General features: G+C 42.2%; 2 protein-coding genes, 1 long non-coding RNA gene and 1 pseudogene across 4 annotated transcripts; 1 reads left to right on the top strand and 3 right to left on the bottom strand.

Annotated features, from left to right (window-relative positions):
* Positions 1–16,927: 16,927 nt before the first annotated feature.
* Positions 16,928–20,120, bottom strand: LOC135499177 (uncharacterized). Its single transcript, XM_064789843.1, has 4 exons — positions 20,030–20,120; positions 18,695–18,838; positions 18,346–18,437; positions 16,928–17,760 (listed from the first exon to the last, which is right to left on the bottom strand). The coding sequence occupies exons 1-4, from the start codon at positions 20,118–20,120 to the stop codon at positions 17,662–17,664; spliced, it is 426 nt and encodes a 141-aa protein (XP_064645913.1). The 3' UTR covers positions 16,928–17,661.
* A 42,761-nt stretch (positions 20,121–62,881) lies between these two features.
* LOC135498755 (atrial natriuretic peptide receptor 1-like) lies at positions 62,882–78,815 on the bottom strand. Its single transcript, XM_064789158.1, has 7 exons — positions 77,277–78,815; positions 75,411–75,522; positions 68,523–68,715; positions 67,230–67,365; positions 66,706–66,797; positions 65,960–66,077; positions 62,882–65,687 (listed from the first exon to the last, which is right to left on the bottom strand). Exons 1-7 carry the CDS (start codon positions 77,977–77,979, stop codon positions 65,683–65,685), a joined length of 1,359 nt encoding a protein of 452 aa, XP_064645228.1. The 5' UTR covers positions 77,980–78,815; the 3' UTR covers positions 62,882–65,682.
* A 21,859-nt stretch (positions 78,816–100,674) lies between these two features.
* On the top strand, positions 100,675–104,005 carry LOC135498865 (uncharacterized). Of its 2 annotated transcripts, none has more exons than XR_010449162.1 (5): positions 100,675–101,381; positions 102,283–102,343; positions 102,695–102,770; positions 102,978–103,048; positions 103,269–104,005. It is a non-coding gene; the product is annotated as an uncharacterized LOC135498865 (long non-coding RNA). The 2 variants fall into 2 exon arrangements; XR_010449161.1 differs by lacking the exon at positions 100,675–101,381 and adding an exon at positions 101,566–101,610.
* Positions 104,006–111,690: 7,685 nt separating this feature from the next.
* LOC135499105 (transcription initiation factor IIE subunit beta-like) lies at positions 111,691–127,826 on the bottom strand (annotated as a pseudogene).
* Positions 127,827–140,444: the final 12,618 nt, after the last annotated feature.

The following is a 140,444-nucleotide window of genomic DNA, read 5'->3' as shown; positions in this document are numbered from 1 at the left end:
CCGGTGGTGGCCCACCACCAAAGACGCCCAAAACACTTGACACAGAAATCAAGCTGCTAATTCCATCTGAGTTTAAACAGTTACACAATCCATATGATGACGATTATCAGCCCGATGACAACAGGCATTCACAAGAGGTATCCAGTGTTGCTGAAAATGTAGAACCCACTTACAGGTAAGCCATGATTGATTTATAAGGGATGTGCTTCTTGAACGGACCCCTGTGTACATGTGATTGTTTATTATTTCTAACAGATGATTTTGACACTGCAATTGAAAATGCATATATAAGTTAATATGGCTTTACTCTAGCAGCGGTTAGAATGGCATTTTGTACTTGTACTTGTAGTGCCGCATCTATAAGACGACTTGTCGATATAGTCATTGTCAGTGCAGCAACCTGTTAGAAATTACTCTTTATTTGACATTATTGTCAATGCTACACAAAATTTAAAATAATTTGTGATGAATCAATTTCGAGAAAGTTATGCCTACATGAGGTTGTTTTCTTTTAAAATACTGTTGGTGACCTAGGTCCACTGGTTAATCCTGCAACCATATTTCTAGTACCTAAGGTAGAATTTCTGGGTCACTCTTACTTACACTATTCACTATTACAAATGACTGTATTCAAGAAACGGTGAGTTTATTTATGTTGAGCTTATATGGATAGCAAAACACAACTGATAAAACTTCAAAGAATAAAACCAGCTGGAAAATAATATTTTTTAAAATTTCATACCGCTTCTGTGACCTACCACCTTCACTGACTAACCCAAATTTCAACTTCTTCTTTTCCAGTGGCAGTGACACTGAGCCCGAAGTAGGTTGTCCGAATGATCGTGAATTAGAAGGGATAGCCGTCTCATCTAATGAGGTAGCCACTTCACGATTTCAGCATCTGCTCGACACATCAGTTAGTAGGTCCATAACCAGAGGGTCGAAGTCAAGCACACCAGTGCCAAGAGCACAGACATTAGTGTCTACTGAAGAACAGGCACACACTTCCACTAGCACACCAACATCGTCAAGATCGAGCACACCAGTACCAAGGGTACCGGTACGCCTTCAGAAGCGAAAGAGTGATCCATCTACTTCCTTGTCTGCTGAAGAGCAGTTGGTGAATTTTGCCAAAGAAGAACATGACCTTAAGATAACACAACTGCGTGAAGTACATGACGTAAAAATGGAGATTCTGCAAATCGAACGGAGGACTGCTACGTTGAATTGGGAACTTGCAAGGAGACAAAATGACAGTAACGTGGAGTACGGGGACTACTCGTTGCAGCAACTTTAGCTTGTTGGTAGTCACTACCTTGCCTGATTTTGTATGCTGAACTTCAGTGTGATTTCCTCCGTTCTTTGGATATATCATAACTGTAAATTTATTTACAGGACATTGTTTTTGTTGACTCTTCATGTCGGCCTATCTACATGTATATTGGTGCAGCAGTGACAAATGCTATAGGTATTTGTTACTATTTTATAGTTTACATTCGCAATCACCAAACATTACTCTACCACATGCTGCCAAACACTTTTTGTGACACAGAATCATGGCAAATCAGTTGGATGTGCTGCATAACCTGCACCACCTGCAACAACTTCATGCCCAACGACAGCTCAGACGAGAAAGGGTATACCGCGATCGCCAAAATCCATTTGAATATTACAATAATGAGGAATTCCACAGGAGATTCCGTTTCACAAAGGAAAACGCAGTGTTTATAGTTGATTTGGTAGCTGATGATATTAGTTATGACACAGGTCGTAGTCAAGCATTGCCTCCATATTTGCAAGTATTGACGGCACTCAGATTTTATGGCAATGGTGCATTTCAGATCACAGTTGGTGACCACATACATATTCACCAAACCACTGTGCGCAGAGCTGTAAAGCGAGTGAGCATAGCCTTGGCTCAAAAAAGAGACGACTTCATCAGAATGCCACGTACTCGCAATGCAACACGCATTCTATGATATGTATGGGTTCCCAAATGTTATTGGGCTGATTGACTGCACTCATGTTCGGATCGCAAATCCTGGTGGGGATGATGCCGCGCGTTTTCTGAATCGAAAAGGGTACCATTCAATCAACACTCAGGTCATCTGTGATGCGAAACCTTTGATCACCAACATCGTTGCACGCTGGCCTGGGAGTGCACATGACTCGCGAATTTTTGACGAGTGTCAGATCAAAAATGAATTTGAAGAAGCTCGGATTTCAGGTTATTTGTTGGGTGATCCAGGGTATCCATGTCTATCCTATTTGATGACACCACTCCGCAATCCAGTCACACCAGCTGAGCGAAACTACAATAGGGCCCAGAGACGTACACGATCCCTCATTGAACGACTGTTTGGTCGCTGGAAGCGAAGATTCGCCTGTCTCCATTACACCCTTAGACCCAAACTGGAAACAAGCTTTGCAGTTATAATTGCTACTGCAATCCTGCAGAACATATCTGTTCTTAGGGGAGACCCAGACTTTCAGGATGACGACTTGGCTGATGATGACCCACCAATTGACCCTGAAATTGTGCAAGTGCAACATGTGCAAGGAGTGCGCGTACGTGCCAGGTTAATTGCTGACCATTTTGAGGGCAACTAAAGATTACAGACAGTTGAGATAATCAATGAATATATTACCCCTGTGTGAACAGTCGAGGTGATCGATGAATATATTACCCCTGTGTGAACAATTAGTCTTGAGTCCTACATTTGTAATTAATATTGTTACATCAGAATAAGCATTGACATGACATTTCAATAATTTTTCTCATAAAATAGTTCTAAGTCTGAGCTCCTAATTTATTCTGTTACATCAAAATTAGCATTGACATGACATTTCAATAATTTTCTTCATAAAATTGTCCAAGTCTGAGCTCTTTATTAATTCTGTTACGTCACAATTTGCAGCGACATGTTTCAATTATTTTTTCATATATTGTACTGTAATAATTCAAGTTTGATAATTTTGTCCGGTCAGAAATAGCATTAACATGATGTTTCAATCATGTTTTCAGATAATAGTTCAAGTCTGACTCTTAATTAATTTCGTTCTTTCACAACTAGCATTCATTGACATGTTCAAGCACTTTCCATATATCGTATAATAGCTGATATCGAAACCATACTTTCGGAATTTTGCGATTCCCTATTGGTTCTGCTGCATAAGATAAGTGCAGTTTTTGTTGGTATGATTTAACGTGAAGTTGATATTGATAAAATAAATATGTTTTTTTGTATAATACATTGGTAGTGCGAGTCGAATTTAACTTTGTTCCAGCCACTGGTGACATCGAATGAACTATAAAATATCTGTGATGCCATCTGTTTGTATAGTTAAACTTCTCTTAAACCTACCCCTGAGTCGGTTTAGTTAAACTAGGTGATTTGGGCACATTTACACCAGAGTTTAAGCTAAACCACCTCTGTGCATATGGGCATCTAAACCTGGTTTAAACTTACCCCACAGTTTACCTTAAACCATCTCTGTGCATACGAACAGTGGTTTAATCGAAGGGTTATACCTAGTTTTGGCTAAACTATGCTTAAACCACCTTTGTGCATACGGGCCAATCCAAACTTAACAGATCCGGGTTATTACATAAATGACTCAAAAATAAATTTCTTCCTGATGCAAGTTCACGAAAATAAAATGCCTCCAATGTTTACTGCGAATTGGGATGCTGGAATGGCTACCTTCAAATATCAAGATACTTTCATCAGATGGCATGATAATCAACATAAAAATGTTTTTGACGTTATCAAACAGAATCCAGCGGGAGCTGGCGCTCCCTGTCAGACGTATCAACAATTCATGATTTTGAAGTCAGCGGGTTTCTCAAACCCTGGTATAGAGAGACTGAATGATTCTGTCCGAACATATGTTTACTGCATACTTGGCACCCAAGCACTCACCAGAACTCCGATTACAGGAGCAACAGGAACTGAATTTGATGCCCAGACAGAATTTACCAAACTTTTAAAAGACTCAATCAACAAACACGCTGACATTCCTACCTCAATTCAAAGGTATCGAAAATCAATTGCCGAAACCCACACCAGATTGGATTATGTAATCGCATCAGGTTTATACATTATCGGTTCCAACATGGTCTTAAAAATATTTCTTGGAACCAAGAACTTAGTTAAATCTGATGAATTGAGAGGTATTTTGAGTAGAAGAGATGGGGCAGAGGATGTGGAAGTTGCAACAATGGAAAGATTGAAAGTTCTAAGGTCTGCTGAATTCCTAAAGTACAGAAGCTTTAAGTTTACACCCGGACATTTAAAGACTTTGGCTAGGCTTGTTTTTACTGCAGCAGATGTTAATGAGTGTATGATTGACGAGATTTTAACAGGAATTCAGTATTCTGGTCAGGAACTCTTACAAAAGGTGACAAAAAAACCTCTCTACATGCTTGGTGAAAATAGTCAAGGAAAACTAGTTTGGGTTAGGATAACAGATAAGCATGGCCATCTTCTGTCTAGAACTACAATTAGTGGATTTACTGGTGGTGACTCAGTGTTGACAAAATTCGATGAACTGAATATTTTTTTCAACGATGAAGGTTTAATAGCTGATAGGAGAAGAGAACTAGAAGCTGAAGCTCAAAAGAAAGAACAACAGAGAAAAGATGCAGCTACTTTCCTCCATAAAGCAAGGGGTAGATTTTAGGAAACAGAAGTAGAACCACAAGATCAACTTCAAATGCAGGTGACTGTTCATGAGTTACGACCTTCATCCCCGACAACACCAATCAGCAGATCAACAGAGCAGAGATCAAATTTATCAATGCTAATCGAAGATGGAATTAAAGGTGATGATGGAAGTTTAGACTGAGACAATCTAAAACAAACATTAATGGGGACAGTATTTAATGCAACAGACACAGAGTTAGTAGAAGAATTGGGTCCTCTAGATGTTAGAGAAATTAGGGCATTAAAGTTGAATGAGGAAAAGATGGCTATAACGAGATACAGACTTATTAATAAGATTGCACTACTTGATGAACAATATGACCATAAACTAATCATGAGAAGAAACAGGAAATAAAGGAAGTATTAGATCAAGAAAAGAGAAGTTTGAAATACCTTAATGATGAATATAAATCACAAAATGAAAGATGGAAGAGAATTTGGAGAGACTACATTAAAAAAAAACAGACTCAAAAAAACCTCTGAAAGATAGACTGAAGCTACTCTTCAAATTGGAAGGCCTAACTATTGGGGGGAATTGTAACTGCGATAATAATGTTTTTCACAACCTTAGGTCTTTCTATCAGTAATTCCTTGAGAGCAGTAAAACCTCCTGGGCCAACCCCTCCTGGACCAACTCCTCCAAAACCAGATATCCGAGATAGGATAAAAAATGGATTAAAGAAATTTGCGGAGTGGTTAAAAGAATTAGCGAAGAAATCGGCTGCAGCTCTACCAGGAATAATAGGTTCGATCATGTCATTCATTCTGAAATCAGTTGGAGCAGTTGTTGGCTTTCTCACAGAACATCTGATAATTTTATTGTTCGTTGTTGTGAGTTCTATTGTTCATGGTTTGATCGAAGGGCTAAAGGCATTCCAGAGAAAGAAAACAACTGGAAATCTGTTAAACCCTCAAAGATGCAATCGCATTCCACTAGGTTTGAAGGCTGAACGTCATCATCACGTTATCACTCACAATCCCTCATCGGCACAGCCAATGGAAACTCTGTTTGTGAGGATTCCAAAGTTAAAAAAAAATAAACATTTTTTTTGTGCCTGGTAGTGTTTATCTGTCAGCGGATGTTGTGATCGCAGGAAACAGCAAAAATTCTGTAGTAAATAATTTGGGGAGAAATCTTATTTCAAAACTGTCGGTATCGTGGGGGACTGAAAAAATTCTTGAAGTTGACAAATACATTTTGTATGCCACTTACAAAGACTTGTGGATGACCAATGAGGAGAGAGAAAATAGAGTATTTCAAGGAATCCAAAGCAGTAACCTCAGACAGCTTAGATCCGGGGTAGCTTTGGTTGACATCACCGGGGAAACCAGCAATGAGAAGACTTTGAAAGCCGTGTTTGACAAGAAGTACAAAATACCAATTGACTTTGAATTGCTTTCAACCAACGCGCTGTTTTACAAATTTCCCTTTCAGGAGGACGTTATATTTGATATGACCTTGGCACCAAAAGAGGATGTAATTTTCACAACCACAATTACGGATATGAATTGAAAAATATATGCCTGGAATATGACACAGTTACAGATGAAAGAGTTGCCAAGCAATTGCTAAATAATTATAATTTGGGTTTTCGGTATTTTATGATTGGATCGATCATTTCAGGACAATCAATGTGAAGACAGATGAAATCCTAAAAGAGCCATCAAAGGAATTTTGTTACTGTTTGTAACCTCACATAATGATGGTGCTAGAGAAAGTGAAAAGTTTGAGAATCCGGGAATTTCAAATTTGAAGGTTACAATCGAAGGAATTGCTAATAAAATCTAACCCGAAGGAATGAGGTTACTAGATCAGTGGGAGGAAGCGAAAAAACATTTCATGTCCGAAGATGTTAAGAAGACCAACGACTGTAATTTAACTCTTGAAAAGTATAATGGTGATGAGAACTATTTTGGGTTGTGGCTTGACCTGAGAACCACTGAAGACAATAATCTGCATGGCAGTGGAAGAGTGTTGCAAAACACAATAGATGTGTGGGTTTAAATAAACAAATGCAACGACTCCAGTCCATTCAGACGTTTCGTATAATTGGTACTTTTTCAATGAATGACTTTACAAATTTGGTCAACCAGGTTAAATACTATTGTGAACAGAGAATGTAGTTTACGCTACGTCTTAACGAAAGTCAGCCGCGATATCCCAACGTGTTCAGGTTTGTTGTTGTTTATCTGCGATTTCATTGGTTGAGGTTCGTGGGGGCGTGGCTTCCTAGAAATTTAGTGCATAGAGTCGGCCGATAGGTGGCTCTGGCTGTGCGTTCCAGAAAGCAAAATGGCGGTTCAAGTGAAAGATGCAGCGAGTTACAAAGAGATAATTTTAAGAATTATATAAAAATATGAGCTGAAAGTAACTCCACGCAATTTGAAAAGGTGGGTCACGCAGTCAGGCATCTGAAAAATATTCATTCGATGACTGATACCAGTTGGTCTATGACATTTAGACCAAGGGGACGAGCGGTTCGCAAAGTATAAATCCATTATGATTCTTTAGCTAGCAGACTATTTTCTAGTGCACAAGTTCTCTCATTATTAGTTTGAGGTAACTTTTCAAGTCCATAGATACGGAGGTCTTTAATAGAGTGATTACTGCTATTAAAGTGTGTGCCAATGGACGTGGGTTTCTTATGTTTATGCCAGAACTGTGTTCATTCATTCTGGTTTTGAGTGTCCTTTTGGTTTGGCCCACATATTGATAGTTACATTTGGCACTTTCAATGAGGTAGATGACCCTTTCTGAGTTGCACGTTATGTTGTGTTTGACATACTGTAGTTTCATGAAAATAACACCACTTCGGGATATTCAAGGCCCGGCCTCTTCTCTCGAGTCTATTCACCAGAGGTAACCAATGAGTGACTTCGCTGGCCCTTGTGATGACTCAGCCGAGCTGTGGTAAGGCCACTCGCTGACCGTTTATACAGGTTGTCTCATAATACTGAAGCACCTTTTAGATTGATCCAAACCGCCCAAAACAAAAAAAGTCCTTATTGAAACTCTGAAGAAAAATCTACAAATGCTTGCATTAGTAAAGCAAAGTGATATTCAGGCAATGATAGTAGTCACGAAATTCCGAAGAAAAACGAGGAGCTCATCCTCTGTTTTTCTACAACCCTCTTCTTTTGATTTAGACTCCCTAGGCCTACGTGGGAGAAAACAGAATCGAAGTTTCTAGGATTTGTGGTTTTCTTGAGGAATTCTAGGGCCTCTTAGACCTATAAATGAAGCCCCACTGAGGGTACCCACATTGCAGACAACCTGTGCGACAATGGATGCTGTAGAGCTGCTGAGAAAACGACGCCGGCGCTACACCGTGACAGAAAAACTTGCCTACCTGAGAGACCAGAAGGAGGCACTGGTGAACGGTGCGCAGTATGAGAGAGTTCGCCGCCCACTATAACATCCCCTGGGAGACGTTTAGAAGGTGGAATCTCGAGGACCTCGAGCAGAAGCAAGAAGAAGGGCATGGCCGGAAGAAGACGATGATGGAGCCCCGTGATCCGTTATGGCCACAGGTTGAGGACCAGCTTTACCAATGGCTGCAGCAGATGAGAGAGCGTCGCCTCGCAGTCTCCGTTCTCGACATTCAAGATAAGGCGTTGGTAATGTGGAAAATCTGGTGGAAAGCAAAGCTGGAGGAATGAGTTAGCCCAAGATGTCAGAGAAGGGATTCAGCATTGTCGCCCTCAGCTATGGGATTTCAACGCATCCATAGGCTGGGTGGAGTGCTTGATGAAGAGACGCCACGTGTCCCTACGGAAGGTGACCAAGGATACAACGACCGTCCCCGCTGATGCTGCTGCAAGGATCCAGACCTTCCGAGATGCGGTTACTGGGAGAATCGATCGTCTTGATATACAGATGCGGTTCTTCTTTAACATGGACCAAACCTTTGTCCTGTTTGATATGAGAACCTTGTACACGGCCAACACCACGGGGGAGAAGGCCATAGACGTTTGATCATCCAGGTCCAATACTAAGCTGGGATGCACCGTCACCCTCTGCATCGCAGCCTCTGGAGCAAAGTTGCCGGCGCACATCACCTTCCCCAGAAGAGGTTTCGTCCGGGTGTTTGCAGCCCTCCAAGACAACCCACCAGCAGATGTAAAGATTACCCTATCGGAAACTGGTTGGATGAGGGAGGAAACGGCGCACAACTGGTTAGATGAAGTCCTATCACCCTACGTCACCGACAACGAGACCGACCAGTTCCTGTTAATCGTCGATCATTATCAGGTCCACCGGACAGAGAACTTCCGGACGAGAGTCCGCGACATGAGAGGCAGCCTGGATTATGTACCTGCTGGTTGCACATCCCTCGTACAACCGTTAGACGTTGCAGTCATGAAGTCCTTCAAATGTCACGTACGGCGACAATGGAAATCGTGGAAGAAGGACCACACGGACGAAAGAGGAGACTGCCCTCACATCGGCCTGAGAGACGTGACCAACATCATCAGAGATGCCTGGGATGGTGTTGATGAGGACGTTATCTTCAACTGATTTGAAGCATCGTTTCGACCAAGGCCAATCGAAGCTGGACCACATGCTATCTTGGAGGAAGAAGAGGAGACTGCCGTGGATGGACCAGAGTTCGTGAATGTAGTCGAGGAGGACATTGTGATGGACTTGAATTGACTGTGGGTGTTGTGAATGATTGTGGGTACGATTCTGAAAGCTGGACAATCTAATAATGTGTATCTTTAGCTTTGAAAATAAATTGAATCGGGATTTGCATCGTTTTTTTCTTATTCCTTCACTGATCACTTCGGACAAGACTGTACATTCAGAGGGATGTTCGTTTTTTTCTCCAGATATGTGACGGACAACTTCTCATTCTTACCAATTTCGCACTGCAAAGTATCTTTGAAAGCCCGAAGCTGGTAAGGAATGATAAGACCCGAAGACATGCTTCATTACCTGAGCAGTGCCTCACTTTGAAAGGGCAGGTCAGTCCCTAAAACCAGCAGAAGCCAATATGTCAGTTGGACTTTTTTCATGGACTCCCTGTACACTATCAGCCATTAGCACTGGGACACCCTTTACACTACCAATGACGATTAGTTGAAAATGTTCTGGGACACTCAGTACAATGGCCGAAGGCCCGATCCCATTATCCCATTCATAGGAGACCTACGAATCGGTTTCAACAACCCAAACAATAAGGATTGGACTCGAAACTGAAGTATATTGGATATGAGGCCTGGACAACCCTCTCTGGAATACCAGCCAATGATCGGCCTTCTCAACAGCTCTGTTCGCCACCCTATGAGTCAGGGGCGGCGACACCGGCTGTTAATGAAGTGGTGTTATTTTCATGAAACTACAGTAATGTTTTTTTGCCTGTGACTCAACTGGTTACTGAGTATGATTTCTGCATATATTTGCAGTTGGCGCATTTGCTGTTGTTGCATTTGTTGCTGCCCTTAGGTGGTGGGGGTGCAAATGAAAGGAGGGTTTGTCTTTCTGTCTCATTGATTGTGCCTTTGGTTTACAAAGTTTGTTTTCTTTGATATCGGCTCCTGTTAGAATGTCTCTCAGGTTCTTACATCTACGGTAGCTGATGAGTGGTTTGGCGGAATTGAGGGCAGTCCTGAGTTTATCCGAGCTTTCGAGGACCTCCCAGTGTTTGTTAACTATTTCTCGTAAATTCGGAAGTGATGGATTGTACGTTGTAACTCGAGGAATGACAGTGTCTCTGCTAGTTTCTGTAGACTGTTTTTGCAGCAGAGTGTCTCTGTCTAGAGATCAGGCTTTGGCTATGGCTTTATTGAGGTCGTTAAGCTTGTGACCTCTGACATGCAGCATCCTGATGAGACGTTTGCTGTGTTGGTCGTAGTCTTCAATGCGTGAACAGATTCGGCGAATCCTGATTGCTTGACTGTATGCAATACCTTTCTTGGTATGGTCTGGATGACAGGAGGTTGACACCAAATAGCTATGACAATTTGTGGGTTTAGTGAATAGGGAAGTTTATATGTTGTTGTTGTCCCCAATACTAACAGTGACATCTAGGAAATCTACTGAGGTTTCACTGATGTCAGCTACATATTTGATGGTTGGATGGTGTTCGTTTATGTCTTTTATGGTTTGGTCTAGTTTGTCTTTGCCGTGTGGCCAGATCATGAAGATGTCGTCAATAAATCTGACGTGCATTTGGGGTTTGTGGGGTCGGCCGTTCCAGAAGTCTGATTCCCATTTAGCCAAAAACAGGTTGGCATAAAATGGGGCCATGGACGTGCCCATGGCTGTACCTGATTTTTGTAGGTAGTGTTTGTTGAAGCTGAAGTTGTTAGTTTTGAGTATGAGTTCAGCAGCATCTGTTAGGGTGTCTGTTGGGATCGTACATTGTTGTCTGGTGTTGAGATGTTCTCTCATAGCAACCAGCCCCTCATCATGGGGGATATTAGTGTACAGGGATGTAACATAAAGTGACTAGGAGTGGTTTAGGTTCGGCCAGGTTTGGTGGTCCGAGATTAATGGTGTTTAGTTTATTGATAAAGTCTGTAGTGTCCTTTATGTATGTGGTTGTGTTTTGTACCAATGGTCTTAAGTGATGGTTAACAAGTTTGGATAATGCCTCTGTAGGGCTATTGTTGCCAGAGACAATGGGTCTACCGGGGTTGTCCTTTTTATGGATTTTGGGCAAGCAGTAGAATTTGGGAGTGCGGGAGTCATTAGGGTATAGATAGTTGTAGGTTTTCTCATCTATGTACCTATGAACGTGCATTTTGTTGACAAGTTGTTGTGTCTGAAGTTCGTGGCGGGTAGTAAGGTCGGTAGCTTGTTCTTCATAGATTTTTGTGTCTTGGAGTTGCCTATTACATTCTTTGATGTAATCAGAGGTGTTGAGCACCACTGTGGCGCCACCTTTGTCAGCCCTTTTTATGATTATTTCAGGGTTGTCTCTGAGGGAATTGAGAGCTTTTCTCTCACCCAGAGATATATTGTCAAACGTTTTCTTGGGTTGGGCTCGATTGAGATTGACCGAGGTGGTGGCAATGTATGATTCAAGGTGGGCATTGCGGTCAGTGGGCGGGGTCCAATTTGATTTTGCGTAGTTGGTAATCAGTGGGGTTGGTACCATCATTTTGAGTGTCTGTAGTGTCATCAATGTTAAATCATTCTCTCAATCTGATTCTTCTGAAGAATTCTTCTGTGTCTTGGTTGAGTTGATGATTGTCATATGATTTTGGGGCAGGTCAGAAGTTTAAGCCTTTGCTAAGAAGTTTAATTTCATCATTAGTTAGTTTGTAGTCACTGAGGTTTAAAACCGATCTTTTTAATTCATTTTCTGCAATGGATTTTAGTGTCTTGGGTTTCCCCCTAACATATCGTCTAGTTGGTTTAGGACCCCCCCCCCCCCCCTGTCATAGCATTTGGGTCCAGACCTAGAGCATTCAGACTTACTGAGCGTTGTTGGTTTTGTCTTCGTGGCTGATTGTGCTGGTTGTGCGGCCCTTGTGGAATCCTGTTGTTGTTGTCTGTTGGTGGTCGGCGTTGTTGCCGGTTCCCTTGATTCCTTTGTCTGGAGTTGGATCTGGGTGGTCTTGTCTCCTGGGAGGTTCCTCTGGCGTTTTTTGATTGTCGTTCGCGGTTGTTACTGCGTCTGCGATCACTTGGACGTTCTCTTGATCGGTTGCATGCGCGAGATGTGTCCGACTTGGATGATGTGGATGGTGTATCTTCGGCTGTATCTGCGGTCAGCTGATCGTTGAATTCGCGTTCTTTACGATTCAAGTGATCTAGTTTCCTGAGGTTGACTGTACGTTCAATCCAGGCTATGCATCTGACATAGAGCGTTGCATTGATCGATCGCTGGAGATTAGCTTTGGCCGTATCCAGGTCCATCATAAGTTGAGTGATGGCATCATCGATGTTATGTGTCTGCAGAATATCTAATGGTATCATACCACGGAACCCAATGAAATAAATATCTTGGATAAATCCCTTGGATAAATGACATTATCGTCTACGTCGTATTCTTCGATACGTGCTTCGAGCTCCTCATTGTTTATTTACGAACCTTTTAATGCCATTATTTCTGGCTGCACAAATTGTGGGGAAACTCACTTCGTCTTAGATTTGTAGAAAACTTACTACAAAGGACATTTTGAAAACATCGTTCTGTTTTGTCCAACCTTTGAACACAATCAAACAAACAAGCGAGAGTGGATTTTCAAAGATCAAAATCTCATTATTATTGATCCCAATATTGTTAAGAATGATCTGAATAAAACATTACTTGCTGCGATGGAAGTTTACAAAGATTCAAACACATTTTTCATTATTGATGACTGTGCCAATTTGCATGACAGTAAGAGAAAATCAAGCGAGCTTTGTAACTTGGCATTTTCAGGAAGGCAAAATCCCATCGTCATTTCTGTGTACTCAGATTCAAGAGTTGCTTCACATGAGGGACTCGGGTGATGGATTCTTAGCAACCGAGGAGATCAATGAGATATTAGACTATTTATGTACATCTTAGGTGACTTCCTCGGTTGATGGGATTCTACCGCTGGAGTGCCTCATGTACAACTAAATTATATGTCCTCATTTTGTATCGATATTTTGTCAAACTTGTTACAGCACTGTATATATTTCAACACCATGCACCTCTGATTGTGCCTAGTACGAAATAAACATATATATATTACGGAATTACTACTTGGGTTTTAGTTAAAAAAATACAACTCTATTGTGAAGCATTTTCGGGAAAACATTTGTATGTTAGTACTTTTTTTTAACCATCACTGGAAATGAGCGACATTATGAAATAGTTCCCTCAGTTCCTAATAGATGGCAGCGCTATGCGTTGACGTCATTCCCGCGCTGTTGTTTCGGGAGCGGTATCATCGCGGCAACGTTACACGCTCCTTCAACACTGAAACCACGCTATGGCAGAACCGAGCGAACGTGTATGTATCTGGAAGTGTTGTCCATTTAATTCCATTTGCTAGGGTGGTATTTGCATTGATTCCGGCTTTTAAGAGACACACTGTAGTATAAAGCAGTTCACCACTGTGGAGACGGCCCCACCAAGCGATCTCGCCATCTAGCGGCGGCCTGTACAAACAACGCTGTTGACCTGGAGTCGAGGTTTCTAGTGTTGAATGTACAGGTTCTGAACACTTCTAAGGTAAATGGGGTCAAGGTTTTAAGCTTTTGTCACATGATTTAAGCTAGAAAATGGTGGCGGCAAGCAAACTTAATGAAAAAAGGCAAAAAACTTCGGGTTTTCATGGATTTTTATAGTATCAAAAACTCGTTCACAGTGGGAATAACGTCATTTTGAGTGATTAATTTGTCTCTTTTTTATAGAAAAAGTGCACAAAGGTCTTATATCGTTCGTAGTAGCTAATTTGATGCATAAATCCTGGAGTATTTCATCTTTGAAAATTGATCTGGGGATGCTAATGACTTTGCTCTGATTTCAAGAAGAGAGGTGACTTTCGACCTCAGGTCAGCCCACTATACACAGTAAATTCCTTGGTTGTATGCAGTTCGGTGGTCTTGCCAAACTGTTAAAAGTGCACAAAACTCACAAATAATTTCAACAAAATAAGTTGTATCAAATATTGGCTATGAAATTTAAGGCTCCATACGATCTGGATCTTTAAAAAAAGTGGTTGTGGAAGCAATTTGATACTATTTTTGTAATGCTGTAATGAATTTTCCATTACCAATCGGCTCCATATTCTCCTTATTGTATTCAGCCAATGGGAAGCAATGTCACTCATTTCCCGTGATGCAAAGATGAAGAGTCAATGAAAAAGGCACTAGAGGAAAACGACATAATTCCCAAAAATAAAAGGGTTGAAATTTTAGATCTCTTAAGAAAAAATAGGTCATCAATATATACACGCTTCCCCTTGGTGACCTGATCCGTGAGAAGAGGATCACCTTTGAGATGTACGCTGATGATAATCAGCTGATGGACAGCTTTCGCTGTGGTGACAAGGAGGACGGTGCTCAGGTACTCTCTCACGCAGAGGACTGCATCAGTGACATTGGAGATTGGTTAATGGACAATAAACTTGCTCTAAATGCACCTAAGACCGACATGGCAAACTTTGTGTCCTCCAGAAGGACTGGCTCTATTTCGTCCATTGTGGTTGGCGGTCAGGACATTCATGAATCGGATTGTGTGAAGGACTTGGGCGTTTGGCTGGATAAAAATATGACCATGAAGAAACAGGTCTCCTCCATCTGCAGGGCAGCTAGTGCAAGCCTTTACAACATCGGTCGTGTAAGAAAGTACCTCGATCAAGCTAGCGCAGAGCGTTTGGTTTGTGCGTTGGTCAGCTCCCAGTTAGATTGCAATAATGGCATTCTGTATGGTCTCCATGAAAGTACCATTGCTCCACTCCAGCGTATTCAGAACTGGGCTGCCAGGATTGTCCTCCGTCTTAGGAAATCTGCGCACATAACCCCTGCCCTTCGGCAGTTGCACTGGCTCCCTGTTAGGTCAAGGATCGAGTACAAGATCTCGCTGACTGCTTATAAGATCTATAGCGGTCTTGCACCACAATATTTCGATGGGTTTTTGAGTGCTGCACCTGGCCGACGAGAGACGCGGTATTCTGGGCTTGATCGGGTCTCCGTCAAAAGAACCCGAACTCGGCAAGGCGACCGGAGTCTCTCGTCTTGTGCACCTGTTCTTTGGAACGCCCTCCCTGGCCACGTCAAGGCATGCCAAAATATCACCAGTTTCAAACTTCAGCTAAAGACGTGGCTTTTTAAGAAGCACTTCTCTGAATGATGTTTTCGGTTTTGAACGGGGTGGCGCCTTGATCAGGCTCTTGGAAAGGCGCCGCCTATAAATGCTTTTCATTCATCAAAATAGATTTTACGTACTTTGGAATTTCCTAAAGAATTTTTAATTCTTAAATGAGCAGAGAAAGAGATTCCAGTGGAGGTTCCAGTGAAGATTTGATAGATACCATAGTGTCCTCGATACCAACTACCAGTCAGACTAGCAGACAGACTAACAATCAACTAAAATCGAATAAAAATCAACTAAATCAAACTAGGCAGCAGACAATTAGTCAAAACCCAGTTGCCCCCAGTCAAGTCTTGTCCGAACAGTACACACATAAGGGGATCTTGAAGTTTTAATTGATGAAGCGCTTGTCATCAAAACGACACAGACTTTTCTTTTCAACCTCTTCCAAATACATCTGGTGTTTCTCTGACCTTAAGTGACGCATTTTGTGGTTAAATGACCTACACTTTTCAATACACTAAATGTAGTCATTAAATGTGATATCTCTCTTTACAACATTCTTAGTAATTCCTTTCAGTTTCTTTGCCTCTGACACTTTGTCCGCTTACGCAAGACCTTTGGTTGCAAGCTCTTTGGGCATAGTCCGGGTTCTGTAAGCATACATCTTACTTCTCAAGGCAATGAATTCTATCATCTCTTCTCCTCCTAGCTCATCCTTAAAATAACCTGGCACCTTCTTCTTGTTAGTGTCGTAGAGTGGATGATCCTCAGGATAGTTACTGAAGTCGAAATGGTCCTTTAACCCTTTGAGGTATTCAGTTAAATCATTAGTATTAATGTTCTGTACAAATGAATCTCTGTCAAGATACAGTAGTTCCAGGTTCTTCTCACCAAAATATGGTTGAAGTACTTCATAGTAGAATTCATTCATCAGTAATTTGGCCAGTTCCAAGGCTGTGTAACACCTGTAAATGTAAATTGGTTTGTTAAATTTCATGGTGGTTTTCCTCATGCTAATAGCAGTATTATGTTCGTCAAATATGCAAATTGATGAAAACCTGGGATTGGCCATGATACTCTTGGCTCTCTCACTGTCTGATACCAATTAAATTTCCATCCTGTTCCTTATGTTCTCAGAGGTCTTGCCGTAAAAGAATTGTTCTTCAGTTTAAAATAATCTTTCTTGAAATTAGTAGTGGAATCCATCCTCCTTTTAGTGTTAAAATCAATATTCTTAGTGGTTTTGCTCCAAATATTGCCGAAATATTATGTCTATAGGTTCCTACCAACGCCTTTCCCTATCACTCAGGAACAGGAACAGGAAGCAACACTTAATGTGCTTTTCGGACACAACTGTTATTGGACCTTCCACGATAACAGCCGACCCTCATCTAAAGCTTGAATGACATTTTCGCGATAATTGGACACATCTCGAAGTAATAAAATCATCAAAAGGCAATATGTAATATGTCCGGAATTTTAATTGAAAACATTATTGAAACTTTAATTTAGGAAGTTTTTTTGAACGATATAATAACATAATGAGTCTGAGTCTGATGCAATGACAACACAACAACAAACGATAATGATTTTAACCCTTCGAGCTGTGTCCAACAATGTCACTCGTGAAACAAGCATATCACTCGTGACACCAAAGGCATGTCACGAGTGACACCATTCCCCTAAAATCCGTCATCGTCCCGATCACTGCATTGAAGATTTTACGAAAAGTCCACACACCACCACCAATGTTCGTTTGACCGAAATGTTTATTATATTCCTGTGTCACGAATGAAAATGTTTCCTCGAAAGTCGAAGTTTTGTCTGGAAATGAGTAGTGTCTAGCGAAACTTTATTCGCACTGTCTAGAGGTATGGGAGCCGTATCCCTAGGACAGAATGCTCTAGGTGTACCGGTTTTTTTGCGCAGGCTCAAAACGTTATTATCCCTCAACTGCGCTAGTTAATCAGAGTCATGACCGTGACTGTGCACGCGTCTCTACGAAAGCCCAGAAGGATCATTCGAGATTCGAGATTCGAGATTCGAGATTTGAAATTCGAGATTCGAGATTCGAAATTCGAGATTCAATATCCGAAGTAGCCAATCAGAAAATGGCTTGCTTGGCATACTATAGTACGACCAATGGCATTCCGTATTGCAGTAACCGCTTGGACTACGAGTAAAAATGGCGACACATTGATCGAGATACTTAGTTATGTGTGACGCCAACCAACACGAATCTTTGGATTCTTGCTCCTGGTATAGGAGCGTTTTTCCGCCTTGTCTCTTGAAGCAATACTTGTCGTGCTATCCTGAAAAATTAAACGAAAGTCAATTTAGCTGCACTGAACACCATACATCATATTTAATTCAAGGAGACATGGTTTGCAACTACATGTAATACTATGCCTTGGTGAACATGAACTCTAAATAAGCCTTAGGGGGAAAACCACTCATGGATTCCTCTATTCTCCAAAGTAAAGTTACAAGAGGTATTTTTCCTGAATGTTGTGGATTAGTGTTATTCCGGATTGTAGCTTATTTCATTGCATTATGGTAGAAGTCCTTCTATAAAGGGAGCGAGCGGTTGCTCACTTCCTCTGGTTACTGGTGCAGTTCGCACTACAAGGCCACTGGTGGGCATGTAGGCCAAACAATGTCATAGAGTCTAATGCTTCTCAGTTTTGTCATGGACCTATAGTCCATGGTTTTATGTAGGACCTCCATTGCACATGGCACATTTTATAACTACCTGTAGCTGTCCCACCAATTGCATTTGAGAATTTATTGATACGTTTTAGTCTCACATCGGGGATAGGCGGCATCAGATTATTCTATGCACCAGCCAAAACATACTATACTAGTCTCTTACAAAACATTTTTATTCACAAACATACCTTCGCCTCGGTGCGTGGCTTTTTCTTTTGGGTCCGAATATTTTGCATAATTTCCCTAATGCGCGTTTCGTTATTGTCTGCTCCTCTTTTACCTGTAGTAAATAAAAAAAACATTGTTAAATTTGCTCGAATCAAAGGCCAGTACAACAACGCTGTTGTAGTCACGGCGTAGTAGGTGTCACTTGTAAAAAGAGATGGCCGCAATAGTGAGGGTGAAACCCACCATGACATACTGGTGTGGCCAGCAGGAGAAGGATTCATGTAGTACATACTGAGACATAATTTATATATAGCAAATAGTACGAACAAAAAACATTATATTAAACACAATCATATCAAACCAACATACCATCAACAACATAAAATGTCCTGCCAGCTTTGTCCCATCCTCCCACTGGCGTTTTAAAGACGCCATCATTGGCAGGTACAACGACCTTATCAGAGCACCCCTCATCCATATAGGCGAGTGAAGAAGCTCCAGGAAATACTTGAGCTGAAAAGGAAAAGTGAATTTGAAATGTCAATACATAAGGTACATGTATAAGCATTTTATGTTTTAGGCCTAGGCCTACGTACGAATGCATGTAATATCGAAAGTTGGTGTCCTTTGAATTTTCTCAGTTACTAAAGAGAAAATTCAAAAGACGGGCGAGATTTGTATACCAAACAGAAATTTAATTGGCAAGCAAGCGAGTTACGAAGACTCTAGGTGACGAAACTTAACTAAAGGGATAGTGACCATGGTGTAATGGGACAGTCGTGTCTTTTAAACTCTCTCTGTATACAAATCTCGCGCGTTAAAACTCTTTCTTACAGTAAACAAATTCGCAGCGCCATCTAGCAGCTCAACGAATACAATCATAAACATCTACTCGTGTCTTTGACCTCTCTGTCGACCCCTTTTTTGCGGGAATAACTACCCATACTCAGTGGCCTAGTTGAAGACAGTTCGCATGCAACATTGTTTACTCAAAACTAAGCCATCACCTGATTTGGGTTAGCTATTAACGATGCAACTGCTAACTCCAGAAGAATGATGGCGTGTAGATCGAAAGAGGCACTCCCAGGCGAAATGAATAGGCCATCCAACAGGCATCGGACGTGTTCGTTCACAGCTAGGCCTACGTGTTTCAATATCATTGATTTAGGCTTATAAATCATATAGGCCTATCAAATAATGCATTTTACTTGCAATCACTATATCAAAGTTTGATTTAATATCATGCTGCCTATTCAGTGTGAATCGTACGACCATGCCTACACGAAGCTGCCAACGAAGCCCTCTAAGTAAGTCCCGGAGCTGAAAATCGTTGGCTGGGGCAACATTATATACAGGGGCTCTATATGTCCATTCCAGTGGTAGGCGAGGCTACCCATGCCAAAATAAGCTGTGTATACCCCCCCCCCCCCTCCCCCCATACATTTACCACAGTACGATAGCATCCTTTTAGGACGCATGTAGACTAGTGTAACTGTATTTACCGGAATACCCCGGTGTAGTCTACTACTATATAAATAGCCTATAGGCCTACATGTACCGGTACTGCAGCTGTACGTGTATAGTGTAGGCGAGCTGCAAAATCTGTTGGTTTTATTTCGACTAGATAACAGCTCGTACTACGCACTATGCATCAAAACTGAAGACCTCATTTAGGCCTATATACTTGTTTGCGATTCATCTCACCTAATTCATCAATTGTGAGTTGCTGGTTCATTGGAAAAACGTATTTCCCACTTCCACCAGTTACGGTGATGGTGTTATGTCTCGTCGCCATTGTGTTTGTGCACGCCCCCATGACACGTAAGAAACGCTTGTTTTCATTGGCTGCCTTAAGAAACACATGTTTTGATTGGCTGCTTTGGATATTGAATCTCGAATCTCGAATTTCGAATCTCGAATTTCGAATCTTGAATCTCGAATCTCGAATCTCGAATCTCGAATGATCCTTCTGGGCTTTCGTATATAGGCCTACATGTACCGGTACTGCAGCTGTACGTGTATAGTGTAGGCGAGCTGCAAAATCTGGTGGTTTTATTTCGACTAGATAACAGCTCGTACTACGCACTATGCATCAAAACTGAAGACCTCATTTAGGCCTATATACTTGTTTGCGATTCATCTTACCTAATTCATCAATTGTGAGTTGCTGGTTCATTGGAAAAACGTATTTCCCACTTCCACCAGTTACGGTGATGGTGTTATGTCTCGTCGCCATTGTGTTTGTGCACGCCCCCATGACACGTAAGAAACGCTTGTTTTCATTGACTGCCTTAAGAAACACATGTTTTGATTGGCTGCTTTGGATATTGAATCTCGAATCTCGAATCTCGAATTTCGAATCTCGAATTTCGAATCTTGAATCTCGAATCTCGAATCTCGAATCTCGAATGATCCTTCTGGGCTTTCGTACGTCTCTGATTTAAACAATCAATAGCTTTTCTAATACACTGGCACTGGCATGAATGCACGAATATGAAAATGCTTTCAAAGAACATTTCAATTGAAGAAACATCAAGCGCAAGTTCCACACATAAGCTCGCGTTTCAGAAAGAGCGCCCTGGCCTTGTGGATACGGCAATGGTCTCGGATCCCTGCGTCCCCCATTCGAATCACACAGTGGTATTTAAAAAAAATTCCGCCCGGGATTTTTCTTCAAAATTTTTGATAATATCTCTTCCGTGTCTATAAAAGTTAGACATGTAAGATCATTCCTACGACATTTCATGATTTCGTCTTGTCACAAACACGGGCAGTAAACACTAGAGATATATACCAGTATTCAAAAATATAAGTTACAACTTACAGTTAAGCTGTACTCATGTGCACTTAGAAAAAGGTACGGGAGAAATGCCGTACGAATTAAACTTGCCAAGTGTGGCAGAGATACGGGAATTGTGTACGCATGCACAAAAGAACTCTTTAATACCTTTCGCCTTTTGACCTAGGGATATGGGTCCCGTACCTCAAGCAAGAACAAACTTAATATGACTCATCCTGATATAATCAGTGGTTTTCAATACACTTCTCTGCCTCTTGATGACGTAGGAGTGAAAACTAACCCTGAATCTCAGGAAGTTTTTATAAGTACGGTAAAGTAAAAGGCGAGTATGATTAAATGGCAGCACGCAAGGAGGATACCGCGGTGACGTCACGGCTTTTCCAAGATGGCGCTGCATATTGTAAACAAACTCGATCCACGGCCAAGGGAAAATCAAGTCATCAAAAAAGTTAGATTTTTCGCATCAAATCAGATGTTATCAGTACTTTTCTGCTATGAAATAAGTCTTCAGACAATAAGCTATCATTTGAATAATGAAAAGTGCTGTTTTGATGGGGAAAAATAGGTTTTTTTAAACCAAATAGCCGGCACCGATCTTCCAAAATTAGCGATGGTTTCAAAACAGTCTCCCAGATATGGGGCAATCTCTTCATTATCATAATGGGATTTGGAGGCATGTTTACAGATTTTACAAGTTCGAGACCTGCAATACCTAAAACTCGCATAGATCCCCATAGATCCCCTCTATTTGTCGAGTTAGCGCCCCTGTAAGATCATGCATTTTCGGACACTAGAACGAAATCTTCCTGCGGATATCGCGGTTTCGGTGATGATTTAAGGAGAAATTGACTGTTCTTAGAGTTGTATGGGACAGAAATGAGTTCATACTTCATGAATACATGAATATATTATGATATGGGCGGGCTTCTAAGTCAAAACAATAACAAACTCAACTTCATCTCTACCGTGTATCGCGTAGTGCATTGCCTAGTGTATTTCGTAGTGTATTTTAGCGGAGACATTATTTCCCATTATTTCCGCACTTTGGCCACGGCAAACGTCTTTTTTATTCGTGGAAGTTAATCTGCTCTGTAAATTTTATTCTACACAGGAAGAATCCATACTAGGTATTGCAATATTTCATGTCTATTGGTGTTTTTGTGTACAGGAGCGCACCAGACAGTGAGACGTGGAGATGTGTTCAGTGCTGGTGCTGTCAGTAGACTGAATCTGATTGGCCATAGCGATCACTAATATGGGTCGGGATCACGTGATGTGACGTCACCGCGGTATCCTCCTTGGGCAGCACGCCAACCACAAGGTAACTGACTCAAGAAGAGAAGCCTCGCTGCTGCACCCAGGTTATCACCATGATTTAGCTGCTTAACGTCACTTCAGGAACAGCTCGGTTCCATTGAGGGCAGAACTGTGAAAAATAGTTTGGATATAAACGATATAAAGGTGAATCGTAATAGGAGGAGTAACGGTGCAGACGTGGGGAGTGGGTCCTCTCCTCCTGCAGTAAGTGGGGAGAAGGAGTTATCTTCGTGGGCGGACGTCAAAATCGACGAATGGAGAGATAGCTCATGGAGAGATAGCTCATGGGACTCATCAGAGAAGCAGAAGGACATGATGAGCTATGCTAAGAGTGTTGGGTCAAAGTCGGAGTTTGCAGATACAAACCGAATGGTTAGTGTTCGTGGAGGACGTGGTGGCCGTGGCGGAGGAAGGGGTCCAACATGGGAACAGTCCAACCTTGCGGTTCCACATCAATCAGTGTTGCGGCTGAGGGGTAGCAATTGCTCCTTGAACTCGAAAGGATCTGATGGTTTCACCTCAGTGAACAGACAGAAGGTGAATCGGAGAAAGGTGATCATGGGAAGCAGGTCAAAAACAGGATGTGCTCTTAAGGGAGCTCCTGAACCTAATAGAGATCTGTTCATCTTCAGGTTAGATCCGGATACAACGGATGAGGAACTCCGGGACTACATAGTAGATAAGGATATTGTTGTAAAGGAGCTAGAACTAAAATCGAACGCGAATGCCAGTTTCAAGTCATATAGACTTAGTGTGCCGAAGTCGCAGTTTGCGAAGCTATTAGATGGGGACATGTGGCCAGAAGGTGTGGGTGTGAGAAAATTCTTTGTTCCTTCTAAACAACAGTGATGTTGATGTACGGACTTACTCTACTTCTGATCATGAGTATCATGAACTTAACTTCATATAATAGCTGTGGACTTGGGTCGGGACGAAAAGAATACATAAAGGACTTGTTACCTGACTGTACATTCTTATTGCTTCAGGAACATTGGATGTTTGATCAGCAGCTTGTTAAGTTAAAGGCGGACTTGGGCAAAGGTATCATGTTACACGGGGTTTCCGGTATGGAGAACACTTCGTTGTTGAGCGGGCGTCCGTATGGAGGCGTGGCCATAGCTTGGCATGAGAACTTTAAAGGTGTTATTACACCAGTGGATTTTGATTCTAAAAGAGTTTGTGGAATTTCCATAGAAGTGGATGGGCTCGATAATTGTATTTTGTTGGTGAATATTCATATGCCTACTGATAGTGGCGGTCAACATAATATTCAAGAATTCCAGAACACTTTGATGGAAGTATCTGCTTTATTGCATGGTCAGGATACTCCTAATGTAATTGTTGGGGGCGACCTAAATACTGACCTAGGTAGACTTCACTCTCATCATAGGCAGGCACTTTTGGATTTTATGAGACAGGAAAACTTACAATTCGCGGTTAACCATAATGTATCGCGGGTTGATTTCACATATGAAAGCAAGTCAAATAGCAGTAGGTCGTTAATTGACCATTTCTTGGTTTCAGAAAGTATATTTGATCGTATTGAATCATATGGAGTGTTACATCAAGGTAACAATTTGTCTGACCACTCAAGCTTACATCTTGGTTTGAACATTTCTTGTAGTTCAAGAAAGGGCCATAGGCCTGATACTCGTAGTAATAAACCATGTTGGGATAAAGCTCAACCCGGGGACTTAGAAAATTACTGTCGTGTGTTGGAGGAATACTTGGGTGGTATTGACATACCTCTGGGGGCTATCACTTGTAAAAATTATTTTTGTAAAACACACCAAGATGACATTGTGAATTTTCATGATGGTATAATAAAGGCTTGCATGAGCGCTGCCAATGCAGCTATTCCTAAAAACAGTGCAAAAAAATTTGAGGGGGCAGGTATAGCAGATTGGAATGACGAAGTCAAGAATTTAAGGGAGAAAGCCATTTTCTGGCACACCACCTGGGTTCAAAACGGGCGGCCACATAACGGTATAGTGGCCGACATTCGTCGCCGCACTAGAGCATCATATCATTATGCGGTTAGAAGGGTTAAAACTAATAAGGATAAGGTAGCTGCGGATAAGTTGGCCACAAAAATGCAAGGAAAGAGTAGTAAAGATTTTTGGAATGATGTCAGCAAAATCAATAGAGGAAATAGAGGGAATAACATCCCTAATACAATGGACAACGTAAATGGGCCAGAGGCCATTTGTAAGGTGTTTGCCGATAAATTTAAATACGTGTATAATTCGGTTTCGTATGATGATGATGAAATGGAGGCACTATGCACGATATTGATACAGGTGTGCGTGATAAGTGTTGCAGAGGGCGTTGCTCTGAAGGGCACTCAATTTTATTCGAAGATGTTGATAGGGGCATAAAAAAGCTAAAAAAAGGGAAAAGTGATAGTATCGAAGGTGTCAAATCTGATCATTTTATATATGGGGGGAATAGGTTAAAGTTGATGATATCTCTTCTCTTATCATCAATGGTGAATCATGGGTGTTGTGCTGGAGATTTTGCTAAAACCATTGTTATACCTATACCTAAAGATAAAAGGAAATCATTGACCGCATCGGATAATTATAGGGGCATTTCACTAAGCAGCATTATGGGCAAGATTTTGGATTACGCTTTCCTTCATAAATACAGTAATGTTTTTTCCTCGTCTGACATGCAGTTTGGTTTTAAACAGGGGTTATCTACTGCCACTTGCAGTACGGTAGTGAATGAGGTTATTGATTATTTTAATTCTCAAATTACCAATGTATATTGTGTAATGCTTGATGCCTCTAAGGCCTTTGATAAGGTACATTTTATCAAACTATTTCGACTTCTCCTACGTAAGGGGCTATGCCCCCTGGTCGCTAGGTTCTTGGCTATATTGTATACAAATCAGGGGATAAGAGTTAGGTGGGGGACTCACATGTCAGGCGAGTTTACGGCTAAAAACGGGGTAAAACAGGGTGGAGTGTTGTCTCCGGTTTTATTCAGTATTTACTTCGATGAGCTTTTGTTTGCTCTTGAAAAGTCGGGCGTTGGGTGTTATATCGGTTTACTTTTTGTTGGCGCCTTCGCCTATGCCGATGACGTGGTTCTGTTAGCTCCGACTGTATGTGCTTTGAACAAAATGTTACGTGCAGCTTCTAAGTTTTCAGTTGATTTTATGATAACTTTCAATGCGTCCAAATGTAAGCTAATTATTTTTGGTGCAACCGTGGGTTTCGACATTGTCATTTGGTTTCAGGGAGTGGCACTTCGACCATCTCCCTTTGAGGTACATTTGGTTATGATTTTTGGGCCGGACATTATGAAGAGAAAGTTTCAGGCGGCGATTAATGACTTGTACAAAAGAACAAACATTCTATTATCTCAATTTCGGTTTGCAACTCAGGAAGTAAAATACAGGCTTTTCAAATCTTATTGCATGTCTCTTTACGGGTTCCAGGGGTGGGATATATCATTTCAAGGAATTGAGAATGTATACGTGGCATGGAGGGTATGTATTAGAAAACTTCTTAGTTTACCGTCTCGCACTCATAAGTTTTTACTTCCATTAATCACACATGATTCTCCGATTCAGGCTCAAATAGAGAAGCGTTTTGTTAACTTTTTTAAAACTCTTGGAAAATCTAAAAATGTATGTATCAAACTATGCAAACATATCATTGAGGGTGGGAGTCGATCGTCTCTTGGGAAAAGTTTTAATTTTTTGTTAGCAAAGTATGGTTGGGATAGGGGCAATTTGGCAAATGTATTTTTATGACACGGGACATTGGGAGGTCAAATGTAACAGAGGGGCAGAAAAGATTGGAGGGACAGATTAGGGAATTATTATCTGGCCGGGATAAAGGGATGTGTATACTTACGAGGGGGGAAATTGATGACATATTATTGGTACTGTGCGTTTCTTAATTGCTTATACCTTTGAACGTAGTTTTTGCATGTCTTACATGATGTCGGTTTCTCTTCCTCTTTAATTTCTATTTGTAATATCGCGTTGTAATGCACTAGTGTTTGTAATGCACCCCTTGCACTGTATTGTACCTACGAGTACGAAATAAACATATACTATAAAGTGCTGCAAAAGATAGACCTTTAGTAGAGTGATAACCCATGAAAAACGACTTTCTACGAATCCATTGAGGAGTTTTTTTTGAGATGGACAAAATGCCGTCGTCTCAAACGGGAGAATACGTTTGAAGTGTGCCCTATAACGATATTTTACTTGTTTTAACATGGTTTCTCTAACCGTTCATTCTCAACTTTCAAGCATGCACGTTTGACGGAAAAAAAATTTAAAGTGAATCTGCTCCCTGATCTAGCTTACTTTCTAGAAAAGGCCTTTTTTCAAGACGGATATGATAACACAGAAAGTCCGCTTTTGCTTCCTGCTCGCGAAATCCTTTTAGATCAGTATCCAGATAGCAGATTTGACAATATAAAGCCTAATGACTGGACTAGTCACAAAGCCCGTTTGAATAAACTACATGAGATGCATAAGCCGAGTCACCCACAACGCTGTAGGGGGATAACAGGTTTTGTTTTGGATGACGCGCGAACTTCACGATTGCTGCACGAAGTGGCCCAACATAAGTTTTCTTTGAATAGCGTATGCGTTGCTGCACATGCGATGGCATCGATTGCAAATTGATTTAGGGTTCTACTCTGCATGACCAGGGATCGTCTCTGCAATCCTCCTTCGTTGTAGACATGCAGCATTATGCGAAACCTAATCTCCCTGTGTCCCACTCCGGTGTCTGGGTAGTCGAACTTAGTAACAACATAATAATTCCGACACAAATGGCCAGTTGTAATAGTAATGAGGCATTCTGGAAGCTCGCAGCCTCCATCAAGAGAGAAACCCAGGAACTTTTAGCAAATCCCGAACAGCTTCTAGGAAATTTGAAGGGATTCAACGCGTTCTATAACGAATTTCTGTCGGACCGGGAAGTGTATTTACGTGACCCAGCAAAGGACCTGTTCCACTTATCAATGTTCGGGCAATTTACCATGCAGTTTGTGCAGTTTGAGGAATTGACACCGAACTGGAGGTATTAGTTGCCTCACCATAACCGCGAGGTTGGAACTAAAATGTTGGCCAAAGCTAAAAAAGCCCTGCCATGCTTAGATACCGCCAGGAACCGCACATTATTAAAGCGCACTCTCCCAAGTCAAACATCGTCGGCATGTTTATTGAAACAGCGCAGATATACCGGGAAAACCTTAATAAGATATTATGAGGGGAGAGGGGGGTGTATTGTATACTTCTACAACTGTATTATCATATCCCCCACCCAAAAAACTAACTTCATTGATACATGTAATTCCAATGCATTTTCTGTTAGGCCTGCTAGAACCAATTATTCAGTATGTGCGCAATGATTATCAGTTATGACCATCATGTCATGATCAGAATAACCACCACTTACCCCGCATTCAAGCGCATTTCTATTTGCCAAAAAAGATTATATAACAAAAATTATGAGTATTTCGGCCGTCCACACGGCCATTTTAATTGCTGACCTAGGAGTCCCCGGGTGAAGAGTTTAGGCAGTGTGCTTGAGCATCCAGTGCGATCACACGGACATCTCTCCTCTCCTGAGATATCCAAGAGTAAATCACCAGCCGACCCCTGTAAAAGGTAGGAACACTATAATAAATATATATGTTCATAGGGGGAATAGAACTTTGAATTTCTCGTACAGTTGAGGATTTTTGTGACCGGCAGCCATTTTGGTTCAGGATTTTGGTTGAATATTGCCAAAGATTTCTCACTCTTATGCTCTCTTTCTCTCGTGTATTGTTTTTGTACTTCAATACCCGGATGCTCTCAAGCAAATGGCATAGGACGTATTCATACACATTACAGGTTAAAATTCTGCTTTTGGAACATGCTGCATATTGCATTCACCGATTGTACTGTTTAGTCCAGACATTGCATGCAGGAGTATCAAAAAAAGTACACAGTTGGATAAATTACCCCCAAATTAGTACTTCATATTTTTGGAAAGTATTTTCAATGGATATTGGTAGGTAAGCTTTTAATGCATATCTGTACAAAATTTCACACCCAGCTTTTCACGCATGAGCGAGGAAGGGCAAATTGCCTGAACCAAGTTAAAATTGGTTTTCAACACTAACCCTTTGGCCTCCACGTCAATTTAAAAAAGTATACATTTTGATAAATGAATTACCCCTATATTAGCATTTTTTATAATTGATTATTTAACACTTTCATTTTTGGAAAATGTTTCAATGGATAATGGTAGGTTTAATGCATATCTGTACACAAATTTAGACCCATCTTTTCTCGCATGAGCGAACAGGGGCAATTTGCATAAAAAATCTTAAAACTGCCTTGCGTGAAAAGGGACGACATTTAATTGGAGCAAAGACAATAGAAAGGTAGATTAGGCGTATCGGCCTTGTTTTCCACAAAGTTCCCAGGTTACATCATTAACTCTTTGGCCTCCATGTCAATTTCATTTTTTTTGCCCGTGGCAGTTCTTCCAGCCTTTCAAGGTTTATTCAGGCATGTTGCGGCCAGGAAAAGTACATCGATGACAGCGCAGTTACTGAATGGTTCAATGGAAAAAAATCGCCACTTCCTACGTGACAGCTGGTCTTGTCATTGTTGGATTTTCCTGATAAACTTTGAAAGGCAGGTAGTGCTGGCATGGGCAAAGAAATGAAATTGCCATAGGGTTCATGCTGTAACCTGCATTCTTTGTTGAAAAAAGCGAAAGGCTGATGCCCAATGACCCTTCCCATTCTCTGATCCAATTTAAATGCCATCCCTTTGCGGTGCAAACTAGTTTTAACTTGGTTCAGGTAATTTGCCCATGTCTCGCTCATGCGTGAAAAGCTGGGTCTAAATTTTTTGTAAAGATATGCATGAACCCCTACCTCCCAATATACAATGAATCATTTTCCAAAAATTAGTAAATTAAATTATGAATTACAAATTACAAAAAAATGCTAATATGGGGGTAATTTGTCTTTTTTAAAATTTTGACGTGGAGGCCAAAGGGTTAATGCTGTAATTAGCAATTTTGGTGGAAAACATGGCGGATGCCCAATGTCCCTTCCCATGGTCTTTGATCCAATTTAAATCCAATGCCTTTGCGGTACAAACCAGTTTTGACCTGGTTCAGGCAATTTGCCCTTGCTAGCTCATGCGTGAAAAGCTGGGTGTGAATTTTTTTTACAACTTACGTGGCCTTCGATACAGGACATAGTAGTTGAATGTAAAATGGCTTGCAAAAAAAATTTCTAGCAATTTAGTAATACCCTTTTCACAGGCAGATGGAATTTACTATTACACAAAGGCATTTTTAAACTCAAATGAACATCGAAATCATTCAAAATATCATGAACATTCATACATTGGAGGGTATGGACAGCTTCAAGTAAAGTGCTTGAATAACTTTGTCAAATGTTACTTTCTGAAAAACTGAACAGTAACATTGAAATTTTACTGATTCGGTACGTATATAAGTGTAGTAATCAACTGGAAATTTTCTTCATATTCAATTTCAAGTTTCTAATTTTAAACGAACGGCGAACCTCTTGAAGAGTGCACGCCGTGAACAGGGCCATTGGAATAGGATGCACAGAAGGTTATGTATGAAACGCACAATAGGCTGTAATTGTGGGGTACTTGTAAAACAAGAAACACAGAAACGAAACAGAAACACAGAAACACAGAATCGAAACGCAGAAACCAGTCTTGTGGCGAATTCTGGTCTGCAGACTCCATCTTGTTGCCATGGTTGTGGCCGCGAACGCGGGTATAACTAAAACTGGTATTCAGTCGGAATGGAAGGAGGAATGCTCATTTCCCAATACCCCTTTTAGCCTCATCAACGTGTGCGCAGATTGGCAGCATCCGGCCTTGATCGTGCCCCTGACCAAAAACGGCCCCTAGTCGAAACGGCCCCACTTTATTTTCATGAGATCACTCCTGACAGTCTTATTTGCAGTTTCTCTTCAATATAATCATCTTGGTTAGTTAAAATTGAGTAAAATTGTTGAATTCAGGAATTTTTAAAGAATAATTGACTCATTTAAGCAAGTTTGGAGACTTTAAAAAAATCCACTTGACAACTGAACATTCTTCATTTTGACCCTGATTATTTCGTGTCTAGAATTGTCATCATGAACCGCTGGAGTGCCAGTGGTAAAACTGTAATGATCTGAACTATCCATTTTATTTGTTTGTCCCAGGCATATTTTGATGATGTGCCTGTTTTGTGGTGCAATTTTGAGAGCGCACTTGTGTTCAATAATTGATTTATTTACTGAACTATATCAAGGGTTAGCATAGAATTAGAATAGATTTTAAATGGTCTGCTGGTGGTCATGGTGGTGTTCTGTGATGCAATCCATATTCATCGATTGATTTATTTCGTGTCTAGAATTGTCATCATGAACTGCCAGAGTGGTGATATTGTAATGATCGGAGCTATCCATCTTTTTGCCTGTCCTAGACATATTTTGATGATGTACGTTTTTGTGGTGCAAATCTAATAGAGCACTTAATTGATTTATTTACTGGACCATATCCCTGGTTTTAACTGGTAGTCACACATGGTAATTTTTCGGGATACTATTCATATTTTCAATTCTCATTTTTGTTGTTTTTGTAAATTTTAATTGAAATCATTTATCACATTGCTTGATTCATACTACATGTGGTGTATTTTCACCGTCATGTATCGTAACACTAAAACTTAGTGTGATTACACCTCGGGCAGCATTTTGGCAAAATCGAATTCCAAATGTGGCCACCAGGGCAGCATGACAAGTAGGCCTACTTCACGTCCTCGGTCGGTGTACATGTACCTGCAGGTGTTCTCATTTACCCCTGGCCATTCGACTTAATCTTTGCAAATGGTCATGTTATTGATGTTGATTTATGTAGGTAGAAAATTTTATTTGTATGGTCTCTTATCATGTAGTGCTACAGTGTCCCAGAAAGTTTTCCGCTACAATTCTGCAATAGGCCTTGATGCTGACTAGGCACAGGAAGCAATAAACTGCTTTACTCAGGGACATATTGAAGCATGTGCTCATAGGCTGATATTAGTCATGTAACTGGTGTTGTAACATTTACTTCTTCACCAAGCATAATTTCTGGGACACTCCGTAGTTTTAAAGTGCCCCTAATGGGCCAGTTTTGTGTTGATCTACTTTGAAATTAGAAATTCTATGTTGTTTACTGGTTTAGTTTTTTACATGTATTTTCATATTAAAGAAGAAAGTGATCCATTGAAAATCACTAGCATATACCCATGGAGCGGGCAAAGTTGAAATGTAATATACATTAGTTAAATGGGCACGATGATTGAGCTACATTAAATTTCTAACGTTACTGAAGTTTTATTAAAGGTTAAACACGAAATTAACTGCATTTAGGGACTTATTGCTGCTATCTACATGCAACCCCCAATAGATTGATTGGAGTACGCTATTTTGCACAATGCATTGAGACCAGTGACAGCAGGTCCTGTTCCAAATAAGGCCCTCACATATTAGGCATATCACCTACCCACTCCCGTACCCAATGCCACTGTCGGACCAAAGCCAGGCGCATGGAGAGATGCAGAACGCAATTCAAACTGACAACATCAGTCAGTAAAGAATAAAACAAAGAGCAAGCGCTGGCCACTGTACATATTTTGTCCATCCTGGCATAACTGTTTATTGATACCCTGACTGCATGTTCCGGTAGGCCACTCTGCAGAATTTGCCTTATCACTCAGGTCAGTGTTTCTCGAATAGAACTAAAATAGAACAGGCTAATCATTAATCTCCCTGCTAATACCCTGCACCATGGACCAGGTTGTATAGCACTACATACGTGCTGGAAGCTAATACTGATGTTGCAGGGAGAATATGCGTGAAGTTTGTGTATGCTTTTGAGAATGAGCGGAGCTCTCCAGTCGACGTGCTCTCTGAAAAGTTGTTATTTATTCTAAAACCACGAAGATATTCGACGTATGACACCCTCAGTGACACTCTTACTTATGATCCACACCTACGAAACCAAAAGTTGCAAGAATTCGACGCATTTTCGAGGCCCAATTTTGAAACAAAAATCGCCTCCTATTTAGCGGCCACAACGCGCATTATAGTATAGATTGTTACTGGTTATGCTTTAGCTGGACTCAAAAGATGTCATCCTGTCAGTCTTGGGCCATGAGTCATCCATATCTGAATGATGTTAATTTCCATCAGTTGTCATCTTCATCTCAATTAAAAAGGCTCTGCCTCCAAGACAAAATGGTCCTCCTTCCCGATCACTGACGCACTGCAGATGGGTCTACCAATGAGTGATGACCAAAGCACCACTCAATCTCGAGGACAGGAATCTAACCCATGACCATGCCGATCCACCATCTGTAGGGCATGAGGACTTTATGATCGATATGAGCCGCCAGTAAGTCGGCATGACCAATGACCAGAACACGACCATAGGCCTGCTAGGAATGTACAATAGAACATGACTCTCTATTCGAAGGACTATTTTCTATTTACACTGACTGTAAATGCCCGTCCCTTTCCCGCAAAACTCCTAATTTATTCCGGATACGGAACTACAAACATTTCTGTGCATGCGCTGTGAAGTGGTTCTCCATGCACGCTTTTGCCACTGCGTGATTTTTATGGCTGTCTGAGCCCTTCGACTTTCGCCAATTTACGTATCATAAAACGAGAACCAAAGAGGTTAGTATAGCCAGAAAGGCTTTAAAAGATGCATAAGAAACCCCTCCTCCAATGCAACTCGTATATTTCCAGTGACAACTTGGTCATAAGTGCCTTTGAAGCCTCTTTTGTGACGGCCTTCCGACGGTCCCTCATCGCTAGTGGATGTTGGATTGCGTCAAATCGCTGTCCGTGAGATGCGGCTCTTAAAATGAGCTTGTTATCGGTTCCTTGGCCTACTGTAGGGCCTTTTATTAACTACGGGGCATCGTACAACATGTTAATCATATTTAGTGGGATCTGGCTCCCTTTGGAGGCCTATTTTGCAGAGATTTTCCAAGCCAGTGTGGCTCTGTTTTAGTTCCATTTCGTATTGCGAGGAGGCAGCACTAGTCGGCCGTCCCAATGCGCGACCATGTGCTTCGTCTGTGACGTCACTGTCTTCGTCCTGTCACAACCAGCTGGTTATAATATAATTAAGGAGTCTTCTCTGCATATTTTAGATTTATTGAGTTTTATTGTCAGTTTCTTATGTCTGCACATTTTTGTATCTTTCAGATTTTACGCATTAGTATTACAGTCTCAATGTTGTAAACTCCAGTTCTCGTTCGTTATTTTGTCGAAGGGCCAGAGGCAGCTCACTGACCTCCCCAATACACTACATGTATGTACTACACGGCGTAAATAGAAAATAGTCCTTCGAATAGCGAGTCCTGTTCTTTTGTACATTCCATGGCCTGTGCACGACACTAGGCTGAACTTCCCTACTGCAACCTCATTAACACAAACAGATATTTAAAGGGACTATTTAAAGGCAGCAGCTGGGCAGGCAAGATTGAGTTACTCCAAGTCCAAGTCTAGTGCCCGCCCGCCCCCCCCCACTTTACTCTATTCTAGTCGCCAAAATTGGTCTCTCACGTCTCACATAACGTCGAAATGATTCACCCATGTACTGGTACCGTACCTTGCATTTAGTGCTGCATCCGACGGGATTTGTAGGATGATCCTGGTACTTCATGTAAATTGAACACTACAAGGCAAGATGTTGCACTGCACCTTCATTTAAAATAACATGCTGTAGGAATCGAATCGAACCTACCAAAGTACTACACCACCACCTCAAAAGACTTCACCCATATCGTGCCGCCCCCTCCCCCCCCCCCCCCCAAGTTGCTCCATGTATCCCCTCAACAACTCTATTGCATTCCGGCTGGCCGCAACCCACCAACCTCAGATTTTACTTTTAAACGACAATAACAACGGATTGGGCAAGGAAAGTATCGGCGTGCCGCTTGATTCCAACCTTTATGAAAACCCGTTTGATTTTCGTTTCTGCGTTTCGTTTCTGCGTTTCTGTGTTGCTGTGTTTCTGTTTCGTTTCTGTGTTTCTTGTTTTACAACTACCCGTAATTGTGGATGGTTTTACTCGGTCCATATTGTATTGTATTGTATTCTTTTGTACTTACTTTTAGCTCAAAGCCGCAATGTTTCGCCTTATGCCGCAGGTGGTCAAGACGTCAACCTATTTCTTTAGATGGGCTCCGCCAGGGTTACAGGTTAACGGGAGGAAGCCCATAGTTCACGGATCTCATTCTGTACCGGTTCGACTGTTAGCAACTTTAACGACCAATAAGAACAGACAGGAATCAAGAATCGAACGGAACTTGGGGAATATGAAGAATATTTTTTCAAAGCGGGACGAGAGAAGGGATGGGGCCACATTCGTAAGTGTGTCGTCATTCGATCAAAGATAGAGTTGGCTCCGGAACAGATTAGGGGAGCTCTTGAGAACATACAGAAACGACATGCTATCTTGCGCATGGCTGTCACCTTGAAGGATGGTGAGAACTACTTCGCCGAAGTTTCCGATGCACCCGACTTTGAGATTCTCCAATGCACTGATAGGAGAGCCGCAATCGCAAGCGACGAACAGGCAGAGTGGTTTACATTCGGGAAGCTGCTTTGGAGAACCAAACTCCTGGCGCCTGAAAAGACCGACCAAGGATTTATCTATCCGTTCATTTTCACCTATCAAGCCTGTATAATAGACGGAACGACGATGAATAGCAATCTGTTGCCTGATCTTCTGGCCTATTTGGAAGCATCATGTGACCAGAACGGAGACAATGACATTGAAAGTCTACCTATCCTGCCTCCTCGCGAACACATCTTAAACCAGTATCCTGATATTCAATATGACCAAATCGCGCCAGGCGATGACTGGGCGAGTCAAAAAGCCCTTGCGGTTAAACTTCACGAGATGAATAAACCGAGTGATCCACAAAGTTGTTCAGGATTGGTTAGTTTTCTTTTCGATAAGGAGCAGACTTCACAACTAAAGAAGGAGGTGGCCCAACATAGTGTTTCATTGAATAGCGTATGCGTTGCTGCACATGCGATGGCATTGTACAGGTTGCTAATTAACTCAGGGCTCCTCACTGATCAGGGTTGGTCTCTGCAATCCCCCTTCGTGGTAGATCTGAGGCCCTACATGAAACCTCAAACCCCTGTGTCCAACTCCGGTGTTTTTGTAAGCGAACTATGTAACAAAATAATAATCCCGGCAAAGATGGCGAGTTCTAATAATAATGATGCGCTCTGGGAGCTCGCAGCCTCCATCAAGAAAGAAAACCGGGAACTTCTAGGGAAGCTGGAACATATTTTGGCGAGTATAAAAAATTCTAACGCCACGTTTGATAACATGATCACTAAGGACAGTGAAGCTTTTTACCGCGCGTGTGAGCCAGTACAGGACCTGTTCTACCTATCAATGACCGCGAACGATACATTTCCACCCGGAGCAGGCAACGTAAGCTTAGACAAAGTTGAGCTGTCGATTGGAACCAGGGAACCGCTCATGTTTTGTCACAGCATTCATCGCATCAACTCTTCGTGTCTCCTGCACTGGGAACTCTCCTACAGTAAGATGCTTGTGTCCGATGAACTTGCTGAAACGTATCTATCACTGATAAAGGAAGAACTCGAAAGATACATCACGCGGTAGACAATCGGTGGCTGATATATATGGCGATCCGAACTCAAAATTGCAGACCAACCTCATAGCTTACATTTATTTATGTACTTTATATCATTGGACGACGAAACAACCCGACCTACTATAATAAGCATTGCGCTCATTGGATGTCATTTAAATGCATAAAACCATTACAATGCCAAGTGAGACTATTAAAGGCTGCTTGCAATTGGTACATTTAAAGAGTCTTGCATATTTTTTCCAACTTAAATTTAGTTCCCTCATTTAGATTTGTGCCCTCTTAGTCCAGTGGCAGAGCCGAAAAGCGTGCAATAAGGTGTGAACGCAATTTTTTTGCAGTTTCCATATCTATGACGTGTACTGGTCCAGAATCCGTCGGGTGCCAGGCTGGCACCCTTGGGCAATTTAAGATATATTCGTTTCCATGGCAACCACTTACAAAAAACGTGTATTTTTGTAAATCGCATTTTTCTCCCGACATAGAAGTCGCATTTACACAATTAAAACAACTAATCAGATTTAATAAAAAGATAAAAAATAAAAAAGATGGTTAAAGGTCAAGGTCACTGGGAAAAGTCAAGGTCATTGCGCAAAATGCACTTTTTTAACGTTTTTTTTCATAACAATTTTCTCTTGCTAATTACTGGCATGTTGTATTATGATAATGGGTTTATTTTCCTATATGTTTTATCCGTAGATAATGACCTTTAAAATGACGTATCATACATAACTGGCAAATGAACACTTCTCGAGTAATACGATATGGCGTGAAGATGATAGAGGTTGACGTCATGCGTAATTCAACGTTTTTCGTATAATTTGACGTCATAACTCGTTCAAAATCTCCTGTATTCCGTGTTACAAGCTGTCCGATTTTTTATCGGTGTTTTTTCTCTCAATAATCTATGTATGCATGATCAGCATCACTAGGGGATGAACTGTACTACCTCCATCGTGACGGACTACCATCAAGAAGCCTTTTGTTTTTTTGTGAAAAAAATGCCACTGGCAGTCGTTTCGGGATGGATGGATGGATATAAAATTTCCAATTATCTGCTAATTTTATCGGGTTGACCTAGAGAAAAGACAAGAACTCTTAGTTTCAATGAACTGCTATAATTATTATATATTTCATATGTATAAATATAACAGAATCACATATATACAACTTGGCACTGGCTATTATAAAAACAATGTACATCTCATTACATGTACATCTCATTCAATCAAATCTTATTGTCTGCGCTCGTAAAACATACTGTAATTTGAATGCGCCCAGTTTTGGACAGTGCATTAAATGCCTGTGTTGCATGAAATGATCATTTGTCATGGAATGTGCGGTATGAGGGGTGCTGGCCCTTTTTAATTCGATGTATTCTAAAACACCTAACCGTCAGCGAGGTTTTTTTTACAGGTAGGTTCGTACCATTGGGTACATTGACATCCAAGAAATTTATTATCAAAATAATTAATTAAATGAAAACAAAAGCAATAAAAACAAAAAGTAATTTTTTTGGGTCCTTCCGAGATTCGAACTCGCACCATTTGTCAATATGCATCGCTGATCTTGTTGACTGACTAACAACACGTGCGTTTCTTACTTGATGACGTCAGGCGAAGTTACTGAGCTCTGATTGGCTGTCAATGTACACAATGGTACGAACCTACCTGTAAAAAAAACCTCGCACTAACAGGGAAGGAGCAGTGCGATGGGACACACCACCCTGACATCCCAGCGTGGTGTTACTACATGTAAAATGAAATAAATCCTATGGTTAATATCTATTTCACTTTCATTGTCATTATCATAATAATCATCAACAATAAACACATAACTACCACTACTATCGAAGGGTTACTCCCCAACTTATGCCTTTTATAGAATATTTGCGTCAAAGTATGTGTTTTCTGGTCAATCTTAGCGAGGTTTTCCGGACAAGTTAGACCGCGGCCAAAGTGGCTATCTCATGTGTAGTGGAGAAGCCTGTGCCACGCCCATCCGGGTACCACGCTCATCCAAGTGCCGCGCCCATCCAGATATACGCCAATATGGATGAAAACTCTCCCGTATGAAACGTCCCCATACAGATATTTCCCGTGTTGCCATTTTATAGGTGTACATGTACATGTACATGTCACATGCAAATTTGTTGACATCTGTTCAAGAGTATAATAAGTAATAGGACTTCGTTGGATTTTAAAAATGGCGACCTGGCGGTCATATTTGCCATGGGATTAGACTGAAAATTAGGAATATTGATAAGAGTATACATAGATACATAATCACATTAATTTTGGTTGCAATCCGATCATTAGTTTCGGAGTAAAAGGACTTTGTTTACTTTTCAAGATTGCCGCTTGGTGGCCATACTGGTCGATGGATTTGACTGAAAATCAAGGATATTATAGAGAGTACATGGATACAATCACATAAAATTTGGTTTCAATCCGACTTTGTTTAATTTTCAAGATGGCCGCATTTGAAGTCCGAGCAGGACACATATTTTGGGTAGAATAGAGGGTCCCTAGATATATGTCATCACAAGTTTAGAACCTTCTAGCTCAAATAGAAACGAAACGTGCTACCTATCGGTGATTTAGTGAACTTTGACCTCTGTGACCTTGAAAAGAAGGTCAAATCAAAAACCTGGGTGATATGTCATTTAGCCTTATTAGATACACCCACTATAACAATTTCGTCACTCTACGTACAAACACAAACTTCAAAAAGGCAAAAAACAATTTCCAAGATGGCCGCCTGGAGGCCAGAAAGTAGGTCATATCGCGAAAAAGAAAAATAGCTCTGGTCATATTGCCCAAGGCTACCATCACACCAAGTTTTAGCCATCTCGCCCTAGCGGTAACGAAACTTGCTCCGCTAACAGACGCTGACGGACGACGGACGCCAGGGTATCGTATAAGCTCCCCAGAGGTGAGCTAATAATCTGATTGATGCTGAAGCGAAATATCGATATCATTGCTAATTAACCATTCTTCTCAATATCACGAAATGACAATTTGGACATGTTCTCAAAATATCAACATTTTTTGAAAATTTCTTGGTGACATGGAAGACAATGTCAGTCTGAGTACTAAACCAATATTTGGGGTGAAAACATTAAAGTCTAGTTGATTGAGAGGGAATATCGTATTCGTGATATTTTGAAGAATTACTGCCAAACCAGCATTGATATGAGAATTTCGCTTTAACAGCTATCAGATTATGTATCAATCATCAATATCCCCCATTTTCAGCGTTATATCACGCACTGTTTGCAGATGCAGACCACTTTAAAAATACCTTGTACCCAGGTCTTAGAGGCTTTTCAGTCCTATACATTCATGCTCATGGATGGTCATATGGGCCCTGGATCCAAGGCCCCTTTTTGAGTTTGATGGCAGAATTTTGCATAAATTTACCAAATGTTTGAAAAACCATGAAGCGGTTGGAATTTTGAGCTGATTTTTGCATGCAGCATCTATACGACATCAACAATATCATGAAATGACAACTTGGTCATGTTCTCAAAATATCAACATTTTTTGAAAATGTTCTTGATGACATAGAAGACAATTTCAGTCCGAGTACCGAACCACGATTTGGGGTGAAAACATAAGTCTAGTTGATTGAGAGGGAATATCATTTTCGTGATATTTTGAAGAATTACTGACAAACCAGCATTGATATAAAAATTTAGCTTTAACATTTATCAGATTATGTATCTATCATCAATATCCCCCATTTTCAGCGTTATATCACGCACAGTTTTGCGGATGCAGACCACTTTAAAAATACCTTGTACCCAGGTCTTAGAGGCTTTTCAGTCCTATACATTCTTGCTCATGGATGGTCATATGGGCCCTGGATCCAAGGCCCCTTTTTGAGTTTGATGGCAGAATTTTGCGAAAATTTACCAAATGTTTGAAAAACCATGAAGCGGTTGGAATTTTGAGCTGATTTTTGCAGGCAACATCAGTAATAGGATAATGCGATCTGCGAATATCTACGATTCTGTGTAGGAAAAAGGGCCAAAATCAAATCAAGTTAAAGTTGCCTTAATCCCAATACAAAAACCGAGTAATATGGCACCCATTATCCTATTACTGCAACCTGTACAGTCTTGTACAGTCTGTAAGAAGTAACATGTCAATCATTCTCTTCGAAGAGAACGAAACTAGACTAGGTCGCTCATTACAGGGAATTTAAATTAAATAAATACAAGGATGAAGAAGCATAAGACTTTTAGTTACGTCTCTAGTCCTTGAGAATGGCTTAGCACCGAAGGTGGAACACAAGAACCGACACCTTCAGTGGTAAAACAAGATATCAAGTACATGTACTATCCTATTCCTAAGAAGCAAGATACTAATTTCACATATGATTTATTTAACTTACAAATAAGTGTTAATACTAATAACTTCTTTAATCCTAAGGAAACCTACATAGTTCCAGGACTTTTTAAGCTTGAAAATTGAGGTTGCCGAAGCAACCGCTATTGAATTACCAGAACCTGTTTAACATAGCTGTATGGCTTGCTACCTCTGGTTGTGGGAATTCAATAGACGACAATTTGAACCACAGTGATCATTTGATTAGGTCAATTTACAAGTTTCATGCTTACTATCAAATGTTAATGATACTTAAAAATACAATGAAGGTAATAACAACATCAACCGTAAGAAACTTGGAGAGCTATTGAGTGAGTTTGATTTAAAGGACCAGTATGATTTCTCGGTATTCAATGTAAATGATGGTTGGCACGATTGGAGTGAGCCACTCTACATACTATACCATTGCTAAATGATCCAGGATTTTACCTTATTGATGCTAAAGTTAATTACTTGTTACACCAGGTTTATGAAAATAGAACACCTCCTATGTTCAGTAAAGACTGGGATACTGGTATGAATAAGCTAAAGTGGAGTTCAGGGTGGATTAAAGATCATCTTAATAAACACAAGCATGTTTTTTTTTCTCAAAACCTCCACAAACATATCAGATGTTTATGACTAAAAAATCTAAAGGTTTAAGTAATCCTGGGATACAGAGGTTGAATGACTCTATCATGACATATGTTTATTGTTTTTTGGGATCACAGGGAGATACTAGAACACCGAAAGTTGGAACACCCGGGACAGAGTTAGATGCTCAGAGGCAGTTTAACAAGCTGCTAAGGGATTCGATAAATAAACACCCTGATATTCCGACCTCAATTCGAAGGTATAGATCAGGATGCAGTTTCCAAAATTCATACAAGACTAGATTTTGTAATAGGTCCTGGACTGTACATAATAGAGTTGTTACCTACTCAGGACAGTCACAGTCCTGACACTGTCTGGGGGAATATGACTTAATTGATTTCAATAGGCGGGCCCAGTGTTTATGTCAGTTTCGAACCAATATCTAGATCATAGAAGACTTTAAAGCTATGTGATGTAATGCCTACCATGTAGTCACAATCATGAAGCCTGTTTATTCTTAGATAAACACAGGTCTATGGTTTCCTGGCCTACAGTGTGTCGAAGAATCATGGATTACCCTGCTCTCCTTGCTCTGGTGTATGAAATGAATCATCGGGAGTTACAGAGATTACGTTGTGGTCTGCTTGCAGCCTTTCTTTTTGAAGACAAGATAGGGGACATTTACAACGCGCTTTGTGGTTATTTTCAAGGGCCTCGACTCGGCAAGGATGTCTTCACGGGGTTAGTCTTGCACCCACGTCTTTTCTTTACTCTAACGGGAGTAACTGTTGAGGATTTTCATCATATGTTTGACAATGTTAGAGAGGCCTTGGTACCCGGGACACGCCCCGATGTGCTAACACCTATGAACAAATTACTTTTGTTACTCATCTGGGCTCGTCAGTATCCTTCTTATGCTATGCTCTCCCACACCTTTGGAGTAAACGAAGTGTACATTTCCAAGTTGCTGACCAAATTGATACCGTACATGGGTTTTTCTACATATCGACGTCATATCAGATGGCCGAATGCTCAGGAGTGGGCAATGATGAGGAGATTACCAGGCAATGGAGTTGGGATTATCGATGGTTCGCCACAACTGATCAGGAGCTGGGATATTCAAGATGGCGGAACAAGCTTCAAACCTAAAAATGTAGGACTTTCTTTCCCGATTCTACCATCTTTCTGTGGGCCGGTGGCCAGGATTTCATTACATACGTCTAATTAAACAGTTTCGGAGTCCATTGTGAGGACTTACTCTCTAATTCCGAACTCTTATAGTACTTTTTTAGGGTGCTCCACCCTCAAACCCGACTATCGTGAGTGCATTTGGCATATAGGCCTACGTGTATTCATATCAGGGAGTAAACCAAATTCAACAATGGTCCGTGGAGCGAAACCAACGAAGAGAATGCGGTCGGCCTCGGGAAACCCCGATGAAGACGCTATGTCTAGTCTCTTCACAGACTCGCTTACAATCTTGCCTGCGAGAAGCTCTCCTGACCGACACCATGATAGAAAAACTTAAGGTGAATGTAATTTCTCCCAGTATCAATGAACATTTGTCCGCTGTCCATGCCAGGCTAGACTCCTTAGCACAACAAAACGACGATCTTGAGCAACGCTCAAGACTCAACAACCTCAGGATCGCTGGCATCCCTGAAACACCGGCTGAGGACACTGACACCATCGTGGTTGACCTTGCGAACAGCATCGGCCTGAACTTCACATCATACGAAATATGTCGAAGCCACAGAGTTGGCCCAAAGCATAGAAATCCAAACCGCAACATCATTGTCCGATTCATTAGTTATAATGCGCGACACCATTTCTACTACAACAAGTACAAAATTCCCCGGGGAATTTACGTGAGGGAGGACCTCAAACGCACACGTGACGAACTCTTCTATCTGTGCAGGTGCCTCAAAAAGGATCGTCAGATCGTACGGACGAAAACAGCCGACGGTGCCATCCTGGTCGAAACGTTGGAAGGTAGGTCGGTCCGCATCACAAAGCAAGCCGACCTCGACGCTATTGGAGTACAACTTTCCAATAGAACCGGCATCAACACCTCTCGTGCGAACCAACAGCCAACCCAACAAAGAGCCGCAGGCCTCAACACCTCTCGTGCGAACCAACAACCAGCCAAACAGGGAGCCGCAGGCCGTCTCTACCCTGCAAAAAACGTTTCTCTGACTACGAAGCCGACGAGCAAGAAACTAAAGCCGAAGAAGACTGGTAAGTCATCCCGACATCTGCCATCAAATCCAGCGGAAACACCGGCTACATCAACTGCCTGGGTCCCGTCACAGATCCACGTGATCGACAGCGTACCATCGCTCCAATCCACTCCAGCAAAGGAAACAGCTGAATCATCTAATGACAGTGCCCCAGCCAAAGCCAAACCGAAGTCAATGGTTCAGACAGAGCTGCCCTCATCCTTCTCCCAACCAGTACCATTGTCCCTGTCTGCTGACCAGCGCCAGGAGGAACCAACAGTCAACATCAACCAGGACTCCGAGCCCATGGATGAACGGCCCCCCGAGGACACTTAGTGCCTTCGTTTGACTCTTCCGTGTTCTTTGGACTCTTCTGTGCTTACTTTGCTTTTGCTACTAATCAGACCCATGACAGTTCCTCACGGAATTGCCTCGGCAAGACAATCCGTGGCGCATCTACTTCTCTGAACTTTATCGGATAACCTTAAGTGATATCATATATATTCAAAATCTTCTACCGTTCACGTGAAAATAACTCGAAAACCTGGATTACTTGTCAACACACAATGTGAGTATCTCTCCTTGTCAAGAAACATGGTTCAATGACTTTAAAGGGTTAGGATTTAAAACATACACAAATCAATATTTGGCACTGTGCCAAAATTTATCCGCAAGGCTACCAAGTCCTACTCCTTTTAATCCAGCCGTGTATCTTACTGGTTAAATCGTAATTGTACTTAGTGAACACCATGCTGAACCACGAAAGAGACCCTACATAGTGACTATAAACAAGTGCTCACATTTCCACATTTTTTCCACACTGACTAAAACATTCGAATATTTCTCAATCAGTACTGTTGTATAAATACTGTGATGTCGCATGAATGTCTCATGTCCAAGGGTATTATCATCACCCATGTCTGACCCTCTGATCTAAGTTCTGTGCAAGTAATTCTTTATTTTTCATAGTTACATGCTGATAAATCTTACTGAAATCAAACCTTCCACTCGCCATGCATGTATAAGGCATGATTAATCCAGGTACATTTCAACCTGTAAATAGCTCTGTGGCAAATATCAGCCGACCCGTACAGAAGACCTAGTCATACACCTTTGTACTTCACATGCATAATGTGGCCTTCCTTTGGCCAAATCATGAATGTGACGCCATACCAATATCTCTCATCATCGCAGTCAGAAATTGATTACACTTGTATCTGTGGCCTTCCCCAGGCTAAATCATGAATGTGACCCCACACCAATATATCTCATTATCGCAGACAGTATTGTTAACACTAGTATCTGTGGCCTGCCCTTGGCTTAATTTATGAATGTGGCGCCACACCAAACATCTATCATTATAGCAGTCAAAACTGTAACACTTGTATCTATGGCCTTTCTTGGGGGCTAAATCACGTATGTGACGCCATATCAATATCTCTCTTTATCGTAGCCAACAATGTAGCAATCGTAACGTTTCTCCGACCTGCCCCTTTAACTTTTGAAACTTTTTTTTCCTTCTAGCGACCCAACTAAACTCTTCTCCTCGGCTATTAAAAACTTCAAACCAACTCATAAGATCTTTGGCCTTCTTGGCCCATCCTCAGCATGATTCCTTTTTGACTCTCATTAGCCAAAACTGCTACCAGTACCATCAGCCAACACCTATTCAGCACCCCCAGTTGTCACCCTGATAGAAACTATCTTGAACCCAGCAGCCACTAATTCCACACAATTCTATATCATTATAGATATCGTCTCCTATTCACTATACATTACCACAGGACCTCACCATTCATTCATTTAATCCTCCAAAAATAAGCACATCCAACCTCAACCACAATTACATGTACCAATTCCATGTTTACCAAAAACATGCTCTATCATCATTGTTCAACTTATCCGTCATCACAATCAATTTCATCCCACCACAACATTAAAATCGTTATCCATTTAATCCACCCGACAAGGTCTACCGGCCCACTCACCACGATCACTTTCGCCACTCATAAACTGTCTCGCCCTATACAGGGCTATGCTTAGACGCTCTGCTTTCTACTTCTTCGTTTTTTTTGTCATTCATGCACCAATGCACCACACTTCATCCAGGCACGCGCCTGAAGCTAACCGTTTTAACCCCTTCTCAATCCAGTCCTACATCACCCTCCAACAAATATCGTTTTCGTTCATCTCTTCGAAACGCAACATCAAGGCACTATCCTTAAAACTAAATGGGAAATTGAGCACAAACAGGTGTAACACATCCCCTGACACCATGCCCTCGTACATTCTGTATATATTACTCCTAGCTTCGCTAGCTTTCTCCGTACATTGCATTCTACTCGCCATCACTTCTCCATCGGAACATGCTGGGACTAGCGTCACGACAATCCCAACCACACACTTCAACTTTTCAAATCTAATCCTCTTATCAGGAGACGTGGAATTAAATCCCGGGCCCAAACTTTTCTCTATCAACATCAACAGCCTACGCAACAAAATTGACAACCTCTACGCGGAACTTCCACCTGACATCGACATATTATGCATATCCGAAACCAGACTAGACAACTCCATCACAGACCAGGATATCCTAGTACCAAGCTTCCATGACGTATTCCGAAAGGATCTGACCATTGCAAGTGGTGGAGTCTGCCTCCAGCTTTCCGACACCCTCATCGGCGAACGCCTAGATCACCTCGAAGAACCAGAACTGGAACTGCTCTGGGTCAAGGTGACCCACCAAACGGGCCACCTGATCATCGGTGTGGGCTACAGAAATCCGGCACTCCCCGTCGCCTACTGGGACAAACTTTATGCTAACGTTTCAAACGTCGTCGGCTTGTTTGGTCAGCAAAAGGTTATGCTCGTTGGAGACTTCAACCAAAACCTACTGAAAGACAACCCAGGTCACCTATCACTCCTCATAGACTCCCTCAACATGTTCCAACTCGTCAATACTCCGACCCACTTCACTTCTCACAACCAATCCCTCATTGATCCAATAATTGTAGGTCAGCCCGACTTCTTCTCCGATGTAAACGTCCTCCCTCAGGGCATCAGCGACCATTGTCCCGTGGTAGTCGACATACCCCAAACCAACCCCAAAGCAGCATTCAAGCGCCCGATCTGGCAGTTCAGCAAGGCAAACTGGAATGACCTCAAACAAGAAATGTCAAGCGTGGATTGGGACAACCTTATACACACGGCCAACCTCAATGTAGCGGTAGAAGTCTTCACCACCACCCTACTTGAGACAAGTAAAAGATTCATCCCCTTCCAGCGGATCAAATTCTCTTCAAACGATAAGAACTGGATAACCGCCGAGATCAAAATAGAAATCAACAAAAGAAACAAGCTCTTTGGAAAAGCAAAGAAATCCGGTTCTAACATCGATTATGATATTTTCAAAAAACAACGAAACCACGTTATCTCACTGATCAAGAAGGCAAAGGATTCCCACCTTTCGTCGATAACGGACAAATTGAAAAATGGAAGAAAGGATAAAGACTGGTGGAAACTCGCCAAAAGCATCTGCGGTCAAAGCAAAAACAACACAACTCCTTCACTAAATGTCAATGGGTTATCCGTAGACGACCCTACAACCAAGGCCAACATCCTCAACGCTCACTTTGCCAAAATCTGCAACGTAGATGAGACAAACATACCCGCCCAAGGAGAACTCCCAAACCTCACCAACAACGAGCTCAACGACATCATAATCACAGAGCAGGATATCGCCGATCAAATCGCCATCATGGACACTAACAAGGCCATCGGCCCAGACGGCATCAGCCCTCGCATAGTTCATTCATTGACGCTCCAATTGACCAAACCGCTCCACATCCTTTTCAACAGATCCCTGAATGAAAACATATTCCCAGAAACATGGAAAAAAGCAAACATTACCCCCATATTCAAGAAAGGTGACAGGCATGATAAATCCAACTACAGACCCATTTCCCTCCTCAGTGTCATAGGAAAACTTTTCGAAAAAATTGTCCACAGAAATGTCTACAACCATCTCCGTTTGCTCATCTCGAAGAACCAATCTGGATTCCTGGCTAACCACTCTGCAGTTACCCAACTCCTTGAAATAAACCATCAATTACTAATGGACCTCGACGAACAGAAGGAAGTTTTGTCACTATTCTGTGACATTTCCAAAGCCTTTGACAAGACTTCTCATTAAGGCATCGCATCGAAACTTTACCAGTTTGGCATCAGAGGAAACCTGCTATCATGGTTCAAGAGCTACCTCCAAGACAGGCAACAACGGGTTGTAATCAACGGAAAATCCTCAGAGTGGCTTCGAGTCAACGCTGGCGTCCCCCAAGGATCTATCCTAGGCCCACTGATGTTCCTGGTCTACATAAACGACGTCACGGAGGAAACCAACGGCAGAACGAGACTGTTTGCCGACGACACCTCAAACGCATTCGCATCACGAAACCTCATAGCATGCACGCCCGAAATCCAGCAGGATATAAACAAACTTTACGCATGGGCAATGAAATGGGCCATCACCTACAACGCAACAAAAACGCTGTATCTGATTACGAGCAGGCGGAGACAACCCTCTGTTATCCACTGTCATCTCAACAACGTCGCAATTGATCAAGCCAAGTCACACAAGCACCTCGGATTAACTTTCAACGACAAAGGAACCTGGGAAGACCATATCCAGTCAATCGTTACGACCGCAAACCGCAGACTTGGCATACTACAAAACATCAAATACAAAACGGATAAACAAACTTTACTAACGCTCTACAAGACATTTGTCAGAAGCAAGCTCGAATACGCAGACGTAGTATGGGACGGACTCCCCCAGAACTTAGCAGCAAAACTGGAAAAAACTCAAATCAATGCAATGCGATGTATAACAGGATTAACAATCAGCTCTCACCACCGCGACCTTTACAGAGAATCTGGCCTTCTACCACTCGAAAAGCGCAGGAAATTCCATCGCCTCGTAATGTTCTACAAAATTTTAAACGGACTTGCACCAACCTACCTCAAAGACCTCATCCCAGAACTAACCGTCGATAGTCACTACCATAACACACGTTTAGCTACAAACAACAATATAACACCTTTCCTTTGCCGCACAAATAGCCTCTACTCAAGCTTCTTCCCTTCTACAATCCGTGACTGGAATGCTCTCGACCTTTCTATACGTGCGAAACCAACTCTAAACTCTTACAAATATTCCCTAACCAAACTGCCAGAATTCTCTATCAAACCAATCCCCTCCTGGCTAGACATCGGCCCTCGCCCACTTAACATCATTCTCACACGTATGCGAAACAACTGCAGCGGACTAACATCTGACCTATACCTAAACCACGTTTCGGAAACCCCCACTTGCCTCATGTGCCCAATGCATGTTCCAGAAACCTCTTCACACTTTTTTCTCGACTGTCCTAAGTACGAAAACCAACGCAACTCCCTAATCGCCAATACCCTCCAAATAACACACATCCATAATGCAACTCTAAACTCAAACATCCTTCTCAACGGCCATCCATCTTTCTCCAACCTCGAAAATGCTCTCCTTATCAAATCAACCCTAAAATTCATTTCATCCACAAATCGTTTTCCAATCTAACTCAAAGAAAAATATCTGACTCCCCCCCTCTTTTCCGTTTCCGCCAACCCCAAACTCGTATGATCATTCCTAACTCTTGCACCCCCGCCCCCCTGCACTTTCCAAACTATCTATCCTTTTTTTTTTCTCTTTTTTGCGAAATTCACTACATATCAACTTCACAAGTTTCTCAATTATATATTCTGTATATCTCTTCAAATCATCTTTAAAAAACTTATGTCACTATTCGTATCTTCATAAACTTATGTAACTATTTGCATATATTTTTATTTTGCAGTAGTTTAAGCCTTCGGCTTTTAACTGTAAAAAAAAAGTGCAATATAAACCGAATAAACTCTTTGTAAAAAAAAAACAAAAAAAACTGATCAGGAGGCCGTATCGAGGAAACCTGCAACAACTGTTCTACTCAGGTCACCGCCACTCCCACGTGATGAACGCGCAGTTGCTGGTTGATTCGGAGAATTACGTAATCAGATGCCGTCCTGGTTTCCAGGGATCAACCACTGATGCTCTCTGCTACAGGTAGTTCCTGATATGCAATTTCTTTTATTGGTTACCAACAACCAGATCATTTTAAAAGTAACAATTCATTATCTCATAAGTTAACGATGCTATCCCCTGATGGTGAATGTAGGAACTAGGCAACTAAAACACACGAAACATTTGGTTTTGGTTTTATAGTGAAAATTGGACAGATCATTCCTCAATCCTGATTTTTTGTAGGATAATGGAAGAACCATTGGTACCACACGGGACGAACATTCTGGCAGATCAAGGGTATCCAGATGAGGTCCCACTCGTGGTGACCCATGGCCGTGGAAGAGAGTTCAGGGCTGGACGGGTGAGAATCGAACACTGTCTTCATGACATAAAGATTTTTCGGGCAGCAGGTGTTCGGTCACGACATCGCCGAATAACAATTCCCGCAATTTTTGGTTTGGCAGGTGGTTTAAGGAACATGCGCAGAAACAGCTTCAGAAGAATGAATGTCCTCGTTGGTTAAGTCATTTAGGGTTAGAGCTTTATAGATGTCCCACTTTATAGATGAGGCACCAATTTCTGACTACCTCCGTTTTAAGTAAAAGTTAAACGAATCTGAAATTATTTTAATGGGCAGGGACCAGGCTATACTCAATTCCTTTTTCGGCGAGACCACCTGACTCGGCCAGTGTTTGGTGCTTCATTATCATGTGGCCTGTCATTTTTCAGTCCATTAACTACTTCAGTTCAGGCTTATTCAAAGCACCCAACATTGGTGGAGTCACGTGGTCTCTTACAAAAAAGATTAGAGTATTTCTCTTTGTATATAGTGCATTGCTGGTTTAGACCAGCGGAGACGGTATGAGAAAAATGAAGAGAACAAAGAAAAATACTGTAAAGATACGAATAAAGTTTATTCTTATCTATACATGGCCTTTGCTGTTGGATCATTCATCATCAAGATGCAGGTTCTGTCTCATAAATCGGATCATGTATCCCCTAAGTTCAGCTTCCTCGGCCTCTCTTGCCGCCATCCTGTGTAACATGTCTCTCATCATCAACCGATTCTGCGCCTGCAATTGTCGGAGTCCACCCCTGAAATTCAAATTTATCAGCAGTTGTTCCAATAGTTATCATCAGTTGTTCCAAAAAGGTTAAACTGTTTTAAATCAAGGGAAGTATTTAGATGGCAGGACAGGGCAATGGTGAGTGGTTTGGAACACATACTATTTTCCTTCATCTAGTAGTCGGATAAGTATCTCAGTTTAGACATGGCCAGCATCTGCAATAGGTTATTGATGTATCATCAGCTTATGTAAGACTATCACCTTGGAAGTTCATTCGCAGCTCCCTCTTGTCCGACTGGCTCTTGTTGACCACCGTCTTGTTGACCACCATCGTTCATTCTTGCCACTGGGTCGGCAGCTTCGTTGGCCTCTGCTTGGTTCATCTGAGCCTGGATGAATAAAGTTTAAGAGGTATGACACAAGTTTTTTCTGACCAGACTAATAATCAATAATATAACTGCTTTCACGCCAGTAGTAGCCGAACACATGCGGGCAAATATCCCGAGAACATCACGAATACTGATTGGTTGATTGATGATTTTGCAAGAGCAACTCTTGGAAAGTATAAAAGTATTGAATTACCTAAAACATTTCAAAGCGTCAGACAAGGTTGGTCCTCGAACATTGCATACTTACAGCTAACTCTTCTGGATTGTTTAATCCATCAAAATTGAATACAAATCGATCATCCCTCCTGTTTGGATCAGCAGGCAGATGGCCATCTACAATTTCCCGTCTTCTTATTGCTCGACGAACAACGCGGAGGCGATTGATGATGCCATTGAGGTGTCCATTGTAGATGGCGTGCGCATGCGGCGTCAACTCCTCCCGTCCTGTCAGGAAGGCCCCGATCCTGGCGTTGTCATTGCCCAATTCATGTTGGGCTTCGCGAAATGCTTGGATTTCCTCATCGGTTACTGCATCTGGGCGCTGCCTTCTTGCCATTCTGATCTGTACTGTGCCTGCTGACAGTCCAACTGACAGTGATTCAAGACTGTCTGGGCCAATACAATGGCGGTACCACAACCCAAACTGTCCTCGAGATTACAGCAACCAGTTATGTTTTTTTTTCAATTAACTTTCTTGGCATTGGAAATAATGTGCTATTGATGTAGGCCTAATAGATCAGGGTCTTACCGTTTAGGCCTAAACTCACTCATGCGACTCAATTGTATTCCAGAATTCAGAACCTTGCCCAGTTCTGTGTTATCTAACTAGGCCTTACATTATAACAATAATGATAATAATAATAGTAGAAAATTGTGTCATATTCCCCCAGACAGTGTCAGGACTGGGACTGTCCTGAGTAGGTAACAACTCTAATAGGGTCAGACATGGTTCTAGATGTAGGTAAGATAGATAACAACAATAATAACATATTGATAGCTCCAAGTAACGCTAAACCTGGTATTAATGATATCAATAAAAAGAAGATAGTAGCACCACCACTAGTGGAAGGAGATAGTGTTAAGAAAATAAATGTTAAGACTAATGTTGAGAAAGTTAAGGATCCTACTGTTACTACCACTGTAGGAGCTAACAGACAGAATGATACTAGTACTAGTACTAATGTTCCTATTAATAAGGATATTGTTACTCCTGCGTCAACATTAAACAGGATTATGACGCACACAATGGGCCGTATGCATAAAAAAAGTAAATGCTTTTTACTTCAAGAATTGAAGCAATTACTTCGGTCTGTATGCATAACATCCTAAGTAAATGCTTTTGCTAAAAGCAATTGCTATTAGCAAAAGCATTTACTATCTACTTGTTTCATTTTAGCAAATGCTCAAAATCATATGCATAAAAGTAAGCATTTGCTCCAACAGTCCAAGCATTTGCTTCAAAATTTCAAGGTAGCTCCAGACCTACCTTGGCTTTCAACAACAAAAGACGTTTTTCATTCAACCTAAGCAAAATGGCTGCATTTTTGCAAGTGGGTCCAAGGAGAAAGGTGTACCAGCCTCGACGAGACCAGGCTTCACCCTCATACCGAGCTGAATTTCGTTTTACCGAGGAAAACGTTGAATGGATGGCAGAGCATTTTCTGAACGAAAATGTTGAAATCAGAGGAGGTGCACTTTCGAAGAAACACCGAATGGAAGTGTTCCTTCGTTATATTGGTGATCCTGGATTTCAGGTTGGAGTGGGCAAGGACATCGGAATACATCAGTGTACTGTGTCAAGGACCTTTGCAAGTGTTCTGCAGCAGATTGTTGAAAAGGCCAGCATCTGGATCCAGTTTCCTAGTGATCCTAATGATGTTCAAAAGGCGAAGGATTGTTGGCAGGAAAAATTCAATTTTCCTTGTGCAATTGGGGCCCTAGATTGCACCCATATTCTTATCCAGAAACCTGGACAACATGGGGATGAGTACATCTCTCGAAAAGGAGTGCCCACACTGAATGTGCAGGCAACATGTGATGCTAGTGAACGATTCACCAGTGTAACAGCTGAATGGCCAGGATCTGTTCATGACAGCCGTATTTGGAAAAATTCCCCAGTATGCCGCTTTATGTCAAACTCCGGAACTGATGCTTTGTTGTTGGGAGATGAGGGTTATGGTGTTGCCGCTTGGCTGATGACCCCATACAAGAATCCAGCTACCCCAGAGCAAAGATCATACAACAAGGTTCATAAGAATGAACGTGTCATCATTGAACGTTGCTTTGGACAACTGACGAGAAGGTCTCCTATTCTACAGGGGCGTGTTCGGCTACAGCTTCAGAAAATCCCCAAAGTAATCTTAGCTTGCTTCATCCTTCACAACATCTCGAAGCATCTTCAGGATCCCGAAGACTTTCCCGAGTTCAGAGACTGGCTAAATGAAGATGGTAATGATGATGACGAAGATAACGAGAATAGGATTTGCCGAAGGGGACAGGATAGACAACGGGACATAGCAGCTATTCTACACGCCTTACATGATTAGAGTGAATGATGGAAGGAACATAAGAACCATATATGCTATGTAAGTGTTTTTTAAACTTTTAATTATCATCATAAAGCTATAAGAAGCATACATGTACATAATGATTGGTTGCTAACAGCTTATTGATTTTCATGTTGATTTTGCTGCATCCTGATGAGTTTTAATTGTTCTATGAGCACAAGGCGTTGCAGTTCTTGCGTTATTAGATCTTTCGTTTCGTCTGTTTCAGGTAGCTCAGCGGATTTCTTTCGGGATGGTGGAGGTGGTAGTTTCGGTTTCTTAATAGGAGTAGGTGCTGATAGTTCTTCATTTTCCGACAGCATCGGTTCGTCTACTTCCGGGGATTCAAAAGCAGCAGCAGCAACAGCAGAAGAAGCAGGCCGTTTCGAGGAAACACCAGCACTGACTCCACCTGTGAAAGTAAAATAAACCATAAACCAGCACCATTGGACAGCAGACTTTAGTTTGATTTCATGTGCCATACCATTTTTGCGCTGACCTAATTTGCTGACCATTGAGCTATCTTGTCAATCATACTGTACTGTTATCTCAGTTTGGTTTGCACTAGATTGCAGCTGAGCGCCAGGCCCTTGGGCCACTTGTTTTTTGGGTTACTTGAATCGTGTTAAGATTCTGACATCAAAGTCGGTCAACTAGTTACAGTGAGGCCCGAGACAGAAAAGCGTGTACGTGACGCGCATGCAGCACTTGTCTTTTGTTGTAGGTGCACCCTGCTGTGAAATAACAAACAAAAGAATAGTGTTGCAGACTCGTCGCGTGCGCACTGGTCTGTTACCGGCTTAGGAGTACATGCCTGGTACGCGGCTGAAAGATGGGTGAGATTCTGCATCCAGCAAATCCAGGAATTCCTGCTCCCAGTCAGACAACTTGATTGGTTTGTTTCTAGTTTTTTTCATGTCAGATTTGGACTTCACGGTGTTTCGTACATTATTGATCTTTTTCATTAGCTGGTCCTTTGTAAGTGAAATCCCACTTTTAAATTTATATTCCGAAATAAATTTCTCACTGGCATCAGCCTTCTTTTGTTTCATACTCGGGATCTGAGACTTGCTCACAAGTACCGGCATCTCCTTTAGCAATGCAACAAAGGATTTCTGCTTTGCGTCTGCCATTTCTGTTCAGGAGTGATGTGTGTAATGTGTGTAATGTACCTAGTAGATCAGCATATATAGTACTTGTCCAGCCCAGACAAAGATCGTCAATTTCATATGATGTCCACCTGCACTGAATGACAGTAGGATAACATTGCACCGGTTCAAAAAGTTGTAGAACATGTGGCAACCCTGCTAAAAGCCAAGGACAATATAGATGGTCTACAAGCAAATGCTTGTCAAGTAGAAGCATTTGCTTTGAAGTAAAAGTAAAAGATTATGCATATGAAACCAAGTAAATGCTTTTGCTTTTTGCTTATGCTAGAAGTATTTGCTTTTGCTTTTTGCTTATGCTAGAAGTATTTGCTTAGTTTTTATGCATACGGCCCAATGTAATTAAGTTCATGCTGTATGCAGTGGCTGGGGCATTTATTGTTTTTCTGATTAGATAATTTCAGAAATAATGAATATGGCAGACGTTGGAGTAGATGAGTTAGAAATGGGGGAAATGGATGGTTTTAAACTGATGCTAGTGACGAAAGTTATGATACTAATATTTTAAGTAGAATTCGTGATGATAATGCAAGCTACAACAGTGATGTAAGTAATAGAAGTAATTCAACTACAGAGACTTCATTCTCCACACCAGAAAGAGTAAGAAGTACTGTACCAGAACTGATTGAAAAAGAATCACATTACACAGCTATTGAGGATAAACTCCATTCAGCATTGAGAAAAGCAAAATGGAAATATGTCAAGAACAAACTGAGTAATCTAGCACCACGTATTTACGATAAAGATGGTGCTCTAGTATTCTGTCCAACAAATGAAGAACTTAATAAGTTTTCACCAACCCAAAAAGCAAATGCAGTTAAGTATTCAGACAAAGGTGATGTCGCATTTCCTTTAACTAAAAAAAGAATGGTGACTTCTACTCTTACAGCTCATAAAAAGAAAGGTTTGGTAAAACATTTGCTGACAAGATTAAAGATCTTCATGGAACTGATACACCAGAAGCTACGATAGGTGGTACACCAGAATCTAGTACATCAACAACATCAGCACCTATGGAAGGTATAGTAGAAGTGTAAGATAACCTCAGTTAGTATCAAGTATCAATAATCGATGAGGTTATTAAATCACCAAAACCAATAGATATGTTGATTGATGCCACAGATCTAGAAGAGGAACTTAAAGAATTAGGCTTCACAGAATATGCTTTAAGGGAACTTAGAGCATTAAAAGGGGTTGGTGATAATTTAGCTTTAGTAAAATTGGGTAAGTATAAGCAGATAATGGAACTAAAAGAACAGCTTGAGAACCTAACAAGAGACTTTATAAACTCTGTAGTAGAAGATTATGATGAAAAAGAAGAGTTAAAGAAACAAATTGATAAAACGAAAGACCAACTGAGTAAGGAGCAACAAAGGTGTTTGAGTTAGACAATGAGAGGGAGTCACAAATTGAAAGAGCTAAACGTTTAATAAAAGATGTATTAACTAAACCAGATTCAACTATTCCACAAAAGGATAGAATTAAGTTACTTTTTAAGATGGATGGTCTAACTATTGGTGCCATAGTAACAGCTGTAGTTATGATCTTCACAACTCTAGGTTTTACTGTCAGTAGCGCTCTGAAAGTTGCCCCTAAACCTACACCACGAGGACCTAAACCAGGTCCTGAACCAGGAATGACGACATGAAAGAGGCTCGGCATCTCCAGCACATATCGTTTAAGATATGTTTCAAATCAGTTGCAAAAAATTCTACCACTTACATGTATTTCTTTTTGTTTTGTAGATTATGATTGCATGTTTACAATAGATCTTCACAGAAAAGGATGCACATTGGCTCGAGCCGACATTCGAAAGTCGGTCAGCGGGTAGCACGTGTGCACAGCATGATGCACTGTCAAGATGTTTTACAATTTGTAATACAATTTTTTTAAGGATATTTGATTGACGGGACGCAATAGCATCGGCCAGCATCACCATGGCAATGACGGCATGAAAGAGGCTCGGCATCTCCAGCACATATCGTTTAAGATATGTTTCAAATCAGTTGAAATTTTTTTTTTCTACCACTTACATGAATCCTTTTTGTTTTGTAGATTATGATTGCATTGGGTTACCAAATCTTGGTAACTCATGTTTTTAAATGTGGCGTTGCAGGCCCTCCGTGCCACCCCTGGTGTTTTTAATGCCACTCGTGCCCACACTCAGTATTTTGAAGAATGTAAAATCCGTAAGTATTTACTAAAATTTGAATATAGCCTTTTATTTTACAATAAAATAATGTCTCTACTGTGAAGTCCATTCAAGATAAATTATTTGCCCGCATCGTTTTTGGGCTATGGGTAATGGAGTGTAAACGACTGGATGGTCAAACTTTTTCAATACAAATTTTTGATTTAATTGATCTTTTAATTATCGCTTGGAATTGAAAGTTATGGCATCGGTCGTTAGTTTTTAAAAACTGCTTGTTATTTTTTGGCATGTGATATTTGACCCTTTAGATCCTAACGGGCCGATATCCGGCCACTGATTGTTGTCTAGTTCCCTAGCTGCCTGCCAGTACGTACCTAATCTCAAGCAACACCGTCGCCATCATGAAACTAAGGCCGGTTTTCGGGCGGTTTAGGGATCTATTGATAAAATAATACTAGTGAAATTCATAAGCTCCCTTGTACATTGTATATAGGGGTGGGGTGGGGGAGGCGTTTGGGGGTCTTTTTGGGTGAAATATTGCTGAAATGCTCCAGGGAAATACTGGGAAACAGTAAAAAAATTTCAAGGATCTAAAGAGTTAAAACAGAATAAATCTTTTTTTTTATCTGAGTTGGGGTTTGTGCTGGGTCAAACTTTTTTTCTTAAAATTCATACATGAATCACAAGCTCAGCATCATTCAGTCCATAAAGCGTTTTACTTCTCATGATACATGTAAAGGCAAAAAAGGTTTGACTGTCATTGTCTGCACTTAGACAGCCGCAGAAAGGTGTCTTATGATGAATATGATTGTCGAAATGGTTTCAAGGGATTCAAATTGTTAGTTTTTTTGCAGCGTGTGTGATAAACATGACTGTGTAAAGAAGCCTTTTGTAAGAAGCCAGAAGAGCTTTACAACAATCTTGGACTGGGAGGTAAGAAACATGCAATTTCTAAATTGCCTTTTAACCATTCATGTCTTTTTCATCAGTTCATCTTCCGACTTAGTCATGGACAATTTGCACAGCAAACAGCAATTAGTTACCTTTCATTTGACAAATGTTATGTTATTTCAGATGGAGGCCATCATAATCTTCTTGAGGGATGAGTTGCCGCAGACAGAGATGAAAACCATGATGAATGTCTGTGAGCAAGAGGTGGGTCTGAAATTTGACAAATGGTCAGCCTAATTGATGGTATCTCTCCGCGAGAAACTTGAAGCGAATTGGGTTAAACTGACCGGCTGCAACCAAATACACTGCCTAGAGATAATTTTGAATCACTTCATGCATTGTCCTGTGGATAGTCATGAAACAATAAAATACCTTCGTACAGAGATGGGTACATTTTCAGGCATATGGAATAATTTGTGCTCAGAGGAACGCAGTGGCACAACGTTTGAGCATCAACATTGTGATCGGGAGGTCCTGGGTTCGATACCCGGCAGGTGCCACTTCGTAACTCTTACCTTCTGGATAGGCTGGGTAATGAAAGCTCTTTTAAAGCGCCATATAAAACTCCTTGTTATTATCGTTATTTTGACTGATTTTGTTGGGAAACACGAAAATATGTCACTTGATTGTCCACTGCATTCTTATTATACACTTAATTTGTTATCAAAGTAAAGCATTATCATCACATCATAGATGAAATTTTATAATTTGATTTTCCAGGCTATGATTTGTTTAGTACAACAATGCGAGGGACTTAACAAAATTGATGCGGAAATGTTCTTGAGGCAGTGTCGGTGCATGGAAGAAACGGAAACATTGGATTAAGGATTTATTTCATAGTGAATTACACAATCACAAATGGATTACACACGTTCTGGATTAGACTAGTTCCTGCTGCAACTGACATTTTTGCAGGTGCCCACTCGTAGGCGATTCCTTGATGTCTTCCTTGGATTTTACATGATATTATGCCATTTTCGCCAACATCGGGTTTTGGCGCCAAGACGTTTGTTCCTAGAACGGTTGATTTAAATGCCGAATGTGGTCAGTTTTAATTTATATCGCTGGTGTCTACCCAAACAATTTTAGATGCTTTCTGCTGATTCTTCTACTACTACTGTTTTTACTGGGTTTCATCGATGTTTTTTGGTGGAGTGTGACTCTAAAGTAGTAGGCAGCTTTTTATGCCCCCGCCAATGCGTAAAGCATTGCGGAGGCATTATGTTTTACCGATGTCCGTCAGCCGGTAGGCGTTAGCCGTTAGGCGTCAGGCGTCTGTAAACTTTTCGTTTCCGCTCATTTTAACGAGAACGCTTTGAGTAATAACCATGTAACTTTTTATGTGGGTAGAAAAAGATAACCTGTACAGCGGGCATTACAGACCAATATCTCTCTTTCACGATGTCAACTAAACCCAGTCAGCTATGACACCAGCTGCCCGGGGTTGTCTGAAAAACACTTCACTTTCCTAATACACCAACTCAATGTGCTCACGGGGGCATATGCTACGCTCTGCATTGCTCTTGTTATTGCAGTATTTTTGTTCTTCACCTAAAAACTAATTTTCCAATATCCAATCATGTTTGATGCTTTAGCCATTTTGTTTCAGCTCTTAGATAGTAGAAAAACGTGTTATTCATTATTTCTAGTAGCACAAGTCCTGGCACGAAATACCTTTCCCGCCATAATATCAGTACCAAGACGTCACATGGTAGGTCCTAACTGCAGGAAACGCCTTACTAGTGCACTGTTCCACGTGAAAAGGGTCACTGCTTGGAGAGCTAAATGGGGTCAAAATCAGAAAAGCGCGATAATTCAGTCTTTGGAATTTTTCCTTTTTTTGTGCAATTTGTTGATGGAAACTACTTATGTAGAACAGGAGGTGACTGGGCAGCGGACAGCTGGGCAATATTGCCCTTAACCCCTTGGGGGTATATCGATATATCGTACCAATATTTTGTCTCGCGTATACCTTGTAGGGACGATATATCGTCCCTATACTAATGCTTTAGTATAGAACTCGCAGTACACGTTAGACACTATTGTACGGTGTATTCGTGTCCCTGGTGATCTGCAGAAGACTAGACGCAAGGGCCCAAAGCGCCACGTAGCGGCAAAAAAGCGAAGCTGGCGAAACATTTATAACGGGTCACCGTCACTTATTATTGGACTTATAGCGCATTTACGGGGTTGCAACTATTTTGCTTTATAGTGTCACCAGGAAAGAAAAGCATGCGACCTAACGCCGATCTGTTTGTATAAAGTGCTAATTGGAAGGTTTATAGTAGGAAATATCAATAAAATAATCATTCCATGTCATCTTTTGAGGGCATTTTTGATTGTAAAAAATATATGTGTACGTCACCGGAGTCTCTGCAATGATAATTTTATCACAGCAGTCTCGCGCAAGTAGAAGTTCTTTACCTATTAGTTCTTCACTTATTAGTCTGGCGCAAAGCCAGACGTTTTCCATTACGATTTCACTACGATATTTGACCAGAAGGAGCAGTGCGCGAGATATGCTAATGAGCAGACTTCCCTCGCTTGAGTTTCGGAAGAATGTTCCATATCGCGCTAAGCTGACCACTGCTGACCATGACAGGCGTGCATTGGACTGGTACAGGTTGGGACTGAACATTGAATATGCTGGTGGTGACGCTTTCTGATGAGAAGTTGGTCGTGACTGATGCAGTATCCTTGGACTTGTCCACAGCATTGTTTAATCATTGCTCTCTGAGCTGGCTTGATTCTGTACTTACCCAAATACAGAGACCAAATGCCTGTTAGTCTCTCTTAAAGCACAGTCAACAGACGCCAACCCCCTCAGACTCAGAAACCACAAACGCCCAACCCTTCCTGCTACCTTAATACTTCTGGATTTAGTTTCACTCATAATTTGCAGAGGGCGCTGCAGTTTGATTGGCGCTTGTGCAGCATCACAGTACAATACATGAACTGATTAGCATATAAATTAATACTATGTTGTATTATTCGATCAATCAGTAATAGACAATAGCCAAAGGTTATCAATCAAGTTAAGTAGATCATTTACAGACCTGCATCAATTACAGTTCCATATACTTGTTCAAATCAGAAAAATCAAGCAATTAGAGCAAAATCAATCAAAAAATATTGATTATTACTGATTATTGATTACCTCTTACCCAATTGATACCCAGAAACAACGCCAATTGATAGCCAAGGTAATCAGCTTTACAAAAATGTATGGTTTTATTAATCAAGGATGCATAATGAAGGAGGTACAATATTTAAAAGTATTTTTACGTTATTTTGCATAAAACTGGTAAAAAATCTCGGTACATCGCGTTACATAGGCCTCGGGAGCCAAAGGGTTAATAATGCCGATGGTCCTTTAATAATTTTGGTACCAACCCAAGTGCTTGAAGTGGTTGGAATACCATAACCTATGCAGACACGTGAGGGCCATTTACACGGAACCAGTGATCTTGATCGATCCAGATCATTCTAGATTGGTTTGATGTGTTTAACCTCTTGACTCCCAAAACTTGAAAATCACGGGATCCCAGGGTGGTCACGTGGTTGCGAAATTGGGTCTGACTTTCACGATGTATAGCGCCCGCATACAACCGCCAAAGTCCGGTAACGAGACACCATCTACCCAGGCTTGCTCTAACTGACCCTACTGTGCATCAAACACGCTAAAACCAGCAATAAAATAGCGTCCCAGCTCAAGGGAATAAAAATATCACTGAGACCGACCTGTCGGTCGTTGGGAAAAAACATTAATTCAAAATGACCGACTGGTCGGTCACAGGAATTCAAGAGGTTGACTGTGCACCATTGGTCATTCGGCAAGAAACACAATGTTTAAGTTTTGAATATAAAGTTAAAATAAAAGATTGAGGTGTGTCGTGTAATCAAGCCATGTGCGTATTCATTTTTGCGATACTCGTCAATCATCTTCTGTAATAATTTGTTTGAGTAATCTGGGAAAGTTTTGAAAAATGGCGTCCATAAAGTACATTTACATTCTTCGCTCGTGCCTCATCTCAACTAGAGCCCTTTGACGAGAGATAATGGCTTTTTCTGGCATTTATCTGAAAAACTCGTTTTTCCTGAGAAACGTGACAATGCCCAAGTTGTGGGGTAATTACACATTTCTTCAAGTCCCAAGATAACATTCATTGTCCGGCCTCAAATTCTATGTTGAAGTGATGTGGGCGTGGCAAATTCTTAAATACCCAACATGTAATATTTCTGTTAAAAATTATTAAATCCTACTAAGCACTGTTAGTTTGAAATAAAGGATATATACATTATAAGAAATAAGAGTTTTTGAGTTCATATGGTCATTGCTGGATGTCCCAGGGCTGATGAAGGCTCTGGTCAAGGTTTAATATCGATTGATGCAAATTTTATGTTATGTTTTGTCTTGTTTTCATGTTCGATCTCCCTCGTTTGAAAAAGCCGGCTGACATGTCATGTCTGTGTTTATACAAGTGCATTTATTTACACCTAAAATACATAGTCTCAGGGCAGCTAGTGCGCGCGCAGCTAACACGCGCACATGAGCCTGCGGCGCCTAACGGCCAACCCTTAAACCAACTACTGCTTTTAGCGTTATTCCAATGTTAGTGCCCTCGCAAGCGTGTAGTCGTCAATTGGATGGGTGATCAGCGCGTGTATTATAACTGGCAGACCTTCACAGGCGATGCGAGCACCGATTGTAGTTCGGTACAAGGACGCTAGATGTCGCCAAGTGACTCGGGGACGAGCAATCTTTGTCCGAAGGGGGAGATGATGTACTGTACCCCAAGTTATATGGCACGGCTTAACCCGCTGTTCATGGAGCCCAATGGTTGGGGTGTTGTCTCCAGCAACGCAGAGCGCGGGCATTAATTGGAAGGGTGATCGGCGCGTATATTACAGTGTGTACCGTTATCTCCGTAGCAAGTTCAAATGCCACGCCGATTACTATTTGCCACTTCAATGCGCAGTGCAATCTTGACAATAGAGGCGCCGAGTTCGTTCCTTACAACGGCTCTAGAACTAGTAAGTTGCCGCCATCTTTAAAAGCAGCACCGCGGATATAGATCAGGAAAGAATATCTCTTATTGCTGTGAGGCTATCCCATCGCATCACCACAAAGCGAGCGGTGCCCTACGCTGCGTTTGAAGTTCTCCGTACAATCATCTTAAGATCAACTAGTAAGTGTCAAATTTTATTAGTAAAGATAATATTTTGTTGTTTATTAATAAGATAAAACGTTTTATGAGAGAAAGTGGCACTAATTCGGCCTGAAAAGATTTACAGTCTGAACTGGTGACACAGTTTATGATGTAGGATTGTCAAAACCTTGAATCTCAGGTTGCTGACAACCAAGATGGCGGCAATTGATCAATTCCAGTGTCTGACATTTTTAAATTTCGGCACTTGGGCGAGTTTGTGCGCAGTGCTGCAACTTTTGACTCCAACGGGACTTCCCTGTACTGTGGGATCTCCGTCACCGATGTCAGCAGTTGTACCGATACCTCCGTTACAGGGCCGAATGCCCTGTCAACGAGCAGAATTCCCTTGTACTGCATGCGGAAATTCCAAAGCGAATATAACAGTTGTATATACTGGTACCTCTGTAAGCAAGTCCAAGACGTAGGCCTATTGCCCCTGTACGTACGGCGGGACTTCCATGGCGAATATTAGACAGTTGTACTGGTAACTCCGTAAGCAAGTCCAAGTGCCCCGTCAACGAGCAGTAGGCTTATTGCCCCTGTACGTACGGCGGGATTTCCATGGCGAATATCAAACAGTTGTACTGGAACCTCCGTGAGCAAGTCCAAGTGCCCCGTCAACAAGCAGTAGACCTATTGCCCCTGTACGTACGGCGGGATTTCCATGGCAAATATCATACTGGTACCTCCGTGAGCAAGTCCAAGTGCCCCGTCAACGAGCTGTACGCCTATTGTCCCTGTACGTACGGCGGGATTTCCATGGCGAATATCAAACAGTTGTACTAGGTCTGTCTCATAACCGAACGTTAGGGACGGACGGGAACCAAAATCAACGTCCATGGACGCGTAGCAGGATTAATCTAATAGGCCTTCACATGTCACGTGGAGTACGTTTGCGTTCCAAGTTCTGAATGGAGGCCGGCCATGTAACAATGATCTTTGCACTGGATAATTGCATTCAATGGCAATAGACCGCCCATATGGGAAGGTTCATGTAATTTTCCTTTATTATGCGTCTAGCCTTATCCCTGTGGTGACATGATTAGACACGCATTGAAAATGGTCAATAAAATATCATTCCTTTGTCCGGAATTGAATTGATTATTGATAACATTTAATTGCCATGGTTTGTGTTGGCCAGCAGTCGCTTGGCCTCACGCTACTTTCACCATGGAGAGAATTAGGATGTTTTTGTTCGCTGCTCCGCCGCCCATACCACCGCCACCAGTTTTGCTTACACCAGCATTTCATAATTTAGAAGTGCGTCCGCCTCCGTTGCCTCCAAGACTTGATGAAGTTCTCACCAATCAACCAAATGGTCCATACGGTGGTAACGACGGTTTACCAGGATTAGAAACCACCAGATGGACTTTTGGTATCTATCAGGTGAGACAGTGGCCTCTTTCCAGCACCTCGTAGAGGACATTACGCCCCTTCTGGAAAACAGGCCAGGACGGTACCGAGATCATTTGCTGCCGGTGGAGAACCGTTTACTACTTTTTTTCTATTGGATCAAGAAATATCCGGACATTGTTGCGATGAGTGCAATGTTTGAAATCAGCAAGCAATCTGTTTGCAGGGAACTTTATTTTATGACAGATGTTTTGTGGACTTATTTTCAAGACGGAATAACATGGCCGACCGATGAAGAGTGGGAACAACTGCGGGGCAACTGGGATACTATTCCAGATGCTGTTGGGGCGATAGATGGAACGGTACACGCAATCGAGATCCCAGAGACTGAGGATCCCCCGCACCTGTTCTACAGTGGCCATGTCCACAAATATTGTATCAGCACTCAGGTCATTATCGACAATCGTGGAATGAGTTGTGCTCCCCTTGAATAATCGGTATATGGGAATGGCCCCTTTGTTACTGTGCTACTGTTGTGTGGGGTGTGGGTGCGTTTGTGGAGGGAGGTATACGATACATGTACTAACTCAGCAATTTCTCTTGCAATAACTTCTCTTATCCTTCGTCTGAGTTGTTTTGCGGTTCGCCTAGCGGATAATGCCCTTGTGCGTTCCGGCAAACGGTTGACATTTTGCCGGATGTGGCCTAGAATGCGAACATAATTATTTCTATGTCGCTGGTACCCTTCCCGGAGAAGGGCCATCTCCTCCATGCCAACAAGCACTCTATCACACATGACTGTTCGTTCAATTCGACAACACTGTACTAAAAACCGCGCTAAAACTAGACCCATATCACAGTCATAACTTGTTACTGTTGCTCAGCCACAGTCCAACAATGAACCGGTTTCTTTTGCATAGTAACTGCTTAGATAATAAAAAGATACTCAATTTGGTTAATAAGAGCCAATCAGGCTTTTAGCAATAATTGACCGCTTGTCTATAACAAGGCCTATTCGGTAACGTCGGTAACATCGATTTCCCTTCATTGACAGTTAACCATGAATGCACGTTGTCAAAAAGCTATTGTATGTATAGGTGGGCGTTCCTAATGTGCTTTGGTGACCACCAATCAGAAGAAGGACCTTACGTATGTATTCATCACAGCAGCGCAGCCCTGGTGGTAATGCTCGTGTAACCAATAGCATCAAAGTTAACAAGCATGGTACGTTGAATTAGGTACTTCTTAGGTTCCCGTCTGTCCCTAACGTTCTATCATGAGACAGACCTATTGCTACCTCCGTATAAAGCAAGTCCGAGTGCACCGTCAACGTATTATTTTCTCCTGTACTGCACGATCTCCCTATGGTGAATGTCAGGTAGCTTAACCAGAACCTCCGTATGGTAAGTAGCAAGGTCCAAAAACTTCAACATCAAGCTGAAAGTAAAGAACAATGTTGGTAACAGTTAAGATTTGGGATCGACAGCCTATACGGATACCGAGTCGTTTGCGTCTACGTTTACGTTTATTGTAAAACAGCTATCATTAAATGCACGCGAGGTTGATTTGCCTACCCGCTTTAGTTGTGAATCGCAACCTCTCTACATAATCTTATTGGCAAGCAGTACAACTTTTAATGGTATTCAGAATGTACCGAGTCATACGAGGTTTCATGACATTTCCTAAATGCGTGGATTTTCAAAACCTGCCTGTCCCGGCTCCAGATACCGGTGTATCTCCTGGTGGTGTGTTCCCTCCAGGCCAGTGGGTATCTTTCCCCGCTACGGGTTCGTACTGTTTTCTCTTGCCGTAGTAGTTGGCAACCACCTGGTGGGAGAAAGTCAAACATGTTGATTGAGAATGGATTAGGTCTGTGAATAGAGGCGATCAACAGAATTGACCCGGTGTAGAAGGAATGGGCGTCCTAGAAATGCAGGACCCCATACAATAGCTGTGTATTGTCAACGACTGTGGTTAATGGTTTGGTTAGGGTTAGCTACATAATCTTCAACAAAGGAACTCGGCGACTCTATCCACTTTAACAAAAGGACTGGACTTCGATTCCGGGGAACTTGCATTTCTTTTACACCGGTGTAGAAGTTTGAAAGTCCTAGGATAAAATGTCCCCGGAATAAATCATTCTATTTTGCGCTTTGATCTCTCTGAGCTATTGACGGTTATGGCCTTAATACACAACCATACACCATGATCTGTCTAAACACAATATAGGCTACTCATGTTTAGCGGGACATTCACAAGATCTGAAGAACACAAAATCCGCCTGTTGAGACATTCTCGACGGTGCGCTTTACTCTGTTACGTTATTTTCATAATGACAACCAATTTCGTGATTTCCACGGGCTAAAGATTTTGGCCAATTATCTTTAGCCCTGAAAACGTCCAATGCCTGTAAACAACAGTATTTGCAGTATGAAGACCCCTTGAGAAAACCTACCTCGAATTTTCCTGTTGTTGGGTTGAGGTCCATGAGGGAATAGTCACCAATCCTGTCACCATTCTCATCAACACTGATTGTACCAGTAACACCTAGAAATAAACCGTTTGTTTTCCTTTTTCCCCACTTCATTTAGTTTTACTGTCAGACCACACGTGCATGTGCAGCCCGTGCTGACAACAGTCATACATCACTCTCCGGTTATATGAATGTGGTTCAGGGTAGTATAAATCATCGTTTAGTGGAGTTCTATAATTCTACAGTGTTTGAGGAGGTCTTCATTTGTTCTTTAGTTCGTTGGACGGACGTTTTGTCTCTTATAATATGTCAGCTCGGACATCAACCATCGATACAAGATAGAAAAAAGGCATCCCCCACGCTAAGAAAGAAAAGATTCCGGCGAGAAACGTTTGGAAATATGCGGAACCGGTTGATGAGTAACTAAACAAGCAATTCATTGGCGGGAAATTAGTCCAAGTTACCCGCCGCTATTTTCTCTGACGCCCAATACTAGTAAACCCTACCTTGGAACGTTCGATTCCACATTTTCTTGGTGACCTCTCTGCCGTTGGTAATGTCGAATCCGGCCGCCAGGGTTTCATTCAGCGCTAGAGCATACAGGAAGATGGCATCATGGAGTGCGCCAGGGAAGCTGTTCACCTTTAAAAAAGGTCATGTTCGTTCGTTAAGAATTTGAATTTTGAGGTAGAATTTGAGATTTTCAAACAACGCAAGTTGGGGATTGGGAGGTTAAGGTGGGATGGAATCCAAGGTTGCGGCGGTCTACACAACGCCCGTCTTGATTGGTATTTGGACAGACGCTCCTAAAGCCCGGTCCACACTAGCCAACATGAACCAACAAATGTTGGCCAACATCGTGTTGGGCCTTGTTGCAGAGGCATGTTTCCTATTGTTTGCCAGTGTGGACGGGTCCAAAAACAAGTGAAAACATCAGCCAACTTGTTGGCCAATGTTGGCCTATGTTAGGCCATGCTACTTCTGAACAACATGTTGGTTGGTGTTGGGCAATCAGCAGCCAATCAGGGAACAGATTTGGATCATGTGATGGAGCTACTGGGACAAAATGGCAGCCTCAATGAAAGATAGAGAATGGCATTTCAAGAAATTGAACACTTAATTTCGTAATACGAAAAGCTTTATCCATCCGCAGGAAATTCTTGAGGCTTTTGAAGTCTGACGCCATAACTCTTGAAGGAGGCAGTGATAGGCCCCATGCATGCTTTTTCCACAAGTATGGCTTTTGTCAGTTGCGGCGGGGACGGGGGTTAATCACAACTGAAAGAATTGCTGCTGAAGCACCTAGGCATGCTTTCTTCCTGTGGTTCTCCATTGTTTTAAAGAAAAAATGAAGAGAAATGACTGATTTTCCCTCCAAATTGCCCTCAAATTCATGCCAAACACGGCCAAACTTAGTCAAACTTGTTTGGCAATGTTTGCCTGTGTTTGATAGTGTGGACGGGTCCCCAAACATTCGCCAACATGATGTTGGCTCATGTTGGCCAACAATTGTTGGCGAATGTTTGCTAGTGTAGACCAGGCTTAACTTTCGAATCAACCGCACATATACGGCTAGTATGCGCAATGATAACCTTAGCAACAGTTACAATGGTGTGGCCTGGAGATTGGCACAGCTGGAATGATCCCAGCCTGGTAAAACCACGCGCCTCTCCCTGCGAGATCTCGAGATATTTGGGTTGTCGATCGCTTCGGTCAACCTAGCTACATGCACAATCCAACCTTTCGTCAGGAATTGGCGGAGGCGCAATGGCTTGGGACGAGGCTGGAATGATACTTACCTCATCAGCACCGTAACGGACGTTGTAGGCCCGCATCGCCCGCCTCTTGACTTCATACGAGAAGGCGCGGTAATCCACACTGTCGGGGGTCTTGAGGGTGATGGTCATCAGCACTTCGAAAGCCGTCTTGGCCTTGGCATTCTGCTCAGGTGCGTCGGTTTCCTTGTACCATGGTCTCTCAAATATCGCTTTACTGTAAACATGCAAAATAGAAAAATCTGCAGTGTGCTATCAGCTTTTATCGGTGGCATCACGGCAATCCACGCCGTCGGGCGTCTTGAGGGTGACGGTCAACAGCGCTTCAAAAGCCGTCATGGCCCTGGCGTCAGACTCGTTGGGCTCACTTTCCAAGTACCATAATCTTTCCAGTTCTGTTTACTGTACACGTGTAGGGAAATGAGTTGAACAATCATCCACTTGGGCTGTGCGGGAATCGATGGCATCCACGCTTCATGACCGCCTTTTGAAATAAGTGCCATTTTAAGAACCCGTTGCTAATTGATATGCTAATTAAATAATGTAGTGTTAGTACGCCAAATTCCCATCGCGTAGCAGCACGAGAGTTTATTAATTCAGTTATCAACCTAATTTCTCACGGATGAACAAGCAAAATATTTTGTATTCAGAGCCGAGTTTCAGCTACAACAATTTGCTCTACAAAAAATATTGAGCGATTTGTAATGTACAGCAGGAGGAAACCGGATACCCCGTACGACCTAGGCCGGGCGATTCGTAATGTACAGCAGGAGGAAACCGGATACCCCGTACGACCTAGGCTGGGCAATTTGTAATGTACAGCAGGAGAAAACCGGATACCCGGACGAAACCTAGTCTTTCGAAGAGCATTTTGCCCGACCATACCGCGACCGACCCAAATTTCAGGCACTTGCAACACAATCTGAAGGAGGGAGAAAGCATGTAAACGATCGCGTAACTTATCCTCTATAATGTATCACGCTTTATACCGAGCCCCTATTAACAGTCGAGTAACCTGCGAACGCGTCATTGTTTATGATAATCTCTACAGGTGTTGCTTGAAGCATGCCAGGTGATCCAGCACGAAGATTAGAATGTAACTTATCTTCTATAATAGTTGTATACTAAACCTCTCTATTTTCGCTTCACCTATGTTAGTGGACCCCCGTTAGGAACCGCACACTCACGTGTACCTAATGCTTTAATGCGCTAAGACACTGCATTCACGACAGATCACCGTGTGATGAGGAGATGATTAAACTTTAGATTTTGACCCCTAAACTAGGACTAAGGGATATGAAAGGGGCACAAACGTGTGAGTAAGAATCCGTATTTCGCTATTTGTGATTTGGACTGTCAGTTTCGATCAGATATTCAGACCAATTGTTCTTTTATGCAGATCAGACCAACGAACCCTACTCGATGATGCCAGAAGCTCAAAGCAGATGTTTATGTTAGACTCGATATTAAAGACCCCACTTTAACACACCTTTTTATCGTCTTCCGTGTGTTCATCCCTGAGTTTGAAGGCTAAACCACCCACACTGATACGTTTAGAAGACGATGAGCAAGCTGACGAAACCAAGAAGTCTACAGTTTTGATGTAAAAGTACCGTGAGTTAGTCCGATTTCTGAAGATTTCGACATTGCCGAGTCCCCGATTCCTGGAACCGAGGTTGTTGCCGTATTGATATTACGTACAACACACTGCCGCGTCATTGAATTTTGTGACCTGGAGACGAGGTTGCCTGCCAGCCACACCTGCAGAGCTACGCCGCTATAACAGTGAGGCTCCAAAAGGGGATTCCCGTCCAAGATGAGTGGAAAAGAGAATCGAAATACAAGCGCGGGAAATGATGATGGCGCTGAAGATGAGTTCCATTTAGGTGACGAACCAAATCAAGATGAGTTTGAAGAGGACGATCAACATCCTAGTGAAGATAGAAGAAAGTTAAGGAGTGGTTTCTCAGCCCAGATGAAAGGAGCTGAGTTGAAGCAGCTCAGTCGTAGCAGATCCGCTTTGACCGGCCGAATTACTGCTAAGAAGAATTGTTTATCAAGACTAATGGAAGGTACCGATACCGATATGGTGAAAACAATATTGCGGCAAATGAAAGAGCTGATGGACAAGTTTCTTGGCTGTCATAATGAGTATCAAGCACGACTTCATGTGAAAGAGAGAGAACGGGACCAGGCCTACTGCGACACCAGATTGGACGATTATGAACAGTTTGAAGCCGAAGTCGCGGGTTGGTTGGATACAATGGTAGTCATGGAAACAGAGGGATTGACTCAACCTGAAACTTCGAGAGGAGTATTTGGCCGAATTGACGTCCGTGCGTCGTCGTTTACACCAGCACATCAGTCAACGAGAATGTCGGATCCGTTACCACCAGATCTTACAATGATTTCAAATGTAACACAAGCTACCGAACGAGCACTTTCAGCAATTGCTGACACGCAAAGGGATCTGACGAAACAAATGAGGATTCCTAGAGCCGAACCAGAGATATTTGGTGGAGATGAGACCAAGTTCCGTGAGTTCTTCATTGACTTCCAAGAGTACGTAGCTAAATGGACCGACACGGACAGAGAGAGGCTAACACAGTTACGAGCATACACGTCAGGAACACCGCATGAATTAGTGCGTGGCTGTGTGCATCTGAGACCTGAAGAAGGGTACGCAGAGGCTCTTAGACTACTAGAAACAAGATACGGAGCACCGTACGACACCAGCAGAGCATATATCAGGAAAATATCAGCCTGGCCGAAGTTGAGTATGAAGGCTGCAGAAGATATGGATCGATTTGCGATTTTACTACGGGATAGCCTAAATGCATTGACTGGACTTGGGCGACTGACTGAACTGGAACATCCGTCCATGATGGCCCAGATTGTGGATAAACTACCTGACTGCTTAAGATATAAGTGGATTAGGCAGGATACAGAAATTTTTACGAAAACTGGTAATCCGGCTAATTACCAGAACTTGGTTAAGTTTATTGAAGCACAGGCCAAGGTAGTTATGAACCCCAGGTATGGCACCAGACAAAGGACCGAAGAGGGACCAAAACCATCTCAAGGAGAAAGAAAACAAGACAAGTCACGATCAAATCCGGGAAAGCAAGCACCGTCCAAAGCTGCTTTCAGAGTAACATCCAGCAGTGAAAGGTCCAATGACAAGCCAGGAGAAAGAGAAGATCATTGCAGTTACTGTAAGGAATTGCATAAAATCCAAGATTGTATGAAGCTTAAGAAGTTGCCAAGACCTGAGAGAGGTGAATTTCTGAAGAAGACCGGGCGTTGTTTTAAGTGCTTGGAGCGGGGCCATATTGCTAAAGACCATGGCAATCAGTCAACCAGCCAGACAGTTGTGAAACCTGAGACCCCCAGTTCTGTAAACAAATCAGAAGCTGTAAAGTCAAGAGAAGCCGTGAAAACTGTGAAAACAGAAGAAGTAACTTCAAGAAGAATTGGAACCACTGGGAGAATTGCAATGGCAGTCTTACCAGTCAAGCTGAGAAGTTTACATAATGGGGTAGAAGTTACTACGAATGTATTCTTAGACAATGGAGCCGGAGCGAGTTTCATCACTGATGGATTGGCGACCAAGATGGGACTTACAGGCCAGTCTGTGAAAGTTGACCTATCCACGATGCTCCAGAGCTGTGCTAGTGTTGATTCAAGAAAAATCCAGAGACTTGAAGTCAAAGGCCTTTCCAAGGGAGATGAGTGGATCAAATTGAATGAACTCTTCACACAGAGTACGATTCCCATCAAGCCTTGGGAGATTCCCACAGAGAATGATGTTAGGAAATACCCAGAGTTAAAGAAAGTTGATCTGAAAGTTATCGATCACCCAGTTGAGATACTCTTCGGAGCTAATCAACCAGAAATCACACGGCCAGTAGAGATCATTCCCACAAAAGAAGATGGACCCTACGCTATGCGGACCAAGATCGGCTGGACGCTACTCGGACCTGTTCAGAGGGGCCGGATGAATATTGCTTCAAAGCCTCTCCACAGACTTACCGTTGAAGAACTGAACAACAACATGAATGCTCACTTCAGCAGAGAATTTGATGACGGACCACAGGGCGAAGAGATTCGTATGTCCAGAGAGGAAGAACGCTTCATGACTAAGCTGCGAGGAACCACCGCCTACACTGGAGAACGATATCAGGTTCGCTTACCGCGGAAGGATCAACTTCCAGCAGTTCCAGAGAGCAGACCAATGGCTGAACGTAGATTATCTGCAGTGTTGAAACGAATGAAAAGAGACAAGAACTATGCGACTGCTTATCAGAGCCAGATGAATGACCTTAAGAAAAAGAGATACATCGAACGTGTTCCAGAGAATGAACTTGATGTAAAAATCAGATGGTATCTACCACATCATGGTGTAATCAGCGAGAGAAAGCAGTCCAAGTTGCGAATCGTGTTTGATGGTTCAGCTGAAATTGATGGAATTTCAATCAACAACCTGTTGATGAAAGGGCCAGACCTGACAAACAGGCTAGACGGAGTACTACTAAGGTTCAGAGAGTACCCAGTTGCCGTTAGCAGTGACATTCAAGCCATGTTCCACCAGATACAAGTACCGCCAGAAGATCGAAATTGGTACCGATTTTTATGGGTCGATGACCAAGGCCAGATTGAAGATTGGAGGTGGACAGTACATTCTTTCGGATCGAAACCTTCACCAGCCATAGCATGCCATGCGTTGAACCACGGGTTGGAAGAACAGGCTGATGACAGAACAAGAGAGAGTTGTATCGCTGCTAAACAGACATTTTACGTTGATGATCATCTCGACAGCTTCATAGACACTGAAAGGGCAGTAAAACACGTTAAATGTGTTGACGAGACATGCCAACGCTCAGGATTCCTGTTGAGAAAATATGTCAGTAATCATCCAGAGATCATCAACTGTATACCGCAGGATCGCCACGTTGAAATTGGGAGTGAAATTAGCCTAACAGAAGATCGTAAGTTATGCCCAGAGATCGACAAAGATGGCTTACTTCGCGTCGGGGGAAGATTGAACAACAGTCTGCTACCACATGAGGGAAGACGACCAATCATACTGCCAGGTGGAGAGCCATTGGTCCGAAAACTCATCCGCAGAATCCATTGGATGGAAGGCCACGTCGGAAGAAATCATGTGATTTCATCACTGCGAGAACGATACTGGGTCACGGGAGTCACAGTAGCTGTCAAGCAGGTTTTAAAGGATTGCGTGTTATGCAAGAAATACCAAGCAAGACTCCAGACTCAGAAAATGGGAAACCTACCTATCGACAGAATATCTGCCACAAGAGCTTTCGAGAATTCGGGAGTCGACTACTTCGGACCGTTGGAGGTGAAGATATCAGGTCGTTTGTACAAACGGTACGGAGTACTCTTTTCATGCAACTATACTAGAGCCATTCACTTGGAGCTGACTCGAAAGTTGGACACTCAGTCGTGTCTCTTGGCAATCAGCCGATTCACGAACCGCCGGGGGAGACCAAGGAAACTCAGATCCGATAATGGAAGTAATTTGATTGGAGCTTCCAAGGAGCTGAAACAGGACTTACTTAAATTGAACAAGGAGTTGCGGCTCCAAGAAAAACTAGCAAAGGAGGAGATTGACTGGGAATTTAACCCCCCTCTTGCAAGTCACTTTGGAGGACACTATGAACGGCAGATAAGATCGGTCAGAAAGATTCTATATGGACTAATGAACAAACAACGATTGGATGAGGAGGAGATGCAGACAGTTATGGTGAAAGCAGAGTGGATCATGAATAGCAGACCACTAACCGCATGCAGCGCTGCTGACACTTCGGTCGTCGCAATAACTCCGAATCATTTAATGGGATTGAACACGGTGGAAACAGACACTAGTGTAACTGAGGAAAGTGACATGTACCGAGGAAGATGGAAACGCGTGAATTACGTGACTGACCAAATCTGGAAGCAGTTTAACAAACTGTATGTTTCATCATGGCAGGAGCGAAACAAGTGGCAGGATGCAAAATCAGACCTGCAACAGGACGATATCGTTGTGCTACAGGACACTTCAGTTGGTAGAGCCTATTGGCCAGTTGGTAGGATCGTGAACATTCACAAAGGAAGTGACGGTCATGTTAGATCATGTGAAGTTCGCACTCAGAATGGAACCTACCGTAGACCAATCACCAAGTTAGCCAAACTGCTAGAAGCAGAGGACTAAGTTCAGGTTATGGAAAGATACAGTGACTTTGTGTAGAATTCGATTACTTCGTTCGTTGCGCTTTAGAACCTAACGTGTACTATCGCATTAATTCTTTGGACTGAAAATTCAAGGAGTTCTAGTTGTGTTGATGAGCAAAATCAGATGCGCTATTAAGTTCAGGAGATTTCTTGTTTATGTGTTTCATAGTTCGCGTTAATATTCTATTGAGAGGACCCGTTAAATATAGTTAGTTACTAGTCTTCGTACACTCTTTTGGACTTGTAAATCCAAACGAAGTCGGATTTAAGGGGCCGGTGTTAGTGGACCCCCGTTAGGAACCGCACACTCACGTGTACCTAATGCTTTAATGCGCTAAGACACTGCATTCACGACAGATCACCGTGTGATGAGGAGATGATTAAACTTTAGATTTTGACCCCTAAACTAGGACTAAGGGATATGAAAGGGGCACAAACGTGTGAGTAAGAATCCGTATTTCGCTATTTGTGATTTGGACTGTCAGTTTCGATCAGATATTCAGACCAATTGTTCTTTTATGCAGATCAGACCAACGAACCCTACTCGATGATGCCAGAAGCTCAAAGCAGATGTTTATGTTGGACTCGATATTAAAGACCCCACTTTAACACACCTTTTTATCGTCTTCCGTGTGTTCATCCCTGAGTTTGAAGGCTAAGCCACCCACAACCTACCTACTGAATACGTCAATGTTTATAAAGGCATAGTCTCCATTCGTGAAGCCAACCTCAGCCGCTTGCAACATCATCTGTCTGATAGAGTCTGCACGGCCGCACAAGAAAATTACTACAAAGAGAGAAGGTGGTGAGATAGCTGTAACATTTGTCCGCTGCGAGGCGCTGTGAGCGTAAGCCGGCGACCGATGTTGGTCCCGGATGCTATATTTTGTCCCGTGCAAATGCAACTTAGACCCCTACAAGCGTATAGAGTCAAAATAGGCGCATAAAAATATTACGGTGAAGAGAGGATGATTCTGATGCGGAACCAGCCACACTAATCCGCTGCGTGGCGCTCTGGGCGTATAATCTGTATGCAAATATATATGACTACCAATGAAGAGAAAATAATGTTAATGAGGAACCTGCTAAACTATATAATCTGATGTGTGACGCTGTTGGCGTATACTCTTTTTGATTGATTCGGAACGGCGCATTTATATTACTGTAAAGGTATTTATGAGACAAGACCACCATTGATTGTTTAAGCCTTTTAGCAGTTAAATGGTCAATGTTTGACCGCGACGCATCAAATACTGCGTGGGGTTGTGAAGCTGAAATTTCAATATGATATTCCGGAGAGTCGGGCAAGTAAATGGTGAAAAGTGAACTGGTAGTTGGCCACGGAATTTTTTTGATAATCGACAAATTGGACAGACATTGATATTTCCACTCTTTTCAGCCAACTGGCAGAAAAATCTCAAAACACGCCCCCTGTTGCCAAATTAGCAAAATTCAAAATTAATTTTTTCATCAAATAATGTCTTTATCTCTGTAGACTTGCCACGGCAAATATTTTTTTAACAGCTCTCCAAATAAGTACTTTTAAAGTAGTAATATAGTTAAAAACATACTCGCGTCTAATTGATAGGTCTGGAACCTCCAACCTATGAATATTCATTGGTGATAAAGTCTCTTATAACAGAATGATGCGGATGAGGAACATGCGACATTAATCCACAGCATGGCGCTGTTAGCATATGATCTGCCTGAGAGTCAGAATAGGAGCATACATGTAGGACTATTAAGTAGAGGGAATTACATGCCACGTTAATCCGCGGCGTGTGTACCGTGCCAACTCTGAAAGCGTTCAAACTGTGAAAATAGCGTGCAAACTATGGTATGCCAACTGTGAAACATGGTTTCTAAAATGAGTTAATTGGCCCTAATGTTCATTAACCGACTTTCATGCTCCTGGAAAGGGAGGGTAATTTCACCAATCGGAACTCCGCAAGAATTTATTCACAAATTTGGATAGGTTCCACACATATATACCCCCAGAGAGTTTCAATCGACACGAATCCTCCCCATGAAGTGTAGAAACCCCAGCGGAGAAGTTGACTATCTCTGTTCCTATTGGCCCTAGCTTTGACGAGTGACAGCAAGCGACATCAATAATACATATAACCTCAATTGTGTACTTCCAAAGTTGGCATACCATAGTTGGCTATTTTCACAGTTGGAACGCTTTTAGAGTTTGCACGGTACAGGCGTGGCGTTGTGGGTGTCGGATCTTTATAACGGCTCTTTCACCAATTGATAATCACTAGTTCTTCACAAATCTTACTACAAAAGATCTTTTTACGCAATCAAAATGTGCATGCTAAAAACATATTCAGTTCTGCCAGAAGTCTGAAAGGTTGTCTGCTCTCCAATAAAAAAAACGACAGAGTGTACACAGACATTGCTCAAAACTCGAATCAATCGCATATTCGGCCTTTTTTCGACCGTTCCCGGAGCCTCGTTTCCAACGTAAATGCACTGCCATCTTGTGAGACGATTGGATACTAATATATAAGTTGTCTTTAGCTACATTGTACTTACTTCGACTTTGAGTTGACGCATTCCGCAGCAAAGTCTGCAACACCTCATTTCCCACGTTCCTAGAGAAATCGAACTTCTTATACCAAATCTTGTATGGCGTCCGACTCCGGGTCAAGGTCGAATACAAAGCCTCAGTTTGGAAAAAGCAAGACCTTACTTGGTCTCCAATCTTGTTGTCATACAGAATTGCGATGTTTCTCCACTGAAATTTAGCCATGATAGCTTCGACAGCCTCGGCCATTTTGGAGTAAGGGCTCGACATCCGGGTCAGTAATTTATATTCACCTCCTTTGTTGTCGAACGCGGATGCCATGCCACCTACCGTGATGACAGGGATATTCCAAGATGGCGCATAGCGCGCCACGGGGGCCAGAGAGAAGTCACAGAACGGACCGAAGAACACGTGCGCCGATTGCTTGCAATGCATTTCGATGGCCTCCAGGGGGCCAGAGGTCGCTGAACATTTTGAATCCGCCAAAGTCATAACAAATTCATAATCAGGTAATATCGACGCGTGCGCCTTAATGGACAAGATAGCAATCTCCAAAGCTGGCCCAATCTTTGACCTTGTCCACGGCGATTTGCCACTGAATGGCAGAATGACGCCGAGTTTGATAGTTTTTCTCGAGGCGACGGAAACGTAGAAAAGACCCGTCAGGAAAATTAAAAGAAACATCCGTTCACTTGTGATCACGGAAGCCATTTCGAGTGCAGTTGATGTCGTTAAATGATTGAATATCCACCTGTTTCGTGACAATCCACGTTGAATGTACAAAAGCTTTCAAAGGTCCTGTTACCTTATCCGCCTTATATGTCGCCCGATGAAAGGCCTAGTTACAGTTCGCTCAAAACTGAAAACTATTTCACTTGAATTTGGCACTTCCCACTTCCATGTACTGAATATAAATGTTAACAATGTTGTTGCGAAGACTCATTCACAGATGCTGTAAATGCCAAGTTTAAGCACATTAGCGTGCATAACAGCTGTACGGTGACACTGTTTACTTTTAATTGCCTGCAGGCCTGACGCAAAGAATGCAAACGCACGTACTACGCCTTTGAGCTGTTCAACTCAACAAAAACAAATATGTCCTTGTCGTCCAGAAACACGCAAAGCGTTGGCATCTGAACACATTCATAAGTCCAAATCAGATGAATGTTTTCAATGATGAACACATTCATGACTTGCTGGCGGCAGTCTGTCCCAAGCCCGAATCGGGAAAATCAGCTGATCCCGTTTAGCAATCCACTCGGCAAATGAATGCCAAAACCACACACGGGTAAGTCTCAGCGGTCATATAAGAAAACGTATCAGGTTAATTGTATGAGCGTGTTAAGAGGAGGGTTTTGCTGGCTTGGCGGCCGCTAAACCATCGTTATCTCAGCGTGCAGCCAAGTTTTCTCCGTCAGACTCCTGTGGCTGCCGCTCACCGCTAAGTTATCGGAACCTCAAGGGCTCCGCTATGGGGTTTCGTCAAAGTTTAAGTTTACTAGCGGTCACCCTCTAAAACTAATTTAAACTAACCTGGCTTTGACAACCGGGTCCTGGATCTTGAGAGACCAGGCATAATTAAGAAGTCGATTGTGGTCCACGATTAGTTTTTGAGATAGCCCCTAAAGCAATCATTTGAAAATAATTTACGTGTTATTGTTTGTCCTAGATTTCGAACAATCAGCCACCAGTTCATTCAAATGGGTCATCAAAATGGCATTAACACTTTTTGTAAATGTTGCCGTTGACAACGTCCAAGAACATATCCAGACACCTGTAATTCCCTTTTGAATATTCCTCTACACTCATGCTTCATCCGTTGAATGATTTTGTGAAAACATCAGGTCGAGCTGTCTGGAAAGAGAAAACGAGGGTTGACGTTAGTTTGCTGTCAGAGAATATCGCTTACGATCATGTATCACACGCTTTTGTTCAAACGACGTGCTCTTTGCTTTTTACACCACATCATCAGGAATTGATGTAATGAGACAGACTAAGTATATCGTGTCCTTGTTGCATTGTATAAATAATCAGCCTTAGCGCTTGTCTATTTTGTTGAGATGTTATTCTGGAAAATTAAATAGAAATGATATGATGAGTTGAAAAACAAATAAAAGCCTTTCGTTTAGTAGAGACAGTATTTTTGTGTGTCCTTGTGAGTAACCAAATAGGCCTACCTGTTAATCGGGCGGGCAGCAAGGGCTGTTTATATCTGCATGGCGCTGGAAGAGAAATATGGGGTCGCATGTTATTTCATTTCCCAAAGGAGAGATGATTATTATTGTTGAATCAAAATCATACTGAGCCGACAGAACTATAAAAATGAAGGTCCTACCTTGATTCACGATAACATAATGTTTCTCGGCTTTGGGGCGCTTGTGTATAAACCATCCCTCTGAAAGAGAAAATAATGGACGGATGTTACTAAGTCTGTTTCTGAAGACTTTAAGTCGAGCTGCTAACTAAACGGAAAATAAACAGTTATAAGGCCTACCTTTTATCCCGATTGCTTCTCAGCAAAATGTGTGTGCGTAAGTTGCCCGCACATGCGAAATGGGGGAAGTTTTGCCCTCGCAGCTCTTAATAAAGGTTGGAATATTCCATTTTTGACCAATCCTGGGGGCTAGAAGTGTAGTTTGCCACGCAAGGAGTCGAGTCACGAGATCATAATAGAATATTTTCGTATTGATTTACAAACGAAATCCTTGACCTAAAGCCCTTCAAACTGATCAAGGCACCTCCAGACACTTTTGAAATTATTCTCAAGAACAATCTCCCACTGATTATATAGGGCGCTTAATATTTCATCACAGATCCAAGCTCAGATTTGATAAAACTCGGCCGAAATAACAGCCAATAAGTGCGAAAATGACTTTTTTCCTGTTCAGGATTCATTATAAAACAATTAGGCACTTTAACTTCACCTTTCGGTCACCCAATAGCTCTCATTAGATTGTGCGTATTAGAAATGATGCCAAGAGAATGAGTTCATAAGAGTTTTTTCTTTGTTGCTAGAACAAAAACAATTGTTATCGCTCCAAGGACGGCTGGAAAAAGGCCTAATTTAACATGCCGGTTAATCAGCCTCTCACTAGTACATTCTACCTTTTTGAAATGACGCCAAAAAATCATTTAAACAAGAGCTTGATTTGGCTCATTGACATACTAACTAGCGCGCTGTGTTTTATCAAAGTGATCTTGAACTCATCAACTAAGTAAACTGTGCAAAGTAGTTTGTAGAACATTTAGTTCTGCAATCAGATAATGAGTTGGTCTTACATCTCGTCCACGAAATAAAAATGGGAAGATATTGTGTCAACTTGGCACGAAGAGTAATTTGTTTTTCAATAGCAAACTTGTTCTACTTCGTGGAGAAAAATCATTTGAGTAGGCCCAGCATATTCTCGTCACAAGGCTATTAGGAGCAAAATGATATTTGCTGTGGTGGTTTTTCTCTTAACCATGATGTGACACGATAGAATTTAACCAACGCGTTGGCATCGCCGATTGTTGCTTTCAATACGACTGATTTTGTTAGTGCGCATTTCGTCATCATGTCAGACGACCAACTTTTATTCTATAGACCAAAGATTGTGGATGAAAAAAATGATGATGATGAAGTTGAAACACTCATTTTTCACAAATTGAGTGACTTAGCTTCTGCTCCGGAAAGGGCGACGGCACATTCAGTGGGTTTTGACCTGGCTAGCGCCCATGACTACACGATTTTGGCCGGTTGCTCGCAACTTGTCCGCACAGATTTACAACTCGTTCTTCCGAGAGCGTGTTATGGTCGAATCGCGCCTCGCTCAGGTATATGATAGCCGTAGGCGCAGGTGTAATCGATTCCGATTTTAGAGGCAATTTGGGTATTTTGCTATTCAATCATCATCCGCAAAACGAATTTCGTATTCGACACGGCGATCGTGTGGCCCAACTTATTTGCGAAAGAGCCCTTATGCCACGTATTCGAGAATCCAAAGATGAATTGCCCTCAACCCCGCGCGGCCAAGGCGGTTTTGGATCAACTGGCGGCTATTCTACGAGAAATTAAGAAGCCGTGAAATGAGCTTGTGATAAAAACGGACCATCCAAATGTAACGCTCAAAGTACAGTTGTGTTGTTGTCACTATGAGAGCACAATTCTCCTCTGATGTTTTGAAAAAGAAGCCCCATGATTTGGGGTGGAGCCGTTCACTAAAGTCTACTGTGGCATCAGACATGCATTATATTAGTAGGCGAAATAAGAGTTGCCGATGTCCAGATTTTGTCTTGACTTCGATCAAAGATGTATTAGAACGTGTCTGTCATTTTGGGAATCTCTGCCCCCTATGTAGAGTCGACTGTCCCTGTTGGAAGACGATGCAAAGAGCTTTTGCACTACCTGATCTTTTATTGTTTTCGTTGCAATCATTAGTAAGCAAACAATTGATAAGAAAGAACACATCTCCTGATGAAAGAAAGAAAACACAAGAGAAGAGTTACTCTATCCTTCGTTCGGGTTTACAAATAGATCTTGTCGCCTATCGCGCCATGCAAGATATATTCTGTTTCGTGCCAGAGGAAGGGTCTAACTACGTCAAAATCTAACTGAGACAATAGCTAGACGCCTACCATTTACTAAGAATATTTCAAGGATAGCTTACTTTAATCGTGACCAAATGGAGGAGCAGGAACAAGATACGTATATCGTGTGCCCCTCAAATACGCCCGTACAAAGGGGAAGTCGGCCAACACTAGTTCGAATTTTAGGATTCCTTTGGCGAAGCCGCTCGATTTCACGATGTCGCCTTTTGCATACGAATGTGGCATCGCGGAGGTCTACTACGCACATTCTTGGTCGAGCGAGATCAACGTTAAGAGGTGTACTTACCAGATAGCGCTGGCAGATTTAAACGAACCCGACAAAGCGCCCGTATTGCTTGATGCCTGCGCGCAGAGCGAAAAATGGGTCTCGTCAATTGAAGATTTGATAACGGCGCTAAATAGACAGAAACCAGTTCAGTGGAGCGGTGATTTTCTTCTCACGCGGGGCCAACACGTAGCCATAAAACTGAGACACGGCGAAGCCATTTTGATGGACACTTACTTAGCAGAAGTGCTCGGTTTTGCGAAGGCGAAATATTTTCACGTCGATGGAAAAATTATTATACCCAAGAGTAATTCTGAGGCTAAGAAAACGACACCAGTACACACTGTTGGCAAAGACAGTATTGGGGGAACATTCGGCCAAGGAAACCCAGTGACGGCGGGCCCTCTTGTGGGCAAAAAAAGTTCCGAAGGAGGGAACACCGATCGCACTTTTACAAGCGATGATTTTGGCAGGTCAGACGAAAGTATGGATGATGATGATGATGATGATGATGATACGTCTAGTTTACAAGGAGATCAGGCAACCGTGAATTTACCCCCTCTGTCGAGGCGTTTTTATCGCGTTGTAGCGGAACGAAAATGTGATTTGATGTCCTCGAAGTGTGCACTCGAATTTAGTAAAGCCAACACAAGTGGGAAACGTTTTTGTCCCCTTGCTACGAACGATACCCACACGCCCGGAAGAACACGGCAAATATCTCTCCAAATCGTTTGAAAGAATACGCTACAGACCCCTGAGTGCAAAGTTTTTTCAATTCATAGAAATTAACATTTGCGACGATATGGGAAATCTAATCGATTTTAAAAATTCGGTAAAGTCATTGTGACATTACACATTCGACGCCAGCGGCGCCACTAGATGAAAGGCAGACGAGAGCTGGATTACCCGTTGGCCTTGTAAATAGCACAAATCATAAAAAAACCAGGACAGAATCATTTTTAAGCGACAGATGGAACGTCAGGGCTCTATCACAGAGGGAGAAGAAATTAACGTTTACACGTATCGGTTGAGTGTTCGTGTCACCCTCCGCATATCAGCACCCATCAACGCACGGTTGCAAAAAATATCGCTTATTAACTTCAACGCGGAAAACCGCATCGATCTGACTTCAGAACAAGCCCAAGAGATGCTGTGCATGAGTGAACAGTTAACAGATGCTTTTTCGCGCCAACACCATTCAGACGAAGAATATTACTATTTGCTCCGTGCAGTAGGACTGCTTGTTAATTTCACCAGAAGGAATAGGCTAGAAATACAAAGCTTGGACAAGTGCCGCCGAATTTCACTCAAATTGCGTGAATTTCGAAACTTTTTAAGAGCCTACGGTGAAGTTCAGAGAAAATTGCATTTCGTAGGTGATCATTTGAACCAACAAGAAGCAATCGAATGTCCTTTTTGCACACCAGACGCCTAAATCCGTCGGATTTCATCAAAGCTTTATATTCAAACATCATGCGGCGTGTTATTAATATCTCTTCGCTCAATTTAAGTAATATGGGCTTTCGAAATCTCGAAGAGTGGCTGTTAGCATCTCGTCGACACGTGTACATCGGACGAAATTTGACGCATTATATGGGAGATTCGGAGATATTGCGCTGTGGCACGAATAATACGAATATGACTGCAGAAGAACAACGCAAATGTCAGAAACGCTTATTTCAAGCCATCAGGGATGGCAGAATCCGTACATAATTGACGAAAATACCAGCCGAGAACGCTCTTTGAGGTTTTATAACGAGTAAGCTTACATACGGCGGAGAAATCTTCTCCGTTACATTCACAAATTGTCGCATGCAGTTATGGGCTGTTGGTGCAAACCAGAGCGCTGCCACGGAGATCTATTGAAAGCATTGCACGAAAACGAATGCCCTATTTGCAGGTCTGTTGCATACTAAGTCAGAAATAGTTGCCCGAAGTGATCACCAGGCCATCTGCAAACACAAAAAGGAATTAAAGTGATAGAGGTTGACGGAGACGATACCCGTTTGCGGCAGGACGGCTTGAAAATTTGTGATTTTCGAGGTCTATTTTAGGACCTCTTTCTCTCTCTGATAATGGCGCTGGAAGCAGAATTTTGTTTAAAAAAATCATTCCGAGGCAATCTGGGAACGCAATGGGAACACACAAATATACACGTTGCAAATGATTTGTTGAAGTTTTTGCACAGGGAGGCAAACGGACTTATTCATAAACACATTTCTCAGGAATTTGATAGTCTAACTGACGCGAAGAACGCTCTTAAGTATCACTTTGAGGTTCAAGTTCTATTCAGCAAAGAAGTCGATGTCGTGGCAGATGATGGATCCATTATCGAGGGACAATATGAGAAACGCACATCGGAACCCTGGTTTTGCACCAATACAAAACAAGTTTTCTATAAGAGCCAATTAAAAGACTTGTTACAGACAGATTTTCAAGAAATCATTTCGAAATGCGAGTCCTATCTACACGAAGGTTCGGGCTGGGTTTTTGAACATGTGAACGCGTTGAGATTAACGGTGGCACAGTTTGAGCCCCTGAGGGGTGGCACTTCGCATCCACACCCTTTCTTACCCTCGGCGGTGAGAAATAAACGCGCTTGTATTCAGACGAACATTGATTACGGAAATGACGATAAATGTTTTTTGTTCTGTATCGCGGCCCACTCAGAACGCCTGGCAGGAGGTCGCATCAGATCGGACAGGCAATTTGACATGAATTCATGGGAAAGACGTACGAAGCTCGATTTGAGTAATATTTCCTATCCAACTAGCATTGGTCAGATTTCCACTTTCGAACGACGGAACAACCTCTCCATTAACGTTTTTCGTTGGCTTTCGAACGAGAGTCATGAAGTTGCTGGCACAGCAGGACGTCATGCTGTACCGTTGCAAGTACTGCATCTTTCAGCAAACAGGAGATCGATTCCGGAAGAGAAACATATTGACTTGTTGTACTGGCAAGATCTTTTTTCTGATCACAAATCTGAGTAGGTTAATCGCAAACGGGGCTAGTGGTCGCCACGGGAAAAAATTCGTTTGCAGATCGTGTTTGACCTGCTATTCCTCAAAGAGTAAAAAACGTGCTCATGAAAGATGTTGTCTAGATACGGGCCAAGTGTACACCTTTCCGAGGAAAGGCCAAATGAAATTCGACAATTTCAAAGCCATGTGCGCGAGACGGCACCTGATAATATATGATTTTGAAACTTGTCTTACGCCATGCGAATCAACTCTGAGTGATGGTTCAAGCCGCCATATGCCCATCGCGGTAGCGGGAAAACGTCTCTGCGTCAATCCCGATTACAATTCTTCCCTCTTCACCTACGTGGGCTCCGATTGTGTAAAGAAATTTCTCGAATGGCTCAATGAAAAGATCGAGGAAGCGCACATTATCGATTTACATTGTTCAAAAGACAGTCTTGAACATATGTCTTCGCGTGATTGGAAGAAGTTTGTCTCGCAGCAGCATTGCGAGATGTGTGGCATTGAATTCACTATAGGCGTGAAAAAGTGCATCGACCATTGTCACTTGCAAGCGGATCGGATGCGATACGTGCTCTGTAATCGTTGCAACTTGACTTATGCTTCGAAAAGGGAATTACAGATCAGTTGTTTGGCGCATAATGCCACGAGATATGACAATCACCTTTTTGTAGAGGAATTGGCAAAACAAGATGGAGAATCGAATAAGTTTCGAATATTGCCTAAAAACACAGAGCACTACTTGGCCATATATTGTCAAACGTTAGTCTTCCTGGATAGTTTTCAATTCTTGCCCTCGTCTTTAGCAAATCTAGTGGAATAGATGAAAAACAAAACTAGCACTATTGTAGACCCGGAAAGTGGGATGAAGCAGAACCGGAGCGCATTTCCTCTCCTCTCCGAATACGTGAAAGGATCGAGTGAAATGTACGATCTTTTGTTGCGCAAGGGTGTCTTTTGCTACGAATATCTGGACAGACCATCAAAACTTCAAGAGAGGCAGCTTCCGCCGGTCGAGGCATTTTTCGATTCGCTGAAAAAACAACCCATTTCATCGGAGGATTACTAGCATGCAACAAAGGTATGGCGAACAATGAACTGCAAGACCCTTGGTGATTATCTTGTAGTCTATCTCCAAACAGACGTTTTACTACTAGCCGATTGTTTTGAGAAATTTCGTGCCATGTCCATGAAACATTTTCAATTAGATCCAGTAAAATATATATCGGCCCCTCACATGACATTCGATGCCATGCTCAAAATGACAAGAGTTCATATAGACTTGATAGAAGACCTGGAGCAATATCTGTTTGTCAAAAAAGGCATTCGTGGAGGTGTCGCTTCCATTTTCCAACGACGGGCCCACATATCTGTTGACGATGATGATGATGTTGAAGAGAAGGGGGTATTTTCAGGAGAAGCAGACAAGAAGAGTGGCGCGCAGATATTTGCCCTCGACGCGACGAATCTCTACGGCTACTCCCTCAGTCAAGATTTACCGCACGGAAACTATCGCTGGATCGAGGTTGACGACCCGAACGAATTTGATGTTTTGTCTTTGTCAGACGATAGCACTACAGGATACGTACTAGAGGTGGACCTCGAATATCCTACTTGTCTACACGATTCGCACAATGACTTTCCTTTAGCGCCAGAGAAACTGTGCACATTAATTTATTTATTCGTGTAAAATACATGTACAATATTTGATATAACATGACAAGACATTGGATTATGAACAAAATAAAACGTACATGCATTACACTGGTAACCATGTAGGTCGAGACCTATTATATGGCACCAGATAATATGGGTTGTGTCGTCGGGGTGCCGGCGACATGCGCACTAAGTGGGCCGACAGTTTGCACAACGGCAGAAAGTGACGAAAGTGCACATGTCGTCGACATCCAAACGATCCAACCTGTCAAAATAATAAACATTAAGGGACGATTTAAAATGCATTTTTTTCAAATTATGTAATTGGACCGGGAGGCTGTTCCACAGCTTCGGTGTCCTCACCCAGTATGAGGCACCGAACGTCTCCGAGTGGAATCTCGGCTGCGCCAGTCGTAAACCGTCGCCCCTTACAGCCGGGGTTATATAAAAACGTGCATTAAAATCCAGGACATTATAATAAGAATCGTGCATAAAAACTAGATCCTTGATTTCCCGACGGTACGACAGGGGCAGCAGAGACAACACTCGCAGACGCTCCACATATGGCATATCAGGGCCTAAAATGTGACGAGTCACCCTCCGCTGGACACGCTCTAAAGTTTCAAGATCACGTCGCACATGTGTGTCGAATACCACCGTACCATATTCAAGGCGACTACGCACAAGTGATTTATACAACATGATATTCAAATTAACGTCTGCAGTACGCCCGCATACACGCCTGATCATACCCCACATTCTACTTGCACTGCTTGCAATACCATTGACATGAGATGACCATGACAGGTCCGAAGAAAAGACAATACCAAGATCCTTGAATTTATCAACCCGAGACAATGCAAAACCATTGATATTGTAAAAGAAGTGTGTCGGATTTAACTTCCTAGTAACACTCATGACCATGCATTTGCTTGGGCTAAATGTCACGCCCCACCGTTTACTCCAAGCGTACAATTTATCAAAGTCGGTCTGAAGTAGCAGACAGTCGGTTACAGACTCTATCTCCCTACACATTTTGGAATCATCAGCAAAAAGATCCATGGCAGTACCGTCACTAACGACCTCAGCAATATCATTTACGTACAAAAAGAATAAAAGAGGGCCTAAAATTGACCCTTGCGGCACACCAGATAGTACATCTAAAAGTGATGACTCCGAGCCATTAATCACAACTCTCTGCTTCCTATTTGTAAGATACGACGTTAACCAACTCAGAAGACGTCCACAGATTCCAAAGGAACGAATCTTATGTAATAAGAGGCAATGGGGAACGGAATCGAAAGCTTTAGCAAAATCCAAATATATAACATCAGTTTGACCCCCACTATCTAAGACCTGGCCCAGTCTATGCTGGAACTGAACAAGCTGAGTGGCCGTTGACCGCCTGTTACAGAAGCCATGCTGGCCTTTATAGACTGACGGACTTAAGACTGGATAGATACTGTTATAAATGCAACGTTCCATTACTTTAGAAACCACAGGTAGGAGAGACACGGGTCTATAATTTGAAATCAAATGCTTGTCTCCCTTCTTGTACACAGGCACAACGTTAGCGATTTTCCAATCGTTTGGTAAAACACCTGTCTGCATTGAAACGTTGAATAAAAATGCGAGTGAAGAACACAGTGTAGAGGCACACTCCCTCAGAACACGATTAGAGACCCTGTCAGGCCCACAGGCCTTAGTCTTGTCCAGCCTGTTTAATACCGATTTCACCTCAACTGCTGTAAAGTTAACAGAATCAAGGTTATAATTATCATACATAGTAACATCAGGTTTTCTCAAGTCGTTGTGATGAGAAAAATTGGAATAAAAATAACCATTGAAGGCATTTGCCTTGCGCAGAGGAGTCACAAAAGACTCATTGCCCAGCTTCGCTGTCTCTGGTACAGAGTTTGATTTGGTTTTTGCGTGATAGAAGTTCCAAAAACGTTTTGGGTTTCTACGCACTTCTGATCCAAGATTGTTTACATTCGCTTTGTATTTGTCACGGGTCAAATTTCTGAGTTCATTGCGCAGGCGCCGGTATTTCCTCCAACCAGAGTCACTGTTCCTGTTTTTTGCGCAGCGGCGGGCAGCATTCACTTTTGTTGACATGCGTCTCACTTCGCGGTCAATCCATGGCGGATAGCTTTTGTCACGAATAGTTTTCCGCGGAATAAAGCGGTCTAATCCAGTGTTATACACACCTAGCCACTCTGACCACAAATTGTCAATGCCGTCCTGGCCATTTTGCAAACAGAAATCAGAGTTGGGACCAAGCTCGTCACAAAGGAATGACCTTAGACCTGTGTAGTCCGCACGCGTAAAGTCATAAACAACGCGCGAAATTCCAACACGACGGGGCATTCTAGTACGGAAATTCGACACTACGGGAAAATGATCAGAATCGTACATTCCTGGCCATGTTTCCATATCACTGAATCGCTCTGGTTGATTTGTCAGGATTAAGTCGAGTATGTTTCCATGCTTATGAGTAGGGTTGAGGACGAGCTGTGTTAACGAGAAATCGTTCACGATATTACAAAACTCCCCAGACACATGAGAGCCATTGACACTAGACACAGTGTCCCAATTGATGCTCGGAATGTTTAGGTCGCCTGAGAGACAAATATTGCTGAATTCTCCCTCACAACTTTTGAGAACGTCCCTGAGGTCCCCCAGGAACGCCATCTGCTCATCGACATTATCCGGTGGATTATAGCACACAATAAGAGCAAAAGGCTCGTCAGAATCTGGTTTGACCTCGCACACAAGAATCCCTGAGTTTTCTTTTTCCAGATCAGTTCTACGGTACGACGGCATGTCCGATCTACATGCCATTAGAACGCCGCCACCACGTTCTTGGTCCTGCGAGTTGCGGTCCCTTCGATGGATGGTGTACGAAGGCGGCAGTATTTCACCGTCTGCTACCTCTGCGTTTAACCAAGTCTCCGAAACACACACGAAATCAAACTGATTACAAAGCACCAACTGCTGGAATTGCGCCAGCTTATTTTTCGACCGATTTACAGTTTTTAGACTACGAGCGTTCAGCAACATAAATGAGTGGCCATCCCTGACTGCATGTTCTCAAGCGGAGTTGTCTCGACACATTGCGTCATCCTAGCGGTTTGCATTCGCTCCACGGTTATATCCTTCCTGGCGGTTGTTCGTGTTTCGTGTTACTGTTTGGTTACCCTGAGGTCGATTTCGGCTATTCATTTTATCGTTTCGATTATTCTCGTTGGGGACATATTTCTGTTGCTTGGCGACCACTCGCGAGCCTTTGACCTCAAGCACGTCGCCAGCGCCTGGGAGATTTTTCACAATTGTCCGTATATTATTCTCGGCGATTCTCTGTGACAGAGGCTTATCGTTCGAAATATACACATTACTGTACTGACGACACTCCTTAAGCGATTGTTTAGCGTCCATTATCAGAGATTTGTCCTCATACGACCGGCACGTGGCAATAATCAGGCCTGGGCGGTCATTGTATGAGCGTTTGCGTTCGACTTTTTGAAAAGACAAGTCCTTCAGCTTTAGCCCTTCCCGCAAAAGGGCTTGTGTCTTGTTTGCGACATTTTCATTCTTTCCCTCCTGTAGATTTCGAATCACAATATTCAAAAACTCCGCGGAGTCATCCGACTTTCTTCTAAGAGCAGCCACCTGAGCTTTCACTTCTGCCACTTCCACTTTTACTTTCTCACTAACGATGTCGTTCACCTTGCGTAACACAGATTCCTCAATTGTCCGCTCAAGCGTATTAATCTGGTCCGTAAGCTTTCTCTCTATATCATTGACGTTGCCCGTAAGGTTAAGTATAGCATTCATAATGTCCTTGTTACTGAACGTTTTCTGACCTGGGTTTTTCGGCGTCTTTGTCGCAGCCGTTGCACGAATCGGTGAAGACCCCCCGGCGGCGTTAATACAGGAGGGCACTGGTGATGAAACATCATCTGAAGAACCGGTAACGTCAGAACAGCCTACAGCTCCACAAACACTCACATCGGCAAGGACCGTCATATCACTTTCACCTGACACCTTTCGCCATTTTAGAAGCGACCCTATGTCTGTTTCACACAGGGTCTTAGACCGACCACGCTTATTTGCGCGTACGGGTGCATGCTTTGTCGTGCTTTGTGTTTGGTCTTTGATCGACGCCATCTTGTTATATTCCCAACTCACCAACGACAGTGATTAAGTCCGCCTTTTTCACAGAATAACAACACGTTAACCGACTGAAGCCAAGATATTCCAAACGTGCTGTTCCTTAGTTGATTTATGAGACCCCTGAAAGACTAGTTTGTGCACGTAAAATCGTTGTAAAGTTCGAAAATTCAGGAGCTCCAAAAACTTTCAACTACCTACACCTACACCTACTCCTCGTATCATTGTCTATCTGAAAAACCTGCTATATTATCTTCAGCTGGGCATGACGCTGAGCAAAGTGCATAGGATTCTGGCTTTCGATCAGTCGCCTTGGATGAAAAAGTTCGAGGTACTTTCAAGCGAGAGGATGCGTGCGATCCCATTGTGGACTTTGTTGGTTTGCGTGCCAAAATGTACAGCACAAGACATCGGTCGGAGGCAGTCACCAGTAAGGCCAAGGGTTTGCCCAGATGCGTTATGCAAAGCATTGGCTTTGAGCAGTACGAAGATGCGCTATACATGAACACATCTTCACAAGCGGCACCCAGTACGTGTAATTTTAAATCGATTAGGTCGAAAAAACTAAAGCTTTATACATTAACGCAAGAGAAAAAAGCTTTGTCACCATTGGACACGAAACGCTGGCTGTGCGAAGATAACATTCACACATTCGCCTTTGGACACTACCGCATCAAAAACGAGTAAAGAAGTCAGGGAATCACATTGTGACAAGGACAAATATCCATAAGTGTATTAGACGCATCTCGCCGCAACATGAGTTCGACAAAGAATACTAGAAGTACAAAAAACATACGCTGCACCATAGCAGTCGGCAAACGGTGCAACGTTGATGTGACGAGATTTAAAGGTGACACCTGGTTTCACCTCTATTTGAAGAATAATCGTCAAAAGTGCATCAGTTTACTTGGGGAAGACATCGCAGATTTTTTTATGAACGTGGAGAAATTGAAGAAGGCCAGTTACAAGGTTTTCAAAGCAGAACAGCAAAACGGAGAAGGCGATGGAAGAGGAAAGGGGCAACAGCAGAGAGCAGAGCTTCGTTGTAGACAAAACGAAGAGCAAAATGTTGAGGATGAGTTTTTTCAGGCCGGCGATGCTAAAAAGGCTCCCCAAACGAGAGGAAGAAAAAGAAAATACGAGGAAAGCAGTGAAAGCGAACAGAGCGAAGAGCAGGAATCTCCCCATAGCGAGGGGACTCTCGTTTCGAGTCGGTACTAGTCGGCGCGACACAACGCAAACGATTAGCCCGTCTGTGAAAAGTGACATGGAAGACGTTCACTGCACTCTTATTTGCTGCGCTCGTGTGGAAAGAAAACACGAGCAAGACTTTTTCGACGGGGAAGACAGTGTATCTACGGAGCCACAGGATTTTGTAAAGGAGTTTGAAGCTACACCATCCCCTTGTGAGTCTATTGAAGATTGTGATAAGTAGCATGTGACAAGAGAATTTACTAGAAAAACTTTACATTGTACAGCAAAGACTGTCTCTATAGTCCAGCACACGCATTGTAACATATAGTTCATAAAAACATATATTAAGCATATTATTCATATAAGGATGAGTCGTCCTGCCGAAAATGTCTTTATGTTCGCGGTCGAAGGTATAATCGCAGCCGGCAAAACAACCATCATAGATCAAATACAAGAAATGGCTACCTTCCACGGCGACGATCTACCCTTCAATATTGTTAGCATAAGGGAATGCCTGGACGAGTTCACCTCGTTTCAGGGACACAACCCGCTCAAAATGTGTTACGAGAATCCCTTGATGGAGGCTCCCCTAGCCCACATCCATTTTGTACAGTCGCTCAACAGAGTCGTCCGAGAGACAGTTCCTCAGCTTTTGAACAAGTTAGCGATGGAGAAGAGGGAAAAGAACACTACAATAATCGTAACGGATCGAAGCCTTTTTTCGTCCCTCCCCTTCGTCGAAACCTTATTCGAGCTTGGGAGAATAAGCTGTTTCTCAAGAGATTTCCTCATCGATTTTGCGATGACAGAGGCGGAGAAGACAATGCAAATGCTAGCACTTCAGATGCACGGTATCTACTTGGTGAACACGCCAACAGACATCTGTATGTCACGTCTCGCAATACGTGGTCGAGATTTCGAGTGCAGCGGACCAAATCCGGTAACGTATTCGTATCAAGAAGCCCTGAAAGCCGCTTACCAAAGGCACCTGGCCAAATGGAAAAACCACGAAATTTGCACAGGAGCATGGGGTGAGTGCAACATTGCCCTAAAGGAGAGTGCCAAGGCAAGCCCGAAAGAGCTGCTAGATTTCATACAGGACACTATTAAAAACAGTGAAAAGTAGCATGTGAGAAGAGAAATGATGTCTATAACTGTACAGGATATAACCTCACTCAGGACCACCTTAGTTTTAAATACTATTACAAGACAAGATGTCCAAAGAACTGCCGAGCAGCGCAAAAGCAACGCCACAGGTTGGGAAGCGTAAAGCGAAAGTAAAACATACGGAGACAGATGAGGAACATTTCAATTCCGACACCGATTATGAACACGTAAAAAAGAGGTGTAATTGGTGCTCTTCTTACTCCTTTCTAATGGAGGGCAAACCGTTTTGTTATAAATGTCAGCAGAGATCGTTTCGCGAATGCAAACGCTGTCACCGGCCATACCCGCAAAAAAGTTACTTCGAGTTGGACGCCGAACGTTGCAATTCTTGTCATAAGAAATTGGAAAAAGAACGAGAAACACGCCGCGTTAAGAAACAACAAGATCAGGCGGGCTCCTGCGCTTCAAAGAGCTCCTGCATAACGCCTTTCCCTGCGGAAAAACTGATGACCTGGGAGACAAAAGATAACAAGATGACAAAAATCAACAAAAAACCAACGATTAAGACCAATGGGACCGAAGACAGCCCCGAAGTGATTCCCTCTACTTCCAAAGGAACTAAGAATCAAACTAAGGGAAAGCAAGTACTAGCCAGAAACACACCAACAAGAAAACGGAAGATGTCCATGGTCAAATTGAACCAAGGCGGCGATAAACTATTAATGCAACTCTACATGATGTACGAAGCTGGCGAGGATACGTTAACAAAACCGAAAATGCGGCGGCGTTACTTGGCCTTTCCCGTATTCCCGATCGAGGAAACACCGAGGAAGAAGCTAGGAGCAAAAAAGGAGCGCAAAAAACATATCCTTTTTAGTCGGAACCTGATTCGGACAGCGTGGCAGACACAAGTGCTTCTAGCGGTAGTGAAAACGAGAACAATGAAGATGAGGCGGTCATTATCGTAAGCAGTGACTAGAGATCCATCGATAAGTTTTTTACACTATTTAAAAGAGTGATAATGGGTGAAACGAACAAAGACGAAAAAGATCGTATTAATTTTTTCTTGACGGAAATTTACACGGAGCCCGCAAATTTGCCGGCGGCCTTTTCCTCGCTGGAGAGACTTTATAGGGAAGCGAAAAAACGTCGACCCTGGATTACAAGAAATCATGTTAAAGATTGGTCGAGGGGACAAGACACTTATACCTTACATCGAAAGGTGAGATGGCGTTTCCCGCGCAGAAAGACTATTGCAAGGGGAATCGATGATCAGTGGCAATTAGACTTAGTTTCGCTCGATAAAATAGCCGCTCGCAATTCGAATTATAAATATCTGTTGACCGGAATCGATGTATTTTCACGGTTTGCTTTTGCGGCACCCTTGAAAACAAAAACTGGCCGCGAGGTAGCTTTGACCCTGGAGGATATTTTCAGAAGACTAAAACGCCAACCGCGACTTATTCAAGTGGATCAAGGCGGTGAGTTTTACAATGGTGTTGTACAAAGCCTTTTAAAAAAGCGTGGGATTAAACTATTTTCCGTCTACATTCATCCCAAAGCGGCCCTAGTGGAGAGATTCAATCGAACGTTGAAAGACAGAATGTTTCGTTTGTTCACGCAACGCAATACACACCGATGGTTGGAGGCACTGCCCGATTTGCTGGCTGCTTACAATGCAAGCGTTCACAGAGTAATCGGTATGAAACCAAAGGATGTGAAGATTGAACACGAAGAGTATTTATGGGACAAACTGTACGGAAAGGAATTTCCGAAAAAAGCCATTTTTCGTTTCCAAATCGGGGACGTAGTTCGTATCGCTCGAATTCCCACCAGCCTGTTTGAGAAAGGATCGACTGCCAAATGGACAGAAGAGAATTTTGTAGTCGCACATCGCAGAGCGACAGAGCCACCCACCTATAAGCTGCATGACTTACAGCAAGAACTGATCAAAGGCTCGTTTTATGAACATCAGATGCAGAAAATTGAGATGCCAACGGATGAGCAAACCTATCACGTCGATATTTTAAAACGCCGGAAACGCAAGGGAAAGCTCCAATTCTTCGTACACTACAGAGGCTGGCCGTCGAGTTTTGACGAATGGGTGGACAAAGGACAAGTGACTTCCCTTACATAACAGAGGAGGGGTCACTCATCGACACGAAGGAAGGAGGCCTGAAGGCGGTGAGAGATTGCCAAGCCATCTTCGATCATCATCAGAGCCATGCTCGCGTTTCATATTAATTTGACTGTGAAAGAAACTTATTGAGACGGATGTCCACATCATCTCATCGTATACTGTTAAAAAAACCAGTTACACGAGATGCCCTCTTTATCATGATGGAAGAAAGGCTAAGTTTCGACGGCAGAATTGCTTTGCCCTTTGGGGCCATAATTCAAGGGGCGCCCTTGAGCGGGAAAACAGAATTTACTATGCGCTTGATCGAAAATGCCAGTCGTATCTTTGATAGACCATTCGACTACATATATCTCTTCTATGGGCAGCGAAGTAAAACCGTGGCTGAAATTGAAAGTGACACGACGAGAAAGCGAATAATGCTAGTTCAAGGACTACCCGAAAATATGGACGATTACATTCACCCGCAACAGCACAACGGAGAGCAGAAGTTCGGATTGCATATCTACGACGATTTAATGGAGGATGTCTCGAAGAGCAAAGCTATTTCCGATATGGCGACAAGAAAATGTCATCATAATTCACTTTCCTGGATAATTCTGATGCAAAATATGTTCTACCAAGGCTCGGAACGCATTACTCTACAACGCTGCGCCCATATTTACGTGCTATTCCATAGTCCATTAGATAAATCTACAGCCCGTCATCTCGGCTCCAGGATTATGCCGGCCAACCAACGGCTTTTCATGGAAATCTATGAAAAGGCAACTTCAAAACCGAACGGATATCTTTTCGTCGACGGCACTCAAAATAGTCCGGAGGAGATTCGCTTCAGGACAGACCTTTTCGGAGACTATCAAAGAATATTTGTACCACGAAAATTATACAACAATAGTAAGCAAATTTGGCAAAAAAACCGCTAAGAACAATGTGATAGGCTTCGTTTGGATGCGGTGTGTGAGAAGACAACAATAAACATTGAGTCAAAAGAGATCGTTTCGTGCAATTATATATTACCAGTGCCAGTATAGTTTAAGATGCTACCAAATAATAGACACCTCATGGAGCAATTAATTCGGAGTAAACAGAAGGGGAGACGCAAAGGAACGGGGAGGAGACAGTCTTATAATAGGCAGAGGAATCTCCCTCGCGATTCCACTGCCGCCGATCATATCGATTTTTTATCGCTCTTGAGCAAAACTAGCAAAAAGAATCAAGCAAAACTCTTGGAAATCGCCAACGCGGGGCAAATGGACGCTTTGCTCGAATGCATCCACAACGTGGGTAATAGAAATGTGAGCGGCATTTCAGCGGATAAGATCAGGAAATTGCAGAAACACAGCTCTATGGTACAGAAGCTCTTTCGCCCACGAACAAGCCTGCAGCGACGCAAAGACATACTGGCGACCGAAGGCATCAAAGGAGGATTCTTGAGCGCCTTGATTCCACTGGCCGTTTCGGCGATTGGCAGTTTGATCGGTGGAATCGGCAAATAAGTCTTTCCTCCGTTTTCGAAGTAGAACTTTAGCCAGCAAAATGGCCAGATATTCAGGACAACAGGACAAAGGGGGATTCGAGGAATGTATCTTAATTCCGTTGGAAGTCTACAAGCGTCGTTGTGCGATGGTCGGTGCAGACATACCGACTAACAGTTACGATTCATCAACGACGAAAGCCTTTAACTCTATCAGCAACGAGGCAGCATATGAACAGGAGCAGGAGGAGGAGGAGCCTTCATCGGATTGACTGTTAGTGGCGAAAAAATATGCCAATCTACCGGTCGATTTAAAAATGAAACTTTTCAGTCAGGCTCGAAGAAGAGAGACAAAAGCTTTATTCGATCGCGTAGCGGATTACGGGAAAAGAATGTACTCGATCTGATCGCGCCCACTTTGAAATTACACCACCCCTTTATTAAGGACATTATGAAAAATTACGTAAGACGTCACCGTTCAACGATAGACTGGGATCCGTTCAGCTACGAATTAATAATCGAGGGAACAAAGTTACCCAATACAAATATCGTACGAAACATTGAATTCCTAATGAAGCCGGAGAGCATGAACTACGTTGTCCCGCCGGGGGCCACCGAATTGAGAGATGCCTTCTTGAAGATCGGAGTGCCGCCGGGATGGATAGCCTATACACCGGAAATGAAGAGACCGTCTACCAACACACCCCCACTACTATCAGAGAGAAAAAAACCGAAACTTGTCGCTGATGAGGACGGTTCCAAATTGACAACAATTCAGAGCGCTATTAGGAAGTCAAAATTGTTATCTCCACTCGCGGGGCGCACCTTGGAGGAGAGCATCAGCACAGAAGAGGGTGTCTTTTCGCCGTTGATGAAGGCGAAAAAAGCAGCCCAAAGGAAGGAAACATCGGTTATGGGCTTGCCAATACCTCTATCTTTTGCCATGAGTCCACAAGAAAAAGCTACAAGTGCACCAAAATTGTTTAAGGATTCAGAAATACCGAAGCAACGACGCTCGTCACGTCTGAGTAAAACCAGGGAAAAAGCACTTATACTCGGGAGTAAAAAAACAACGCCTGTACAAACTGTGCCCAATTGGTCCCAAAACAAATCATGGAGTCCTCTATTGGAATCAACAGCTAGTCCGGACAAAAGTCATAAAGAAAACGAAGAAGAAGAACAATCGGACCGCATAACCAAGTGGGAAAAACGCACCTAGCTCTTAAAGGCTTTGTGAGGGGAAAATATCGTGTTTTTAAAAACAGGAAACAAACATTCACCCTGTAAAATCGTTCGAGGACAAATTCATCATGGTGCTGGTTCCTTACCGTCCGGACTTAAACGCATATCGAAGACACTATCAGACGGGTTCTGGGCTTCCCGTTTTTCGAGGAGATAGTTTATACCAGCATGGGCATGGACTCGGAGGCATATTCAGCTCAATATTCAAAACAGTGGTTCCGATGCTGAAAAAAGTCGTGGTTCCTCCCATAAAAAAGGTAGCCGTAAGCGCTGGAAAGAGCCTCTTAAAATCGGGCGCTCAAGCGCTTTCGGACGTGGTGTCCGGTGAAAAAGATATTAAAACCGCCCTGAAGGAAAGGGGAAAAGAAAGCTTACACGAAATCGGACATAACGTTAAAAAACAAGTTGTTGGCGGGATCAAGCGTCATATCTTAGCGCCGGATAATACAGATGAAGAAATTGGGCAGAGTTTAACGGCCAAAAGACACAAAAAACAAGGAAAAACCCATGTGGGGGCCCAGGAGTCCCAAGGAGGAAAAAGGAAGAGAAAATCGCGTAAAAACCGACGACAACAACAGGGAGGCAACATTTTCTTCAGCTAAAATATAAGAGCTATCATGTCGCTATTGGATACGGACTCTTGCGATTGCGGACGTAGCGAATTGGAACTCTTTGAAGTTAAGCCCACACAGACGAGTATAGAGGACAGTTCATTCAAAGGGTTCCATCCTATCACTTCCCTGGACAAGGGTGGTCCAATTGAATTTAGGGTCAACGCCGCCGAAGACGAATATTTGAATTTGGGAGACAGCTTTTTGTATCTGAAATTCAGGATACTGGACAAAGATGGTGCAGTACTCACGACAGCGGACCCATTTCCCGATAAATCGCTGGTGTTTCCCATCAATTATTTTATCGGAAGCTATTTCAAACAAGTTGAGGTTTACGCCAATGGAAGACAGGTAGGGGGGCACGATCAGATGTACGGCTATCGATCGTATCTCGAGTCCACCCTCTCGTTCTCGAAGGTAGCAAAAAGTGACCAGCTCCAAATTGGTGGATATTACAAGGACACAGCGAACCCCGATCTACAGGGTAATACCGTGAAAACAGGAACAAGTGCAAACAAAGGCGCCAATGCTCGCTTTAAGTGGACAAAAGGCAGTAAAACGGTAGAATGCCTGGGGCAGATTCACAACGAACTCTTTGCGCAGAAAAAATTAATTCTGAGTCAAGTAAAACTGACGGTAAGATTGGTGAGACAAGACCCCAGTTTTGTCTTAATGGCCAAGGATAACAACCAGGAGTACACGATTAGTTTGGAGGAAGCGATTTTGAAAATCAATATCAAAACTATTGCCGAACATGTTCGCCTTAGCCATGAGGAACGTCTTTTGCAAGGACCCGCCAAATATCCCGTAACATCGGTTCAAATGAAGTTTTATACACGTGGCGCCAACCGTTCGGATTTGTCAGAAAAAATAACTTGTTACAGGGTCGTTTACCGGGAAGAATCGTCGTAGGATTGGTGGAGTCCGACGCTTTCAACGGAACGCTGGACAAGAACCCGTTCAACTTTCAACACTTCAATGTGTCGAGTATTAAGTTGCGACAAAACCGAACGCCAGTACCGTTTGAAACGATCAAACTCGATTACGGCAACGATCAGTTCCTACCCGGTTACTTCACGGTATTACACGGAACTAACGTTTGGGGAACTGACCAGGGAATAGGTATAAACGCGAACGAGGATTATCCGAAAGGATACGCTCTCTACGTCTTCAACCTGTTAGCAGATGATTCAAACGGTTCCAATTTCAACTTGGTACGTGAAGGAAACATAAGTCTTGACATTCGTTTGAAAGAACCAGCCGATAAGAGTATAACTATTGTAGTTTATATGGAATTCGACGCTATTGTGGAAATTGACAACAATCGCACAGTCACCTTCAATGAATAATAAGGAAATCGATCGTCTTCTCAAACGACATTTGGAAACACGAACAACCTTCGTTGAAGTTTGCGCGGCTGATACACTGCCGTTAGAGCCAAGAGACAGAAAACCATGTGCATACGTTGTGAATACGGACATCGCTTCCGGTCCAGGCAAACATTGGATTGGTTTTTACTTTTCTCCAAATCAAATACCCGAATATTATGATCCGTACGGCTTTTTGCCAGCTGTATCAACATTCTACGATTTTCTAGGCACAAGAAAACATTACAGGCGAAATACACGCATGATCCAAAACCCACTCAGTACAGTTTGTGGACAACACGTTATTTACTATATTTTCAAAAAATGTAGAAGCCACACCATGCGAGATATAGTGAACAGTTTTGATAAGAATCGTTCGAACGAAAACGATGAAATGGTGAACAATTTTGTGACAAAAACATTTGCCGCTGATCATAAAGCAGTGTTCGATTCCAGTTTCCTCCATTTCCACATCGCAAAAAGCTTAAAAGAGATATTGTATGGGGCAGACTGACAGCATATATAACAAGCGCATCATGTATCCATTAATAATGTGTATCTCTTCTTGTAAAATGAATATTATTCACAATGTGATCTTATTTCTGTTCCTGAAAAGTTGTTTTCAGTGTATTTTCTCCTTGAAATCGATCACTTCAGGTACTATTACTGTGCATACCTAGCTAAATTAGTGTCTAGTTTCGTCTCTGATGACATTTATTTCGTAAAAATCGCTGTTTTTTTCTAAAAAGGTGTTTTTGTGGTCATTTTGGCTGTTTATTTCGAGGGTACGGTAGGAGGTCATCGTTCACTCGATAACTCTTTTTAAAATGAAATAAAAGCGTTTTAAGATACATGATATGAATTGATATTAATATTCGTTAAGTGGGATTGTCGGTGGACGTTCATTGTTGAACAGTTGTGCTGGAATTACGAAAATATATCGATATCGTTGAGAGTTCATTCATTAGGGGCCTGTTCTCAATTTTCCTTACAACGCCTCTAGTACTGGGCAATTGCCACCATCTTGAAAAGCAGTGCCGCGGATGGCTATCGCATCGCCACTACGCATGAGAACACGATGGCTGCCCTGCGCTGCATTGATAGTTCGTAATAAATTCACATAAAAACACACCAGAAGATCTCCGATTTTATTTACAAAGATCATATTTTGTTATTTATTGATAAAACAAGCCATTTTACCACAGCAGGTGACACATATTAGGCCTGAATAAGACTTTAGAATTTGAAGTGGTGGTGACGATGCCGATATCCAAGATGGCGGAATTATACCAGTGGTCAAATCTCATCTATTTTGGGTAATTGCATCATTATTTCTTTTTGTGATTGGTGATTTGTAAAATTGAGAATGATTGAAAAATCAGTATTTTTTCACCCAAAGGCATGAGTGAACATTTGATAAGTTTATTGTGATTTAATTGGTAATTTGGTCGACATTTTGACAATTATATTTATATTTAGCAATATTTCGATAAATGCGGACCTGCTTCTTCCTCTTTTCGTAGTGACGGTGTTTCGATAACTCAGGTCAGTTTCACGGCAAAAATAAGTGGTAGTTTTGAAATTCGAATGTGCATTTATTGATGTAACGATAAAGTACATTTCCGAGAATAATTAGTGAAAGTTTCAGTAGGTGTCGATTTTTGTAAAGTAGTGTATAGGCGATGGATTGGCTCAGCCATGTGCTCGTCGTGTCAGCGGGGCGCAAGCCGTCATGGGGGATGTAGGCTACACTACAATGCACGTGATTGATGGTTGAACATTCACTCTCGTTGACAGTGTATTATTGAAATATTTGATTGTGATGATGGTGTATTGTACTAGGCCTTGCATGCTCCCAACGTGTGGCATATTTCACATTGATACTACCAGTATCAATTACAAAAAAATAGATTGTGAGTAACAATAGGCCTATAATACAATCAATGCTACATGTCATGAGGGTGGGAACGGGGAAGGGGGGGGGGGGGAACTGTCTCGACGTCCCGTTAGGAAAAAAGGCTTATCCCGTTTCCACATATGCAATTTTAGCCGAATCGTGACGCAAAACACGGCTTGTCTCGAATCCCGCTAAAATAAGGGTGTCTATCCCGAATCCCGACAGTTATTTTAGGCCCATCCCAGTGTCCCGAAAATACCCGTTCTCCCCCTCATAAATAGTAGACCATATTGTCACATTGATGTTTTCTTTCATTACAGTTAGACTTCGAGATCTACATTTTCGACAAAGGCCTGGTGTAATATTACGTACTTGATGAAGGTAATATTAATTTCTTCAAATTTAAAGAATGACGTTAATGGGGTACCAGCACAACTTCATTGACTGCTACGTGGCGCTGGTGGTAACTAAGGTATTGCATCGCTCATATCACTTGAAAAAAACATTTACCCTAGTTACGACCAAAGCTGCTTAGCAGAGGGCGATACCTCATCAGGAGCGCCACAATCATATCATTGGTGTGAAAGCATTTGTATGAAGTTTTTCAGTTCTCAATGTGTTCAAAACCTTAATTGTGAAATTGTGCACTTCGAATTCAAATTTACGTCACTACGTTAGTTTGACATCCATTGATGTCACGGTAATTTCACTGTTATGCTGTGCTGCTTTCAGGTTTAATGACACGAATGAGTACAAGTACATTACATTTTTCGACGAAGGCCTTCTGTAATTTCATACGCTTCTTACGGTTAGTATTGATTCATAATTTCTAGTAAAAAAGTTAATTTTGAAAGTGAAAAATATGTTACAATACAATAGACCTGCAAATACCATATACGCAAGTTTTGAACAAATATCACACATATTCCCCAGTTGACTTGTGATGATATTGATAATGGTGGTGGTGGTGTTATCATGTACATGGCTTCTGACGTAGTAAATGTTTTCTTTTCAGCAACATTCAATAGATTTATTTACTGTATTATCATTTCGACCAAGGCGAATTCGACACTTCAATTACACAAGGTTAGTAACTTTTGTTCACAAAATCCAAATGGAGGCAAATACAGAACAATCAAACTTAGTCATTCCAGTCAGTTACTGAAGCACAGTGAAAACTGTCGGGAGCAGTGCAACTGATGGCATGTCAAACTTCCAGTGACTGTCCCTGTCCATATATTTCAAGACAATACAAATCTTGTAATCATTTTGTTTATGCAATGTACGTTATTATGTATCATTTCAGCACAATCAAACTTAGTCATTCCAGTCAGTTACTGAAGCACAGCGAAAACTGTCTGAATTAGTGCTGCTGATGGCATGTAATTACTCTACTACCACTACCAGTGACAGTCAATGTCCATATATTTTCAAGTGTGCGAAATTAGTACTCGTCTACTTCTTAGTGTTATTTGAATGCAATGTATGTTATAAAAATATTTTTTCAACACTATATCAACATTCTCATTCCTGTCAGTTTCTGAAAATCAGCTAAAGCAATCGCTACCAATGCAGCTGATAACAGCAATTCTTTTTGTTCCCAATGCCCATCCATGACAATATATTTCACGCATGTGACAATCATGTAATCATCCTGTTTTTTGTGTTCTATTCATGCAATAAATAAATTCAGTATTTTCAAATCATTGGTGCTACAAAACTATTCTCATTATAGATTATTCATATTTTATAAAATGCTGTCATGTCAAATTTTGTGTCCTATAAATCATTATGAAGTCGGCATTTTATATACAACTTTTGTACTCCTCCTAAATAAACATACAAATCTTGTTTTATGTAAACTTTGTATATGTGACCCGTCACAGCAAAACCAGGCGCATGTCGCTCTGAGCTTGGCAGGTTGAGACGGACTGTTTGTTCATTTATCTATTGTCTGCCTTTTGTAAAATATGAGCACATCAATTTCTTCCATTATCTCCTGGTGTCATTTAGGCTCATCTTCTGTGCGACATGTACCTGGTTTTGCTGGTTTTGACGGGTCAAGTACTACAATGTCAATGTATTGAAGTCATGTTCTTGTAGTGTTATTGGCTTTCTATTATCTTGTCAAAATACCACTTGGTTCTCGCAAAATCTCAATAAAAACAAATGCTATTGCATGTATTGCATATTCTAACAGCTATCCACTGTATCGATTTATCCATCATCTGTACTATTTGTCACAAAAATGTTATATTATGTAAATCATATTTCATTACATAATGCACACTGCCAATTACTGCTGAACCATTCATATGTCATTTAAATAAATAATTTTCAACTTTTTAAAACCGTCTTATAGTACTGTTCTTGTCACTTAGCTGAACCAATTGCTCTATAGCATGAAGTTTCCAGAAATGCCCCAGGGACTGAAAAGTGCTGTTTTAACAGAGAGGTGTCCTAAACTGAGAAGTCGAGTTGAATGGAAACAACCAATTTGGAACCAAAAACTACTGTCCTTATTAAAGAGGTTGTCCTCAATAGAAAGGTGTCCACAAAAAGTAGGTCCACTGTATATGAAAGTACAAACCCTGGTACATGTAGTGACATCATCTACTCCTCGATGTGGACACCTGCAAATGCAGCGACAATGTCACATCAGTTATTTAATTCATCGTCCTTTGTGCAGATGGCACCACCCATCAAGCATGTTGGTGACGAATAGTGTCGCAGCATTTCGTCACCGAGCTTACACGAAAATGCACTGTCATTCATTCAGCCATAAGTGTAAGACTGTAGGGTTGTTTCCAACCAAAACATGTTCGAAATGTGTCAAGCATTCGGAACACCCAAAGACTGATTAGAGAAGTCAAAATTGAATGGAAACAACCAATTTGGGACCAAAACCAGTGTCCTTATTGGAAAGGTTGTCTTTAATAGAGAGGTGTCTACTAACGGAGGTTCCACTGTACATAATGTAGGAACCCTGGTTGTGACATTGTCCACTCCTCCAGCTGCACACCACCAAATCCACAACAATGTCACACCAGTTATTTAGTTCATCATGCTTATGGTCATTGTACTTTCATCTTATGTAAAATGTAACTTTTTACACGGTTTCAATAAACGATTTGTAATTTGTAATTTGTAAATTATAAATTTCACTAATAATTTGACGCCGCCAATTCCACTGGTCTTCGAAATACGTAAGCTACACTGTTGACGACTATGACACTCCTCACAAACCACATTGTGAATTAGACGCCGATAGGCTTGTTATTTGTAGAACTTGTTGGCTGAATGCATGTAAAGACCATACGCGAGCAAGTATAGATTTTTAAATTGAGTAATTTTTTTTTTTTTTGACGAACTGATTAGCAATTTCCTAAAAAAATAAATTATTAACGAATTAGATAGTTGCACGCGTGTGGTTTTTAACGGTTTATTTAGAGCTCATCTGAAACCCCGATATAGGTTTCATTGCTTACTATGCAACTTATGTAAATGTCAAAAGAGTAAGACCGATGAAGAAAATGAAATGTTTCTTACCTTTGCTGTTGTGAAGGATGCAGTCGATCAGACGCTAAAATTGTCACGCTAAAGATCGGGTATGGCAAGCCAAAGCGGAATTTATTCAAGACTTTAGAATTACCATTCAAGAAGTTAAATATAAGTTCAAGAAGGAAATATATGTTCAAGACTAAAATATGTTCAACCTTGAATCAAATGTTTTCAACCTTGAATAAAATATGTTCAACCTTGAATAAAATATGTTCAACCTTGAATAAAATATGTCCAACCTTGAACAAAATATATTCAACCTTGAACAAAATATATTCAAGACTCATGTGACCATATTCAAGACGCACGTGACCACAAAATTGATGACGTAGAGCGTAGAATCTGTGGTACTTCTGATGCGTTCTGTTTCACGACATGATTGATTGCCTGTATAGCCTAAACACTCAAACATGTCAAAAGACAACGAGAATCCGATACAGTGGTGTCGGCCTTAAGATTAAGAATGAAAGGTGAGAGGCATTGCGCATTTTGAACCTATAATTTGCCTGATATGTCTGTGAAACATGTATCGACTCTGACATTCACTCGGCATCCATGTCATGATGTGTAGGATTACAGTACATGTCAGGTGTAGGCGGCTAGGTACGTGTACAACCATGTGTCAAAACCTCTTGCGAACAATTCGAGCTCCGAAACGCAACACAAGTACCATGGGTTCGGGAAAGTCCGGACGTGGGTTCGGGAAAGTCCGTAAAGCATCAAAACATGAGCAACTACGTCATCAATTTTGTGGTCACGTGCGTCTTGAATATGGTCACGTGAGTCTTGAATATATTTTGTTCAAGGTTGAATATATTTTGTTCAAGGTTGGACATATTTTATTCAAGGTTGAACATATTTTATTCAATGTTGAAAACATTTGATTCAAGGTTGAACATATTTTAGTCTTGAACATATATTTCCTTCTTGAACTTATATTTAACTTCTTGAATGGTAATTCTAAAGTCTTGAATAAATTCCGCTTTGGCTTGCCATAATCGGGAGATTGTTCCCGCAAAACATCGGAGCGTATTAGGAAAAAGCAACGCCTCTTCAGACATCCTTCATTGCTGCATTCTAGACTCAGAATAACAGTAGCTTCATCATCAGTTTCATTATGATGGTGCTTATTTAACACAAAAATATTGAATGCAAATATATACAGGCCATTGTATACTCTTATAGACCTTCATAAGAAAGGTATACTCTTGTATAACAAAGATCAATGGAAAATGCCGACCAACTTTATATTATAAGCATAGCCAACTTGAGACAACTATTTTCATGACGGGTGAGCTTCTCCCGAAAAACATAGCAAAATGCGCCATGTACGGCAGGCATCTTCCATTGAGTGTTGATTTTAGAATCGGAATATATTAAACATTCTATAGGGCGTTTATAAAAATAAAACGCGCATACTCGAGCGGTGAACATGTACGTAGACCAAGAGCATTAAGAATAAGATGTATTCCTCTATATAGTGAGTTAAGCAAACTCTCAGCCCGGGCACACATACAATGTACATGTGTTGTCGTCATCAAAAACCCAATCAGGGAAACAGAATAAAAATGCATAAGCATGTCTAAAACTGCATTTTTGTCACGAGGTCGGACGCGCCTGGGTCTTTAAGCATATAAAAATGTTATGCATGAAGAAAAATCTAACAAAACGATGTGAAAAGACAACAGAAATAAAAGTGTTTTTTCATATCACAAATACGTCGTATATGAGTTATTCTTTCTTCATGTGCATGTCAAAATATCCACCCTTCCATCAGGAAAAGGGTGGCGCAAGAGAGTTGTCCTGTCCTTCTCTTCCCGCGCTATACGAACCCGGCCACCATGCGAGACGAAGAGGACAGACCTCATTGCTTGGGAGCTAAACGGACATTGAGGAGACGGGACCCCTAAAATGTGGCGACGAGTCGAGGCAATTCGCGTCATAATTTTAGCTAGGATGAGCAGTCTCTATGCAGAGTCAATGACAAGGATTGCCTAGACACTGATAACATCCTAGTTATAGCAACAGAATGCTTCAGTAGGCTATTTGCCCCGAACAGACTTTCCCGATGGTGGATCGGAGAGTTGTCCTGTCCTGCTCTTCCCGCGCTATACGAACCCGACCACCATGCGAGACGAAAAGGACATGTACAGACCTCGTTGCTTTGGAGCTAAACGGACATTGAGGAGACGGCACCCCTAAAATGTGGCGACGAGTCGAGGCAATTCGCGTCATAATTTTAGCTAGGATGAGCAGTCTCTATGCATAGTCAATGACAAAGATTGCCTAGAGACTGATAACATCCCAGTTATAGCAACAGAATGCTTCAGTAGGCTATTTGCCCCGAACAGATTTCCTCGATGGTGGAGACCCTAATTGATCCACATTCTTCGCTCCGCTCGGCTTTTGACAGCAGCCCGTAAAACCTCAGGAGGAGCGCGAATAAGAGTACACATTAATCTGTGCTCGTTGCGGCATCGGGCTGCTTGTACTCTGCTACGCGACGAATGCACTCCCGTAGACAGCGCAGACGGATAGCGCCGAATTTTTGAGCGCTTACACGAAGCGCGGAAAAAATTCTTCAAGCACAATATCACGGGAGGGCATTTGTCGCGGGCGTCAATGATGCACCTTTCAACGCCCCGGGACCCTCGGACTTTGGGCCTCGTATTTCGGGCGTTGAAAGGGACAATATACCTACTACTAGCACCTCTCACGACTCGATACAATCTCACTCATTCACTAGACTTCGCACTACATATGAGCATATAGTAGTGTCTTAACAGTATAGGCGTAGGGTTTACCGAGATTGGATTCGCTACGCAGTTAACCCTGCTTTCTGTCCATGTCCTCCCTGCTTTCCTACTCTGTCCTCCCTGCTTTCCTACCCTGTTCTCCCTGATTTTCCACTCTGTCCTCCCTGCTCTCCTCCCCTGTCCTACCTGGTTTACTCCCCTGTCCTACCTGCTTTCCTACCCAGTTCCCCTGCATTCCTACCCAGTTCACCCTACTTCCTGTCCATGTCCTCACTGCTTTCCTACCCTGTCCTCTCTGCTCTTCTACCCTGACCTACTTGGATGGGGTATTTTGCTTCCCGTGACCCTAGGGCTTATATCTTATTTGGATGGAACAGAGGACCTTCATTGCCAAGTAGATAACACTGCTGGCTACCACACAATAACGCCGAGGTTCGATTCCTGGGAGAAACCAGGATTGTTTTTTTTACCGAAGTGGCCCCTAGGAATTGAAGTACCTAGCTCTTCACAGTCCTTCGAATGAAACTGAGGTTCCTTGTACATCTGGTGTTTTACGCTAGTGCAAGCAAATTACACCACCAAGTGAGAAACATGAGTGGCTTGCGCGGGTAGACTCTGCCTCTGGCCGAGGCGGAGTCACATTGGTGGTTACCGTAGTGACACATAACACGCTCATTCTGCCTTGGAGGAGGAATACTCCCTTGATAATAACACCTCCAAGTGTAGAGGGAACGCTCCAGAAAAAGATGTTGCAGAAACTTTACCGTCGTGGCACATTACACGCTCATTCTGCCTTGGAGGAGGAATACTCCCTGGAGAATAACACTTCCAAGTGTAGAGGGAGTGCTCCAGGAGAAGAAGGATGGAGCAATTCTGGGTTTCTACGTGGTGGCTTCAGGCTTGTGAAATCAGAGGGTGAAAGGAAACTAGACTGAGAAATTTGCTTACCGGCAAATTTGATGGGCCCCAGGATTGTGGAGGAAGCAGTGATGCCTGATTATGGTATCCATATGCGTAGAGGGGGATGGGGTTATGACGAGACCGGAGAAATGACTATGTCCGGAAAAAGATCATCCGACAATCGAAAGTATATAATTTTTACGAAGGTTTCTCACCCAGGCAAAAACGATTCCTGCACTTTTTTCCATTTTTGTAATTACTTCGCCGGATGGTCGGTGTTCTAGCCAACATCTTCCGGTATTAGCCTACGGCTGGCAGACAGCATGATTGATTGATCAAAACTCACCCCGTACCCAATGCAGCCAGCGGCCAGAGCCTAGAGGTCTGACGTCAATCGGCATTGGTGGGCATGTACTAGGCCTATACTATAGAAATGCACTAACGTTAGAAACCCAAAAACACTACTCGTTACAAGCGTCAGGCGACCAAACACATTGATATAAGGACTACTAGGACTACAGGGAGTCTCATACGCCCTCGTCAGTCGATCGGGAACCAATCTATCAATGGTCTGCCCGTGGCTTCAAATGCGCATGCGTGAACCGAGTAAGCCGAGTTAGTATAAGCCGAGTTAACTGTTTTAAATGAGAATGCCAGCACTCGGATTGAACTCGGGATTAAGTGATGTCATCGAATCGAACTCGTGTTAGGTGACGTCACCAGATTCGCTTAGGAGATTTTCAAACAAATCAGAAAATCGGAGCATAAAAACGCTTCAAAGTCATCGAAATGATCCGAATTTTGAAAAGTCTTTTGCGACGCGTACACTAGATGGGATTGTGTTTGGTGGTATAGGGGTGATAGATTTGGTTTATTTAGCTGTTTTGGAGAACACTCGCAATAATGTTTGTAAAATGTGAACAGAAAGAAAGAAAGACACCAGAACATGAGTGATATCGATATGGTCACCAGACTGTGAGTCTGGTGACCATAATTAGAGGGGATACTGGGGATGGCGCGGTAGGGGACAGCCTCAAGTTGCAAGTGGAAAAAAGCATTGATCATCTCAAGAGTTGAACCCATAAGCTTCTGAATACGATCCCAATGCTCGAACCTCTGATCTTTCCTCCGGTGTCCCCAACCCTCCCCTACTGCGCTTTCATGACAAACCACTAACGTCAATATTCTCGTTGATATCAGAAGATCAGTGGCAAAGTGGTTAATCCAAAGGGCTCACAATCAGGAAACCATGGGTTTGACTCTCAAACGGATCACCGCAGTTATGTCTTTGTGTCCTTGAGCGAGATACTCAACCCTCATCGTTCGAATGGAACCAAGGCTCTGTCTACCTTTTACCTTTGCCAGAGCCAGCATAAGACTCCACCAAGTGAGAAACATTCATTTCAATAAACCAAACTGGCACCTAACCGTAGTAGCATGTAAAAATACTTATCCTGCCTTGGAGGAGGAATACTCCCTGGAGATGAAGGCCTTAAAGTCCCCTGCTAAAGGAGAGGTGTAATCCGAGCTGTCCCTGGAGAATCATACCTCCAAATACAAACACCTGACAAAGAAGAATTTTCTCGAAGAAAATGCTCACCCTGCCTTGGAGGAGAATACTCCCTGGAGATGAAGGCCTCAAAGTCCCCTGCTAAAGGAGAGTTGAATTCCGAGCTGTCCCTGGAGGACCACACCTCCAAATACAAACACCTGACAAAGAAGAATTTTCTCGAAGAAAATGCTCACCCTGCCTTGGAGGAGAATACTCCCTGGAGAAGAAGGCCTCAAAGTCCCCTGCTAAAGGAGAGTTGTATTCCGAGCTGTCCCTGGAGAATCATACCTGACAAAGAAGAATTTTCTCGAAAAAAATGCTCACCCTGCCTTTGAGGAGAATACTCCTTGGAGAACTTCAGAGAGCATCTCCAGTGCCCGGTCGAAGAAAAATACAGTAAAACCCCTCTATTTAGGACACCCTTCAGACTAACATATTCTGTCCTTAATATAGAGGAGTCCTGCGGAGTGGGGAAAAAGGGGTTGATCACGACCAGCATTTTAGCCTACTGGTGAAAGTGCACACCCCCATTTCCTGTTTACAAGTCCAGCGCAGATCAATTATCCAGCCTCGTCCCAAGTTGTTGCACGCCTCCGCCAATTCCTGACGCAAGGTTGGATTGTAGTTACGTTTTCACGAGATCTTGCCGGGAGGCGCGTGGTTTCACCAGGCCGTCAATTATCAAGATGAACATGTGAACAATTGGCCCACAAGAGGCTTCCATTCGAAAACTCGCGCAAGACTTGATGGGGCATTATTGCTTTGATACTGACTGAGGGGCACGATGGCCATTCTATAGATCGAACGACATCACTTTAATAGAGAGAGGTTTCCCTAATAGAGAGTGTTTGCTTAGATGTTACACTGTAGACTTGACAGCTAGGCAGCCGACAGTGAAAGGGTTGCCAGAGCAGTGATGAACGCCAACAACACTTTCGACAAAATAACAGAAAACAGACTTCGAACAACAAAAACGTTTTATTTGATTCATTTCGAAAAACATCCCCATACACATCTTTTGAACCAAGTATCTTTCAAACTTTTACTGAGACAGGTTTGCGCAACCTTTCGGTCTAATTCAACAAGTTTTGTTTTCGTTTCCTCCGGGTGCGCTGGTTTCCTTCTACAAAACAAATTGCCCAAATACCGTTTCAGTGTGGGTTTAAATAAACAAATGCAACGATTCCAGTCTATTCAGACATTTCGTACAATTGGTACTTTTTCAATGAATGACTTTACAAATTTGGTCAACCAGGTTAAATACTATTGCGAACAGAGAATGTAGTTTACGCTACTTCTTAACAAAAGTCAGCCGCGATACCCCAACGTGTTCAGGTTTGTTGTTGTTTTTCTGCGATTTCATTGGTTGAGGTTTGTGGGGGCGTGGCTTCCTAGAAATTTAGTGCCAAATACCGTTTCAGAGCAAATGAAAATTAGGAACCAATCAAGAGCGGCCGTGCCCCGAGCTCAATCTTATTAAAGGGACAACCTGGGAATTACCTGGCCAGGAGGAAAATGTGCCAGCTTGACACCATGCGTCACCACTGGTAGTATTACACTGATGCCGTTCTCTGATAACGATTTTCACCAGTGTTGGAAGGCAGTTCTGGGCATGGCTTGCGAATTTCAAACAGGCCTAAATTTACACCCCGTTCTTGTGCATTTGTTATTGGAGTTCAATGACTTTTCAATTATCCTGTTTGGAGAAATCACGCTCCTGCTGGAAGCCATTTTTGTAATGAAAAAACCAACATATCTCATGCCCAAGTTGTCCCTTTAACATGCTTAAGGACATGGTTTGTCAGCGACCGTGTTCTCCATTAAACTTTGAACATCGATGTCAATCAAGTGATGCATGCAACCGGACAGTCATAACGATTTCCACCTTTTTGGCAACGCATATATTCACGGCAGACACCTTTCTCCATAAAACTCTTCAGCAGAATTCCAACCAATCAGACCCGACCTAACTCATTTCTGAATTACTTCAGCCAATCACCCAAGTCCTTACAAAATTGATAACTGTCTCACTTGTCCACGTTTGAATAGTCTTCTAACAAGTTTCCTAAATGGTCGTTATGTGATTTGAATGTCTTTTTTCGATTGCCACCTTTTCGTTTTCGTTTCTGTACTGGAGCCTGAAACAGAGGAAGACATTATCAGTAATGGAAGGGGTGGGTTAAAGGGATGACTTGGGCCTGGTGATCACCTGACCAGGAGGATAATACCTCTGTCTGCCACCATGTGCCGCCACTGGTAGTATCGTACTGAAGCGGATCTCTTATAATGATTTTTGCGGACGGACACCACCTGGTTAGACTGTGCTCTCCAACCAGGTGATGGTAGCGAGCACGAGAGAAGGACACTCAAATCATAACACCAGCTTTGGCTGTGGATCTATAGGAGGCAGCCCCTCCCACTGGCCGGCTGTGGAAAGGCTAACTGCCTCTCACAGCGCATAGAAACTAGTGACATCAACTACAAAATAGAACAGTGAGCAGTGACGGACACTCTGATCATAACACCAGCTTTGGCGGTGGATCTATAGGAGGCAGCCCCTCCCACTGGCCGGCTGTGGAAAGGTTAACTACCTCCCACAGCGCATAGAAACTAGTGACATCAACTACAAAATAGAACAGTGAGCAGTGACGGACACTTTGAACATAACACCAGCTTTGGCGGTGGATCTATAGGAGGCAGCCCCTCCCACTGGCCGGCTGTGGAAAGGCTAACTACCTATCACAGCGCATAGAAACTAGTGACGTCAACTACAAAGTAGAACAGTGAGCAGTGACGGACACTCTGACCATAACACCAGCTTTGGCGGTGGATCTATAGGAGGCAGCCCCTCCCACTGGCCGGCTGTGGAAAGACTAACTACCTCCCACAGCGCATAGAAACTAGTGACGTCAACTACAAACTAGAACTGAGATTTCACAGGAGCACCTGTGAATTCATGACTCCAGGGTTGTTTTGAGGGCGATATCGTAAGAATTGGTCTTGATTATGGGAACCTGAATGTCCGTGAGGCGACTGGGGACAGAAGACTAGTTGAACGATGGGATCTGTTCATGGAGAAGAAGTGTTGAGTGGCTTTGTATCGTGTACTCTAGCTGGTGGTTGAAGGAACACTACTATTGATCTCATTATATGAATACCATTTAATTACAAACAAGTGAAAACAGTTCATATCATATTCCTGGGCATAAATTAAAATAGGAGTGTGGGAACAAGGTTTTTTTAGCAGGAGGAAAGCGAGAACATTTTGCGCCGTTGTATTCCGATTTGACTGGTTAGTGGTGAAATCTGCTTTTACTTTGGCAAATTAACATATTCGTTTTTTTATTTCTAACGTTGTCTGAATTAAAGATGCCAATGCTTGACTGGTCTGGCAAGAGGCATTGCCAGGAAAACGTGACGTCATTTTGGCCATTCTTCTTACCGCACGCCCTCCCTCCCCGTAAAAGCTCCCGACATGGTGTGAAGTGGGAGGGCGCACAATGGGAACCACACTGCCGCGATGTTAATAGTTTCTATTTATAGAATTCAGCGGCAGAGATTTTAAGCACGGAAAAAGTAGATTAACTCGGCTAATCTCAATGGATTTTACCCAGGAATGTTTTCAAGGCGAGAGAAACATCTGATTTAAGTACTGCGCTTATTAGATTTCATGTTCATGCCGAAGATTGGCCTAAAACGTGGACGAAAAGAGTGCATTATCGAGTGTTGGAGAGGTCACATGATTGGACGAGAAACCTGAGCGAAAACAATACTGACTCCAGCTCCCAGAGGGAGGAGCTGGAGTCATAGATAGAACTGTCAAGTTGCGAGAGTGAGCAGTGAGTGTGGGTGTACATTTTCATCAATGACTGTGGGGGACACAAATTTCTCAGAACAGCCTTGCGGTATACACAGCATTACATATCAATACATCAGGGCCGTTCCATCAGTTATACACCACCCATTGAAGCTCACCGCAACCTTTGCCATCGGATGCAGTTCATTCCTTGGAACAGCCTTGCGGCATACACAGCATTACATAAGAATACATCAGGGCTGTTCCATCAATTATACACCACCCATTGAAGCTACCGCAACCTTTGCCACAGGCTGCAGTTCATACCTTGGAACGGCCTTGCCGCATACACGTACCATTACATAACAATACATCAGGGCTGTTCCATCAGTTATGGACCACCCATTGGAACTTACTGCTGTTTTAGCTCCGACGTCCTGCATGGTAGTGATTCCCCGCTGGTCCAGGTACTCATCTATCTTATTTTCATCTACCCCATCTACGGACACGCCTCGCCATAATTTTATAAATTCTGAATAAAAAGCAGAACATTTTGAAAGGGCATTGTAGTCTTGTAGTGAAAGGCCTACACTGTTGTCTTCATTGTATTTTATAGTGCCACAAGTAAAACTTCTCAAAAAATGGAAGCTCATCAAAGTCATGAAAGGTTTCAGGACAGTGCGGGGATAAAACATTCTAAACTAGATGACAACCTCTACTGTAGTTGGAAAAAACAAGCAAACAAACTGTACTTGATATCAGACTCATAGTACTTTGAAAACCCAAAGCTTTCCTATGCAAATGAGAACCACTGAGCAATTAGAGTGTCCTTACCCTCGTCAACTGTGAAGTCAAAGCTCTTATCGTTGTAGAAGAGGATTTCTTTTTTATCGGCGGGTCGCGTGATTTTGGTGATTTGGCTGCCCAATTGCTGTAGAAAGTAAGATTGAGCAGTCTTTCAATTCATGAGAAATTGTGATAGAAAGTAAGACTGAACAGGCTTTCAATTCATGACAAATTGTGGAAGAAAGTAAGATTTAACAGGCTTTCAATTCATGAGAAATTGTGGTAGAAAGTAAGATTGAACAGGCTTTCAATTCATGAGAAATTGTGATAGAAAGTAAGACTGAACAGGCTTTCAATTCATGACAAATTGTGGAAGAAAGTAAGATTTAACAGGCTTTCAATTCATGAGAAATTGTGGTAGAAAGTAAGATTGAACAGGCTTTCAATTCATGAGAAATTGTGGTAGAAAGTGAGATTGAACAGGCTTTCAATTCAGGAGTAATTATGGTAGAAAGTAAGAAAGTACCACCCCCTCTGGTCCTTCTAAATGTTTGTCCAGTTCATCCCTATACATGACCTTCATGACCTAATGTCGTGACCTTAATGACCTTATGTCGTGTACGACGTTAGATTTCAACACAGTATGTAATGCATTGTGATGTCATTACTTCAAACATGCGTCGTCCTCCTATTTTTGCAAGCCAGCTCTCGGAAATTTGACAAGATCAGCCTGATGGAACTTGCTGAACTTTTTAAGGAGTTAAGAATTCAGACTACTTTATCAATGCGCAAGATCAAGTGAAGTTTAGACAATCCAAAGTAGAACCTCTCTATTAAGGACACCCTCAGGACTGACAAGTACTAAGTAGAGAGGTGTCCTGATTAGAGAGGTCAAATTGAATGGAAACAACCAATTTGGGACAAAACCTAGTGTCCTTAATAGAGAGGTGTTCAGATTAGAGAGGTCAAATTGAATGGAAACAACCAATTTGGGACCAAAGCTAGTGTCCTTAATAGAGAGGTGTCCTGATTAGAGAGGTCAAATTGAATGGAAACAATCAATTTGGGACCAAAGTTAGTGTCCTTAATAGAGAGGTGTCCTTAATAGAGAGGTTGTCCCTTATAGAAAGGTGTCCGCTAAGGGAGGTACCACTGCATATAAGTTTTAAAACGCATTCTTCCAACCAGCCAACCAGCACGTTCAAAGAAGCTTAGACAACTGTCCAAGAGATTGCAGTGTGAAACTCATTGACTGTCTTTACCTCCTGTTAACTCTTCCTGGAAAAATATCATAATTTGGTTAAAAGTGATCAAAAACCTATTGTATTTTGAGCAAGCCTTGTCACTGATGTCAAGAGCATCGTACCAATACCCTATGAAGCCACAGTCCAATATCATAACAATACCAGCGTCATTACCCTATTGGATCTCTGCAGGAGAGTTGGAGTCCACTGAAGGCTACTGTCAACCTATGTGGGATCTTTTACTTGTCCTGGCATAGGCACTCAGGTACAAGGGACCACGGCTATCAGTCTCATCCGACAGACCCTCACGTATTTCATACATTGTAGGTTTTGTGCTGAGCCAGGAATGTTCTGTTGGAGAATCTTATACTATAAGATAATTTAAAGGGATACTATAAGTTATAGTATCCCTTTAAATTATTTGCATTGTAGTTGTGCTGCATAAAGTTAGATGGCAGCACAATCTAGTTCTTCTCATTCTCTCCTTTATTCCAACTTATGTAATTCAAGGCCTTCTCAGGGCTTGACCCCTATCGCTCAATGCCAGTCCATTTATCCCTTAAAGCGCCAGAGGCGACGATCGTCGACATAAGGGGGAAAGCGCCAGAGGCGACGATCGTCGACAGCAGACATTTAGTTCCACCTGTCTGCTAAGAGATGGCAGTGAGTGTGCATGTACGCTCTTTGGTACTTCGACAGTGATGCTTAGCACAAAATGGCATCGAACAAATTTCAAGTTTCTATACAAGCTTTTGAGTATTTTATCAAAAACATGAAGCCCCATTTTCGCGGGAATGACGTCATCAGGAGTAATTAGCGCTGCTACGACTAATTAGACGGATGCTTCGACCAGGAATCGGATGGAAACGATGTATTTAGACCCAGACTTCATATTAAAATACCAAGGGAGGTATAAAAAGCTGATGGAGGTATGTTCTGGCCATATTTTTGTTGATTATGGGTATTTGCACTAATTAACCCCTAATTAGTAAATTTTGGCGGGAAATGTCACAAAAATCGACGGGAATTACCATTTGTATAAAATCATCAGTACATTCCATGGTGTTTGTAACAAAAATAACGTTGTTATTAATCATTTTCAAAAATGCTCGGTTAATTCGGCGCTCAGGGGTAATATGATTTTGTTAATTCAGCGCTTTAAGGGTTATACCTTATGCCAAGAGCTGTTATCATACATTTCAAACCACTATATTTGCAGTTCTTCCTTCCTTTACCCCACCACGGCCACAGATGACCAGTCCCATCGGTCACAGTTCCTTGAGAAGGGGATCAAACCCGGGCCTTATTGCGGGGTAGGAAGCAGTGTTGACCACACCGTTCCTTGAGAAGGGGATCGAACCCGGGCCTTATTGCAGGGTAGGAAGCAGTGTTGACCACACCGTTCCTTGAGAAGGGGATCGAACCCGGGCCTTATTGCAGGGTAGGAAGCAGTGTTGACCACACAGTTCCTTGAGAAGGGGATCAAACCCAGGCCTTATTGCAGGGTAGGAAGCCGTGTTGACCACACAGTTCCTTGAGAAGGGGATCAAACCCAGGCCTTATTGCAGGGTAGGAAGCAGTGTTGACCACACAGTTCCTTGAGAAGGGGATCAAACCCGGGCCTTATTGCAGGGTAGGAAGCAGTGTTGACCACACAGTTCCTTGAGAAGGGGATCAAACCCAGGCCTTATTGCAGGGTAGGAAGCAGTGTTGACCACACAGTTCCTTGAGAAGGGGATCGAACCCGGGCCTTATTGCAGGGTAGGAAGCAGTGTTGACCACACAGTTCCTTGAGAAGGGGATCAAACCCAGGCCTTATTGCAGGGTAGGAAGCCGTGTTGACCACACAGTTCCTTGAGAAGGGGATCAAACCCAGGCCTTATTGCAGGGTAGGAAGCAGTGTTGACCACACAGTTCCTTGAGAAGGGGATCAAACCCGGGCCTTATTGCAGGGTAGGAAGCAGTGTTGACCACACAGTTTCTTGAGATGGGGATCAAACCCGGGCCTTGTAGCAGGGTAGGAAGCAGTGTTGACCACACAGTTCCTTCAGAAGGTGATCAAACCCGGATCTATTGCAGGGTAGTAAGCAGTGTTGACCACACAGTTCCTTGAGAAGGGGATCAAACCCGGGCCTTATTGCGGGGTAGGAAGCAGTGTTGACCACACAGTTCCTTGAGAAGGGGATCAAACCCGGGCCTTATTGCGGGGTAGGAAGCAGTGTTGACCACACAGTTCCTTGAGAAGGGGATCAAACCCAGGCCTTATTGCAGGGTAGGAAGCAGTGTTAACCACACAGTTCCTTGAGAAGGGGATCAAACCCGGGCCTTATTCCAGGGTAGGAAGCAGTGTTGACCACACAGTTCCTTGAGAAGGGGATCAAACCAGGGTCTTATTGCAGGGTAGGAAGCAGTGTTGACCACACAGTTCCTTCAGAAGGGGATCAAACCCGGATCTATTGCAGGGTAGTAAGCAGTGTTGACCACACAGTTCCTTGAGAAGGGGATCAAACCCGGGCCTTATTGCAGGGTAGGAAGCAGTGTTGACCACACAGTTCCTTGAGAAGGGGATCAAACCCGGGCCTTATTGCGGGGTAGGAAGCAGTGTTGACCACAAAGTTCCTTGAGAAGGGGATCAAACCCGGGCCTTATTGCGGGGTAGGAAGCAGTGTTGACCACACAGTTCCTTGAGAAGGGGATCAAACCCAGGCCTTATTGCAGGGTAGGAAGCAGTGTTGACCACACAGTTCCTTGAGAAGGGGATCAAACCCGGGCCTTATTGCAGGGTAGGAAGCAGTGTTGACCACACAGTTTCTTGAGATGGGGATCAAACCCGGGCCTTGTAGCAGGGTAGGAAGCAGTGTTGACCACACAGTTCCTTGAGAAGGGGATCAAACCCAGGCCTTATTGCAGGGTAGGAAGCAGTGTTGACCACACAGTTCCTTGAGAAGGGGATCAAACCCGGATCTATTGCAGGGTAGTAAGCAGTGTTGACCACACAGTTCCTTGAGAAGGGGATCAAACCCGGGCCTTATTGCAGGGTAGGAAGCAGTGTTGACCACACAGTTCCTTGAGAAGGGGATCAAACCAGGTTCTTATTGCGGAGTAGGAAGCAGTGTTGACCACACAGTTCCTTGAGAAGGGGATCAAACCTGGGCCTTATTTCAGGGTAGGAAGCAGTGTTGACCACACTGTTCCTTGAGAAGGGGATCAAACCCGGGCCTTATTGCAGGGTAGGAAGCAGTGTTGACCACACAGTTCCTTGAGAAGGGGATCAAACCCGGGCCTTATTGCAGGGTAGGAAGCCGTGTTGACCACACAGTTCCTTGAGAAGGGGATCAAACCCGGGCCTTATTGCAGGGTAGGAAGCAGTGTTGACCACACAGTTCCTTGAGAAGGGGATCAAACCCGGGCCTTGTAGCAGGGTAGGAAGCAGTGTTGACCACACAGTTCCTTGAGAAGGGGATCAAACCCGGGCTTTATTGCAGGGTAGGAAGCAGTGTTGACCACACAGTTCCTTGAGAAGGGGATCAAACCCGGGCCTTATTGCAGGGTAGGAAGCCGTGTTGACCACACAGTTCCTTGAGAAGGGGATCAAACCCGGGCCTTATTGAAGGGTAGGAAGCAGTGTTGACCACACAGTTCCTTGAGAAGGGGATCAAACCCGGGCCTTATTGCAGGGTAGGAAGCCGTGTTGACCACACAGTTCCTTGAGAAGGGGATCAAACCCGGCCCTTATTGCAGGGTAGGAAGCAGTGTTGACCACACAGTTCCTTCAGAAGGGGATCAAACCCGGGCCTTATTGCAGGGTAGGAAGCAGTGTTGACCACACAGTTCCTTGAGAAGGGGATCAAACCCGGGCCTTATTGCAGGGTAGGAAGCCATGTTGACCACACAGTTCCTTGAGAAGGGGATCAAACCCGGGTCTTATTGCAGGGTAGGAAGCCGTGTTGACCACACAGTTCCTTGAGAAGGGGATCAAACCCGGGCCTTATTGCAGGGTAGGAAGCAGTGTTGACCACACAGTTCCTTGAGAAGGGGATCAAACCCGGGCCTTATTGCAGGGTAGGAAGCAGTGTTGACCACACTGTTCCTTGAGAAGGGGATCGAACCCGGGCCTTATTGCAGGGTAGGAAGCAGTGTTGACCACACAGTTCCTTGAGAAGGGGATCAAACCCGGGCCTTATTGCAGGGTAGGAAGCCGTGTTGACCACACAGTTCCTTGAGAAGGGGATCAAACCCGGGCCTTATTGCAGGGTAGGAAGCAGTGGTGACCACACAGTTCCTTGAGAAGGGGATCAAACCCGGGCCTTGTAGCAGGGTAGGAAGCAGTGTTGACCACACAGTTCCTTGAGAAGGGGATCAAACCCGGGCTTTATTGCAGGGTAGGAAGCAGTGTTGACCACACAGTTCCTTGAGAAGGGGATCAAACCCGGGCCTTATTGCAGGGTAGGAAGCCGTGTTGACCACACAGTTCCTTGAGAAGGGGATCAAACCCGGGCCTTATTGCAGGGTAGGAAGCAGTGTTGACCACACAGTTCCTTGAGAAGGGGATCAAACCCGGGCCTTATTGCAGGGTAGGAAGCAGTGTTGACCACACAGTTCCTTGAGAAGGGGATCAAACCCGGGCCTTATTGCAGGGTAGGAAGCAGTGTTGACCACACAGTTCCTTGAGGAGGGGATCAAACCCGGGCCTTATTGCAGGGTAGGAAGCCATGTTGACCACACAGTTCCTTGAGAAGGGGATCAAACCCGGGTCTTATTGCAGGGTAGGAAGCTGTGTTGACCACACAGTTCCTTGAGAAGGGGATCAAACCCGGGCCTTATTGCAGGGTAGGAAGCAGTGTTGACCACACAGTTCCTTGAGAAGGGGATCAAACCCGGGCCTTATTGCAGGGTAGGAAGCAGTGTTGACCACACAGTTCCTTGAGAAGGGGATCAAACCCGGGCCTTATTGCGGAGTAGGAAGCAGTGTTGACCACACTGTTCCTTGAGAAGGGGATCAAACCTGGGCCTTATTGCAGGGTAGGAAGCAGTGTTGACCACACTGTTCCTTGAGAAGGGGATCAAACCTGGGCCTTATTTCAGGGGCTCCACCAATTATTGCCTCCTTCATATTCAGGATGAACAAACATACATTTTAACTTGTTGGTGTATAGCGATACAAAAACATACCCGAGTGTTATGAAGTACTCTGCATAACTGAGAAATGGACTCTTCGCTTGGATGTATAGCACGGTATGCTTGAACTCAGTGATTTAATAGAGCATTCGAATTAAGGTTGGTGGCATTCGGGTGCAGCATGAGCCTGTAGAGAAGTTTGCAAAAAAAAAACTGAATTTGTAATATTGAAATGGACATCAATGGAAGATGCTAGGTTGGTGTCTATTGCAGCATAAACTTGATGCTTAATGCTTGAACTCAGTGATTTAATAGAGCATTCGAATTAAGGTTGGTGGCATTCGGGTGCAGCATGAGCCTGTAGAGAAGTTTGCAAAAAAAAAACTGAATTTGTAATATTGAAATGGACATCAATGGAAGATGCTAGGTTGGTGTCTATTGCAGCATAAACTTGTTAGAGAGTTTCTTAACCCTATAACACCTGGAGGCGCCCGGTGACAACCGCCGTCGATCTCACTGGAGAAAAAAACATGATTTCCAGGTAAAATAACATCGGGACCTGGGGGAATAAGCCCTTGCGCTGGCTCTAGGTGTTATAGCGTTAAAGAGGACACTCGTGTCGGCTCGGCGCCTACCTGAATAACTCGCCCACATTTCGGCACAGCCTCTTCGACGTCGTCCATCAAAACACCGCCCAATCCTTTCAGGTCGTTCCGCTCCAGCAATCGCATTAACCCCCTCCGGTCTCGGATGTTATACTTCGGGCGGAAGACAAACTTATTGTCATCGACGATGTTGATTTTGGGATTGTTGACGAGGGCCTACAAGGGTTAGGAGACATTAGAGAGGTTCAGATTTTGATCAGCAAACAAGATGGCACTTTATATTCCAGGTCCCTATCTGACACTGAAGTACAGTAGAACTTCTCTATTAAGGACACCATCGGGACTGACAAGTGATGTCCTTAATAGAGGGGTGTCCTGATTAGAGAGGTCAAATTGAATGGAAAGTACCAATTTGGGACCAAAACTAGTGTCCTTAATAGAGAGGTTGTCCTTAATAGAGAGGTTATCCTTAATAGAGAGGTTGTCCTTAATAGAGAGGTTATCCTTAATAGAGAGGTGTCCGCTAAGGGAGGTTCCACTGCAATAGCTTCAGTTTTTTCCTGGTGAAAAGAGATTCACCATGCGCATGCACAGTGGCAAGTGGAGCCAAAACTCTTCCACTATGTTGCTGAAAATTTTGGAACGTAATGATGATAGATACATAATCTGATTGATGCTAAGTGAGATATCGATATCAACGCTAATTAACCATTTATTCTTCCAAATATCGCAAAATGACAACTTGGACATGTTCTCAAAATATCAACATTTTTTGAAATTTTTCTTGATGACATGGAAGACAATGTCAGTCTGAGTACTGAACCAAGATTTGGGGTGAAAACATCAAAGTCTAGTTGATTGAGAGGAAATATCATTTTCGTGGTGTTTTGAAGAATTACTGCCAAACCAGTATTGATATAAACATTTCGCTTTAACATCTATCAGATCATGTATCTATCATCAATATCCCGCATTTTCAGCGTTATATCACGCACAGTTTGTGGATGCAGACCACTTTAAAAATACCTTGTACCCAGGTCTTACAGGCTTTTCAGTCCTATACTACATTCATGCTCATGGATGGTCATCTGGCCCAGAATCATATTTTGGGTGCTGGATTCGAAAGGCTCTTGATACCAGAATGGGGCCATCCATTAAGTACAGTAGAACCTCTCTATTAAGGACACCTTCGGGACTGGCAAGTGCTGGCCTTTATAGAGAGGTGTCCTGATCAGAGAGGTCAAATTGAATAGAAACTACCAAATTGGGACCAAAACTAGTGTCCTTAATAGAGAGGTGTCCGCTAAGGGAGGTTCCACTGTATGTACGCATCAAACTTCGGATTTTGAGACCCCTCCCCTTGTACACACAATTTGGACAAAATTTACACCTGTACGCATTTTCCCCAAAATTCCTAAACCGTCTCCTCGCTCAGTACGTACATACTCAATGGATGGCCCTTATCCTCATGAGATGCAGAAGATGACCCAAGGGAGGGGTGGTGTGCAGGGTGAGGGTGACATAACATTGGTTGGTCTCAACAAGAATTTCATCAAATATCAGTATATTGGTCTTGCCCTGATGGTACCAGGGATAAAGTGAGTTTGGAGGAGGGTGAATAGTGGGAGGAAACAACCTACCTCGGTCGATAGCCATATTTCATCAAATATCAGTATATTGGTCTTGCCCTGATGGTACCAGGGATAAAGTGAGTTTGGAGGAGGATGAACAGTGGGAGGAAACAACCTACCTCGGTCGATAGCCATATTTCATCAAATATCAGTATATTGGTCTTGCCCTGATTGTACCGGGGATAAAGTGAGTTTGGAGGAGGGTGAACAGTGGGAGGAAACAACCTACCTCAGTCGATAGCCATAGTACATCAAATATCAGTATATTGGTCTTGCCCGGATGGTACCAGGGATAAAGTGAGTTTGGAGGAGGGTGAACAGTGGGAGGAAACCTCCCTCGGTCAATAGCCATATTTCATCAAATATCAGTATATTGGTCTTACCCTGATGGTACCAGGGATAAAGTGAGTTTGGAGGAGGGTGATCAGTGGGAGGAAACCTACCTCAGTCAATAGCCATATTTCATCAAATATCAGTATATTGGTCTTGCCCTGATGGTACCAGGGATAAAGTGAGTTTGGAGGAGGGTGAACAGTGGGAGGAAACCTACCTCGGTCAATAGCCATATTTCATCAAATATCAGTATAATGGTCTTGCCCTGATGGTACCAGGGATAAAGTGAGTTTGGAGGAGGGTGATCAGTGGGAGGAAACCTACCTCAGTCAATAGCCATATTTCATCAAATATCAGTATATTGGTCTTGCCCTGATGGTACCAGGGATAAGGTGAGTTTGGAGGAGGGTGAACAGTGGGAGGAAACCTACCTCAGTCAATAGCCATATTTCATCAAATATCAGTATATTGGTCTTACCCTGATGGTACCAGGGATAAAGTGAGTTTGGAGGAGGGTGAACAGTGGGAGGAAACCTACCTCGGTCAATAGCCATATTTCATCAAATATCAGTATATTGGTCTTGCCTTGATGGTACCAGGGATAAAGTGAGTTTGGAGGAGGGTGAACAGTGGGAGGAAACAACCTACCTCGGTCGACAGCCATTGTTTATGCCGTGCTCCGACATCAAGTTGATTTGTTTCGTCAAGAATGTCATCAATTGATAATGGATAAGTGTCTCCCTGTTAATGCCGTTGCTGAAATATTAAAAGCGGACGATACACGAGTTTGACAATGCAATCTCTAGGAACGTTTCAATAAGTTAGGAATGAATCACTGAGAAAAACAACTCATATCGGGTAGGCCTATGTTTCATCAGTGTCAACGCTGGCGTCATCAGGGCAAACTCTGCTGATTCAAAATCCTGAATTCCCGGCATTAAGTGCCAAGTCAGGATTCCAGGTCGTCTGGTATTCCCGAATTCCAATAATTCCAGTAATGTTCGACACAGCACTATAACATTCCTCGCACAAGCGTGAATAGTTTTGACGTACGATGAGATTGGAGGGACCCCTATTGAGGACTTTGTGTAGCTTTTTCTAACCTACCTAGCTGCTGCTGATTGATTTCTTTAAAGGACAACTTCTATTTTTCCGATGGAGAGGAAAATAAGATATTCTTCCAAAATCGCGTTAATTTTATGATTGAAGAAGTCACCTGAAGTTCTATTGGCCTATATGAGCTAGTATCAGATGGGGATTTGTTTTTCATTGTGAGCAAATTCGAACATGAGAGGGGCAGAAACAGGGTGAGTGCAGCCCAAAATCACATCACGATATCCTTTTCCTTTCTTCCCCTTCCTGAGCGTTTGCTCTTAGTATTCTTATCTTACCTTCATATATTTAACTATTTTTGCCAATATTCCAAACTTAAACTGTGAACTTCCTTGCATTGCTTTGTAGTTAAAATCAGCTGAAATGAATAAAACAGTAAACTCACTGAAAGGCTCAACTCATAAACATTTTCAGCTGCAATTAGACCAAAACTAAAACAGCCACTCAAAAACTTTGCTGTTTTTGGCCAACGAGCAAAGCTATGAAAATCATTAGGCTTAATCTTTAATGCAAACTTGGCCTTCAAAATTCTTTCACAGCCAGTTTTAACTCCCGAAGCCTTCGAGTCTGTTTGAATCTTGATGTTCTGATTGGACTGGTTAACACTGGGACGCGGCAATCGTACTGACCATTATGCCCCCGGTCTTTTGGCCAAAGGAGGGGAGTCCACGCCAGCTACTCATGTTTCTCACTTGGTGGGGACTTTAACTTGCCCTGGCGTAAACACCAGATACTAGGAGCTTTGGCTTCAAGGAATTGATACCGAACTGACGGTATTGATTGTCTCACCAAAACCGCGAGGTTGGAGCTAAAATGTAGACCAAAACCATAGCCAATATTTAAGCTCCATCCGAGCGGTTTTTGTGAGACAATCAATACCGACAGTGAGGTATCAATTTCTATTCTAAAACATCTCAAATGAAATATCGAATGATAAAGGCTACATTATCCATTATGATAACGAAATATTCTCACTCGGGTGTTTTGTCAAGTCTTATTCGAATGACTGTGAAGAGTCAGGAATATTAGTTCCTTAAATCTACAACGGTTCATCAAGAACACAAATCCTTGGTTCCGAATCTGGGCCGAATTGCGTGGTAACCCACAGTACTTTTATCAACCACTAGGCTATGAGGCTTTCAAACAGGTGTCTGCGATGGATCTGCCAAGTGTTCTGGCCAAGGATAATCTCTAATGAAGCTCTCCGATCCGTCAGCTGACGCAGATCTAGAGTTCTAACGTTGCCGACGTAATCGGATGCTGCAGACTTTGATGGCTTAGACATGTCCTCTGGATGAATCCAAGCAGCATACCAAAGACTGCCCTGCATTTGAGCCCCCCAGGGAAAGAACAAACGAGGCTGGCCCAAAGTCAAATGGAGTAGGGACTATGTCAGTGGAGCTGAAACTCATGGGGCTGACATGGGACGAGGCACAACGGGCAGCAAGAGACTGAAAAGGCTGGAGGTTGTGTTGTGGCATTATGTGCCACTAGGGACGAAGAGCCCTAAGTAAGTATGAGGCTTGCAAGGGTAGGGTGCTTACCTTTAGGTTTTGGCGCTGGCCGTGCCTTCTTAGTACTGCGATCATTTTCAGTTCTTTTCTGGGCCTTTCTCTTTTCGACTGATGGTTGTGCTAGCGCCCTCTTTTTGAAAGCTTCTCTCTCCTTCAGCAATGCTGGATCCATCTAGAAAAAGAACGTGGTGAAATCAAAAGATTAGACGAACATTGGGTTGACAGTCATGACAGTTGTGGCCAGGAACCCCAACTTGCCCAAAATTATTATCGAGATCTGAATACGCTTCAGATCGGATGACATATCAAAAACAATAGATTACAACTGAGATGTTTCAAGACCAGTTCCCATGCCAAAGACTCAATAAACGGTTTGCGCAAATAAATTTCTGTGAAAAGTGCTTTTCAAAATGGCAGAAATTTATTATTTATTATTTTTCAAACTTACAATGCCTGTGAATCACAGGCATTGTAAGTTTACCATGTGTTTTACAGTTTATCTAGTACTGACGTACCGGTGCAAGAAATAGCCGCCGGCTTCATTTGACATTTCATTGTTTTAATGCAGCTATCAAGTTTATGCCCGGACCCCCCTCCTCAGGCACTCGACGTTAACTCGCCAGTCCAGCAAATCCCTGAGGTTGGGAACCAGTCATAGATTCACCTGTCTCATGGAAATCACCAGGAGCGGATTCACCTCCTGTCATAACAATTCACCTTTGGGACTCACTTTTCTCTGAAAAGCGAGTGGAGACTCACCCCAAACTAGTCAAGCCTATACTTTTCCTAAGACAATGTAAACAGGGTCGAAAAAGATTTCAAAACGTCAATATAATGGCCGAATATTGTAATTTGATGCAAATTAAAAAGTGCTGAAACAATATAAGATTAAGAATGCAAAGCTTAATATCATCAAGTTTAAGGCCAAAATAGTTTGACCTCTCAGTCTCAGGCGAAAATAGTTGGATTTTGTTGACAATTAATATTGATCATCAAGTTTTAGGCCAAAATAGTTGAACCTCTCTCACGTGAAAATAGGTGGATTTTGTTGACAATAAGGCCTTATATCATCAAGTTTTAGGCCAAAATTGTTTGACATCTCTCGGGTGAAAATAGTTCGATTTTGTTGACGATTAATATTGATCATCAAGTTTTAGGCCAAAATAGTTGAACCTCTCTCACGTGAAAATAGGTGGATTTTGTTGACAATTAATATTGATCATCAAGTTTTAGGCCAAAATAGTTGAACCTCTCTCACGTGAAAATAGGTGGATTTTGTTGACGATTAATATTGATCATCAAGTTTTAGGCCAAAATAGTTTGACCCTCTCTCACGTGAAAATAGGTGGATTTTGTTGACGATTAATATTGATCATCAAGTTTTAGGCCAAAATAGTTTGACCCTCTCTCACGTGAAAATAGGTGGATTTTGTTGACGATTAATATTGATCATCAAGTTTTAGGCCAAAATAGTTGAACCTCTCTCACGTGAAAATAGGTGGATTTTGTTGACGATTAATATTGATCATCAAGTTTTAGGCCAAAATAGTTTGACCCTCAGGTGAAAATAGTTCGATTTTGTTGACGATTAATATTGATCATCAAGATTTAGGCCAAAATAGTTGAACCTCTCTCACGTGAAAATAGGTGGATTTTGTTGACAATTAATATTGATCATCAAGCTTTAGGCCAAAATATTTGAACCTCTCTCACGTGAAAATAGGTGTATTTTGTTGACGATTAATATTGATCATCAAGTTTTAGGCCAAAATAGTTTGACCCTCTCTCACGTGAAAATAGGTGGATTTTGTTGACGATTAATATTGATCATCAAGTTTTAGGCCAAAATAGTTTGACCCTCTCTCACGTGAAAATAGGTGGATTTTGTTGACGATTAATATTGATCATCAAGTTTTAGGCCAAAATAGTTGAACCTCTCTCAGGTGAAAATAGTTGGATTTTGTTGACAATTAATATTGATCATCAAGTTTCAGGCCAAAATAGTTGAACCTCTCTCACGTGAAAATAGTTGGATTTTGTTGACAATAAGGCCTTATATCATCAAGTTTTAGGCCAAAATTGTTTGACATCTCTCGGGTGAAAATAGTTCGATTTTGTTGACGATTAATATAAGTTTTAGGCCAAAATAGTTTGACCCTCAGGTGAAAATAGTTGGATTTTGTTGATCCAAGAAGGCGGATCTTCTATCAGAGTGAGATTAGAGTCGCCATCAGCATTTACACCTTCCCAAAGAGACAGAAAAAAGAGTTTCACTTCAATTGCAGATTCTCAGGTGTCAGCAGCTGTAATTTTGGGTCATACTTAACAGCGTCCACCAGGTTTAAATGCATTAAAGTCATCAAAATAAAATCTAGGCTAATGGTCATAGGCCCTAAATGAAATAAGGACATTTTCATTTTTCCACATTTCCTGATCGTTTCATGACATTTGTGTGAGCAACTGCAGAATAGCAGGGACACTCAGTGACACTCTGTGCTAAATGATAGGAATGTGTACATAATGTACAGAGGGACAGAGTGTACATAATGTACAGAGCTACTACTGTCCCGGCTATTCTGCAGACAAAGGCCCATTTGGGTGCTAGATTAGCGAGTTGTTGTCTAAAATATACCAGCGTCCACCACCCTGTCGGCGGCCGTGTTGGATTTGAACTGGATAGGGCTTCCTGGACCTGGTCAACACTGACAACAGACTACAGTCAATAGTGTCAATAGACAATACAGAGGTCAGAGCCCAGCTGCCCCTGTGATTTTAGAGATGAAATGGCCAGGGCCATTGTGCTCACCTCATGTGGAGGAAAGATGGATAAAGAGCATGGTATTGTGTCATGTAGTGTTAAGTTTGATGTAGGTCCAAGCAATTACAATTTCCCCAAAATGGCCAATTTACAGTACATTCGACCTCTGTGACCTTGAAAAGTAGGTCAAATCAAAGAAGACCCGGGTGACACATTGAATGGTTGTTAGAATTAGATGTACCTATGATATAAAATTGGTGCCAATCGGGCAAGTCATTACTAGGTATAATGGCATTTTGAAGAATTTAGGATTTGGCCCCCTCCCTGGAGGCCAAACGGCAAATCAGATCGCACCAAACTTTGGTACCTGAGATCACCTGACCAAGGGGTACATGTGTACTTAATTTGTGATCAATAGTCATTGCAGTTAAGAAACGTGCCATAGTTACGGCCTGACGGCGAATTTATGCCATTTGACCTCTGTGACCTTGACAAGAAGGTCAAATTAAAAACTTGTGTGACATATACTGTATGGTGATTAGATGTACCCATGATATCAAATTGGTGGCAATCGAGCAAGAAGTTAAAGAATAATCACATTTTTAAGGTTTTTGGATTTTGCCCCCTGGTGGTCAAGTGGTGAATTATATTGGACCAAACTTTGGTCCCTGAGATCACCTGACTAAGGGGTAAATGTGTACCAAATTTGGTATCAATAGTCATTGCAGTTTAGAAACGTGCCATCGTTACATCCTAACGGCCAATTTACACCATTTGACCTCTGTGACCTTGAAAAGGAGGTCAAATCAAAAACCCGGAGGATATATGATGCACCTTTGCTAGAAGTACCTACCATATTTTTTTCAAAATTTCCCGACTACTATTAAGGGAGATATTGCATATTTTCACTTTTAACGTTTGGCCCCCTGGTGGCCAAACCATGAAACGAATCGGATTGAAACTTAGTCTCCAAGGTGTCATTACATAAGGGTACATGTGTACCAAGTTTCAACTCAATAGCTCTAACAGTTACGAAACGTGCCCTGCTAACGGACGACGGACGACGACGACGACGACGACGACGACGACGACGACGACGACGACGACGACGACGACGACGACGACGGACGACGGACGCCACGGTATGGGATAAGCTCACCTCTGCTAAGAGGTGAGCTAATAAGAGTAAGACAACATCTCAGTCTTACACCCAAATGTCATAAAAATTTTCAGGAAATGTGTTTCATGGTGTTCTTATTACGTTTATGGCCACTAAATTTTATTTTGATGACTTTATGCCTGAATTTTAAACCAGGTGGACGCTGGTGCAGTGCATGAGATGAGTGGTGGACGCTGTTTCGCCGATCGGATGACTGGTAATTTCAAGAATTACTGTCGTTTCGCTACATTGCCAGTTCGCTACAAGTCGTTTCGCTACATGTGGCGGTCGTTTCGCTACATGGTAGGTCGTTTCGCTACATGGGTGGAGTCGTTTCGCTACATGATGGGTATGGTCGTTTCGCTACATGGAGGACGTTTCGCTACATGGGTGGAGTCGTTTCGCTACATGGATGTAGTCATTATTTTTACTCTATTTTACCCTACTATAATTCCCGGTGGTGACTACAAATTTATTGTAGCACAGTTTGCCGGTAAAAAAACTTATACGGTTTGATGGCGCGCAAGGGGTTCTTGTCGTCCTGGCCTGGGTTAGGCCACATAAAAAAAAGAGTTGGTGATCGTCCCCGCCCGCCCCTACGAAAAACGCCCGGCCCCATTTTTTGTTAAAATCCTAAAAAAGTTTGCGTTGAAGTGCGGTTGAATGACCCCTGTGGAAAGATTCACCACCGGGAATTATAGAGTAAAATAGAGTAAAAATAATGACTACATCCATGTAGCGAAACGACTCCACCCATGTAGCGAAACGTCCTCCATGTAGCGAAACGACCATACCCATCATGTAGCGAAACGACTCCACCCATGTAGCGAAACGACCTACCATGTAGCGAAACGACCGCCACGTAGCGAAACGACCGCCACCGTGGCGGTCGTTTCGCTACATGGTAGGTCGTTTAGGTCGTGGCGGTCGTTTCGCTACATGGTAGGTCGTTTCGCTCGTTTCGCTACATGGTAGGTCGTGACGGTGAGTGCCGCCGCCGCCCGCCGCCGGTATGTGACATCAAAAATTCAAAGTTGAAGGGTTGTATTAAGACTAGTACCATTGCAAAGTGCTTGAAAAGAGCTTTCCAAATATACTTGGATCATTTTTTTGTGATAAAAAATAAGAAAGTTATGACATTTTGAAAATCAGAAAAACAATGATATTTGGTAATTGGAAAACAATAGATTAATTGGAAAACTTGTGACCGATATCCGTGTCGGCAGACCTTCAACACGGCATAACTTTCTTAGTTTAAATCCAATTTAAGAAGGGATGGCATCTTTGGAAAGCTTATGGAGCACACTACAAGAATCTGCAAAGTTAAACAAATTTAACTCCTAATTACAAGCCTTAATCTTAATAATTATGTTAATTAGCATGTTAATTAGAACGACAAAATGTCCAATAGCTTTCAACATATTTTAACGTAACTTCCTCATTTTTGGTCCTATTTAAAAAAGGATTATATCAATAGAAAGGTTATAAAGAAAGCTACAAGAAACAACCATTTTAGAGAAGTTTATGCTTATAAATAAGTTTATAAATTTCATTCAAGAACCTGGCAGTATGTGAATACCGTACCTGTCAGCGGCAACACATTAATTTTAATGCAAAAAAACACACTTTGCCAAAAAAGACATAAAAGTACCTTTAAGATCTTGACTGAATTCCATCACCCCTATTCCAATGTATTCAGGAAATGTTTTACGACATGGTTAAGTCCTCACAAATATAATCTGCAGCAAGTGCAAATTTTAGAATGTCAAAGTCTACTCCGTCTTCATATGTCTCGCCCTCATTCTCATTCCAGTAGCTTACCACATAAGTTCCACCACCTTTCTTTTTCAGCTTTTCAATTTTTCCATTGTACATGACTTTACCACTGGATTCATACCAAACATGGCAGATTCGACGCCCAACAACTTTTCCAGCCAAAATGTCCCGAATACCCTCCTGAATAACTTTATCTGCATCACTGAATTCGGCAGCAATGTCCAAGCTTGCATTTTTCAATTTTTTCTCCAGCTTATTCCTCTCATATGTCTGTTTTTTTTGCGTTTTTGCAGCAATCCGCTGTTGAATTTCCTCTTTGATCTCACCACACTTCTTCCGTTTCATCTGACGTTGTTTTCTGCCAAGAGGCACAGAAAACTTTATCAGCTTCTCCCTTTTCTCTTGATCAAGGCCATCTAGGTATTCACCAACCTTGTTTTTCTGTGCACGAATTTTGGATGACAGAAAGCAGAGGGTTGCATTAGGGGCATGGTCCTTGGCGGCTGAAAACATCCCCATCACCTCCTCAGCATCAATGTTATGGCATCTGGAGGACTCTGTTTCCTTTCGAAGTTGCTCTGTGATGTCCAATTTGAAGTATCTAGCATACTGGCGTTCCAAAACCACCACAATCTTTGAGAGACACTGAGACATCATGTTGGAAAACATCAGTTTATCTGTTGGTTTCACCTGTAATTTTTGCAGGATGACATCTTCAACTAACTTCTTGTCAAAGAAGTCAGTTTTCATTTCAAGTGTGTTCATTGGCATTTGAATGATGGACCTGATTTTATCAACAACTTTCTTAATCACTTGTATTCCATCAACATGGCTGACGGACTGATTTCCTGCAGCCGAGTAAAATTTGGTCATCCAGGGACCCGTCAATAACTTCCCGATTAATCCGAGAATTTGGATTTCCACCTTTCCCTCTGTTGAACTGAAGTCCGCCAGAATCGCAGCAAGTAACCCACCACAGGAAACTGTAGTTGATGAGAAAAATCTCAGGAAGTTGTCATAATAGCCCACAAGCTTGCCACAAATATGAAATAATACGTGGAGCCTATTGCCCTTGTACCTCGGTATAAGTCCTTTGGGTAAACCATCCTTTTCCAAGAACGCCACAAAACCTTTAGGGTCCCCCTTGCCATCTTTGTATCGAACTTTGTTTACTGCCAATACAATATTGCCAGCCACACAGTCTGTTCCGAATAATTTTCCTTTGACAGTTTCTGCACTTTTTAGGGTCGACCTGGACGAGCTTGCAATGGTGTCAAGCGGGTGGAGGTGGCAATTTAGTTCATTTAAAACCACACCCCATGTTTCCTCCAACCGAGAAATTGTCGAATGATTGACAGCTACACGATCTGTCATGGTGTTCTTTATGTTGCCCACTATTTGCGTACGAGTATTCTCAAAATCACACTCCTGAAATGCTGCAAATACATCTGCCACCCGGTTGATGGAATTAACGATGTGCATTTCGTAGTCCTCGGTAGTGCCACCAGGCAACTGTTCAATATCCACCACAAGGCAATCCTGCGGACTAGTGATGTGGACTTCATTAATGTGAACACCCTCCTGTGTTGTTGCATCAAAACCTATGGTTAGGTCATCATGCCGTAAAAGAAACTCTGCTACCTGATAGTCTGTCACCGCCCCCAATTCTCGAACCATCATTTCCACACTTGTCCTGTGCGGTACATTATCTAGCTGGAATCCAAATCGTTGTGCAGCTTTTTTCATGAGTATGGGAACATTTTTAGTTGGTACATGGTTAATCACACAGTCATAAACAAACATCCTCATTTCAAAAGGGAACATCCTACCCTCCTGTTCAAATAATTTGGCATTATTGTCTTTCATCAGTTCGATTTTTTCTTCCAAATACAGATTTTCATTCTGTAAACAACTGTTAGTTTCATTTTTTGCTTTTAGTTCATCTTTTAATTTCACGATCTCAACATCATTTGACAATGCACAATCACAGGAACTTTGGTTCACCTTAGCATAATTGTTTTTCAATCGTTTGTATTTTCGTTTAATGCATTTTATGGTCTGTTTCGATTCTGCTAGTGCCTTGGCCAATGATGTATCAGAAAATTCCATTCGAAGTCGCTTGATTTTGTTGTCCCTACTCACAATTGCAAGTTTTTTACGTTTTATCTCCTGGTTCAGATATTTGACATTCCTCATATTCCCTTGTTGGCTCTGAATTTGCGATTTTAAATCCTTTATCTTTTTTTGGTACATAGTTTTCATGGCACCCCTTGTCTCAGAAACAAACTCCAATCTTTTCTTTAATTTTAATTTTCTCGGAGTAAATGATCCTTTGCGTGCTGAAGAACGAATCGATGTTGATGATCCTGGTGTCTCACGAGGCGGAATGGGCGACAATGATCCTGGTGTCTCAGGAGGCAGTATTGGTGACGATGATACTGACTGAGGTTCCCTTGGCGATACTGGATACACTCGATCCGGCTGTTGCACTTCAGCATGAGGGAGAAATGGTTCACAGCAAAAGCTTGCATACTTCTTCATGGTCGTCTCATTTGTGCTCTGGAACTTCTTTGAGTGGTTGACGAGGGACAACATTTGGGACAGAGTGATCCTGGATGATACTTGTAGCTTTTCCTCGGCTGCTTTTATTGTCTTACTAATTGAACTGTCATGATTTACATAGAGAAGCAGCAGGTGTCCTTTCTTCAGACTGTCGAGGTTGTCTGGGAAAAACCTGAAACTGTCCGAGAGAAACTGGCGATTCTTTCCCATCTTCCCCGGCAAGGCTCCTCTCCTTTTCTTGGTTGGTCTCGGCATTTTTACTATTTATACCTGGAATATAGAAGAAGTTACATTCAGCATCTTTATTTCTTGGAAGCACACATAATGTGGGAGCTAAAAGAAAAAGAATCCTTTGAAAAGCATTCATTTAAAATATATAAACAAAAAACACATGGCTACTTGTGTTGGTAAACACAGGCATCAGCCAATCAGAAGCCTAGAATCAGGTCACGTGACCACTAGCCAGCCTCCATGTTTTTTTTTAGCCTGGAGAGGTAAACATCAAAATCGCATATCATCCTTATATCTAAGACATTATTTTAATAAAACTGGTCAGAAATCAATGCTTAACATCCTAAACTATCATTTGAACATGATATTTGTGCACAATTGCTATTTTTGCGGGGTTTATTGAGTCTTTTTTTTCTTCAGAATTTGACCGGTTTTTGCAAAATTTCACTTCGATATCGATTTTTCTGGGCGTTTAAAAGCAATGTTCTGGTGCTCAAATCCTCTTCATACTTTCCTAACATGTAGATTTATACAAATATAATCATTAAAAACTAGTTTTGAAACATTAAAAACTTACCTTCAGGTATTGCAAGGGTGATTTGGTTGATACAAAATTTCAATGCATTGCTAGCTCCACTTCTAAAAATCGGATTTCTTCAGTCGAAAAAAGTGGCTGAAGGCGGAAATGTGAACTACGTCATCCATATATGTGTGTTTTACACAGCCCTCAATTAGAGAAGCTACGCACAGAATAATGACGAACACCGCGAAGCAGCCATTGCGCAGCTCACACAGGTACTGGAGTCACTGATATCACCCTGTGTATTGGGGTATTGCACATGTAGCGAAACGACTTGTAGCGAACTGGCAATGTAGCGAAACAGCCTGATACCTTCAAATCGTCATCAAGCCCAAATACACGCATATGTCAACATATATTCGGCATAAGTCATTAGTAGTGTATACCTTTATGAATACAATTAAACAATTTTCAGTAGAATCTGACCAATAATAACGACAAAACTAACGGAAGTGCGGAGGAAATTTTATAAACAAATCCAACTCCGAAAAAACCGGATGCACTTGTGCACCATCTGTCGGCTTTCACTGCGAGCGCCTCCCAGAATTTTTTTATGAACTAAAAAACAAGATGGAAGCCAAACTTTGACAGGTACAAATTTTTCGGTTTCTTTTGTAATATTTTACCTTCTAGAGAACGAAATTTTGGAGAATAACCATATGAAGAGAAAGAGTATATGTTTTTTCATCAAAAGATTTCGCCAGAAATTAAATGTTTTGGGCGTATCTAAGGAAAATTTAGATGGCATTCCAAGAAAAACAAAAAAAGTTACAAAAAAGTCATTTCGCATTCATTTACAGTTAAATCACACACCAGTCATCATGTCAAACTCCCAATCACACAGAGTTATTGATTAAGTTTGAAAAAATGTCGAAGCCTAGATGTCTCAATTAGTCAATAAGTGAATGTAGGCCTATCGGGGCCTATGGCCTAACTACAGAATAGCGATAGCCGGGACAGTAGCTCTGACAGTACATTATGACGATGTAGGCCTACACTCTGTTCCTCTGTACATTATGTACACCATTCCTATCATTTAGCACAGAGTGTCCCGGCTATTCTGCAGTTGCTCCGGGCCTATCCCTGTTTTATTTTTTAATCGACTGAAATTAAGGCCTAGCTAGGCTACGCCGGTTGTTAAAAATTCTGAATTTGTAATTAAATTTAACCTGTTAACTGCGTAATTAAGACACCATATGACGTCTTGGCCTAAAGACCGTGCATTGCGTAAGACGTTGTATGGCACCTATGTTTGTGATTCACCTCAGCCCAAGCAACACTCAGAAATTCGATGGGGAATCCCCTTAGAACGTCAGCGCAGTGTAGTTTGGTTTCAGAACACTACTGGCACCAGTTTTTGAGCTGAATCATGGTTTTTGAGCTTTTGAGCTGAATCATGGTTTTTGAGCTTTTGAGCTGAATCATGGTTTTTGAGCTTTTGAGCTGAATCATGGTTTTTGAGCTGAATCATGGCTACAGCATGCAAGAGGAAGCGGCTGTTAGATGAGGATGTGTAATCTAATCAATTACACGATATGACGCGAGTAGTGTATAAATGACAGTTCTAACTCACAGTCTAATCCCAGTCAAATTTATTCAGTCAAATCCCAGTATAAATTTATCTGAGTTAATTCCTAGTCTAATCTCAGTCAAATTTAATTCCTAGTCTAATTCCAGTCAATCCCCAGTCAAATTTAATTCCTAGTCTAATTTCAGTCAAGTCACTAATGTGTCCAAATTTCCTAAATTATCAAAATTTTCTAAATTGTCTAAGTTTCTAAGTTTCATAATTTTTCTAAATGTCATAATTTCCAAAAAATAAAAAAGTGAAAAACTTTTTATATAATAAATGAACACCTTTCCATCAAATGCAGAACTTGAAGCACGAGTGACAGATTATACAAAATTTAAAGATCTGCCTATCAACACATGGTATAAAATTAAATCATTTCGAACCATCACCACAAAGATAGGAGAATCAACTATCCTTGAACTAGTAGACGCAGAATCAAAAGCATATACAGTCTGGGCGACATCCATCATCAAACAAAAATTAAATCCTCACCACAATTACATAAGATTCACAGGAGTGAAAGAAACCAAACAAGGAAAGAAATTCTATGGGTTTAATCTTTTAGATTAAAATAAATTGTAAATAAAATGAAAGAAGAATGTATCAATTGGAGACATCTTCCTGATAATACTTGGTATAAAATTGAAAAGATAGAATATTCATCATCAGATAAATATGGGTTTTCAATCTTTTTAATTCCTAAATATTCAACTCTAATATATATTGTAAAATTGACAAAACGAATCAAGGATAAAATTCTCCAACTGGATGAAAAATTAGATTTGAATGATGTCTTCATCTACAAAAAAGACAATGATATCTCTCACCATTGGCTTGATTAATACTCATCCTATATCTAATACAAATTATTTTCTTGTAAATAAAATGAAAGACGTCTATGCTAAGTGGAAAAATATTCCTGATAATACCTGGTTTAAAATTGATAGATTGGACCATTTATCAATCACAGATAAATATGATTTCCTACTATGGATATACCCTAGAAATGATAAAAAAACAATGTATATTGTAAGATGTCCAAAACGAATCAAGGATAAACTTATAGACCTAGGTGATATAAGTCCTATTCTACACGATGATGTCTTCATCTACAAAAAAGACAATGATCTCTCTCAACATTGGATATTTTAAACAAATTATTTTATTGTAAATAAATGAACAAATCGGTGAAAGCTCTTATAGGTGTCCTAATCTTGTCAATGACAGGAAATGTTATTTTGACAGGAATTAATTTTGTACCAAGACATACTCCGATGATAAACATCACAGATTTTCCTATTAATGTCACGTGTCTAATGTCTCAAAAAAGAGTGTTAATTAAAAATCATATCTATGGTCGTGTGTTATAACCCATGGCTTGATATGTCTATCATTGACCTAAGGTATTATAAAGATGGCATTGTAAATCTGACTGATATAATTTTATAAGCTTTTTAGCTTATAAAATTACTCATCCGCATTACTTTTGTCTAACCTTGCTACTCACAAAGCTCGTAAGCTTTACAGCCCAAACTGATTATCTCAGATGAAGGTTAAGTCATTTCAGATTCTAAGATGAGCTCAAATTCACTCGCAGAAATAGTACCATTATCTAAATATCTGGACAGTAAATTATCAATGCCTCGTAAGCATGCTTTTTTCTCAGTTAAAATTGCTAAATGTTTTTTCTCCTTCTTCCTCAACTTAGGAACAACAATTTTTCCAACCAAGCCTAACACTGTACAAATCGCAGAAATTGGAATGCTAATGACATTACCAATCACAGATGCCGCTCCAATGGAGGCGACTGTAACACTGGTAATATACATACCAATTTCACAACCGTGTAAGATTTGACTCGCTTTTTTATAATGTTTATGACATTTTTTCCTTTTATCAATAGCTAGCTCTAATTCATTAATTTTTTCTTTAATTTTTTCAAGTCTAAATTGTTCAGCATCACAATCCATTTATTCTAATCGTAAATCAATGGAAACAGGTGTTAAAAAGTCAATAGTCTCATCATTCTGATCTTTAACCTGTACTTCAATACTAGTATGATCGTGCTTTGCGATCTTTACTTTTTGAAGAGAGGTATATTCATGAATATCACCATAATATTTACCTTTGGGAACAAATGATGTAATAAGATCACTGCGTTGTCCATTCACTAAATTTTTATGACCATCCACAATGGAACAAGAAATTCTATATTCATGATAAGGTAGAAGTTTACAAGGTGTATCACCAGTCATGTCTGAGCTGATGAAGGTAATCTCATCACGCGTCATGCCTAATATGTCACCTAGTTCTTGATGAAGAATAACTCCAAAGGGTGGATTAACTTTAATGGTTATTTTCCCTAATTCAGGACTATAGGTTAAGTCAAAGTCATCAGCATGTCCTTTTTCTTTCAATGCTTCCTTGATCGCTTTATTATAAGTAGCAGGCGTATAAAATCCATCAGGAATAACAATGATATCCTGTGCAGTATACTCATCATTAACCACTGTCGCTAAGCGTAGATGACTATTTCCCTTCTTCCTTGAAAAATTATAGTATGTCATAGGAATAATAGCTCTTTCAACCTGTACAGTGTTATACAATTGAATACTACTTGGAAGTAGCATCCTTAAAACATCATGAAATCTAACGTTCATTTATCTTAGCAGAAATTTTATGTGCTTTTTGTTTAATGGTGCCTATATTGGTTGATAATACTTGAATAATCACTAAAATAGTGACAGCGACCATAATAATCAGATGCTCTGCTAAAAATCCTACAACATTAGCGACTGCTTTTAAGAGAGTAGACACAATAGATCCTAAAATGCCAGGCAAAGCGAGTAAAGCTTTCTTTCCTAAAGAAAGTAACCACTGTTTAAATTTGATCAAACCATCAGTAATTTTACTAGGAATTCCTGGCTTACTCGG

Source organism: Lineus longissimus, chromosome 14, assembly GCF_910592395.1.
Source record: "Lineus longissimus chromosome 14, tnLinLong1.2, whole genome shotgun sequence".
Taxonomy (NCBI): Eukaryota; Metazoa; Nemertea; class Pilidiophora; order Heteronemertea; family Lineidae; genus Lineus; species Lineus longissimus.
Note: the sequence above shows the minus strand (reverse complement) of the source record. Positions and strands in the feature narration are given on the sequence as shown.

Bases quoted from the DNA above. Each gene is read 5' to 3' on its own strand.
- LOC135499177 (XM_064789843.1), bottom strand. From the start codon at position 20,120: ATGGCGACGAGACATAACACCATCACCGTAACTGGTGGAAGTGGGAAA. The intron at 18,839-20,029 runs GTGAGATGAATC...TTTCCTTTTCAG, and splicing joins ACTCACAATTGATGAATTAG to CTCAAGTATTTCCTGGAGCT. The intron at 18,438-18,694 runs GTATGTTGGTTT...TATTTACTACAG, and splicing joins GACATTTTATGTTGTTGATG to GTAAAAGAGGAGCAGACAAT.
- LOC135498755 (XM_064789158.1), bottom strand. From the start codon at position 77,979: ATGGCTTCCGTGATCACAAGTGAACGGATGTTTCTTTTAATTTTCCTG. The intron at 68,716-75,410 runs GTAGGTTGTGGG...GCATGTTTACAG, and splicing joins AACATTGACGTATTCAGTAG to TAAAGCGATATTTGAGAGAC. The intron at 66,798-67,229 runs GTAGGGTTTACT...GTTTATTTCTAG, and splicing joins GTGGAATCGAACGTTCCAAG to GTGTTACTGGTACAATCAGT.